Raw genomic sequence first — 134,752 nt, 5'->3', positions numbered from 1 at the left:
CCAGTACAGATAAGGCCCCAGAAAACCCGGAGCAGGCCCCGGGGTGACTGAATCAGTGGCAGCAATGGTGGTTTTCTCAGTTTCTCAGTCTTCTCAGCTCCCAGACACCAAAGACAGCAGAAGGTCTGTCACACCTTGGTGGGAGTGGAGTATGGTCTGGCACAGGCCATGCCACCACAGTCCCAGCCCCAGGAAACCAAGAGCAGGTCTTGGGAGTTAACTGAATCATTAGTGGCAGCAGCTGCAATGGTCAGGGCTGCTTCCAGAACTCTCAGCCCACAGACTTAGGTAAGGGGGTTGAACAACTGGTCAGAAGGAGATTACCAAGTCTTTTTGCTAGCACAGTGGCTTTGCCATACTCTGATCCAGGTCACAGACCTGGGTGGCTCCTCCCAGGGCAAGTAGGAACACCAGCATAGCAGAGCTCATGGCCACAATAGAGGGGAACCCTCCTCAAAGTTCCAGGGCTGAAAAGAGTGCTTGTGGCCATTCACAGACCAGAGCACAGGCCAGAAGAGTAGTAAACGCGTCTCCTTAAGTCATACCACCTTGGAAGAATTGAAAATTTAGAGGTCCCTAGAAGTATCTTTGAAAACAGCTACACAAAACCCCTGAAGCTTAGGATAATGTGCCCTCCACCCTGGAAGCAGAGCCCTACTTTAGCAAAGAGTTAAAAGTCAAGTAATAGGCTGGGAAAATGAGCAAACAACAGAAAAAAACTCTGATTAAAGAAAGTTAATGTGGTGACAAAGAAGATCAAAACAGGCTCAGAAGAAGACAACAAAGTCAAAGCTCCTACATCCAAAGCCTCCAAGAAAAATACATATTGATCTCAGGCCATGGAAGAGCTCAAAAAGGATTTTGAAAATCAAGTTAGAGAGGTAGATGAAAAATTGGGAAGAGGAATGAAAGTGTTGCAAGAAAATCATGAAAAATGAGTCAACAGATTGCTAAAGAATACACAAAAAAATACTGAAGAAAGAAACACCTTAAAAAACAAACTAGGCTAAATGGTAAAAGAAGTCCAAAAAGCCATTGAGGAAAAGAATGCCTTAAAAAGCAGAATTGTCCAAATGGAAAAGAAAGTCTAAAAGCTCACTGAAGAAAATAATTCCTTGAACATTAGGATAGAGCAAATGGAAGCTAATGACTTTATGACAAATCAAGAAACAATAAAACAAAATCAAAACAATGAAAAACTAGAGGACAACGTGAAATATCTCATTGGAAAACCAACTGACCTGGAAAATAGATCCAGGAGAGATAATTTAACATTATTGGACTACCTGAAAGCCATGATCATAAAAAAGATCCTAGACATTGTCTTTCAAGAAATTATCAAGGAAAACTGCCCTGATATTCTAGAACCATAGGGTAAAATAGAAATCGAAAGAATTTACCAATCACCTCCTGAAAGACATCCCCAAAGGAAAACTCCTAACAATATCGTAGCCAAATTCTAGAGTTCCCAAGTCAAGGAGAACTATTGCAAGCTAGGAAGAAGCAATTCAAGTATAGTGGAGCCACGGTCAGGATAACAGAATTAGGAGCCTCCACATTAAAAGATCAGAGGGCTTGTAATATGGTATTCTGGAGGGCAAAGGAGCTAGGATTACAATCAAGAATCATCTACCCAGCAAAACTGAGCATAATCTTTCAGGGGGAAAAAATGGATATTCAATGAGATAAAGAACTTTCAAGCATTCTTGATGAAAAGACCAGAACTGAACAGAAAATTTGACTTTCAAATACAAGACTCAAGAGAAGCATAAAAAGGTAAACAGGAAAGGGGAATCATAAGGCACTTAATAAAGTTAAGCTGTTTACACTCCTAAAAAAATCTCATAAAAGAAATACCTTGATCAATGCAAAGCTTACCTTTATTATTGCATCTTTAAGAGAAATGGATTTTGAAAGGGGAACTCTTTGTGTTCCCTGGATTGTGTTGTAATAAAAAAAAAAAAACAGAAGCAGCAAAGCTCTCGAGAAATCCTGGGTTTCCTTGTGTTCCACAACTTACCTTTTAAGAAGCTGACTGTTTAAAATGGGCATATTCCACACAGAAAAGTATCTTTCCTTCAATTACCATCAGAACATTTTACAACATGTTAATAATTGCCTACTACTGACAAAGTTCCCTTTACTAAAATAAATATGTTCAGATTTATCTGATTGGACTTTGATCAAGAGTTTTCAAATAGATTCTGAAATGGCTTGAATAATTTAAGGTAAATGGTCTGTGTATTTATGTGCATACACCCAGAACCAACACAATTTTGTTTTTAAATAGACCTGCAAGTCTTTTTTTATGGAGCTGACACCAATGCAAATGGATATTTAACTTACTCAGAAATTGAAAGTCTCCTAGGAGAAGATGCCCCCAGACAGGAGCAACTAAAGGCCTTTGATGAGGACAACAATAATATGTATTCTTACCTTGAGATGATCAGAGCTTTTGAACTGATAGGTAAGAGTCTCTTCAAAAACAATCATTATTTTCTTTTACCTGATTACATGGTTTAATATCTTTTAGAGGTTTAGAAAAAGCATATTTATTTATTACATTTCTTATAGTCTTTAAATCCAAAGTAAAAAGTGATAATGTGGGAGTGGAGGGAAGTGGGGAAGCCTACTCTAAAAACCCTAGTGGTCTGGAGAATGTCACAAAATTAATATATCAAAAGCATATTGAAGTCACAAGGTCATTTCCAAGACTAAGTTTTATCACCTGTAAAGAGGGGACAAGAAAGCCTGTAGCACTTATATAGTTATAGGTGAGTGTAAAATTCAAATAAGATAATATGTTTTAGAAATTTTAAAGCACTTATTTAAATGTCAGTTTATTTAAGTCAGTTATATGTCAGTTATCAACCCACAAGCAACTACTGTGTTCCAGGTATTGTGCTAGGCATTGGTGGTTAACAAGCCAAAAGTGAGAAACAGTCCCTGCCTTCAGGTGACTTGCATTTTTGTATATCTATGGAGTAAATGGAAGATAACCTTGGAAGAGAAAGTACTAGCAGCAAAGGACCTGGAAAAGGCATCCTTATAGGCAGTGACACTGGAGCTAAGACAAGACAAGACAAGAAAAGAAAGAAAAGAAAGAAAAGAAAAGAAAGAAAGAAAAGAAAGAAAAGAAAAGAAAAGAAAAGAAAAGAAAAGAAAAGAAAAGAAAAGAAGAAGAAAGAGAGAGAGAAAGAAAGAGGAAGAGAGAGAAAGAAAAAAGAAAGAGAAAGAGAGAAAGGAAGAAAGAGAGAGAGAGAAAGAGGAAGAGAGAGAAAGAAAGAGAAAGAAAAAAGAAAGAAAGAGAAAGAAAGGAGAAAGAGAGAAAGAGGAAAAAGAGAAAGAAAAAAGAAAGAGAAAGAAAGAGAGAAAGAGAAAGAAAGGAATAGAGAAAGAAAGAAAGAAAGAAAGAAAGAAAGAAAGAAAGAAAGAAAGAAAGAAGAAAGAAAGAAGAAAGAAAGAAAGAGAAGAGAAGAGAAGAGAAGAAGAAGAAGAGAGAAGAAGAGAAAGAGAAGAGAAGAGAAGAAAGAAAAGAAAAGGAGAAAAGAAAAGAAAGAAAGAAAGAAAGAGAGAAGAAAGAAGAGAGAGAAAGAAAGAGAAGAGAGAAAAAAAAGAAAGAGAGAAAGAGAGAGAAAAAGGAAGAAAGAGAGAGAGAGAAAGAAAGAGGAAGAAAGAGAGAGAGAGAAAGAAAGAGAAAGAAAAAAGAAAGAAAGAGAAAGAAAGGAGAAAGAGAGAAAGAGGAAAAAGGGAGAGAAAGAAAAAAGAGAGAAAGAAAAGAAAGAGAAAGAAAGAGAAAGAAAGAGAAAGAAAGAGAAAGAAAGAGAGAAAGAAAGGAATAGAGAGAGAAAGAAGAAAGAAAGAAAGAAAGAAAGAAAGAAAGAAAGAAAGAAAGAAAGAAAGAAAGAAAGAAAGAAAGAAAGAAAGAGAAAAAGAAAGAGAAAAAGAAAAGAAAGCAAGTTGGGGATTCTAAGAGGTCTAGGTTAGGAAGGAAGTATTCCAGGGAGGGTAACTGGTCAGAGGAGCAAAGGTGAGGAGGTGGGAGATAAGGGCCTTGTCTGAGCAACACCAAGTAGCCCAGGAAGCTGGATCTTTGAGATCATAGAGGGGAGCACAGAGCAGGAAGAATGGAAGGTAGGAAGGGATCAGGTTGTGATGGGCTTTAAAACCAAAGTAGGGGTGCTTCTATTTGACCCTAGAGATAATATGGAGACAACGGCATTCATTGAGTGGGGGATGGGTAGTCATGACATGATCAGTCTTACACTTTAGGAAAATCTCTTTGGAAGCCACATTGAGGGTGGATTTTGAATGGGGGGAGTCTTGAGGCAGGCAGATTGAGTAGAAGATTATTGCAAAAGTCCAGGAGAGTGATGAGGAAGGCTGGTACTAGAGTACTGGCTGTGTGGGCACAGATATGAGGAAACAGGTGAGAGATGCTGAGAAAGAGGCTACTACAAGATTTGATGACAGCTTGAATATGCAGTGAGCTGGAATGAGGAGTCAAGGAGGACCCAGGGGTTATGGATGTGGGTAACTAGGAGGATGATGGTGATCTCTAGTCTGAGGAAAGATGGATAGAGGGGAAAAACCTGGAAAGACATGGGAGGGGATGGATGACACAAGTATATGGATATACACACACATATATATATACAAATACATAGATATATTTATGTTTACTGATATATGCAAACATGAAATACAGGCACTGTATAGTAATGGATATATTATATGAAAGAATTTGCTTATTACTCTTAGGAATAATCACATTATTGTCATGTATATGTAACAACTTTGTTGTGTATGTATACACAGATATAAATATATACACTACATGTGTCTATACGTGTGTATACATACACACACATACATATATACACACACACATAATATGTAGAGAGAGACAGGAAAGAAGAGAGAAAAGGCGAGAGAGATGGACAGAGACAAGAGAGGAGAGGGGAGGGAAGGGGAGGGAAGGCACAGATATACACCAAGACTCAAAGGATAGGCAAGTATAAAGGAAAATAGAACCTAAAATAAGTTGGATAAGTTATATTATCTTCTCATTTCTCTTTTCCTTTTGTTCAGTTTTCACAGGGAAAAGAAATCAGTTCTTTTGAAATATAGGTATTCAGGATATTGTATTTTAATCTACTGATAAGAGGGAATAGCAAAGAAAGAAATTTAGATGCCCAAGAGAGAAAGAAATCACTTTTCAGACTTCAGCAAAAAATATTTTTCTCAGGCCTAATGATTTTTTTGGGGAAAAAAATGTACCAGGGTTGTTATAACAAGCTCTTAATTAACAGAGTGGGGACACTCCTGTCCAGTTTACATGAGATTAAATTCATATATTGAGGTTCATTTTCACATCTAATTAAATCCTAAAACATAAGATGCTAATAACAATTCATACTTACATAAAGTACCTTAAGTTTTGAAACGTGCTTTCCTCATAAAAACCCCATGAGGCAAGTAGTACGAGTATTATGTTCCTTATTTTACAGGATAAGAATACTGAGGCTAAAAGAGTTTGAGTGACTTGCCCTGGGTCACACAGTAAAGAGCTTGTGCAAGGTTCAAAGACCTGGTTCTGGGCTGCCTCTGCATTCTACAACATAACACCTCCTCTATAGCACTCAACCACTCTCTCCTTTCCCTCTCTGCCCCTTTCGAAGTTATCCAGTCTCTGCTTCATATTGCTGCAAGGAAGAGAGGCTGCCCATAACTCCAAGCTTAGCAATGACAATCAGATTCAGCTTCTCTTGATGGTGCCGAGGCCGCCCCACACCGGCTGGCAATGGAAGCACAACTCAATCTAAATCACTGTAAACGTATTTAGAGCTGCTCTTTTTGTGGTGGCAAAAGTAGGAAATGCAAGAGATGTCCATGGATTGAAGAATGGCTGAACAAACTGCGGCATGTCACTACAATAGTGCTATAGGAAATGAGGAGATAAATTATTTCAGAGGAACATCGAATGACCTTGCGACTTATACTAGAACATTAATATTGAAAAATGAGCAATTTTGAAGATTGGTGTGTCTTGTGTAAGACTTTGCATAAGTCTTGATGAAGAATGAAATGAGCAGAACCAGAATCGTTTATACAACAACCACACTTCTAAGACAAACAACTTTGAGAGCTAGAACCATGCTTATGAAAGACAGGTAGTATACACCAAAGGCTATATATGAAAAAAATTGCTTATTACTCTTAGGAATAATCACATTATTGCCATACATGTATATACACCTACATCAACTTTGTTGTGTGTGTGTACATACACACATATACATGTGTGTACATGTGTGCATATATATGTATATATAACACAGAGACAGGAGAGGAGAGAGAAAAGAGGAGACAGACAGACAGAGACAAGAGAGGAGAGGGGACGGGAGGATAGGAGAGGGAAGGGACAGATGTATACCAGAAACTCAAAGGAACATCCATTATTCCAGTGGACCAAGGACCAAATATACTTTCTACCTCCTGACGGAGATATGACAGATTTAGGGTGTTGAATGAGACACCCGGGTGTCTGCTGTTCAGCTGCGCCCAACTCTTCATGATCCCGTTTGGGGTTTTCTTGTTAAAGATACACTGGAGTGGTTTGCCATTTCCTTCTCCAGCTCATTTTACAGATGAGGAAAACAAAAACAGAGTTAAGTGACTGCCCCGGGTCACACAGCTAGTAAATGTCTAAGGTCAGATTTGAACTCAAAAAGATGAGTCTTTCTGGCTTCAGTGACTTTGCTATCCAATGTATGTACGTGGGTGCATGCGTACATATTCACACCTACACAGATATGTACCTAGACAGATACAGCTATTGCACACAGCAAATAAGTGACCTTGTTTTGCTTGACTATACATGTTTGTTACAAGGATTTTTTTTCTTTTCTGTTTTTATTTCCAATGGAATAGAGGATGAGAGGGAAAGAAAACATATTTCTGTTCATTTAAAAAAAAAATAGAGGAAGGTGGGGGGTGCTGCAGACATAGGATGTTGCGTGCACTCTCAGATGAGGTCGCTGTCATTTTGCTTGTTTTACCCTATTATAAGAGACTTCTGGCAGCTTGGTGGTGCAGTGGAGAGAGCTCTTGTGCTGGAGTCAAGAAGTCCTGAGTTCAAATTCCGTCTCAGACACTTGCTAGCTGTGTGACCCTGGGCAAGTCACTTAACCTCTGCCTTAGTTGTGACTGTAAAATGGAGATGTTTGGAGTGTTTTGGAAGCAATGGGGAGGGTAAGTTAGAGAGTGGAGGTTGTAACCAGGACACAATTGAGGAGGGTACCAACAGCAATCCAGGTGAGAAGTGACAAGGATCAGAACTAAGGTGGCAGCTGTGAGTCGAGGAGAGGGTGCTGGAGATGTACTGGAGACAGAATGACAAAATTTGCTAGCTGATTGACTATAGGGAACGAAGGTCAAGAGAAAAAAAAATCACAGACAACTCTCTTCCTTGCACAAGACTGGACATTTTCACTGGCATCCTCCATGCCTGGAATCCTCTCACTCCTCATCTTGGCCTCCCTGGCTTCTCTAAAGGCCCCACGAAAATCTCCACTTCCACACGAAGCCTTTCCCGACCCCTCAACACTAGTGCCTTCCCTCTGAGATCACCTCCAGTTTATCGCATATGTAACTCGATTCTACATAATCTTTGGTATCTTGTCTCCCTTTAGACCCCAAGCTCCCTCAAGCAGGGATGGTTTTGGTTTTAAATTTCTGGCCTTTATATCTTTTTTTTTTTTTTCCTGGCGAGGCAATTGGGATTAAGTGACTTGCCCAGTGTTATGTGTCTGAGGCCAGATTTGAACTCAGGTTCTCCTGACTCTAACCACTGTACCACCTAGCTGCCCCTATTTCCTCTTCTTTTAGCACAATGCTCAGCACATAATAATCACTTAGTAAATATTTGTTGACTTATTGACAAAAATGACTGGTTCTCTGCCAGCTGCTTTCTGTGGCCATCCCAGGTTGCAGTAGCACTGGGATGTTTTCAAAGTAGCAAAGATGCTCTTTACAGTACCAGTGATGATGTTGTGAATGTGTATGGGGTGACAAAATTTTCAAGAGGCAAAGGAAGGATCCTTTTTCTCAGTGGGCCATTTGACTGGTTGCAGACAAAATTGGCGATGGGGGCAGAAAAGGTACCTACACAATCAGTGCTGTCTAGAGCAACAGGGCAAGAAAGTTTAGTCCTTGATCTTTCAAAGAAGTACCCGGTGTGGTTCTAGAGCCAGAGATCTACCAAAGGAAAAGGGTGAGATCCAGAGTGACAGGTGATGCAATGAATGGACAACACTTCACAATACACTTAATTAAATGCTAAAGGCACATTGGTATTGATGTAATATGCCCCCCGCAACCCCCGCCCACCCAGTGATTGGTTCACAAATACAAAAGCTCTTCAGCAATTTGCCATTTTCTCATTTATACCTGGTGTGCTTTTATCATCAGCTGATTCATGAAAAACTAGACTTCCAAATGTTAGCAGGTAAGCTGCACAAGGGATAGCCCATTGGACCTGGAGTCAGGAATATCTAGGTTCAAATCTTACCTCAGATATATAATAGCCACGTGACTAATTCACCTAATTTGTCGGCTCAGTTTCTTTTATCTGTAAAGCTCAGTTTCTTTTATCTGTAAAGCAAGGATAGCAGCATCCACCTCAGAGTTATTGTGAGGATACAATGAGATAAAGTGCTTTGCAAACCTTCAGCATTTATGTAAATGCTAATTATTTCTTTTCCATAAAATTAGAATCAATAATTTCATAGACATCTGACCTGAGTTTAAATCTAGCCTCAGACACTTACTAGAAGCATGACTCTGGACAAGTCACTTAACCAGTTTGCCTCAGTTTCCTCATCTGTAAAATGAGCTGGAGAAGGAAATGGCAAACCACTCCAGTATCCTTGCCAAGAAAATCCCAAATGGGGTTACGAAAAGTTGGTCATGATTGAACAGCCGAACAACAGACTATAAAACTTGCACCACAAGTCAGGGAACAGGAATGCTGTGAAGTACAAGTGAATGTGCTGTGAATGCAAGTGAAGGTTATTTGGAAAAAGACTGGAGGCCCGAGATATGGGGCATGGCTAGTGGAGGCAATAGGCAGACACCTGAAACTGGTCCTGATCTGTACCTATGCCAAGTCAACAGGGTTTGCTAATAGATCACATATGAGATTATGAGGAAGGGATTTTAGAGATTAGCTAGTTCTACTGCCTGTTTTTACACCACGAATTTTAGAGGATAAAACTAAGGCCCAGAGAGGAGTGATTTGCCCAAGGCCACATAGGTAGAAGTGGCAAAATGATGTGATAGAAGACCATTGAATTTAGATTCAGGGAATGTAAGTTTGAATACCAGCTCAGCAGGCTCTCCATTTGACCTTGAATCAAATCTCAATCTCTCTGGATCTCAGTTTCCATTTAAATTGAGTTGACTGGATTGGATTATCTCTAAGGTTCTTTCCAGCTAAAAACTCTCTGGCCTCTGGTGCTGGCAAATAAAAAAAAATTTACTAAAAGCATCAACCAGTACAATGTAAATTCCTCGGGGAAAGGGTATCTTTGTATCTGCAGTAGGAGGGATTAGGTCTTTTAAAATGCCTGCTGAATTGAAAGGGAAGATCTTCCAGACTATACCTCAGTTAGTTCAAAAAGAACAAAAGCTGTTAGTAATGGTTATGATTCTTAAATTTAGGTAAGTACCTAACTCTTCAATAATTTCTATTACAGAATGAGAAGATGGAGTACAAGACCAAATAATATGCATGCAATGGCTTCATTTTATAATTCTTGTTGTATATACAATATTTGGCCTGTGATGTTATAGAGCTGTATTAGACCCCTCAAATATCACCTCCATTAGTATGTTTTCTCAAAAGAAAACCATTTTACTTATTACTATTGCCTTTTGAAATATTACATAATTTCATTCATTTGGATTCATTGTGTCTAATTTTGACAGCTCATAATCTGATTAATTACTCACCGGCTATCATTACTGTTGTTTGGCCACAGCAACTCACAAAACAAGTATCAGTTTTGAGCATATTGTTGGTGGAGGCTGGTACCCAAACCAATGGAATCATGATTCTCTTTGAGTATTTTATTATAGTAATTAGTTCTGAAATAGCACCCAAAATCCTAAAGGGATTTATTACGTGGACAAATGTTGTTATGGAAACACAGCCAGATTCAATGACTCTACGAACTGATTTCTGGAAAAAAATCACATAACATAGGAAATCTAACCTATTACTTCATTAGCATTTTGCTTTTCTAGAGGTTAGGACAGAAAATTAAGTGACTGCTCACCTTGGTATAGGTGAGATTCTAGTACTGCTGAATTAGGTATCTTTCAGGTTGGATTCCTCCCATTATATGCAAAAGGCAGACTTAGGATTTGTTGTAAACATGACAGTCATGGGGTTGCAATTTTTGAGACTTTCTTTCCAAATGCCTACCCTTTTTACCCACATATGAAAACACCTAGAGTCAAGTTAAGATTACAAAATGTGACGCTGTGCATCCATCAATATGATTAAAAATTTTTATATTTAATGTGACATGACGTTAACAGCAATGTGTTTTCCCTCAAAGATCTCTCTCTCTCTCTCTCTCTGGAAGGTTGACTGACTAATGACACACAAGTGTACTTCACTAAATGAAGAGGAAAGAGATTTTTTAGATAAAGTTTCTTCCAGACAACTGAAGTATCAAGTCCAAACTAGAGATCTACTGTTAAAAAAAAAAGATCACGTATAACCATAAACGATCCCGGAAATAAAACAATCTTCTCCAACTTAGGATAGCAGATAGCCAGAGGACATAATTTGCAATGCGTAAAATAGCAATGTATTACTGACAAGTACACTTACCTTCTAGAATAAAGGGTTTCAAATACAAGTTCACATTGTCTCCCTTGATTTCTTACACAAGCAGGTGAGATTGCCATCAGTTTCAATGCATTTATTCCACATATTAAGCCTAAGGAATCGGGCCCTTACATCAAGGTATATAACCATTTAAAATGTAGATGGTGCTACTGATTCCAACCAATTCTGTCTTTTGAAAGCAGAATAAGCACTAGTGGAACAGTAAGTCTGCATAAAAAATAACACATGGAATGCTGAATGGGGAATGATACGTTTAAACCTTTCATAAGTTCAGTGCTACAATCACCACTGCTTAATTGTATTTTTGTAAAACTTGAGATTTTTTTTTCATATTTTCTTTGGTGTTGGATGCTTTGCAACAGCTTAAAATGGCTGTTGTTCTCCTAAAATCCTGTTCTAATAACACCAGTGCCTCTGAGTTGGTATAATCTGGCTTTAACAACATGTGTAAGATGATGACTTGGCATATCAGTAATTGTCCAGAATGATTTATAGCAAGTTCTTTTTGAGGTAGTGAGGAAGTCATTTATTCTTAAACAAGGTCTCTTCAGTACCCAAGTGAATTAAAATGGGGATCAAGTGAGTTTATACATTTTTTCTGTGTTTTGAGGGCTTCCAGGATTGGTATCTAACCACCTTTTGCCTATCTCTCACCTTTCCAATCAGATTCTTTCAGGATTTTGCCTCCAATGTGTGCTGCCATCAGATTAAAAATATTATTTTCCTTAGTTGGAATGTATTAAGGGTTAGAATTAGAACAGATTAAAGCAATGATTTTACATCAACATCTGCCTAAAAAAACCTTTATATTCCTGGTGAGATGATCACTTCCAGGTCTCAAAATTTATGAAGAAGGGGAGTCTTTAGTAACTACATAAAAACTTTAGGCAACAGAAATTATAAAACTTAGTGTTTGCTTCATTCATGACAAAGAACTCAAAAATAGCTGATGATAAATCAGGAGAGATTATCCTATTTGTAAATATTTATGCACAATGGATAGAGCACCAGTCTTCGCGTCAGGAGATCCCGAGTTCAAATTTGACCTTAGACACTTACTAGCTGTGTGACCCTGGGCAAGTCACTTAACCCCAACTGCCTTGGGGTTAAAATAAATAAATAAATGAATGAATGAATGTCTATGTCTACATGTGATTTTATACTTGATATGGTTTTATAAATGTTTCACATATTAAATGAAAAATAAAACTAATTGTTGGCCTAGTCCTTGGAAGTGTTCTGTCCTTTTGTCTGTTATATTCATCTCAAAACTGTTCATCTTCACAATGGAGTAAATGCATTTTTAATGACAAGACTTATAGTATTTAGCTTGGAGGAAAAGATGGCCAAAAGGCAAATAAATCATCATTTTCATGTACAGAAACGAGATAGAAAATTCTCTACTTTTGAAAGCGGAAAAAAATTTCAAAGATAGCTGAAATAATTGTTATAATTAATAAGGAATAATCTGGAAGGATTATAAGGAAATCATCTGGGATTATTTGAGAAAATATTTGCTTTTTCTTATTAAGTCAAATTATTGTTTACCTGTATACCTATTCAAGGTGATTAAAAAAACACTCCATGTGAAATCTTATGAAATAAGTAACTGTGAAAGACTGAAGAACTCCGACCTACCATGATTCCAGGGGATCAAGGATAAAGCATGCTACTTACCTGCTGCCCAGTGGACTTCATACGCAGGATGAGCTACACGTTTTTAAAAAATAGCCTATGTGGGAAATTGTTTTTTTGACCACGTATAACACAAAGGCTTTGCTTTTCTTTTTTTTCGGGTACAGGATAAGGGTGATGGAGAGAAAATAAATGTTAATCAATTTTAAAAAAAACAGTCCCATGAAATAAACGTTGTAGTCTTCTTTCCCAAATAAAGTTTTCCATAAAGAAATACCAAAATGTTCTGACAGAGTGTCAGACCTGGAGTCAGGTCTGAATTCAAATCTGGCCTTGGGGTGCTTTACCAGTTGTGTGGCTCTAAGGAAATAATTTAATCTGTCTGCCTTGGTTTCCCCATCTGTAAATTGCAGATAATATCATCTAATTCTTGGTTATTTTGGGGATAAAATGAGATAATATTTTAAAGGCATTTTTTTAAACCTAAAGCACTATATATAAAAATTTATTATTATTATTAATGCAGAAAATTTCAAAAGCCAGCCCAAGGTTGCCCTTCCTAACTGAGCAAGTAGCAACTTACAGAGTTAAGTGTTCCCTCTACAACTGAAGGGTGGCCAAATCTGCTTTCCTGTATTCACACTGGACTGGAGGTGATAATAGTGTGATTGCACATAAGATGATGTGACTGTCATACATTTCTCATGGAATGTTCAGAGTTGAAAGGCACCAATTTATCTAGTCCAACATTCTTGCTTTTATACATTAGGAAACTTGTGGTTTGTCCTTTGCTCTCAAAGAGGTCACCATGACACCATGGAGATGATGCAATGACTTGCAATGGATTAGATTTGAGTGAGGAAGGGCTTTGCAAAGTCATAAGGCTCACTTTATCCTCCACAGCCAAGATGGCCCAGGATACAGTGGGAGACCTTGGTCTTTTTAAGCTAAGGTCTTTCACAGTTCTCACTTTGAGTGAGGCAACACCCATTCAGTGAATAGGCCAGTTGAAGAAGTGGGTCAAGGAATGGCCCCTTTGATTAAAAAAAAAAAAGTCTAACTGGGATGGGGAAGATCCTCAGGCTTGCTGGTCAAAAGAGAAACAATTACTAAAGTCCAGGAAAGGATATGACTTGTCCCAACATCAAAAAATCAATTAGCAACAAAGCTTTCACACTAAGTAAGAAAGCAGTATTGCTTTTTTTGTTTTTTTAAAAGCCAATCAGAGCAACACTTGGCCTAGCCTTAAATACCCTAGAGGGTCATGTGAGCCCAGAAACCCAGGTTACAGCAGTGAGAGAGAGGGAAGGAAGCAGGGGAAGATTAAATTCTGTTAAGTCCCTCCCTCTCCTGCTCTCCACCATCCAGAATGTTGAGAAACACAGCATCTCTTAATCCCTTACTGTCAGACCTTCAGCAGGGCTGTGTGGGGTCCAGCTCAAATCAGCTCTCAAGAGTCAATTGTTAAATTTGTAGTTGTGAGCATTTACACCTCTGAGGACAGAAGTTAGGTCTTGGTTTGTTGTTTTGTAGGTCTAGACTTAAGAAAGTGAGAAAATGTTATGTAAATTAAACTTAGCAGTGTGTGAAGCTTACTCCTCCCACCCCCAACCTCCCTTGTTCTGTTACAGCTACTCCCCCAATTCTAAAGAGAAAAGCCATTATTACCCCATCTCTGAGGCCAGGTGTCAGTGACCTAGAATAAGTGGTCCCCAAAATAGGGACAGAAGCTGGACCTGAGACTTCATTGCTACATGGAATTCCGAGTTAAGAAAATTCCTTCTTCCAGTACAGGTTGGCCCTTTCTCTGAAATGTCAGAGCTTTAGAAAGCTGCCTAGCACCAAGAAATCATATGCAAGGATGTACTGATAAACTTTAACTGGCTCTCATACATGACATACTTTAAAGTTTAACATGCATTATATAACATTTTCTCCATTGCTTTGTTAAATCTAGATAATCAGCAGAACCATAAATCAAGTCCTGATTTCCAGTGTTTGCCAAAGTCAGAAGGTGTAAACGTTCAGTCAGTGTTTGCCAATGTCTGAGGTGTAAGTGAAAATTACACAATCTGCTCTCCAGAGCTCGGTGGAGCTGGCTTCAGCACACCCCCGGCCATGACCTGTACAGAGTCACACAGCTAGGCAAGGCCAACTGTCATACTACCTTGTGACACTAAGCAGGGAGGAAAAAGACATAATTCGTTTGCTTTTGACACCCCTTGGAAAGCTATGAGGAGGTTTGAATCTGTTGTTTCTCTAAGGAAAGACAACCCAAGCTTCTTGAACATTGTACTTTATTGGAGGATTAAGAACAAGTGTGCAAATCCTGAAATCACTCTTATTTATTGAAACCAACCAACAATAAGCTTATTATGAAGAAACAAAATGCTCCGTGCACATCCGTGCCTGGCATTTTTACTTCTGTGATGCTCTGATATAAAAGTGCATTTATGCTGTTTGACACTAACTGCCCCCAAATTATGAGGACAAAAGCTGCCTCAGACAGAATGCACGATGCACAGATAGATGTGTTCATGCTCGCACACACGAAGAATCTAGAGAGCAAGAAGACAGCATAGTGGACGCACATAATTCTATGAAACATCACCAAAATAAAAACTTATTACCAACAACATTTTTCTCTATTAAATTCATGTTTATTGTTTAAGTTGTTTGTTTGTTTTATCACAGTGGAGATTAACTTAGGCTTAATCATCCGGTCAGTGCATGTACTAGCTACTTTCTTCAATACCAAAAACAGTAAAACCAGCTCATTCATACACTCTAAGTCCTATTACTACCCCACCAATCATTGCCTGTGTTTATGCATGCTCGTTTAATTGTCCCGTCATGCTAAGAATGTAAAAAAAAAAAAAGGAAAAAAGAAAACAGAAAAAAAGCATAGCTAATAGGCTTATTTATAATACCATTTCTTCAAGTATTCAGAAAGCAGCACACTTGTCTGCACTGTATATCAGAAACCTATTTGTGACACGAATTTGCACAATGGCATGGTGGCTCCTGGTGGGATTGGTAATAAAATGTTGCGTCACTGTGTATGATGGTGATTCTTCCATACTCTTATCTAATTTTCATAACATTTCCCATGTTAGTGAACAACACTAGATAAATGGTTCTTTTCCCTTCCCTCAGTGAGACGTGGGATTTAAAACTATATATAAATAAAGCATACACTCCGCATCTGTAGTGCAAACACCAAGTAAACAGAATGACATGGAAATAAACTCATAGTTGCCGACCCTGACAGTTTCTGCAGGATGGATCGTTTTGGTTTTATTCTGCCCAATTTCCTGCATCCCTGTTCTCAATTCAATACTGTTGATGTCCCATGTCAGCCACAATGATTGAAAGAGACTGCCAGGGGAAGGGAGCAATGGAGATCATGCTGGGAAAAGAAAGACATGATCTCCGTGGTCTTTATGTATGGTACATATGGTTTGATTTTAAACCTCTTGTCAAAAGGCAGTTCCCAGCTAAGATACGTGTTTGTCCTGTTTTGAGAGCATAAAATATTGGCAATGATGTAATGAAGATAGAGCGGCCCAAACCAATAAGGAACAAAGAAGATGCTTACTTTTTTCTCTCTTCCAATATAGAATTGTTCAAATGGAACAAATTTTAGGTATAAATATCCTATTATAGGAAAGACCTGAAGTATTTTTTATATACCAATTTCCCCCCCAAAAAAAAATGAGAGGAAGAAAGAAAGGAAGGAATGGAGAGAAAGATAGGAAGAAAGGAAGGAAGAAAAGGATGAGAGAGAGAGAGAGAGAGAGAGAGAGAGAGAGAGAGAGAGAGAGAGAGAGAGAGAGAGAGAGAGAGACAGACCCTTTCACAATGCTATGCGTATAAGGTCAAACCTTCTGCAAGGACGTCGTTGTCAGAGCTTCATTTCTTCTTAATTATTATCTATAACACATGTGTGCTTTGTTTAAATTATTTTTTTAAAAATCCCATAAAATTTGTCCAGAGGAAAGTTATTGGTAAATGGAAAACACAAGAAGAAAACAAAAATATGTGTACATCTTAAGTGACAATCATTTGTACCCTTACTTAATTTCATGTTTTCAATAGCAGAGACCAAAAGAGTTTATGTACAGTAAAAAGATCATTTTCTCCTTCACTGCTCAGTTTAGGGAGGACACATTCTTTCATAGTAATATTCTGAGTCTACAACCTGTTAAATTTCTGGGTGCCAAACATTCTGGGATCATGGCCTTATTCTCAATCTCATTCTCAGAACTGTTGTGACTTCAACAAATTTAATATGTAGCTAGCTGAAATTCTCTCAATTAAGAGATAAGCATTAAAAAAAAACTAAACTAAAAAAACTTTTTTGAGGACAAAAAATTTCTTACCTGGGTCATATACATTCTGGTTTTAAAACTAAAAACTGTTAGGGTCATCCAACTGATTCAAAGAATTAAGGCTGCTAAAAATGCCAGTGCCAAAATAACCTCTCTGCATCAGTATTACGAATAAGACGTTTTTGCATTTTAGGTTTGTGCCTTTTTTTTTTTTTAAGAAATCTTAGTTCCAGAGAATTTCATCCTGTAAGATTACCTAGGGAAGTGTTAGACTTGTTTACTGAGGTTTTCCTTTAAGTAGCTGTTAGACTAAGTTACAGTGATAAAAATTCAACTACTGAACTGATTCCTCAAGACACTGTAGGTGGGTTGGCTCATTTCATTTTCTTCTCATGTTTAATGTGGCCATTCCTTTTATACTTGCCATTGGGGATTCCATTGTGGTAATGTCCATTAACAGTGCTATGCTCATTTCTAGACCAGAAACGTGTGCTTTGTTTGTAGGTGAATTTGACCATTCTTGTCAAAACAAAGTAAAGTAAGGCAGCACCCAGTGACAGCACAAAGACGATATCCAGTAAAAAATATTGACAGAAAGAGATGCGGTGAACAGCGGCCTGTAGGTGGTCTGCTCCGTTATGACGGAGAATGTAATCGATCCAATAGACAGTTCGATTGACAGGGTGAGTAGGCTGATCCTTGTGAATTTCTGATAACTTCTGGGCACGTGCACGGTAGCTAAGTGACAACAAGTGAGGAGAAAACAAGGTTTAAAACGTTAATATCCCACATTCTTGAACGGGACTTGATAATAACAATTTGTCTGTTGTGCAGTGGGTAAGTACATCATGCAAGGGAGGAAGGACAAAACAGGACAAGATTCACTCTGTAGATACACTGTTTGTCGAAGGCATGATTATGGTAGCTTTGCCTAACAAGCAGGCACTCACACCAGACCAGCTGTACACACTAAGACAACAAGTGAATGGTCCCTTAATAGGTTTCTTGGCCTGCCTGTGGTTTCAGATAATGGAGCAGGTGGGAGATAACTTCTCAAAGTACCTAACTTACTTATTCACAATATTCCCATGACAATGTTTTCAATGGTGGTGGTGTGTTTGCACTGGACAATAGGTTGCCCCTCAGCCATCCCCCATACTATCATTTATTTCCAATCTCTCCCTTTTTATTGGCTCATTCTCAATAGCCGAGAAATATACACTTTCCTCACTTGAACCTTCCATACTTGCCATTATCCCATATCTCTTCTGCCCTTGGCTGATAACCTCCTTGAAAATGCCCTGTTTACAATAAGTGCCTCCACTTTCTTTTCTCCCACTCTCTTAACCCCTTAAAATCCAGCTTCCTATCTCATCATTCCACCAAAATTTTTCTCTCCAAAATTACCAATGATCTTAGTTGCTAAATCCAAAGACCTTTTCTCAGTCCTCATTCTCCTTGACCTCTCCGCATCGTCTCATACAGCTGATCACTCTCTCCTTGTTAGTCTCTTATCTCTAGGCTTTCAGGTAACCCCTCCCTCCTGGCTCTCCTTCTACCTATCTGACCACTCCTTGACAGTCTCCTTTGCTGGATCCTCTTCCAGATCATGCTCTTTAACCATAGGTGTTCTGTCTTTACCCTCTTCTTCTGCTATACTACTTCACTTGGTGATCTCATCAACTCCCATGAATTTAATCTGTGTTGTGATTCTTGAATCTGTCTATCCTGCTCCAAATTCTTTGATGCCCTCCAATCTTTTATCTCCAACTTCATTTCATAATCTCAACCTAGATGTCTAGTAGACATCTTAAATTCAACATGTCCAAAGCCAAACTCATCATCTTCCCCCCCTAACCCTCCTCCCCCTCCTAACTCCCCTACTACTGTAGAGGGCAACACCATCCTCCCAGTCCCTCAGGCTCACAACCTAGGAGTCATGGTGGATTCCTCACTACTTCTAACCCGCCTGCCCCCCCCCCCATCTAATCTGTTGTCAGGGTCTGTTGATTTTACCTCCACAAAATCTTGCCCCCTTTTCTCATCTAACACTGCCACAACTTTGGTGCAAATGCCAATCACTTCACATCTGAATTACTACAACAGCCTGCTGGTGGGTCTGCCTGTCTTGCATCTCTCCCTACGCCAATCCATTCTCCATTCAGTGAATTTTCTAAAACACAGGTCTTACCATGTCAAAACACTCCCCACCCCTCAATAAACTTCAATAGCTTATAATCACCTCCAAGATAAAATAAAAAATGCTCTATTTGGTATTCAAAACTCTTCATAACCTACACCCCTCCTACCTTTCCAATCTTCTGACACATGCTCTTCCATCTAGTGACACTGGCCTCATGGCTGTTCCAGGAGCAAGAAGCTCCATCTCCTGGATCCAGTATACCTTGTATCCTTTATCTAGCTTGCTTTGTACATATTTATTTGCATGTTGTCTCCCTGTTAGATGGTAAGCTCCTTGAGGACAGGGACTATCTTCTGCTTCTTTTTGTATCCCCAGCACGCAGCACAGCGGCTGGCACACAGTAGGCACTTAATATTGACTGACTGACTGGACCTGTGACTTTATCAACTTGGGAACTCCTAAAGAGGAAACCTCTTCTGCCAAGGCAGACAGTCGCCTTCCTTGTTGCCCAAGATAATGAGAAGCTAAAGTTCCTCAGGGTTACATACAGCAAGTACGTGTCAGAGGTATACGGTGAACCTAGGTATTCCTGACTCTAAGACTAGGTCTCTATTCACTAAGCCACCCAGACTCTCATAATATACACATAATAATATAATAGAATAAAGTTTAACTTTTCTAAAAGATGTAATAGCATAACCTGGCTTCTGAACCTTCAGAGTCTAACCCTTTCCTGTGAAATTTAATATTACTTCTAATGGGTTAATAAAAGAGAAACAGAAGTTTCCTATTACAAAGTTTAGTGGTTAGGAAATGTTCATGGAGAGAAAGATCATCCTATCAATGTCAAACTGGGACACTAGAGAGACCTAGAAAATGAATTTTAATCATTTATTTGTAAATAACAATAATAAAATCCACCCTCAGATACAACTTAAATCTCGCTGCTAGAAAATGAAAGTAAGTCATATTTGAAATGGCTTCTCTGGACATTTGATATCACAAGCTTGGAAAAGGATATCATAAGCCTGGTTACTTTGGATAAGGCATTTGATCATCTGTCTAAACCTATCTCCATATCTATAAAATAGGGCTGACCAACTGGACCCATGATTTCATTAGCATAAAGAACTTTCACGTGAGGCAGTTCTCTTTCTCAGAGCAGGCTGGTACCTCCTCTGCAATTTACAGTCTTAAGAGACTGGAACCCTGAGAGGTTAAGTCATTTGCCCAGGGTCACACAGTCAGGATATGTCAGAGCTGTGACCTGAACGCCAGTATTCTAGGCTTTGAATCCAGTTCTCAATCTGCCATGCCAAGCTGTCGCTATCTGTACAACAGGGTACTGTACTACCTACCTGTATTACTGATCTCCCTCAGCTGTTGTAAACCACCAATTCTTTTTAAAATTATAAAGCCACATTAAGAATACAAACATTCATCTACTCAATGAGGCCGCAAGAGGCCCAGTCTCTTGTCAGATGATTCTTTACATATTTATCCCCAAGTCAATTGAGCTCAGACCTGTCCCAAACTGTTGCAGTGGCTTTGGGACAACCCTGGAACCATCTGGATTAGAATGTTAACTTATTCTCTGAGGACAAAGAATGTCTCATTTCTGCTTCTGTATGCCCAGCGCCTAGCACACTGACTTAATCACAGTATTTAATAGCTGACTGATCTGACAGATACAAAATTCTTAGATAGTACAATGACCAGACCAGTTTGCCAGAGCAACTGTCTCTATACCGATGATGACAGACAACTGGAACAGCCTCTTCATTTCTTAGACAATTTCTGAGGCCCAGTTCAGTCTTGGATTTGGAGGATGCTATTTACAAAAAATTGCCTCCACACTGACAAACCCCTTTCATTGAGCTGTTAAGGATCTAGTGTTTTCTCCTTGCCCTCTGGAAGTGGAGAACTTCTAGATTAGGGAGCTCCAACCTCAATCTTCCCACTGAAAAGAGGCCATAAAAGCCCTCTGGCCCAAAGACTCAAATTTTCAAATATTATAGACAGTTTACTCACTGGTTACCCAGTAAATGTGCTTTATCACCCATTGTTTTAAAATTCACACATTATTCATAAAATTCTTCATTGTAGAAAAAGCCACATATGTTTCAAAGTCAGACTTTGAAAAAGGAAAGGAATGTAGATGGGATTGTAAAAGCTGCTTGATCCAGGACTTTAAAGATACCCCTGCTATACAGATAGGTGTTTTTAGACTTACTTGGTAGAGCAGGGCTCAGCTGGGTTTACTGACAATGGAGAGTCTTATTATTTGGTTCTTCTTCCAAAATTACAGAATTAGTTGTGTCTGAGGGCATCACCTTTTAACCTCTAGAAAAGCCTATGGCATAGACAAAAATGCCCACGACAAACTACATTTATGCATGCAAATCTGGATGAAAATTCCTTTGGGAAATCAGAGCCAACATTTGCATGTAAATTGGAATCTGGACCTTAACAAGAGTGCTATGCAGGACAGTAAGAAAGGGCCTCACTTGGGCATTATCAGGTCTTAGAACAAATTATTACCATACGCCCAAGGGTAAGAGACAATCCTCGCTTGGTCCTGAATGTAGTGACACTTCCCTTATGACCTCAACCTAAAGATAACAAGACAAAAGTCCCCTGAGTTAGAACCTGGGCCTTCACTGCATGCCATAATGCATGTAACCATTCTGAAAGCCAGGTACAATAAGAAAGCTGCCCATTTTTGAGCAGGAGGCTGTGGGAAGGGTTGGTCAGCCCAGAATGGATCAAGCAGCTTCAGTAAACAGACCTATACAGAAGGGCCAAGGCAGGTGAGCTGCTCTAACTGATGCTGGGGAGAAACTTGGTAACTTCTAGCCACAATATGGACACTATATTGTTGTAATACTTTTCCATTATATGATGGAAGGAAGCTATGCATAAGACAGCATGCACAGAGATTTTAAAACCTCTTACCCTGTATGTTTCACCTGTTTCAATAATAAATTAAACTAGGAAATATTCATTACCTGGGATCATTAATAACTTTAACCAAGGCTTCGTATAAGTCCTGTTCAGTCATTGACTTCCATTCCAGCAATATCCCCATGCCTTTTGCCTGGACTCGGATCATTGTATCATAATGGTCTCCAAAGAGTGGAATACCCACCACAGGAACTCCATGATACATAGTTTCAAAAATGCTGTTCAAGCCACCATGGCTAAGAAAGGCTTTAATATTTGAGTGTCCTAAAGAAGGGAACAATGATGAAACAGGAATGTTACATGTACAGTAGAGATTTTCTTAACCTTTTTTGGGGTCATGGGCCCTTTTAACAGTATTTTGAAGCATATGGACCCCTTCTCAGAATACATGTTGAATGAATTTATAATTGAGGGAAAAGAAAAGGCTCAGTTAGAAGTTAGTGGAAACAAAGATGTAATTTTTCTCCTATCCAAATTCACAGACCTCCCCCCCATCAATCTATCCCCAAGTAAAGAGCTCCTATTGCACAGATACAAATCTGTCACAAGATGTTTCTAGAAACTGAAAACAATTCTGAATAAGTTATAGGTAATGGCTTTAAAGATTGGTATTTTGTAATTGGTTATTGGTAAGTGGCTTTGAAGAAACATTTTTAACAATTTTATTTTCAATTTGAGTGAGCTGAGATTTTATCATTTTTGAGGGAACTACCAGTATGGGAGCTCTCTTCATCAATACAGACTGTAGACTGTATCTTTCCTTTGATTTAGAAGAAAAGCCCTAATGAGTTGTCCTAGGTCAACCATCAGAGATCACACAGATCTAGAGCTGAAAGGGCCACAGAGGCCACCTGGTTTAATCCCTTCCTTTTATAAATGAGTTAACTGAGGGTCAAGGAGTTTAAATGGATTTTCTCTTGGTCGGACTGGTAGCAAACATCAGAAATGGCATCTGGACCCAGGTCCGCTGACTCCATGGTCAGAATTTGAACCCAGGGCTTCCTAACTGAAGGTTCAGTACTCCACCCATTATCCAACACTGCCTCTGGTGAAACAATGAGAATAGAGCTGCTAAATGAGGGGAAAAGTTATATTTATTTACACACATACACACACATGTGCATGCGCGCGCGCGCGCGTGTGTGTGTGTGTGTGTGTGTGTGTGTGTGTGTGTGTTCGTGTTCTGAATCCAGCTCCTTGGACTCCAGATCCACCATTCCTTCTACTGTATCAAGTTTGGGAAACACTCATCTGGCAGACCAGAGAGTTCAGGCAGTTTAACCACATCATTAGGCTAGTATAAAGACAGCTCACATTTTGTGGTGCAGTAGGTTAAACCAACCTACTAAAGAGGCCCAGGTCAAATGGAATCCTGAGATTTTTACAACTAGAGGGACCCTCAAAGATGACAGTCCAGATCAGAACATGCAAAAACAGTTCAGGTCTCTGTGGACCTAAGGGGGCCATAGAACATTACATGATTCAGTATAGGCCATGGCAAAGGAAAGGGCCCAAGAGAGACTGGAGCTGTTTTTTTCAATGCTGCTAGGAAGCTACTGGTTGAAGTAAGAGTTGAAAAAAAGGAGTCTTAGATGGGAAAGATTCAGAGCAAAAAGAAAGGGGAGGAGAAGAAAGGGAGAAGCCGGAGTTTGTCCTAAAACAAAGCCATAGACTCATGGGACTCTAGATCGAGAGCTGAGAGATCAACTTATAGATAGAGGAGAGTGAGGATTTTTTTTTTAATTTATTGTTCTACTGATTGGCTAAATTTAAGAAATTGACTGAGAAAAACTGAGCATGAGATTTAATTGTGTCATATGAACATTTTTGCCCCAGAAAGCCACCAGTTAAACATTTATTAGCACACAACTGATCGTGCCCTTAACTTAGAGGTGATGGCATTTACAATGACCCTTGTATTTGGCCAGAATACTAAAATCACAAAGACCTGCATTCAAGGAGACTTTCTGGCTATGTAACTGTGGACAAGTCACTTAATCTCTTAATACTCTACGTAGGCTTCAAGACTATAAGTTAAAGAGAAGGTAAGTGAAGATCATTAAAAAATGGGAGAGTAATGCAGAGAAGAGAAGCCCATGCAGAGAAAGACTAATAACAAAAGGAAGGAATAACAGAGAAGGCAGTGATTAGCTTGGGAAGTGGACAGACCCTGAATAAATGGACAGAATGTGGAAAAATACTAATCCAGAGGGAAACCTTATTAAAATATGGTAGAATTCACTACAATGAGTAAGGGAGAGAGGTCACGATAGTTCTCCCTCAAAGTACGTTCTTAGCTATGGAGGGAAAATTGATAGAATTTGATGAAGAAATTGTTCTCTGTGACCAAAGAGCTATCTGAGGTTACCAACTGACTACCTGTAAGGTATTAAGGGACACTCAGAAAGGCCTCCTGATGCTAGTAATCAGAACGGCTTTGTCAGGATGTTGATCCCTGGTTGTTTGGACAGCAAGCTGACAGTAGCGTTTTATTGTATAGAGAACAGAACACAGTGTTGTGGTCTGAGCAACTGAGGTGATGCTGAGAGGGTTGTGAGTCAGAAGGAGTGAAAGGAAATACACCATGAGGAAGTGAGGTATACTCGGATGGGAATGGAAAACCATGCAAAGATAAGTGACCGAGCTGAATAAGATGTACTTGGGTAAGGATGTGGAACAATTAGGAACAACTCCTCAACACAGTGCGGGTATCTTGGTGCGGATGCCCAGAGTAAGAGTTAGTTGTCCTTTTGCATGAACCTCAATTTAAAGATCATAAAGCAGCAATGAGGAGGCCTATGCTAGGTATGGCGGACTGCAACACAGCACCAAAGAGGAACCCAGAAGGATAAGGGCAAAGGCTGTCATCAAGCAATTGGAAGACAGAGAGAGAGAGTGGGGCTCGTTACATGGGAAAAGATGACAGGCAGACAGCCAGAGCGCTCTTGTGGTGTTGGAAGAAATCAAGGAAGGCCTTCAATGCAATGGGGTAGACTTCCTGTGACAAACATTTAGAAAATCACACAAGAGACACAAAAGATGGGAAGACATTTCCACAATTTAAAACTAAGTATCACAGAATCAAAGGGATTGGTTAAAATTTCATCCCATTCACTCTCTCGCCCTACTAAATTCTTCTTTTTTTTTTTCAGTGACCTTTTAAATTCAACTAAACACCAAAATGTAGTTGGCTGGAATTCAGAAGACTTGGATTGCACTTGCATCTCCACCATCTTTTAGCTGTGTGCAAATTTGGGCTAGTTCCTTAGACATCTTTGTACTTCAGTTTCCTCATCTGCAAAATCAGGGTGAATTAGGTGGTAATTTCATAGGATGTTTGTGAAAATTTAAATGACATAAGTTTAAAAGTACATTGAAAAAAGTTTTCAAATGCTGTACAAAATGACAATATTGTTTCTGTGATAGGAAAATACTATATGTACGTATAATTGTATTACACCTTGCAGATATAATCAATAATTTGCTAACAAGAAGAATATTTAGGAAGCCTACGAGTAATTTAAGAATCAAACTATTTGATAAAACTTATCATAAACCTCCAGTAATCCAAGGATCAAACTATCTGAAAAAAAAAGTATTTTTGCATAGTTCTCAAGATATAAACATGATGACTTCATTTCCACAATTAACAACAAACAGATGCAATACATAACAGCCTCACCAAGCAGGTCATTCTGGGGTAGCCATTCTATGAGTTTTGTATTATTCCCAAGATTCTTTGGTTTGAGTCCAGAATACCTAAAATGCAAAGTTAGAAGAGAAACCATTCAGAATACAGAGATATGAAAAATGTACATGACTAGATGCAAAACAAATTAAAATATATTAAATTTAGCAATTTATTCCTTTACACCATTACAGTCAAATACACCATGTTTGACTTAATAACGAGGAAGATCAATTTGATGATTTTTCTGTACTATCATTATTTGGGGTATGACAAAAAAGACATTCATGTTTCCACCTTATTGCCCAAATAGACTGTGGTGTCCATGAGGGCAAGAAGCATGCTCTATACGGAAGGAAGGAAGGAAGGAAGGAAGGAAGGAAGGAAGGAAGGAAGGAAGGGAGGGAGGAAGGGAGGAAAACAAAGAGAGAGGCTGTCCAGACAAGGACCTCTCTTCAGTCTCATTCCTTATACACGCAGAGAACATGAAAGTTCATATGCATATACCTATGTATGAAACGGTAGTTAGGATAGGATTTTAATGAGGAGACAGCCATTCTCAGGAACAAAGAAATGTCACAGAATCAGGGACAGTTTTGTGGCTCAGAAAAAGCTCATTCTTCCTCAAGCCTGGGTGAACAACTGGATGAATATCCATGGAACTAAAGCAAACTCACATGTTCAAGAACTGGGGGGGGGTAATGTAGGGAGAAAACATCACTGCCTTCCTCCTGCTATTCAGGTGTGTACACCAATTGTGAACATAAGTTAGGTGATACGAATTGTGGTCCACCAAAGAAGACACATCAGAGTGGGCCAAAAGAAAAGGTCCCTTTTTACTGCATGTGTGTGAACCAGGAAGGAACCCCTTCAGAGCCTCTCCACGTTCTAAGTTCCCTCTCTCTGGAACACTAACACTTCCCTCTGAACTATGAGCCCTTGGACACACATAATTCCCAGTCTGTACCAGCTCATTCCCTCCACATTTGTTTGTTTCATGGTTAGACAGAGAAAAGGACTTTGCTTACTAGTTAGCTTATCAGTTATAAGAAGGCTATCATGCTTTCAAAGGAGGCTGTCTATTTTGCTACCGTGACGATCCAGGAGAAGCCTCTGGATTTCTGAATCTAGTCTTTCAGACTACCTATACTCTACTGATAACTCCTTTTCTCCTGGTAACTTTCTGTGGAAACCCTGGTTCCCCATTCTGTACCAGACACTCTGCTAATCACTAGGGACACAAAGACAAAACAAAATCAGTCCTTGCCCTCAAGGAGCTTACATTCTAATGGGAAAGTGAAGGAGAAGTGATAAGCACACACTATATACCAGGCAAGATAATAAACACTTTACAAACACTAACTCACTGGATTCTAACAACAACAACCTTGGGAGGTAGGTCCTATTATTATCCTCATTGTATAGTTGAGGAAATTGAGGCAGACAGAAGTTAACTGACTTCCCCAAGGTTACACAGTTAGTGTCTGAAGTCATATTTGAACTTAGATCTTTCTGACTCCAGGCCTAATGCTCTAACCATAACCATTATACAAGCTAGCTGCCTCTAATGAGAGAGACAAGATGTATACACAGAAGTACATAGAAAACAAATAGAGGACGTTCTGAGGGGGGAATAGTTAGTCTCATTAATATTCTTATTTCGGAAATATCAAAGTGCCCCCAAAGCAGGTGCAATAAACTGAGACATTTATATGTATAATATGTGTATGTGGCTTAGAGGCAAAGACTGTCATTTTTCACCTGTGTATCCCAAGTGCCTATCACAGTGCCTTGTACATATGCATTTAATTAGTAATAATAATAATAATAATAATAATAATGATAATAATGATAATGCAACAATAATAATAGCATTTATATAGCCCTTTAAGGTTTGCAAAGTACCTTTTACATTATCTTGCTTGATATTCCCAACAACCTAAGAGGTAGGTACTATTCATATCCCCATTTTACAGATAAAGGAACTGAGACTGGGAGAGGTTAAGGGATTTGCCAAGGATCACACAGCCAGTAACTGGTGGAATCTGAACACCTGTTTTCCCAATTCCAAGCCCAACACTTTATCCACAACATTGCCTAGCTGCCTTAATGCTTCAAATCAATGTCTAAATTGTAATTAAAAGGAAATAAAGGTGTTTTCAGAGGTAGAAATCAAGTTTAGAATAAATTTGAGCACTTCCCATTATGAGAAATTATGCTGCCATTATGCCAACTTTGGTTAGCTATAGATCTGATATCCCCTTAATTAGTTAGATAATTTCACTAAATTCTCCCTTAAATTTCAATTCACTGAGAAACCAGATGAAGAACTCTGAGTTACCATCTAACCTTGAAAAAGCATGTTTCTGGATCCCAAGAGTTCAACGATGGGGCAGATGCTATGTAAATCAAAGGCATATAAATATTCCCTGGCTTTCTTATTGCCTTACCTCCAAATCACCTTCTGTGGCAACCTTGACAAGGTTCCTGCTAGTTTGTGGGTGATATCTTCTGATAAATACTTTACACCAGCTCCAAAAGACACCAGGACAAAGCCATGCTCATTAGCATCATTCACCCATCTTTGGAGATCCTGTTAATACAAAACAATCAATTAACTTCATGTAATATCAGGTCATCCAACGATCAGTCTGTAGAATAACGTTTTGTCTCTGTATCAGGCAAATATCACTTCAAATAATATCATTTCCATCTTTAAGTGCTCAGGAACATTACCCAAAATATAGCATAGAATTTAAAAAAACAAACGACTAGTTTTCAGAGGTAGGTTCCTAGCAATCTAATTTCAAACAAAAAATCATTTTGATGATTCCATATAAAGAAGGGGGTAAGATGTTCAATTGGAAAAGATCAGCAAAAGTGACAAAAAATATATCAATCTGAACTGGTGAGTGACAGACAATTACTGCATGCCGTAATGATAACATAGGAACACAATCTCAGCAATCGGTGCTCAAGAGATCAATGATGTCAAAAGGCCAGAACTGATGGTATGTACTTTCAAGAGTGTAAAACTGAAAGCTATAGGTAAGATCTCAAAAAAAAAAATCATATAATTTTAGAGTTGGAAAGGACTTCTGAGGCCACTTAGGACCGTGGACCTTGGGCCACATTTGGCCTGCCAGCTATTTTTGTATGGCCTGCAAGCTAAGAATGATTTTCACATTTTTTAAAAATTCTTTTCTTTAATATTTTTAGGCAATTGGGGTTAAGTGACTTTCCCAGGGTCACAAAGCTAGTTTTGGTCTGAGGCTGGATTTGAACTCAGGTCCTCCTGACTTTAGGGCCGGTGCTATCCACTGCTCCACCTTGCTGCCCCGATTTTTACATTATTAAAAGGAGATAGATGGATCGGTCAGGTTTGGCACGCAGGTCATAAACAACCTGTACCTGACCAAGAACAGCTCCTACAGAATACTCAGTAAGCAGTCATCTACCCTTTGCTTGAAGACCTACAGTGAGGAAAAAGGCACTACCTCAAGAATGAGCTCATTTCACATCTGGATAGCACAAACTGCTGCAAAGTTTGTTTTGCTTTATTGATTCTTATCTTGAGCTGCAATCTGCCTCTGTGCCGATTTCACCCACTGTTCTTAGCTCCCTCTGGAGCCCAGCAGAACAAGTCTCATTCCTCTTTCAGGAACCAGCCCTTCAAACGAGTGAGCCTAGACACCCAAATCTTCCTCTCCTGGCTAGAACTCCTCCTGACTACCTCAACCGCTCATTAAATGGGATGGTTTCCAGGCCAAAATTTTCCTAAAAGGTGGTCCCAGAACTGCCCCCTCCTCCCCTCTTCAATCTGCCCTGGCTTTTCATTCTGTGCCATTAAGAAATGGCTTTCGGTACATCATTGGGTTTATAGCAAGTTAAGTGTCCAATTAATGCTTAGGGATAGATAAATTCGAATTAACTGACATACTGCTAGCCTTCAGCTGCATAGATAATTGATGGTAGGTTGTCCACAGAAGCTGATTTCTAGGAGTCCTAACAATTCAAATCAACATAATAGACACCATGCTTACTAAGTGCAAGGCAAGAAGGCAGTGACATTTGTATTTTAAGGACGTTTTTGTTCATTTTTGCTTTTATATTACGATTTAAAGAAAAATAACAGATACATACATATATACACATATATACGTATATGCACACACACACATACACACACAGATGTTTGTTTGTTTGTTTTTCCCTCCCTCCAAGTCCCTATCCCAATAGAAACAAAACAAATATGCATGGTGATACAAAAACAAATTTCCTCACTGGCCATATCTAAAAAAATACCTACACCATTCTGCACTCTGAGCCCACCACCTCTCTGTCAGGAAGTGGGTAGAATGAAAGGCCATAACCAGAGTTCTTCCAGGTTTCTAAGTTTTTCTGTCCTTACATTGCTGTTACTATATAAACTGTTCTCCTAGTTCTGCTCATTTTGTTTTCCATTAGTTTAAGTAAGTCTTCAAGGTTGTTTGTTTCAGAACTTTATTGTTGTAGCACAAACTGTTCTTCTGTACATGTCTTTGTATATTTTTTTGAAATCATCTTTTCCCTCATTTCTTACCACACAATAGTATTCCATTACTTTCATGCATCACAATTCATTTTGCCATTCTAGAACTGATGGACACCCTTTAGTTTCCAGGATTTTTGCTGCCACAGGAAGAAATGCTATACACATTTTTTTTACATATAAGATCTTTTCCATTTTCTTTTATCTCTTTGGGGCTACAGTCCTAGCAGTGATAGAGCTGAAATGTTTAGTAATTTTTGTATGTAATTCCAAATTGCTTTCCAGAATGGGTGGACCCATCCACAGCTCCAAGAAAGGAGGATAATAAATAGAATATCTAAAATCAATAAATATGTTCCACTTAAAAAAAAGAAAACTTCAGATTAAAATGTAGTTTAGGAGTTCTCAATGTGGGTTCAATTTCAGGAGATCCACAAAATTGAATGGGGGGAACTAGATACACACACACACACACACACACACACACACACACACATTTATATTTATTTTTACTAACTTCTAATTGAAATTTAGCACTTACTTCTATTATAAATTTACAATAACAACAACAACATAATCATCAGAAGGGGTCCATAAGCTTTTCCAGGCTAAAAAGAGGTATGACACCAAAAATGGTGAAGAATCCTCACTTTAGTAAAAAAAAAAAAAAGAAAAAGAAATGAATTAAGAATAAGGATAATTGGGGTAACTTCAAATTCTTTCACAACAAACTGAGGCAACAGCTTTACTTTATCTCACCAGCCTAAGATTTTTCCAGAACACATTCTAATTTACCCAAGAAGGGCCAACAGTTACATGTGCAGTGTGACACAGTGAGATGCAGAGCTAGATCTAAAATCATGAAGACGTAGGCTTGAATTTGGCCTCAGTCACTTTCTAGCTTTCTGGGCCTCAGAATCCTTATTGGAAAAACAGAAGGGAATGGTCTCAACAAACTCTAAGGTCCTCCTTATCTATAAATCAATAATCCACTGAACAGGTAAAGAAACGTGACTGTATGGGTATAGGTGATCACAATTCACTGGTTCCATAGCAATTCCCTGTACACGCATCTGGCAGAAAGGGTAAATTTTCTCTATGCTATATGTGCGTATGTAGGTATAGGCAGGTATCTTTGGGGCAACCAACAAATATGGAAATGGATTAACAACTGCTATGCCTCTTCTGAGCTGTCTGGAAACAATACCATTCTACAACATCCACCCTCTTCTGACACTGGAGTACATTGGATTAGACTTTGGCTATGTCAGACATTGTGCAGGAAGATGAATACTAAGCAGCTTCATGCCAAGAGAGTTTAGTTTTCATGAAAAAGAAGACACATGGAGAGGAAAAAACAAGAGCCTGCATTTCTCATTTTGAAATACTACCCAGTCTCCATTCATTCCGACCACATCTCTCTCAGTGTCTGGGTAACTGTTTTTATGCCTTGGGCTAAGCCAGTAGTGTCAAAACTCAAACAGAAATAGATCCCTCCCTACCACATGTCAACTTAGAAAACCACAAATTGACATTATCTAAATTGTACTGTCAAACATTTCCCAATTACATTTTTATCTGGTCTGGGCTACACTTGGTAGTTCTACACATTTTTCCTCTGCATTCTGGTCCAACCCATAGCACCAAAATTCTGGTCTGAAGTATGTTGTTAAGTGTCAGGGATACAAACAGAAAAGTAAGAAAGCCCCTGCCCTCAAGAAGCTCACATTCTAATGGGGGAGACAACACATTTAGAAGTCAGTTGCAAGTCAGATACAAAAGTCCCATGGTCTTTAGAGTAGAGCAGCAGAACAAGTGGTAATGCTTTCTCTTTAATGTCATTTCCACTGATCAAATGATACCTATTTCTGATGCTGAACCATGTAACAGTGACATAGTTTCCTCATAGTTTTGTTACTCCAAGAATAAGAAGTATGTGCTACCCTCAAACAAGACTTTTGGTATGTAATGACAACAAGAAATAATGAAATGTCTCTGCCAAAGGGTAACACATGATAATTTTCTTTCTTTTTTAGAAATTCTATTTATTTTATGCATTTCTGTCATATAGTAGAATAGAAAAAATATGATTATAAAAAAATTGTAAATCCATTATGTACTACTTGCTACTCCTTTTAAATATATAAAGTTATCATGTAACTTTCTTTTTTTTCCCCTCCCTCCTCCCATGTTTGAGATGGCTATATTAGACACAAACGTGTGTGTGTGTGTGTGTGTGTGTGTGTGTGTATAGAACCATTCTATACATACTTCTATTTACCAGATCTTCTAAAAGTACAATATGGCCTATTCTATTTACATACTATACAATCAATAGTATTAGAGAAGAATGGGCCCAAAACATACTTTCTTTTACACAGGTAGATTTCCTGTTCCCTTCACAGTGCTCTCTTTGTTAATGAAAGTTAACGTGGTAGCCTTTTTATTGAGGCATTTCCACTTTACTACCTGTTAACAGTCAGAGAGCACAGGCTTTGAAGAACAATGAAGAGCTGAATGAAAAGCATGAGCCAACATATTAACAAAGGCTGGCATACGTGAAATGGTATAATGGATGTCATCAGGGAAATTATAACCAAAAAGGGAAATTATAACCAAAAAACAAGATAAGCCAATCACCTAGTGAAAGAGAATGGATAGAGTCAGTCAGTCAGTCAATAAACATTTATTAAGCACTTACTATGTGCCGGGCTGGGGATAAAAAGAAAGGCAGAAGACAGTCTCTGCCCTTAAGAAGCTCAGGATCTACTGCAGAAGACCACACACAAATATGTGCAAACAAGCTATATAAGAAGAAAATAAGAAAAAAAATAAAATAAAAGAGGAAAGGCATTAGAATTGAGAGAGCAGGAAAATCTTCCTGTAGAAGGTGTGATTTTAGCTGAGACTTGAAAAAACCCAGGAAGCTAAAAGGCAGAGTTGAGAAAGGAGAGCATCCCATGCATAGTCAGTGATAATGCATGGCTTTGAGATAGTATGTCTTGTTTGAAGAAGAGTAGGGGAAAAGGACTAAACTGAAGAGAATGAGGGTAGGGATGTAAGAAGACTACAAAGATGTAGGGGGGCATAGATTTTGAAGGATTATGCCAAAATAAGGATTTTATATTTAAATCTAGAGATGACAGAGAAACACTGGACATTTTACTGGTGGTGATGGGGAAGGGTAACATGGTCAGGCCTGTGCTTTAGTAGATCGCTTTGATAGCTGAACGGAAGATGGACTGGGATGGGGAGAGATTTGTGGCAAGCAGACCAACTAGTGGCCACTGCAATAGACTAGAAGTGAAGTGATACTCTAAAATAATGAGAGTAATGGCAGTGTTAGAAATGAGAGGTGGGTACATGTGAGGGACACAACAAAGGAAAAATTGAGAGGCTTCTGACAACAGACTGGCTATGTGGGAAAGGTGAGAGAATGGGGTGTCAAGGATAATACTAGGTGTCAGGCTTGGTGACTGGGGAAGATGGTGGTACTCTCAATAATAATAGGGAAGTGTGGAAGGGTCTAAGGTCAGAGTTCCAGTCGTACGTCCATCAGTCAACTTGCATTTATTTATTAAGTGCTTAAAAATGTGCCAAGCACTGTGTTAAGTGCTGAGAGAATACAAATAAACTTATATATGCATAAACTTATATGTATATACATAAATATATACATGAACATAAATATATGTACATAACACAAATACATATTCAAATATATTTTATGTAATATGTAAAATATTATATGTGTATATATTTTTTCCTTGCTCAAGGTTTTCATAATCTAAAGAGGGATACAACATGCAAACAATTACATACAAAAAGGTACATATAGGATAAAATGGAAAAGGGGGGAGTCTCAGAGGGAAGTCACTAAGATTAAGGAGGACTAGAAAAAGCTTCATGCAGAAAATGGGATTTTAGCTGGGACTTGAAAGAAGCCAGGAGGCAGAGGTAAGAAAGAAAAGTGTACCACGTATGAAGCAACAGCCAGGGCAAAGGTCCAGAGTTAAGAGATGAATGTCCTGTTCAAGGAATAGCAGGAGGATCTACTGGGATCCATGAAATTTCAAGAGCTCTGGAGGACTGTTCCTCTCCTCACCGTTGTTTCCTCAGCATATTATGGGAGGTTTAAGGGAAGGAGTGAACAAAATTGCCCAGAACAGGCAGGCCAGATGTGTTGTGGATTACCTCATCAGATACCTACATTTATGGGATCACACATCTACGTATGTATCAAAACCTCATATGGTAAGACACAGCAAAAATACTTTGTTGATCTCAGGGCAACTAAATCTCTAAATGAATATCTGAGCACAGTGAATACTTCTGCCTTTTCCTTGTCCATAATATATTACTGTTACTCATTGTAATAACATTATTTCTGCAGTGGCATTATTCAGTCATTTCCACATGAGTGCTTATCCTGAGTTACCCCAGACCCCAAAGTACTTCACATTGTGATTTCTAAAGGCACAGGAATTTCCTATACTGGCTTGAAAGAAATTCCTCCAAGGCTTTGTGAAAGTATGAGCCAGGAGGAGAGTGAAAATAGGGTGACAGAATGAGCCACCTACTAGGAGTGGCTCAGGATGCCCACAGTTAATCAATAAGTAACAGAGCCAGGATCTGCACCTGGAGTCACAGAGTCTGACTCTACCACTTACTCACTATAGGGACATATCTGATTTTTGGTTTCTTCATCTGCAAAAGAAAAAAAAAAGGAGTTGGACTAAATGACCTCTAAGGACCCTTCCGGCTCTAATAATCAATGACTGTTTCATTTCATCTCTGTATCCTCAGCGCACATAACAGGCAATTAGTAAGTGTGTGCTGAGTTGAATTAGCAATTTTATAACTGTCCATATTCCGTTGTGCTGTCCCCTGACTCAGCAGGCCTGTGCTGTCACAATATTCTTGGAAAGTTTCATCTACTTGCCCGAAGTTTTATCCATTATGTAAACCTAATGGCTCGAGTCTGGGTTTCAAATTGTGCTGGCTTCTTTTCATTTTAATTGTTATGGCCACTGGACAGAAGACACAATATAAAGATTTTTTTAAAAACACTGCAGAATCAGAGGGAAAACTGCTCCAATGCGTCTTTCAGTTTTTTATTTGACACCACTGAGCAACCACTGTGTCCTTGAATCTTTGTAAGTTTATAGTTACTGTCACCCTGACCTTGATTCCTTCCACTGCTCGTCAGAGTGCAGTCAAATTAGATGAGGTCTACAGTGTCGTTGTGGCTGTTGTTGTTGTTGTTTAATTAAACCTGAAAACTGATAAGGAGATTGATAATTTAGTTCAAAGCTCCATTTGTAGCTATGTCGCTCCTACTTGAGGATGGATGATGGCCAACTTCATTTGGAAGAAAAAAAAATGTGGCACAATCAGTCAACAAGCATTCATTAAGAACCTACTATGTGCCAGATATTGTGTTAAGCACCTAAAAAAAGGCTCTCAAGGAACTTAGAATTTAATGGGGGAGACAACGTGAAAATAACTATGCAACTATGTACAAACAGGTAAATAATAAAACAATAAAATCAGCAGAGAGAAGGCACATTGAGATGGATATAAGTGAAAAAGTCTATGTGCAAATCCAAAAGACATTATGATGATTCCATTTGTAACTTCATAAACAAGGAACAAATTACTGATGGCAGAGATTGCCAAAGAGAATAGAATGCAAAGTATTTACACAAGGCTGCTGAAAGCTAGGAATTATCCCGGGATCCTGGGGGCCTTACCATTTCTGCAGTATCATTCTATCACCAGAGAACAAAAGTAGTGTGTTATAGGAGAAGATAAAAATGCATTCCAGATGCATTCCCTAAAGAGAACCTTTAGGGAAATCGTGATCTGTTATTTATATACGTGTGTATGTGCATGCATGTATGTATACATCACTACACATGAATGTATATACCCGTATATACATATACACACATACAGACACACCTAGCACATAATCTTATATACAATTTATGTTTACTACAATGATGAATATAAACATTTGCTAAGTACCTATTATGTATAAAGCAACATGCTAGACAAGGGGAAAGAAAAACAAAACAAGAAAGACCCCACCTTAAAGGTGTTTAGTAACTACTGTTTCGAGGTATAACCCACAGGGATGAGCACGAAATCGTGTGTACAGGTTTGAAATCCAAATTTGCTGACTGAAGAAAAATAAGTTTTTACTTTTCCCATGAATTTACAAGAAGCTTATTGCACACCTGCTTCAAGTTCAAGTTCTCTCAAGCATCTATTTTGAGTATTACGGATGATATGTGGAATGCAAGCTGCTTCAAGACAAGCACTACTTCATTCTTTCTTTCTGCCCAATACCTGTCACACCGTCTTGCACAGAACACTGTATATGGAAGTTGCGTTGAGCTGAATGTGGTCTATTTGTGTTTGTGAACAGCTTTGTCATCTTCACGTGAAAGGCTGAAAATGAGGAAAAGCCAGCAATAATAAGCAGAGCTGGCAACATGAAACTGTTATCAGCGCCTTATTGCTCTGTCTCCTTCCAAAGGGAGTATCTGCTTATATGCTTCAATGGCTTATGACACCCTGAAAAGTGACCTTGTTCTCTAATGAGGATGCCAGCATTTATATAGGGCCTTTAAGGTTTACAAAACATTTTATGTGTTACTTCATTTAGTCCTCAAAACATCCCCTGGGAGGGTAGATGCTAGTATCACCCCCCCCTTTTACAGATGAGGAAAGTGAGGCTGAGAAAGGTTAAATCAGTTACTCAAGGTCACATAGTAAATGGTTAAGGCAGAATTCAAATTAAGGTCTTCCTGACTCTATGTTCAGAAGTTGCCCCCCTGGTACCATGGAATTTTAATTCCCTATTTCTTCAGACAATGAACTCATACATACACATACACACATACACACACACACACAACAAACATGTGTATATGTATCTCTATTTACATAGACAGAAATAGAGATATATAAATATAACCCTCAATTAAATCTTTTGACCTTCATTAGACTACTCCTTTTCCATTTCTCTTCTTGTAGACCATTTCTCTCTCTGACTTTGTTCAAAGAGTAACCCCACTGAACTTGCGTTTATTGTATTTCTACTTAAAAAGGGATTCTTCAAGCCTTTCTACCTCTGCTACATACATCCTGCCTAATGGATTCTGTATCTCACTGCCTACAATGACTGTTATAAGACTTTTGCTTTTCTCATCAAGCTCCCGCTGGTAACTCTCTTCCCCAACTCTCTTGGCTGAAGACCCTGATTCATACTTAACCAAGAAAACCAAGTCACCCCTCAAAAAAACTCACCCCTTTTCTGAATTTTTCTTTTTTTGTTGAGGATACCATCATCCCAGCTTTGCAACCTTGGTGACATCTTTGACTCCTTACTCACCCATTATATATGATAAGCTGTCAAGTCTTGTGATTCTTTCTCCCTTTTGTCCCCTTCCCTCCATTTATACAGCCAATAAGTTAGTTCAAGCCATCACCAATTCTCGTTTAGCCTATTACAACAGCTTCCTAATTGGTCTCCCTGACTCAAGTGTCTCCTCATTTACCCTACTAAAGTGGATTTCCTAAAGCTTAAGTTTGACCCTGTTAATTCCCTACTCACTAAAGACCACTGGTTCTGTATTACCTTTCAGATCAAATATAAACTCTTCTATCTGGCATTTAAAGTTCTTCACAATCTGGCCCCACTGTGACCTTCAAAGCTTTATACAATTCTGCAGTCCAGGAACTCTGTCATTTAGCTCTGTTCATCATCTTGCTTTTTTCTCAAGCATAAAATTCTATTCCCATCTCTGTACCTTTGCATGGACTAACTCCTACATCTGGAATGCACTCCTTCACATTTCACTCTTGAAATCCCTGGTTTCCCTCAAGGCTCAGCTCAAATGCCACTGTCTGCACAAAGTCTTTCCCCTTTCCCCTACCTGCTAGTGCCTTCTGCCATAAAGGTCGCCTGATAGCTGGCTTTGTATGTGTTTTAAATATACCTATGGATGTACGAGTTGTCTTTTCTATTAGAGTAAAAACTCCTTGAGGACAGGACTATTTCACTTCTGTCTCTGTGTCAGTACCCTAAGACCTTTACTCTAAAAATGATTATTAATTAAGAAAAGCCTAAACAAACAAGGTGATGTAAAAGACCTATTTTGTAATCATTAAAGATAAGTAAAGCTTTATATACACACACACACGTCAGCTTTCAGATAAGACTGTAATCTAACATTCTGATACTGTAAGTATAGGCATAAAAAACAAAATCTAGTGGCATACTTATAAAGATGGAACGGAATAGATCTTTTTTTTTTAACTCTTAAAAAAAAGGGGGGGGGGAATCTACTGTCAAATAAATATTTTACAATGCAGCCAAAAGTCTATTTTAGCTATTTTGGATAAACTTTTAAAATATCTATATCAACGTGTCCTTCCATCAGTATGGATAATCTAGAGTTGATCACAGTCAAAACAGAAGTGGACTGTTGTAGGAGCCATTTTGAACATAACTACAGCTGTTTTCCCAAGGTTCCACGCTAGGCTCGTTTCTTCCTCTTCACTCTCTCAGCTCCCATGAGTTTAATTACCATCTCTACATAGATGATTCCTGGATGGGGTGTGTGTGTGTGTGTGTGTGTGTGTGTGTGTGTGTGTGTGTGTGTGTGTGTGTGTGTATCCAGCCCGTTTCTCCCTCAAGCCTTAGTTCTGTATTACCTACTGCCTATTGGACATTTCAAACTGGATATTCTAGAGACATCTTAACTCAACATGTCTAAAACTGAACTAAGTTTTTCCTCTACTAAAACTCTACTTAGATTTATCAAAGTACAATCTCAGCATTATCATCAACTCCACTCCTCTAATCTGCTCACATGGACCTTTAAACCATCTTTTGCACAAGACCCTTTCTCTCTACTCACAGAGCTACCACCTTAGGTCAGGGTCTCATCATCTCTCTCCTATGTTATTCCAACACCTCCTAATTGGTCTCCATGCCTCAAGTACCTCACCACTCCAGGCCACTCTATATGTGACTGCCAAAGTGATCTGCGAAATTTGCCAAAATGCTTTTAAAATTTTGTCCCCATTTATTTAAAGAGTATTTTTTCACAACTCCACCTGACATGGATAGTATAATGATTCCCATTTTAAACATGAAGGAAATCAAAGCTCGGAAAAATTATTTAATTTGCCTATGATCACACAACGAGAAAATAAAGAAAGCATTTGAACCCAAATCTTACTCTAACTTCACCACTTTTTCCACCATTCTTTCTTCAACCCTTTAAAAAGCCCTCGAAGAGCTAGTAAGAAATATATACGGTTGATTAAAAAACTTAAAAGGTCAATGGAACAGGCTAGACAAAGAAGAGTCAGACATAACTCTAACTAACCTAAAAACCTAACCTAACTAACCTAAAAACAAATTACCTAGGAAAGAACTCCCTAGTTAACAGGAATTGCTGGACACACCGAAAAGCAGCCTGGCAGAAATAAGGTTTAGGCCAACAACATATGCCACACACCATAATAAATTCAAAATGGATAAATGACCTAAATATTAAAGGTTATACCCAACATTTAGAATACAAATAGAGCTATGATTCATCAATGAATTCTTAGTTAAAACAAGGGAATGACAATTACAAAAGATCAAATAAGTGATTTTGATTACACAAAACTGAAAATCTTTTATATTAACAAAATTAATGCAACCAGGTTAAGAAGAGAAGTGGTCAAATGGGGAAAACAGAAGAAAACTATTTTAAATACCTCAAGGGGCTAATATCCAAGACACATGGTAAACCAACATGTAAGTAAAACCAAAAGCCATTCCCCAATTTTAAAAAGGGGGTCAAAGAATATGAACAAGTAGTTTTCCCAAAAAGAGTAAATTATTAACAACCATGTGAAACAATGTTCCAAATCACTCATAATAAGAAATATGCATATCTAAACAACCCTGGGTTGTTATCTTACCCTCATCAAATTGGGAAAGATGAAATAGTTAATGTTAGATGGGTTACATTAATGCATTCATTATTAATGGAGCTGTGAATTGGTCCAACAATTCTGGAAAGGAATTTGTAATTATGCAAAGAGATTAATTAAAATACCTATAATTTTTAGTCAGGGATTCTACAGCTAGTTATATACTTAATGGAGGTCAGTGACACAAAGCCAGAGCCATCCATATAAAACACCTATAGTGGCACTTTCTGTGGCAGCAAAGAAGTAGGAAAAAAAAGATGCCCCTTGATTAGGGAATGGGAAACAAATGAACAATAATGTAAAAATCAACAAATATGATGAATATAAAGATTCTTAGAAGGATTTCTATGAATTTCACAGAAATCAATGAGTGAAATAATAAGAGTCAAGGCAAAAAACATATATAACTACAACATATAGATGGAAACACAAAACAAATGAAGTGAATGTTGCAGGACTACAAAGAACAAACATGGCCCCAAAAGGAGATACGAGAAGATATCTTCCCCAAACCTTTACAAAATTGGATGTCCATGGGTATCGAGCATTGCACGTAAGATCTATGTCAGATCTATAGTGCTGATTAGTTTCACTAATTTTTTTCTTTTCTTCCTTTAAAAAATTGTTATAACAGATGGCTCTCTAAGAAGACTAAGAGAAAGTGAGGAACACAGGGCGAAATCTAGTTGATATAAATATTAAAAAAAAAGATATATTAGAATCTTTTTTTTAAAGTTTAGGATCCACTTTTTTATATAAGATCTCCTCCCAAAAGGGTAGGATAGTACACAATATGCAATATTAAACAGCTATGAGAGAGGTATTTTTTTTTAAAGAACACCTATAAAGAAACTGTTCAACTGGGATTGGGGAGAAGCATAAAATACAGGCAAGTAAGATTCAGACAAAGGTTGAAGTTAAAGACTTGGGAGTCTCCTACTGACTAAACAGCGGCAAAGCCATAATGCAAGATCATCATCCCTTAACTGGAACTCCAGTAGATTCTATTTGTCCCTGAATGGCTGGCCTCTTTGTTGACCCACACTTTCAACCTCCCTAGTTAAGATTAACCTGGAGATTTCGCCTGGCTCTTGATTCTGATTATTTTCCCTTTGGTCTTCGTTGAGGCTCTGGCTTATAGAACTTATAACATCATGTGAACAACCTCTGCTTATCTCTAATTTAACTCTAAATTATTCTCTGTAATCTCTGGGAATAGTCTCTCAATGGCTTTGTATGCTAACAGAAACACAGATTACAAATTAATTTATTATAAACTATGTACATAAGACTGAAGGAAATGCTGAACAAAGCAGTAGTCAGAATCTAGTAGAGTTCATCAAGATAGGTTTCCTAAATCAGGTAAATCTCAAGTAGGAATTAGAAGCATTTCAGGACACTAATATTCTACAATTCTGAATTCTACAGCACATCAGCCTGAGTAATATTTAGAGGACAGTAAGTAGATAGTTGGTGAGGAGAAAATCTATTCTGGGAGCTGATAAAAATGAGATGATAAAAAGATAGGAGGGGACTAGTGGGTGAAGAGCCTTCACTGAAAATGGCAGAATTAATCATGCGGTTTAACTGACCATGTTGAGCCTAAATCTTCCTCTTTACAACTTCCATACACTGACTGTGTATGTGTACTTGTCCTCTGAGGCAAAACAGAGAAGAGGGCTTTTCATGTACCCCAGACTTCTTATGGGGCCCAGTTCATTCAACTGTGAAATTTCCCTACAACTAGGGGGGTCTATCTGAAATCTTGAAACAGTCTTTATTTCTTACAAATTTATCATACCCTACCTTTTTCATTGTTATTTATCTAAGCCTCAGAGAACTTCTGAAATAGCAGAGATCGCAGGCATTATCTAATCCAATTATCTCATTTTATATTTGAGTTAACTAAGCCCTACAGAGAGGTCTTGCCCAAGTTTCCAAGGTAACTGAGTCCTAGAGCCAGGATTAAAACCCAGCTCTTCTGACTCCAAATATAGTTGTTTGGTTTGGAAGTTATCCATGGATGGTATAAAGCATTAGACTAGAAAATTAAAAAGTCTCATATAGGTCCAATTCTGTGACCAGGTCAGTGTACACCAATTCCCTATGACAATGACTTGCTTAAAACATATAAAGGAAAATACTATGGACATTATCAGCAAGACCAATATGGACAGAAATGCCTTCAAAAAAGGTTCTGAACCTCAAATTAATTTATATGCATATTACCATGTATATGTATGTATATTATCATGGAAAAGGAAGGAAGATGAAGGAAAAAAGTATAAGAAAACCCAAAACTTTGCTGGCTCTCTAAGAGGGGATTATATCCCTAACACTTTTGCTTACTGGTTACAAACTCCTAGAATATCACTAAGATCTAAGATTTCTCCACCTTGAAATCTATAATTCTATGATCTAAAGGTGAGTCATTTGATTTAATAAAACACTGCAAATCTAGAAAACAAGATGAAGTTGCTACTGGGGTCCATAAATCTATCTGATGAAATTGTAAAAGAAGAAAACAAATCTGCATCCTTACCTTTAAAATTGGGTTCCTTTAACAAATCTCAACTGAATGGCAGTCCAAGGGAGTCTAGTTTTTACGTCTTGTTAGAAATTTCAGATAATGGCAAAGATCTACATTCTGAAAATCTGCCTTACAGGTTATAGAAGACAACCATCCTAGAGTCAAATGACTCAACTTTTTTTTCAACAGAATAGTTAGATGTACAGATGACATTAATGGATATATGGAGTTTATGTCAAGATGAAAATACAATGATGGACTGTAACATTTTTGATGTGTAATAATTCTTGACTGTACACTTAGATTTTGTTAAGTAGATACTTCCTAAACTTGACTGATAAAGTCTTTTTCTTTCTCCCTTGTTAAATCTTGCTTAGCTAACTGAAAGCCTGGATGAGGGGAAAAGATACATTTGTAAATATTTTCTAAAGTAAATGTACTTATTGTCCTGGACGATCACATACAGCATTGGGTATGCTATGTTTAAATCATCTCCAAGAAATACAGAGAGAGAGAGTACAAAATTTTACATGGTAAATGTTAATACCTCACCATTCTTTATCATGTAACAAGTTTCCTTGGTTTATATAAAGATATTCTTTCTTTGGAAATAGTTTATAAATGTCTAGTTGTAATGTGATATCCTTTCCTACTACATCCATATGTACCAGTTAAATAAATTTGCATATGTAATGATAATGGACTACACAAATATAACAGGCAGTTATTTAACCATAAACCTTTTGATAACATTGCCCCTCCTCCAAAAATGGGCTGTGTTTTAATGATCATTTTTTAACAAATCCCTCCTTCTTGTTATCTATGGTGAAAATGTTTGTAAAGGCTCAAAAAAAAAATTAATACATGACTAAGCATTTTGTAAACTGCCTTTAATAAAACTACTTACAATATATAAACCATAGATTTTACCATAAAATGTACATTTTTAGTGTGTTCATCTCAAAATCTTTAACATTGATAATAAATAGAAACTGTGAAGATTTAAAAGAAAAACAAACATGGAGGCCTGAACAAGGAGGGCTTCAAACTCTTGAAAATGACTAACTCATGGGATAATTGCTGTTTTTTTAAAGTGATGGATAGAACAAAAAATAAACCCTTGAAAATGTTCTCAATGGCTACTATTTTCAAACCACAAAAACAGCAACAATAGCTTCCATCTGCATAGAACATCACAGTTGGCAAATAACATTTCCCTATAATTCCTTAAAATAGTTTTTCAGGTATTATCATATTCATTTTACATGACAGGATCACAGACTATATATGATTTATCCCTGTTTACCTACCTAGCTTATGTATAATCCTACACTAAAATCCAGGTCCACAAACTCAAGTCATCATTTTAGACTTGAGTCTTTCAGAGGCAGTGTGGTATATTAGACAGGTGTCCGTATCAGGAAAACCAGGGTTCAAGACCCATCTCATGACATACAGTAACTGTGAAATCTTTGGCACTTAAACTCCATGTGTGTCTGGTAACTCTAATACTCTGAGAAGGTGCTGACCTGTTATTGATGGAGGGAGTTTCCTCACCTAGGATCTCTGTACAAATGAAATCACAAGTATAACCCTTATCCTGCCTTCCAAGGATTAACTGGTGATTTTATTCTTGCTTTTATTACTTTCACTTTAAATAAGCTGTGGAATGACTTAACAATGTTTTCCCATCAGCAGAGTAAATTTCTCTTCTTTTTCAATGGCAGGTCTGCTCTAAGGTTAGGTTTAATCCTAACCCTTTGATCAAGTGATCCCATTATTAGGGCTATGCTCTTAAGGATTTCAGGATGTAATTAGAAGAAAAAAAAACTTATCTAGCTATACAAAAGCATTCAGAGCAACACTTTTTATGACAGTAAAAAATCTCACATAATAGCAGTAACAACAACAACAGCTAAGACTTAAAGTTTGCCAAGTAATTTACATAAATCATTTCATTTGGTACAACTTCAAATATTGGAGAAGAACTGAACAAATCATTGCATAGAACTTGATGGAATGGTACTGAACAATAAGATAGTATATACATATTATATATATTTTACATATATGAGTAAGACAAATCAATATGGATGAACACAGGTGATTAAAAGTAAAGAAGGCAGAACCAAAAAAACAACAACAAAAACACTTTTTAAGTACAGGTACAAAATGGAGGTGGAGGTTGAGCAGAAGGAGAAAGAAGAGGCTGACAAAATCCCCCAAAGATAAAAAAAAAGAAATGAATTCTGAATGTTTGCTCAGTCATGTCTGACTCCTCATGACCCTATTTGGGGTTTTCTTGGCCAAGTTAATGAAATAATTTGCCACTTCCTTCTCCAGTTCATTTTACAGTTGAGGAATTGAGGTAAAGAAGGTTAAGTGACTTGCCCAGAGTCACAACGCTAGTAAGTATCGGAGACCAGATTTGAAGTCAGGGAGATGGGTCTTCCTGACCCAAGGCCCAGCACACAGTATTAGATACTGGGACACCTAGCTGCCCATGTTCTGAATGGTACAGAGAAGCAAAAAGGACATGTTCCTTATTCTCTCAAAGAATACACTTCTTTTTCAAACAAGTTGTAAAAATAAAAGAGTTTACTTTTGGGGGTATTTGAAGGTTTGTTTTAGTTGAAGATTACTAAAACTAGAATAAACATTAAAATATTTAGAGTATTGGGAATGGGGATGCAATACTAGTGAAATTGCAGTAATAGTTTTGTGGGCAGACATACAGATGTATAGAAAGACAGACAGAAACATATGGCTAGCTGACCACCAGTGTGACCTGATAGAGTCTGGAAGACCTGTTTCAGGTAGAAGTCTCTGACACAGATTAGCTGTACAACATTAAGTCACTCAACTTCCCAGTGTCCTAGGCAACACTCAAGACTGTAAATTACATAGGAGGTGTTGATCTACATTGGTTGACGGAGTATCTACTTAGGGATTTTCCTATAGTAAAGAAGGGTCATTCCATCTAGCAATCTATAGCACCTAGACTACTGCAGAAGAAATAATAAACAATCATTAAATAATAATTGATTGAGAAATGATAATGTATGTCTAGTCTTTGGTCTTACATAGTTTTTTCCCCAATGTCTTCCAGAACTAAAACAAAATGTCATTGATCACCAGTAAATAGATGAAAAGAGACAACTTTATAATTCTAACCCTTCTTGATGAAAATATAAAATGTATTACAGAACTTATTGTCTTAAGGTGGTGATATTGAAGTTAATTTGAAGCTTTTTAGATGACCTGGATTCTTTGTGATAAAAAGTAATAAGCATACCATGACATGACGCAGCGATACCTCCAAGGGCAGTAAGATGAACAGACGTTTTGTCATGCACTACATGACGCCACTCTAAAGATTTATTAGAGGTTATATGTGAGAGAGGCACAGGGTGAGAAGGCAGAAATAGGTTGGGAATTGACCTGGGTGTGGGTGTATATGTGTATTCATACTGATCAAATCATAAAATCATCAAAGCATAAACATATAAAACTGGGGTTGGACTATAAGACACAGATGAGAAAAAGAAGGGAGACTACTGACTACCTGGATGGAGCTAAGAAAAAGATACAAATCTCTTCTTGTTAAGGAGAAAGCAAGACTCTCCGAGAAGGGAACAGCCTGAATTCTGAAAAATGATAGTGTGGAAAACGAAAAAAGAAATAAGTAATGGTGATTATTGACTCCCTAGCTGAGAGGTAACGAGGCTGCAAATTATGAATACAACTAAAATAAAAGAGGTCTCCTACTTTCCCCAGATAATGGCCCTAGGACAGGATAGAAAACTTGCACAGAGTTTTCTAACTGAAGGTCCAATAACCACCTCTACTCAAAAATATGGGCACAAAAGGTACTGCAAGAAGAAATCTAGAAAGCACTGCTGAACAAGAGGAAGTCTTGGGCAGGAAATTGAGAACCTACAGCGCAGGGAGTATTTCAGTGGATGATGATCCAAGGTGATGGATTCATTAGAGAAAGGCATAATTGTTAAGTGAATTATCGATCAAGAATGTGATTTTGACAATGAGATCTAGATGGCTGGATCATAGTTCAAAACATGGGTCAATAATAATAAGAGATATTCATATTAAAACAACCCTGAGGTTCTACTCCCCAAAGCAAACTTTGCAAAGATGAGAAAAGAAGGAAAATACCAATTGCTGAAGGCGATATGGGTGGATAGGCATACAAAGACAATACTGGTGGAGTTGTGAATTCATCATCATTGGAAAGCCATTTGGAACTATAACCAAAACATCACTAAATTAAAATATTCACATCAGCACTTTGTTGGTTTTTGGGGGTGAAGGCAAAAACAAAGACAACAACAAAAACCCTGAAAAGTAAGAAAATATCGATCAATTGGGAAATGGCTGAACAAATAATGATATATGAACGTTATTGCTCCCATAAGTCACTAAAGAGACCAGTTCAAAAAAACATGGCAAGACTTGAATGAAGTGATCAGCATTAAAGTGAGCAGAACCAAGAAAGTAACTTACACAATGATTATGATATTAGAAAAAAAACACCAACAACTTAGAAAGATTTAAGTACTTTGGTAAGTACAATGAAGAGCTTGTTGGTATTCATCTCTTTGTGGTGTCCGACTCTTTGTGACCCCATTTGTGGTTTTCTTGGCAAAGATACTGGAGTGGTTTGCTATTTCCTTCTCCAAATGAAAAGCTAGAACTCCAGAAAAGCAACGACGAAGCTTTCACTTCTTGATAGAGAAGTGATGGATTAGCAGTGAAGAATGAAGCATACATTTTCAGACACGGCCAATGGATAGACTTGTTTTGCTTGAAAATGCTTATTCGTTAAAAAGAAAGGCTTTGGTGTGAAGAGGAGGGATTAAATATAATGATGCCCACTAAAAGTATTTTTAAAAGAATAGAAAAAAAAAAGAATATCAATTAACATTTTTATGTGCACAAAAGATAACATAAGGAAGTATAATGAAATCACAGAAAAGATTTTTTTGGAACTGTCGTGTTGAATTTGTTACATATTTTAAAACCAAGGGGTACAGGATAGAGATCCACAGTTTTATATACTATCCTTTTTCCCCCCCTGTTCTTCATATATGGAGTTTTTAAGATGGTTGTTTTGTTAATTTTGTAGTAATAACAATTTAAAATAAAATATAAAGTTCAGGAATGAGGATTCTGACCACGGACAGAACATACCTAAAAGTGCTCACCAACACATAGGGGGCCCCCACAAATGTAATCAAAAGAGTTTTAAAATACAAATGAAGGGTGAGAAAGCTACCTACATATCTTTCCAAGCCAGAGATCACAGAGAATAGCCCCAAGATCAGGGAGAGTTCAGGAGGGGAATAAAACAAAACAAAACAACCTTACCATCTATATGATGTTTAAAGGTTTGCAAAGCTTTTACAAACATTATCTCATTTTATCCTCACACAATAACCTGAGGAGGTACGTGCTTTATTATCTCCATTTTAGAGATGAAGAAACTGAGGCTGACAGAAGTTAAGTGACTTGCCTGGGACCACACAACTACTAAGTGTTGAAGGCCATATTTGAACTCAAGTTTCCCTGATTCCCACCACCTAGCTCTCCTACAGAAGTAGAGAAAGCCAGAAATTCACAGGAGACAAAAACCTATAATACAAATCCACAAGCAAAGGGAACTAGAAATTCTAACACAAGACTTGGTAGGATGAGACCCAGGCCTGGAATAAGGCATTGATAATCAGGGTATAACTTATTTTTAAGAAGAAAAGAATAAAATGAAGAAAAGGATCAGAGGAGCAATGTATATACTAAGAAGGTAAATTCACGACAGGAAATTCCAAAAGCAGAGAGGGGAAACATAGTGAAGAGTTTTTGATTGAGAAAGATGACAAGTATAAGAAAACAATTAATAATTTTGTACCTTTGAAGGCAGAGGAAACAAGGAAAAACTAGTGGCTGGTATGAAAAGGATGGGAGTCTTATTCAAAAGAGAGAAGAAACCTTGGGATTTGTGATAGAGCCTAGAGATGGACAGGAAAGCTGGAAATAGGCACCATCTGCCATGTACCATCAATTTTAAATATCAAAAGGTTTGGAGAAAATATAGGTAAGATGCCTGGCCTAAAATTCTACAGGGAAAGTCAGATCAGGAGGGTTGACAGAAAAATCCCAATGGGGGGGGTACTGCTTAAAGGGTTCCATTTGGATGTAAAAATTATCGATCAGGGGCAGCTAGGTGGTGCAGTGGATAGAGTTCCAGCCTTGGAGTCAGGAGGACCTGAGTTCAAATCCAGCCTGACACTTGACACTTGTTAGCTGTGTGACCCTGGGCAAGTCACTTAACCCCAACTGCCTCATCAAAAAGCAATAATAGTAATAATAATAATAATAATAATAATAATAATAATAATAATAATATCAACTAATTCAGCTTTAAAAAAAAAAGAAAAAGCACAGATAAGGAGGGATGTCATAGAACTTTGACATACTCCTAAAATATGAGAATCAGGCCTGTTAAAGGGCAGAATGAGCTGAGGCTTGCAAAGAAAGTTTGAGCCAACAAAAACTGGGTTATTTTAAGCAACAGTGGGGAAAAGAGTAGGTTCAGAGAACGAATAAGACCACTGGCCCAGCAAGGAGAGGACCATCATAATGGGTTACAGAGAAAAGATGGAGCTGCTGCTCAACTATTTGCTTCTGTATTCTCGGCAAAGGAGAATGATTTTTGGACTGGGAAAGAGGAAACACTAATGGCATACACGTAAGTGAAACCCAAGATCAAGAGGGAAATAGTAAGATAATACCTAGCTGTCACTGTTCAAATTGCCAAGGACAGATGAATTAGATCTTTGGGGACTCAAGAGATTGACAGCTGAGTCAGTTTGGATCACAAAAAGATAGTGGAAAATGGCAAAGTTTGGAAAGGATTAAAGGAGGGTGAATGTCTCAATGTTAAAAAAAGAAAGTAGGGAAGGAGAAGAGGGAATAGAATGAAGTGTACAAAGCACAGGCCAGTGAACTTTGATTCCAGGAAACATTCTAGAAGATGGTTTGATTAAAGGTAAGGTTTACGAATATTTAGGAGGGGGATAAAGTCATAATTCCCAAGAGCCATATAAAGAGATGGCTTTATATGAAGTCATGCTGGATAGATCTCATTTCTTTTTTTTCTGACAGTTATTATATTGGAGGATCAAAATACTGCTACCTGTATTCCTAGATTTCAGCAAACATTTGGCAAAATGTCCCAGGCTATTTTTGGTACAAAAGATGTAGAGATGGGAAGTATGCAATAAACAGCAGAATCAAGCAGATAGAACCAGCATCTTTTTTTTTTCTTTTTTAATTAAATACTATTGTTTATTGTTTACATCAAGAGCATCTCTCCCAGGAGCCTTTCCCCTACTGGTTGGCAGAGAGCCAACTTTTGCCTCTTTGTAATTTCTACACATTGCTTCTGGTTCTGCCCTTGGCCAAAGAGAACAAAGATAACCCCTCTTTTACAACACTAGGAGGGGAAATGATTGAAAAATCAAGGACCTAGAGGAGACCTGACAGGAGTAGATCAAGGGCCCTAGAAAGAAAGTTAGCTTGCACAAGGAGGGCCACAGGTTCCCCAACCCGACCAGGACCTCTTCCTCACTATTTATCTTCACCAAAGGCCAGTTCTTTACTTTCCCTCTGCAGGTGAATATGGCCAGGTAGCTCAAGTTGATAGAACTCCCACAAACACAAAGACCACAGTTCAAATGCAACCTCAGACATTTATTTACTCATTGTGTGACCTTGTACACAGCACTGAACCTCTGTCTGCCTCTGTTTCCTCGTCTATAAAATGAAGATACTATCACATACTTCCCAAGGTTACAGTCAGGTTAAAACATGGTATTTCAGTACTGCCATACAAATGCTAGTTATTATTATTACTTAAAATGGCTTAGGTAATTTTACTTCCAGATATTCTTTTCTTCAAAATGTACACACTTTTTTTTTTGGTTACCTCTCTTTACCTTAATTACCTTAGAAAAGTTTCCCAAAAGGACATATTCTTTTTCTCCTCTGCTTTTCTCTATTATACTCTTTTCTTGATTTTTGAGCCAAAAATCCTGGCTGGTAAATACAATGGCAGTACTCAAGATGTACTTAGAGCAAGGAAAAAGAAAGCAAAAAATTCTGAAGTGAAATTAGAGATAATTAAAGAACCTCAGACCATCAACTTTAAGGTCCTTGAAAACATCCAGAAATCATTTTAAGAATCTCCAAAAAATTATTTTTGCAATATGTTTATTGTGGAATTATGTTTTACATGATTTTATTTGTAGAATTAATATCATACTGCCTGTCTTCTCAGTCAGTAGGGGAGACAGAGAATTTGGAATTCAAAATTTAAGAAGAAAAGAGCGTTAAAAATATATTTTAAAAGTCAAAAAAAAAATAATCTACAAAAAGTTTCCATTTACCTCATCTTCTAAATTAAACCAGTTTTTTTTTTAAGTTCCTTGAATGCCGGTGCTTGAGGAAAATAAAAAACTCATTCCCATTGTTCCAAGTCCCAAATTCCAAAGGGCTATATTAAAAAGAAACTTGGAATGGCAGCCAATTTGCCAAGTTGGAGACTGTATCTTCCTATTTAGGGACATCTCGGGGCAGTGCAAAGAGTCCTGTATTTGGAGTCATAAGACCTCAGTCTGAATCTCACTTCTGTGACCTCAATCAATTCATCATCTTCTGCACAGTGGATGGAGGACACTGGACTTAGAGAGCCATTGTGCCTCAGGTACTTAGTAACTGTATGACGCCGGGCAAATCACTTAATCTCTCTGGGACTCACTTTCCTCCTCTATAAATGAAGGACTGGACTTGACCTCTAAGATCAGCTCTAGATCAATGACCCTCCTATTCCTAGGAGACAATAGAGATACACAGACGGATGGATGGATGGATAGACAGACAGATGAAAAGACTGATAAACAGATGGATGCATGGATGGACAGACAGATGGAATGATTGATAAGTAAATGGATGGACTGACGGACGGATAGAGAGAAAGAGGGAAAAAGAGAGAGGGGTTTTTCATCTTTTGTATCACGGATCTCACCGGCAGGCTGGTAAAACCTCTGGACCACTTCTCAGAAAAGTTTTTAAATATACAAAATAATAAAAAAGATCAGAAAAGAAATCAATTATGCTGAAATCTAGATATAAAACTTTTTTTTTTTACTTTTAGGCAATTGGGGTTAAGTGACTTGCCCAGGGTCACACAGCTAGTAAGTGTCAAGTGTTTGGTCTGAGGCCAGATTTGGACTCAGGTCCTCCTGACTTCAGGGCTGGTGCTCTATCCACTGCACCACCTAGCTGCCCCAAAAACTATTTTTTAATGTCCATAGATCACACAGCTCAAGAACTGAGTCAATTTTTTTGTCTCCTCTCAAGACCACTTCGTGTGGGGGGATACTGTCAAAATTTCAAGGAATCTTCAAGATTATTCAGTGATTACCACTTATTTTATATGAAACTAAGGCACAGAAGAGTTAAGTCTTATTACCCATGGTAACAAGAGCTCAGCTAGCAGAACAGAAATGTACTAGTCAGGTTCTACCTCCAAATCCAGAGTTGTTTCCACTCCATCCTATTATCTTTCACAGGTAACAACAGTCTTTCTGAATTCCTTAGCTGACAGCTTACTTTATTTATTTACACATATGTATACTTGCATATATGCACATGTAGTAAATTAAATTCTACTCGTGATGAATTATCATATAAAACATTAACTTTCAATGAAAATTAAAAACAGGTTTACCTAGCCATTTGATTGTTTAAACATGGATGCATCTCTTGGTGACTTTCTGTTATTTTTTTGCCACCCTATCAAACTTTTAACTTTTGCTGAACATTTGAGTGGCACAGTAAAGAAAGTAAAGAACGGTAAGGATCTGAGCTCAAAATCTCACTCTGCCTTACTCTCTGTCTAACTCTGAATAGGTCTTTCGTCCTCTCTGGACCTCTCTTTCTTTGTATGCAAAATAAGGGGTTTAAAATGGATCATCTCTAAAGTCCCTTCCTGCTCTAAAAGCTCAGGCCTCACAACACTACAACCAGGTTATTTGTGTAGGAAAAGAGAAGGTAGAGGAGTGGGAGGAAGAACTGAAATGACGGAATTCAAAATCACTTTGAAATTTGTTCAAATTTGTTCATGTCATATCTGACTCTTTGTGGCCCCAATTGGGGTTTTCCTGGCAAAGAGTGATATTCCACTTCTTTCTCCAGTTCATTTTGCAGTTGAGGAAACTGTGGGAAACAGGGTTAAGGGGTTGAGTTGAGTGACTTGCCAGGGTCACACAACTAGTAGGTGTCTGAGGAAAGATTTGAACTCAGGAACATGAGTCTTCCTGACTTGCGGCCGGGTACTCTATCCAGTGCCACACTGCCTTCTTTGAAATAAATAACATCAAAATAAAAATATCATGATAAGAAAAAGCTAGCTTCAGTCAGGAAGACAAGAGTTCAAATACTGCCTCAGACATCAACTGGCTCTGTGATCCTTGGGTAATTCATTTAACATCTCAGTTGCAAAGCAGATATTGATTTGCATCGGCCAGTGTAATCTCCAATAAAAAACAAAACAAAGCAAAACCCCCAAACAGTAGTTTATATGCAGGACTAGTGAGGTCAAGCTAAATGATAAAAATGCCTGCCAGGTGAAAAGGGAAAATCAGCAGATTTTAAAATTTTCCATCAATAAATCAAGGACTTCATATGAGCCAGCTACTATGCTAATCAATGAGTACAAAGAAAGGCAAAAATAATCCCTGGCCTGAAGAAGTTAATGTTCTAATAATATACACAATAGGCAAACAACTATATTTAAACAAGATAGGCATGGAAGTTGGAGATAATCAACAGAGGGAAGGTACTACTAGCATTAAGGGGGAATGGCAAGGGCCTCTGGCAGAGGGTAGGATCTGAAAGCAGACTGGAAGAAAGCCAGGGAAGGTAAGAGTCAGAGGTGAGGAGGAAGAGCATTACAAGGGTAGGGGCAGCAAGTAAAATGTCAAGGACTTGTGGATCGAGTGGCTTGTTTAAAAAAAGGAGGTCACGGGATCACAGAGGGAGTGTAAGCCATAAGAAGACTAGAAAAATAGGAGAGAGGTTATAAAGGGCTTTCAAAGTCAGAGTGAATTTACAATGAATCATCAGTATTTAATGGTACTGGTACAGCTTTAAAAATGAAAAAAAGCTTTTGAACCTTGCACATAACAAAAATCTTTACTAAAGGCACTTGATATACTGACGTTTCCAAATCCCTGATGTAAATGCTAGTTCCAGCATCAACAGTGACCTTGGGCACATACTCTGGGCTTCAGTTTTCTTATCTACAAAATGAGGGTGGTGGAATTAAGGTCTTCTAATATCCCATCCAGCTTTAACATTCTGTGAGTCTTTCCAAGATCAAGCAAGTACTGGAAGATAAACACTGTTATGCAGTCCTGCTGCACAATTTGCCCGATATTGGATGTTTTTTTCCTTTTAATGAATTTTGCTACAGATGCTTTCAATTCATTCTGCCCCCCGCATCTCACAATAAGTTTAGAAATTTATCAGATCAGGAGGAGACACTCCAGATCCGCCATTTCCAGCACCCCACTGACATCCATTTTGTATTTATTCTCCATATACTTTTACGAGTACATGAAATCTCCTTAGATAAAACATAAGTTCCTTGAGGGTAGAGATTTTTTCCATTTTTATCTTTGTATTTCCAGTACAGTGTTTGGCACAAAGTAGGCACTTAATAAAGTGTTTATTGATTGATGAAAGCAGTTTTTGGAATAATAATCTGACTGTGGTAGCAGACTGAAAGAAAGATTAGAATAAAAATGACAAAAGGAAGATCACTGAGGAGATTGTTTTAATAGCTGTGGGGTGAAATGAGAAGGGCTTAGAGAAGGATGGTGGGGCAATGGAAATAGATTGGCAAAATCTGATCATAGTGATGGGGGCAGGGCCCAAGCCAAGATCTTTGCTCTTTGCCTCAAAGGGAATCTGACTCACAGGCCCCAGACCCTCATCTCTCTTTGAAAGCCTTAGGCTCCCTTTTGTCTATAGGCCCCAGAAAGGCCTTCTCTGGTCTCAAACTGTTCCTTATCGACTTCCTTTATCTCCTTTTGAAAGTCCTAGCTCCACCTTGATTTTGTGCAGATGCCTTTCAAACTTCTGCCTTCCTGTTCCCTCCATTATCTATTCCCACAGTTTATTCAATCTCTCTGACCTCCCTCAATTAGAATTCTTACCTAGACCCTCTTCCCAACCCCCTTCTCTGGCCACCCAAAGTTACTTTAGTATTTAAGATCCACCTGGGCCCTCATTCAGATGCTGAGAATCTCAAGCCCACAAGGCTGAGAACCTCTCATGCCCGGCGTCACCCGGCTGAGAATCTCTCGTGCCCCAAAGGCTGAGCCTTTCTCATGCCCGCCTGTCCTTATGGGCGTCACCTGGCCTCTGTGATTTATCACTAATAAACTTTTTCTCTGGCTGAAGAAGATCTGAGTTGAATTCATTCAGCAGGGCCCGGTACCGCGATCTTGGGGTGCCAGCACCCCAAAACCCCTAGACCTCTTCAATAGGATTCAAAGTTGGGAGTGTTCTGACCTAAGGCTTTTTTTCAAGCTTTTTTGGGTCATTACTGACTCTTAGCCATAAGGAAAAAAAAACCTTCTCAGAATAATGTTTTAAAATGCATTTTTAACAAGATTATAAAGGAAACTAATTATATTGAAATAGTTATCAAAATTTTAAAAATTAACAGATTCTAAACTAAGAACTTCTGTGCTAGGCTATTTAGTTCAAATCTTTCGTTTTTAGAAATGAGGTAACTAAGGTCCAGAAGAGCTCTCCCGAATTAACCAGTTCAGTCAGAATTGCTCATACCCACCAGCAAAACTGTTGAGGTTTAAATTATTCCCTGAGATTTCATGAAGTTTAATAGAAATACAATTACTTATGAATCCATGTACTCTGCCTTTGTTCTCTGACCTATAATACATCCCTTATTCTCTTGAAAGAATAAAAAAAAAATAAAACAACCTTTTGAAGTAAATGAAAATTACCAAATTGACTCAAGGAAACTTTATAAGGATTCAGCAAGAGTGGACCATGTGCCAGGTGTCAAGTATACAAAGACAAAATGAAAAATGGTCCCGTGCCCCCAAGGACCTTCATAGTATAAGAATGTAAAAAGCAAATGTTTGTGTATCCCCATCTACTGGCTCATAACTTAAATAGAAAAGTAAAAGGTAATAGGATATACAAGCTTTTTTTTTTTAAGTGAAGTAAATAAACCAGTCATCTTCTGGATTCTCTGACCCTAAATCCTGTGCCCTTCTCACTAACAGCATCTATGTCTCTCAAATATAAACTCAAGGGCTCAAACTCGCCTTGAGATTAAGGCAATCAGACTGATTCCTTCTAGCCTGGGTCAGGGCTGAGGCTGGGGGTGAGATAGAGAACAGGGTCAAGGTGGTTAGCTAATAATAACCAACTGCATTTGGACGCCACAACTCAAAAGGGCACCAGAAGAAGAAATGGTTACAGATGCCATGATAGGATACTTTTCTTATATAAGATACTTATCTCTGCTAACCTATACTGGAAGGTTTTGGGTTTTTTTGTTTTTGTTTTTACCAAATTTCAGGTCTTTAGGCAGTCAGATGCTACAGTGAATAGAGAACTGGACCTAGAGTACAACAGCCCTGATCCCACATCTTATCTTAGTTACTTAGTTATTAGCTGTGTGACCCTGGGAAAGTCACTTAATTTCTTCTGCCTCAGTTTTCCCATTTGTACAATGAGGGTGATATTTGTAACATGCTTTACAAACTAAAGTGCTAAGTTTATATATATACAAACACACTATACATCTATCTATACACACATGCATACCTATATATACACACACATTTATTTATACACTTATACATCTCTTTAAATGTACATATGCACACACCTAGATATACACACCCCATATACACACACATACACATACATATATAAAGCACTATTATTTTTCCAGTATAAAATCAAGTGACACAGAGAATGCTTTTGGCGAATCAGAATAGTATTATAAGAGTCAATGTAGCACAGCAGAAAGAACAGTGCCTAGGGAGTCAGAGGATCTGGCTTCAAATTCCTCCTCGGATTCTTATTACTTATATAATTTGATCCCTCCTAGGACTCTGCCTATACTTCACATGTGCAGTTTAAGTGAAGTTTTTTGTCCCAACATCGTTAATTCTTTTTCCTCTTAAATGTACTAACTAAAACATAAAACGACATTTTTCTCTAAACTATTTAAGGTCTTTAGAATAAAAGAACCTACCAAAGTGTCAAGTTTCATTGATCCAAGCTAGGAAAACATGATGCAGCAGTCCTGCTGCCCCTCCCCCTTCTAATCCTCAGATACTCCTCTTCATCTGCACCAATGGGAGACGCAAACAATCTATTACCTTCCCCCTGGCCCACTTTGATCTAGTTAAGCAAAATTCATTCAAAGTCCTGACTGCCTGTCTTTTAACTGGAGTGATCCAAGCAGCTGCAACCATTCACACACTCAGGAGTCAGCATTCCAAATCTCAGGGGTCTCCATGAGAGTGAAAAGTTATAAAAATGGCATTTCCTCTCTAGTCCTTGGGACATGTGAAATTCCTAACCAACCAGAACGCATACGGTGATGTGGTACGACCGTGGTGCTCATTCATCCAAGAGCTCTGTTATACTAACTGGACGTAGGTGAGAAAAGCTAGAGAGAAGGGTGACTGTGTTTCTACAGCCAACGACCTCAGCCTTCACATTCTCACTTCCCATCACAGGCGTTAACAGAACACCCTTTGAAGTGGTACCAAAAACAATCCAAAGGCTTACCAAAAAAAAAAAAAAGTCTTTCTTCTTCTTCCAAAGCTTCAAACAAATCTCAATATATCTTCTGAAGAAAACACCCACACCCACACACACACTTTTTGTTTCTTGCTAAGCAGCTGTGATACTGGGCAGCTATTACATACATACTGCTAAAAGACAATAATCCACATCACTTTTTGGATGAGAAAGATCAATAGAAATATAAATTCCTTTTGAACCAACTGATTCTACCCCCCTCTTCTTTCTCCTGTAACTAACCTTTTGGTCTCTTAAAAGAATAAAAATAAATAAAATGTTGAAGTAAATGCAAACCAAACATTTGATTCAATTCCACTCATCAAGGGACCAGTATCCGCAAGGCACTGGGCCAAGTAAAGAATGTGAGGCAAAACAATTTAAAAACCAGTCCCTGCCCTTAAGGAATTTACCCTTTACTAGCACACAAAAAAATAAATATCAGCACGTCCCTATCCAATTATATACAATTTAAATGAATAAAAAATTGAAATGCTAAAGATTAATCATAGTTGTGTTGTTCAGTCATTTCAGTTATGTCTAATTCTTCCTGATCCCATTTGGGGTTTTCTTGGCAAAGGTACTAGAGTGCTTTGTCTTTTCCCTCTCCGGCTCATTTTACAGATGAGGAAATGTAAGGCTGACAGGGTTAAGTGACTTGGTCAGTTGCACGCAGCTAGGCAGTATCTGAGGCCAGATTCGAACTTGTCTTTCTGATTCCAGGCACAGTGCCCTATCTTAGGCACTGTACCATTTAGCTGCGGTTAAAAATAAAAGTTTCTCTTGAATAAATCCTATGTATTTTATTTTGTCCACTAAAATATTCTGTGATAAAGAAAGGGCCAGAATAGGCTTCACCAACCTGACAAAGAGGTCCATGATGGGAAAAAGGCTAGGGATCCCTGTTCTCCGACATGCCTTTGAAGCTGTGACATACACTCAGTATAGAATGGAGGAAACAAAATGGTAGAGTGGATTTGAACAGAATGGTTAAGACAGACTAATCAGGTTGAAGGGCTTCAAATGTGAAAGCACTCCAGTAAAGTACTACCCAATAGAAGGGGCCCCACATTTGAAAGTACTCTAACAAAATATTATCCAATAGAAGGGCTTCCACACTTGAAAAATATTCCAGTAAAGTACTACCAGTAGAAAGGCCCCCACATCTGAAAGTATACCAGTAAAGGAGGACACTCCAATAGAATAGCCCTCACACTTGAAAGTATCCCAGTAAAGTACCACCCAGTAGATGGGCCTCCATATTTGAAAGTATTCCAATAAGGTATTGCCCAATATAAGCCCCACTATGTTTGTTTTGCTCTTCCTATTTCCATGCGCATAACCAGTTCCTTTTTGACAACACTACAATATCTAATCCTCACCTCTTTTTCTATCATGACAAGAATATCCTCCAATTTCTGATTTTGAGAGATTAGAGCCTTAGACGGAGAAGGCACCTTAGAGATAATCGAGTACAATGCCCTAGCTTTTACAAATGAAAAACAAAAGGACCAGATAAGTGATTTACCCGAGATAACACCACCGAAGAGGGGTTCTTTACTCTCTACCCATCATGTCTTCCCTGGTGTCTGTTCCTTGTTCAATGAATTGTCTTATGCTTGTTCCTCCTTTTCTAGTTTGTTACAGAGGTTAATATATCAGATCTTTCTTTCTCAACTTCATTCCTTTCCAGGCTCCACTCTGGGTTTTCTCCACCAAGTCCTCCCACAAAACTCTTCAACCTGGAGGCTCATGTCAGCCCTGAAACGGACCTCTCCCTCTGACTGGATGACTCCTCCCACCTCTTCTGTGAAGGAGGATAAATCAAACCAGCCAGGTCTTCTTTCCTCTCCAGGATACATTCTGGATTTTCTTCATTTCCCCTCTTCCCCAACACCCACCCCCAACTTCCAACTACTTTTTATGTTTTGTCTTCCACTAAATGGTAAACCCCTTGAGGGCAAGGAATGCCTTTTCTTTATGCTAGTTATTTGTATTCCTAATGCTTAGCAGAATGCCTGACACACAGAAATTGCTTAATAAAGGCTTGCCAACCAGTTGTGTGGTTGGGTTTGTGCCTCATTCTGGAAGAGGACCATGACATCAAGAAGATGATGACATGACTTGCAATTGACTTTGATCTGAGTGAGGGAGGGCTGTGCAAGGTCACCAGCCTCATTTTCTCTTCCAAAGCCATCTGGGTCCAGTGGCCAGATATTCATCAGGACAACTGCAGACAGTTCAGAATGCAATGGGAGACCTAGGCCCCATTAAGCTAAGGTCTTTTCAGTTTCTCACTTTATATGAAGCCATACCCATGCAATAGGCCTCTTTAAGAAGTGAGCCAAGGGATGGCCCCTAAAATTGAAAAAAAAAAAAAAAAAGCAAACTGGGACGGGAAGACCCTCACGGTTGCTGGCCAAAAGAAAAACCAGTTACTATTTACATCCACTCTGAGCCTTGAGGGCCCAAACAATAATCATTAAGTGGTGCTTGGGCAGGGATCTATTGTTATCCAATCCATGAGCTTCAGAGTGAACTGGGTTTAAGGCTAGGTCTTAGAGAGAGAAATCTAACCAGGAAACACCAGGTTAAGTAGGCAGCTGTAGGCCTTCAAAATTGGAGAGGGAGGAGAGGTACAGATGTCTTTTTTTCAGTATTTGGAGCAGGACTCAAGATATGTTTTGTTTTGTTTTTTACAAGTACTTCCCTTATTACAAAGGAAGATAATCTAGGGAATTAAAACTCCCAAACTTAAAAATTCCCTCAAGCCAAATTATTTTTCAATGATTACAGAATATTATGCTATGAAGCCATCTTTACCAAAGTTCCATTTATCACTTCAATAAAATAGCTGATTTCCCCAGGGTAAAAATGATTAAATTCATTTTTTACTCCAGAAAATAGAAAGTACAACGGTTTGGGAGTCACAGAGCCCAAGTTCAAATTCTGCCCTCTGCCACTTACAACCAAGGTGACCTTGTGCAAGTAGCTGGTAGAGCACTGAATTCAAGTGTCAGGAGGACCTAAGTGTGAATGAAGTTTTGTCACTTTTTAACCCTGGATGACCCTGGATAAGCAAACTAAGTTCCCTGCTTCAGTTTCTTCTTCTGGTGATAACAACAGCATCTACTTTCAGAGGGCAGTCATGAGAATCATATAAGATAATTGGTTGGGAGGTAGACAGACAGACAGACATACACACACATGCAGCTAAGTGGCACAGCAGATAGAGTGCTGGGCCTGGAGTCAGGAAAACTCATGTTCCTGAATTCAACTCCGTCCTCAGACACTTACTAGTAGTATAATCCTGGGCAAGTCACTTAAGCTTCTGGCTCCATATCTATGACCTACTCTCTATGAGATCTTCATATTCCTTTTCCTTGGATGATCTGCATTATCAAGTATAAAGCCTACCCAAGAACCTATGGATGGCGCCATTAGTAACGAAGTACTTAGCCACATTTTGGAGGCATCATGGGACTCATACAGTGAAAATCTAAGGATGTCTCGTGTTACACTAACATCTAATACTAAGATTTGAAGGAAGAGGCAGTCAGTGACTATTTGGCTCGGTGAGCTCAGTGAACTAAGAATAAAGTGAACTAATGGTCCATGATACTGGGGGCCAAGACATAAGGTGGAAAGAAGAGAGTCCAATAAGGTAGGGAATACTGTCTTCCATCTTCAGGACAGGCCACATCCTCCTTTATAAAAAGAAAACAAATCTTCCTGAAAAGTTATGTATCAATTTTCCTATCCATTTACATTATCATTTAATAGATGTATTATCTCCATTTCTGACTGATCTCCAATGGGCACTGTCTCAAACCCCAAGAAATGTCATTTTGTGGAAACCACTGAACTACTCTAAAACTCATAGGATGTTAGTCATGAGCACTCAGATTCTGCTCCTCAATCTCAATGATAATAAGACTCCAGAAAAGCCAGAAGCTAATACTATAAAGTTTGACCAACTCATATTCATAACAATTTAAATTTGACCCCTAACCTTTCCTGACTGGCTGGCAAATGAAATCTTTAGAAGTCAGGGCTTAAGAATTTGTTTTCAACCTAGGCATTTAAGTGGCTGAATAGGTAGAGCTATTCAAGTGTCAGGAGGACCTAAGTGTGAATGAAGTTTTGTCACTTTTTAACCCTGGATGACCCTGGATAAGCAAACTAAGTTCCCTGCTTCAGTTTCTTCTTCTGGTGATAACAACAGCATCTACTTTCAGAGGGCAGTCATGAGAATCATATAAGATAATTGGTTGGGAGGTAGACAGACAGACAGACATACACACACATGCAGCTAAGTGGCACAGCAGATAGAGTGCTGGGCCTGGAGTCAGGAAGACTTGAATTCAAAACTTGTCTCAGAAACTTACTAGCTGTGTGATACTAGGCAAGTCATTTAGTCATTTTCAGCCTCAGTTTCCACATCTATAAAATGGGGATAATAATAGCACCTGCATTCTAGGGTTTGTTGTAAGGACCAAGCTACTGTCCTCTAGTAAAATTTTGGGAAGGTAAAAGATCCTCCTATAATAAGGGGAAGGGTTATTTCATCAGTATAAGGGACTCCTAGATTTAAAAAAAAAATTTCCTCTATCAGTGGAAGTTGGCACCTTCTCTGAAACCTACAGGCCTCTAGCTGCTTAGAGCACTGCGGTTAAGTGACTTGTCTGTGGTCACACACCATTCCCAAAAGTAGGAAACCCCAGTATTCATGGTTCTGAGGCAAGCTCTCTAACCACTATATTAACCACTAACCTCTAAACAAAATGTTCTCAGGCTACAAATGACTTTGGGAGTCGCTCCCTCCACACTGTGGCTTCTCTAGGTACATGGGTTCTGACCACAGCAGAATTCCATCCGACTGAGGCAGAGACCTTTCGTTTGCCTGTTTTAGGTCTGTGTATCACCTAGCTGACAAAAAAGGACAGGAAAGGACAGGAGGGGTGAGGACAGGGGAGCGGAGGCGGAGAAGGGGAAAGGAAGAGAGTAAGGGAGAAGAGAGAAATTAAAGAGCTGCACTGCCCAACTGGCACTGACCAGCTGGGTCCCCAGTGGGGCATCCCGTTCTACTCACAGGTTGTTGTTTTCCTTCATTCTCAAGAGGGCCATGGCATCAGGGAGAGGGAGCCATGACCAGCAAGTGAACTGGATTTAGGTGAGGGAGGGCTGTGCAAAGTCACCAGCCTTACTTCCTCCTCCTCGGCCATCTGGGTCCAGTGGCAATATATAAATCAGGATGACTGGCTATATCCCCCACCCCACCTAACCCCAACACCTAGCCCTAGTCCAATGCTGGACACATCGGTAGTGCTCAATAAATCACAGGATTGTCAATTTAGCATGGAAAGGGATCTCAGAAACCACAATAGTCTAATTCTCTCATTTTATACGTGATGAAATTGAAACCCAAAGAGGCTGTGACTTGCCCTGAATTAATTTCTTATCAAATTCAGATTTTTGCTTGCCAATTTTTAAAAATCTTTAGTTCTGACTTTTAAAGGCCTTGTGAACTGGGGCCCTTCCTACTTTCCAGTTTTTTGGACACTGGAGTCACCTTTACATGCCCAGGAGACAAGGACCTTCTTGCTGTTGCTCACATACAACATTCCATTCAAATCCATGGCCTTTCACTGATGATCCCTCAGGTCTGGATTTTTCTCCCTCTTTCCCAAGACTGCTAGAATCTCACCTTCTCAAAAGAGCTTTACTGCCCCCCCAAAAAAAACCATACACACACATAAAACAAAGGACTAGTGCCTTCCCTCTGAGTTTACCTTCCACTTAACACTGCATATTATCTTGTAGGTTCAATCTATACATGCTACCTCCTCCATCAGAATGTGACTTCCTTGAGGGCTGGGATCATGTTTTTACTGAAATCAGAAGACTTTGGGCAATAAGTCCTGGCTCTACTACTTAATGACTGTGTGACTCTGGAGGAAAACAAAAATCTCTCAGCTCTTCTGACCCTCACCTCTAAGATGAGAATAAAAATAATTCCATCACCTTCTTCACAGGGTTGTTATGAGGCTAGCCTACATAAACATAAACTTACCTGAGCAGATAAATTTAGGTTCTCTGTAATTTCCATTGTCTTAGAGGTCACCTAAGGACTAGTATAATCCAGTTTTGAAAATGCAAAGTCATGTTCAAAACTTCCTCCTTATCCCCCTTCATCACGGCCAATTAGTTTCCAAGTCTTGTTTCCAAATCTATTTTACCTCCAAAATGTCTCTGGCATCCTTCTCTCTGACAACAAAATCATCATCTTAGGTCAGTTCCCTGAAACCCCTTGCCTAGATAACAGCAACAGTTTTCTAACAAGTCTTCCTGCCTCTCTCCAATCCATCTTCCTTATACCTATTTAAACTGTTATTCCTAAAACAAATCCGACCATGTATCATTCCTCTGCTCCAGAAATATTATCTCTCTGTGACATTCAAGGGCCATTCACCATCTGGTTCCAACCTAACTTGCCAGACTTGTTTCATATGACTCTCCTTTACATACTCTGTATTTTGGCCAAACTAGTCTACTTATTGTTTCGATATGTAGGAGGATGCTGGAGTCAGCTTAAACTGGCCCACAGAGTCGATTATTAATTTTTCAGTGCGAGCATTACACCTTAAAAAACAGCAAGCTACAAATCTGAGCTTGGTTTATGGTTTTGCTGACTGTCTGGCCTTAAGAAGGTGATGAAAATATTAATGCAGATTAAAATTAAAACTGGGTACTTTTTTTTCTCCAAAGAACTAGATGTTAAACATTTACCAGCACACCTCTGCATATATGATATTCTTCCTATTCAATGCCTTTGCTTTTCTTCATGCTTATCTTCTTCCCTCTTATCCCCATACGTTTTGAAATTCCTAGTTCCAACTGAGGCTTACCTAAAGTACCAGCTCCTCTAAGAACCTGGCCTTCTCCTCTCCTTCCCCCAGTTGTTAGCACTCCTTCTACTCTCCAAGTCACTCTCCATATAGTTTATATTTATCTGCATATGCTGAACCCAGTAGAGTCTAAGAATGAGGGAAGGGGCTATTTTCATTTTTATCTTTGAATACACATTGGAGTAAATACATCTTGAATGTTTCTACCTGCATAAGCTGATGAGTAGCCCCTATGTGTTACAGATAGTTGAGTTTGAACACTTTGATAAAGTAGAAATAATTTGGGGGGCACAAGCAGAGTAGAGATTAGACAGGCAGCTAAAAGGGGGTGGGGGGTCAGAAAGAAAGTATGGAGTAGATAGAGAGGGCATCCAAATTAGAAAGAATGAGGAAAAGGGAGGTAGTATGGTCACATACAAAATTCCTAATTTTGCCCAGGACTAGCCCTGAATTCATGGATTTCTAAGAAAGACCATGTTATTGAAAAGACAGCACTTTCCTAAAATTCGCCTGTTTTGTACTCAGTACAAGTGTTCATTACTGAAGCCACTAATATATGGAAAAATAATTTCTCCTTTATGATTTGCCAACAAAAATGGTATTGTACCAACGCTACTATGTGAGCTTTGTTCTGTTTGATTTTCCTAATTAGCTATTCTTAGCATGGTTAAAAACTAAATGCACAGCTGTGGCCTCAGTGTGAAGCCTCAGCTGGCAGTAACCAGTGGTGCCTAATACTGATTTCTTCCGTCCAGATAAACAAATGTGCACAAATACAAACATAATTGAGTGTAAGACTTTTCAAGGTTTTCCCTGTTCAGCTGTCCAAAGTAAACTGTTATTAATACATCTTCTCTGAATTTGGTCATGGACAATCACCCATTCACAAGAAAATAGAGATGAGTAATATTTACAGTCTATTAATACTGATGCTTCCTATTTAAAGAATGTTGAAAAATATAACAAAATCTTATTTATGATTTCCAATGACATCATTTTAATTAGGGGGAAAAAAATCTGAAGAAACTTTCAAAACAAATCCAGAAAAATTAACAAGCTTTCAAAATTAAAGCTAATTGTTATCCAAATTATCACGGACTATTTAAACAATTCACTGTGAAAATTTAATTACCCCATTCAATTTTCTATGAAATATAAATGTGTATATATAACACACACACACTTCAGGTAAAGAGCACAATTATATTTGACGATGATATGATTCCCCTACCTTTTTTTTTTCTTTCTGTTAATTTTTGTTGAAATTGTAGATAAAGAAGACTTGGAAAACAGAACTGGGAAACTAACCTGAATGAAGATGGGTGATTTCTGCCTTATAAATCAAGTGACAAAAATGTCATAATCAAGATTTTATTTATACTACTCATCAGATTATTTGTTATTACTTGTCTGCCAATGTTTTCGGCTATAAAAACATAGATACTAAATTCTTTGGGTAAAAGACAAACTTCACAAACAATGTTTTCTTGGCTCTCCTGGTCACCATGTGAAATTACCACTTTCAGACAACTAACGTGATGGTGCTAGAGCATGTCAGGCTTTGGGGACACTGTCTCCCTTCTCACTACTCGAATCACAAACTTCAGTATGAAATAAAATAATGCCAAAATACCTAGGGCTTTGAAGGATGAACTGTTGAGAATATTATTAAAAACAAACAAAAAATTCACTGTACCTTCTGTAGCCTTTTAATTTTTGAGAAATTAACCACATATTTCCCAGAAACTGACTAAATATTTCCACATAATCTATTCAGTCTATGTTTCCCAGGAGCACCTTTACCAGCTTCCAAGCTGAGCAGCAGTACCCCCTGGATAAATCCAAATTGCGTCTCTCAGAAGAAGGCATTTAGTGTCCTTTGGAGTAATTACCCAAGTTCTTCTTAGCTTTCAGAACAGGTTGTAGAGAGTATGTTAAGTGCTTAATAAATGACTGCTGACTTAGACCGATGTAGACTTATACATTTGCTGCTCGTAATTATGTTATCCAACCATAGGTTAATTGGCATTGATGCTAATGTTCTGATTTTAAAGTTTAAAAATGCTCCTCTGTAGGACATTAACAATGAAGTATTACTAGTCATAACCTACTATAATTATCCAGTCTTTGATCCTAGGGACCACTCTGTATCCTTTGCTTAGGTGTTGAAACACATTTCTACTATTTACAACAGAATGGGGACACCCAACAGCACCAGAACTGATTAACCTATCAACCAAATAAATTAACCGGTTAATTAATATTTGGTTAATATTTTAACCAAAGGCAGACATCTCTAGTTAAAAGAGAACCTAGTAGTAAGCGAGTCCTCTTGGGAATTTTTTTTTTGGGGGGAATGAGGGTCTACTCCCAAATGTTAAAATCTCTTCCATAAGCTAAACCCAATAACTCCTCTGCACCTTACATTCTTTTTTTTTTTTTTTGCTTTTAGGCAATTGGGGTTAAGTGACTTGCCCAGGGTCACACAGCTAGTAAGTGTCAAGTGTTTGGTCTGAGGCCAGATTTGAACTCAGGTCCCCCTGACTTCAGCGCAGGTGCTCTATCCACTGTGCCACCTAGCTGCACCTGCACCTTACATTCTTAAAGAAGTTGCCTAGAGCACTCCACAGGGACTCACCCAGGGTCACACAATCATTCTGTCCAGACAGGATTTGAATCCACATCTTTTTGACTCCAAGGCTGGCTGTAACCATGACCACCTGGGAATCACTTAAAGTCAACACCTAGTGGTAGGTCTGAGGACACTAAGACCTTATTATCAGGACAAGATCTGTTAGAAATTTTCCATTCATATGGAAGGATATAGCTACTGCCCCCAAGGCTAAGACTTCAGCAAAGGGTTTAGCTTCCTGGCATCAGGTTCTCCTTCCTAGGAAGCAATCATTTGTACCTGCTCATTTCCAAAGACAGGTGAGGACCTACCTCCTAAGATTCCCACCCCTGCATCACACAACACACACACACACACACACACACACACACACACACACACAAAGTCCAACAGTATTTTAAATAAAGACAGGAAATTGTATATTAATAATCTTTGACCACTTTTATAGAAACTGATAATGCTTTATATCAACTCTTTCAAGGCAAGGTCTTTAGACTGTCTCTCTATTTTTAATCTCCCCACCTTTGTACTTTATCCTAGCTGAACTGCACTATGGTTTTGTACTGATATAATCAGATTCAAGGAACTCCTTGAAAGAGATTTCTGGAAAGTATTGCCTACTATGACTGCTGCGCTGAATGAGCATGTTATTACATCCTGCCAAAGTGGCTATTAGCAAGAGTAACTAGAGCAGAGAAAGGAAAGCAAAGGTGTGTTCTATTAGTTTTGGAGCCACAATCACCCATCTAATGACTACAAATGGCATGAGAACAGGCAAACACGATTTCCAGTCTCACAATGGCTGGTCTCTGCAGCTGCTTCCATTGCCTTGAAAGAATTATTCCATCCCCTTCTGCTACGGAGGGATGGAGAGCCTGGGTAGACAAGTAGGTGACCTTGTAAAGCCACAAACGCAGGAAGGCTGGTACAAATGGGCAAATCAGAGAATCAATGAATTTGGGGCAGCCACAGTCCTTAGATATCACTTAGTCCAACCCCAGGGCTTAGTGTTAGGTAAAAGCATATATTACTGACCCTGACAAAGAAAAATGTCTCCACTGTCTTATCACTTATAACAAAACTTTGAGCAATCCTGAGGAACATGGTGAAGTTCTGCCAATTGACTTCTCACACCCTTCAACATGGCCAGCATCCAGCAAAACTATGAAGAAGCACCCAATCATATTCCCTTCCACTGCCTCCATGTTTCCTCCTGAGACCCCCATATGGAAAAAACTAACAAAACAGAAAAGCAAACCCCCAAAACCCTGTAAAATCTGTCAAGTTCATTTACAAGAAAACTTATTAGCAAAGGTTTAAATGTGCTTTACCAATAAAGTGATTTCAGGAAGACTAAATAAGAGGAAAGAAGGAAAGGAAATGAGCATTTATAAAGTACCTACTACATGCCAGGCACAAAGCTTTACAAATATGACTTCATTTGATTAACAGGACTCAGAGAAATTTCAACTACTTCATGATTAATTTCAAAGACCAACTTAAACTTTCATTCCTGATCTCTGTTCAGCCAATAAATGGCTACATCTTTTTCAACTAGAGAGAATTTTGAGGTTATCATAATAATAGGTTCCCACAGACACATAGCATTTCTGTTTAATCACGAATAGAAAGACCAGGAGGTGTATATATAGATGAGGACATTTAGCAAATACTGTTTAATAATATTGCCATGCAGCAAAGTACAGCTTTGCTGTTAAGGTGATATCAGGAGGTTCTAGATGGAGGCTGGGAAGGGAATAAGTATTAGAGGTGATCATGGGAAAAAAATGAGGCTCCCAGTTGAGTGGCTTGGATAGAATGTGTTATACTCATGTCTCCATCTTTAAATTCCATTAAATCATTTTAGGACTAATAATTCTGTACAATAATTTAGAAATGGAGAAGTCTTGATTGGAAATGGTCTTAATTTCTCAGATCAGCTGTGCTGGCAAATCAGATACCCACAGAAATTCAAAGAAATCTGACCCTTCCAAACTATGAGCTCCTTAGGGGCAAGGGCTGTCCTTTTGTCTTTCTTTGTATTCCTAATCCTTAGCACAGTGCTTGGCACATAGAAGGCACTTAATAAATTTTTATTGACTTTAAATAAACTCTTTAAATAATTTCTATGTAATAATTCTTCTTTAGAGTTATTATAAAGTTACTCTTTTAAGTAACCTGAAGTTACCTCTCTGTCCATCCTAAACCTGATCTCTAACCAAAATACACCAAGTTCCTTCAACCAATCTCCAAATGGAACAATCAATTCGTTAACAGTTATTATGCCAAGGACAACAAAGTTCACCCCAAATATAGTACAACTAATTTCCAATTTCCCAAGTTAACAAAACTGAATACACCAAAGTCTCATTTCAGCTACTGGCAGATGGCTGACCTGATTAGAGTGTAATCTCCTGGAAGACAGGGGCAACATTTTGTCTTGGCACTTAGGCCAGTGCTTCACAAAGTCAATAAATTAAATTAAACTGAAATGTATGATTTAACAAAAAGTTCACGAATAGGAGACCCATCAGTGCTTATTAAAATAAGCTAGCATAAACCTGACCTCTAGGACAGGGGTTCTTAACCTGAAGAACTGAGTGTGAATTTTTGTTTTAAAATATTCTGATAATTGTATTTCAACATAATTAATTTTCATAATCCTATGCATTTATTTTTTGTATTTAAAAACATTATTCTCAGAAAGGGGTCCAAAGGCTTCACCACACAAAAACGGTTAAGAATTCCGGCTCTAGGAGGATCTTAGAGAGAAAAGCCACAATTTCACCACGCACATCCTTTGTGGCTGTTGTTGGCAACAAAATATGGAACTTCTAGGCCTTGGCATGGTAATACTTAAGTTTAATTATCTGTAACAAACAATGATTTCTTCAAGTTACAAAAATAAGACATGTAATGAAAGTCTTTAAACTTTGCATTCTAATCACAGGGACCTGTGGTTTCATTGATATGGGGATATTCCCAATGATGAAACTCAAGTTGGCAGTTTCACTATATTAAAACATAAAAGTTGTCTTAGATATGGGGCAGCAATAGGGTAGGCTGAGCTTCAAAACAATTAAGTTTAATTATTAACTCTTGAAGATTGATTGAATTATCTTCACTCTTAAAATTATTTTACTTCTTAGATCTCTGGTTGTTCCCTCATTCTAGAGCCCTCCCAAGTGTCATAGAATTATGGATTGAGGGCTAGAAGGAGCCTTAAAGAATATTTAGTAAAACCCTCTCGTTTGAAAGCTGAGAAGGGAAGAAAAGGCAATGCCAAAATTTGAAACCTCTGACCCAGAACAGTATGCTGTCTACACTGGAGATATCAAACTCTAATGGAAACTGATCCCTGCAGTCCCTTACGTAGAAAACCACAAAGTGACATTATCCATGTTGCACTGTATTTTTTTTTGTTAAATATTTCCTGATCACATTTTAATCTAGTTCAACCTGCCCTTGGGAGTTCTGTCGGTTGCCTATAGTCCTCTGGCCATGAGTTTGAAACCTCAGCACTACCCTTCTGGGGCTCCTCTTCCTATGTATTGGCTCCTTCCCCACTGCCTACAAATGTGTTCAAGTCTAATCCATGCTTTCAAAAGAAAAAAATATATAATGTTCTCTTGGACCTGTTGTATTTTTGAGAAAAGAATGATATCCTTCCATTTCACTAGGAAATTTCTAAAAAATAAAGTAGTCTATGTTAATCATCTCCACATCCTTATCACTTATTCCTTCATCAATTCCTTGTATCTGTATCCCCAACACTGAACACAGTGCCTGGCATATAGTAAACACTTAACAAATGTTACATCACTCAGTTACACATACTAGCTGTTCCCAGAATTGGATGTGCTATTTCCATTTTATGTAAACTTAATTTACTTCTCCCTAAACTTAATCTTTCCAAATCCTTTTTCCTCCAAGGCACAATTTAAGTGTCACCTTCTTCATGAAATGTCTGATTCTCTCAGCTGATTGTACTCCTGGCCCCTCAAATCCTCCTACAATAATGTATGATCTCCTCCACATATCTCCATCATCTTGCCTTCTATTATATATTCCTTTGAATACTTCACAGTCAAATTCCACCCCAAATAAAATATATGCTCAGTCAAGCTGAGGACAAGCTTTCTGCAAAAATTTAATCCTACATGCTTGAGCCAGTTCAAACCTACTCAAGAGAGACAACTGTTAAATTTTGGGAAACATTTACACTTTAGAAATCATCAAATTCTACAAATCAAGGCTTGGTTTATTGTTCTGATTAGTGTTTACAATTAAGAGAGGAAGAGATAAGATGAAATCATGTAAATCAAACTTCAAAAGCTTATCTTGTGTACGTTTTTCAATGTCTTGCATATACGTGTGTATATATATGCATGTGTGTGTATATATTTTTCCCCCCAGTAGGCCAGCTGTTTGACATTTACCAGGCACACCTCTTTTGTATTTATGATATGAAAGTATTCTACAACATTCCGCTTTTGATGGTATCTCAGAGGTACTGAGAGCTTAAAATGACTTGCTCAGAATCCCAGTACCAAAAAGATGTCAGCAGCAGGGCTTGGAATTGGGTCTTCCTGATTGTTAGGCCTGTTTCTCTATTCACTATAGCAAACTGCTCTCACCTTGAACGAGAATGAGTTCTTCACATTTATTTGTTTAATCAAATTGTCTGGGGGCTTTCTTTGCTTAACTGTATAACAGATGATTCTTCAAAATGAACAGCATTCAGGGAGCCATGCATTATTCCCAGATTTTATATTGTTCTAGACTCTCTAGACTCTCATATTTCTCATATGGTGTTTACAGCCACAAATATCTGTTTGGTTTCTGTGTTTCCAAAAATAACAAAAGCCAGACGGCAATACCCTGGATAGACAAGGGGGAACATATCTTACTTATATCTTTTTTAAATATTTAATTTTTTTCTCAATTGCATGTAAACAAAAATTAACAGTGTTTTTAAATTTTATATTCCATATTCTCTCCCCTCTCTCTCCTTCCACCTCCTTGAGAAGACAAGCAATTTGATGCATCTTACTTATATTTAACCTCCTCCACACACCCAAATCCCCCCAGTAAAGTGGGTATCAAGGTAATCCCAGGCACCTGGGAGACAGAGACACTATCGTTGATGCTTCCAACTCTCCCTGACCTCCCACCTACAATCAACTGCCATGCCTTGATGATTCATTTTATGAGTTCAATAGCTCTTACACACCCCCCCTAATTCAGGCCATAATTACCTCACTTTTACTATAACAAAAGCCTCACCATTGGCCTCTCTACCTTCAGTCTCTGCTTCCTCCAATCCACAGTTCATACAACTGTCAACATAATCTTGGGATCATGTTACTCTCAACGTTTAAATTGGGGACAAAGTTGCTTGGGGACAATAACGGGAGACCAGTTGTGATTTGAGTTGGGGGAGGGAATTCAAGGGAGCACACAGGCAGACAAGAAAGCACATACACACACACACACACTCTCTCTCTCTCTCTCTCTCTCTCTCTCTTTCTCTCTTTCTCTCTCTCTCTCACACACACCCTAAGTAGTATCCATCCACTGATCACATTCCCTTTTCACTACATGAGTTTTCACTTGGCTAGGACTTCCATTTCTGAGACCCAGCCAATCCAGCACACGGCAGAGCCTCAGATTACACAACTGCCTCATTCAAAACAGTGACATGTGCAAGCGGCTATGAATAAAGGCACTCGTGCACTCTGTGAAGCTGCGTGCTCTCTATACCTGTTTTTGAGATCGTCACTGGTTACTACCACAATTATCCTTTTCAATTTCCCATTGCAGCACTCTAGAAAACATTTTTAAGAATCTTCTGTACTACCCATCCTCAAAAATTGACCTTTATAGTATGAAAAAATAGAATTCAGCAAACCTTACTTCTGGTAGTGGGCTGGCTGGTTTGGTTAGGATTCCTCCCACATAAACAACATTAGGTAGAGTGGGTCTTGGGAACTCCAGTGCCACATCTGTACACAGCATCCACAGGCTGGTCTCCTGAACCAAGTCATACATGGATTTCACCGGAAGCAGGTTGTACTTTTGCATTATCCTTTCATATTTCGGAAGAACCAGAAAGCTGATTCCTAATCTTGAAATGAGGTAAACACCAGTGTTTTTCATTCTCTCCAGAAAGTTCATATCATCTGTGAGAAGTGAGTTAAACTCCGGAACATAAGACAATGGCATGGGAGCCCCCACTTCAGCAGGATACCAAAGACCTGTGGAGAATACTGCATACTTCACCCCTAAAAGATGAGCTATAACAAATCCACACATCTCATTAGGGTCCACCAGCAGCAAATCAAATTTTTCTTTTTTCAGATCCTGCATCAAAGCACTATTGCCAACCATCTTCTCACAGTTTTTAGAATAGTGGTCCAGGATGTCAAACAGTTCTATTACTGTAAGTTTCCCAGAGAAAATATTCCGCATTTTGGACTGTAGAAAAGCATCTGAGGTGGTGCTGTTAAATATCCCTGGGTAGCGCTGGAGTCTGTAATGATTAGATGGCATGATGTCTCTGCCTTCGGACAGGAGAAACACTGTCTGGTGGCCTCTCTCATGTAAGGCTGAGGCCAAGGTCTTGAAAATGTACATATGGCTTTCAAACATAATTGGCGGCACAACGACGATTTTGGCAGCCTTTGCTAGTCCAATAGCACTCCACAGGAGTACGAAAAATTGAGTGAAAGACTTCATAGCTGAAATGACAACCAGAAAATGACTTTAAAACAGTTTACAATTCTTCAGAATGTTTAGAACTTTCAAAATCAAATACTACACAACCATTATTTTTGACACTCCCAGTGAGATGACATTTCAGATCAACTGACTGTTCTTTATCCCCTAAGGACATAGATTCTCAATCCCCTTATAAATATTAACTTAATATTACATATAATTAGACTCATAAATTTCAATACAGCATTTATGAGGGACAAAGCTGGCAAAAAGTAAAACATTACAGCAGTTTGTTATGTGTCTGTAACAGTTTTGCACCTTGAAACCCTCCTGGCTATTCCTGAACACCTTCAGGGAAACGGAAGTTCAAGACAAATGACCTTCAAGGTTAAATAACAAACATCACAATACCCCTCCCTCCACAAATAAATACATATTTTAAATAATAAACAATTTTGTTCACTGTCACAGAGAACGTAAATCCAAAACTTGTGATTTTTCTGATTATTACCTTTAGATTATTTCAAATTATTTATTTTCATAATATTATTATTTTCATATTATTCAGATAATTTATTCAGATTATGTCTAGCCTGTAGATCATCTTTCCACCCTTTACATTTAATCACTCCCTATGTAATCAACAGTTACACCGCTAACTATTCTGGGATTATATATATATATATATATCAACAAATTGGCAAAATACAGCGACCATGGGGCATAGCTGAGGGGAAAAGTTCATCTGTTATAACAGTGGTGTTTCTTCCATCCCCAAAGCTCTATATTCATTTTCTACACTGGGATAGAGATGAGATAACATTTGTGATTTCATGGATACAGACTCTCTCAGGTAAGAACATTCCTTCTACCACAACAGATCGCAACTTAAAGTCTGAGATTTTGCTCAGTGTACTACGACGAAGTGAAGTGACTTGCTCAGGGTCTTATAGCAGTCTATGTCAAAAGCTAGGTTAGAATCCATCTATTCTAGGTTTTGAAACCAACTCTATCCACTACTCCAAACTGACTCTTTTTTTCTCTTAAACTCACTATAATCACTACATATCCCTTTTCTCCTAATTGCTTAGTTACCCATGCATTTGTCCCTTTAGCAGCTTCTCTCAATAAGCGCATAACTTTGGACATCAACGAGGAATGACGCTGAATAGCATGGCTACTGGTTACAACTCCTTCCAAATGTCCCTGGCTATACATTCCATTAGAGGGCCTGTGTGTGACTAAGGTACAAATAAAGTCCAGGAGGGCAGTTTTCCACCTGGAAGGCCCTATTTTCCACACTGTCACCTGATCAGGTTATATAAAAATGTCAAATGTGCCTTTGGCTACTCGTACAATAAATATCCTGTTCTCTTTCTAAAGGGATTACAAGGAGGGTTCTGTGCCTTCTCTCTAACCAAGCAACTTTGCAGCTACTGGCTCAAAGATAAAATTGATATTTAAAATCAAAATATATATGCAGATGTGTTTTATATATATATATATATATATATATCAAATATACATACATAAACATTAATTCTGGGGGATTAGAAAAGAGTTAGGTTTTTTAAAATTATTTTTATATGCATACATATATAACTCTATTAAATTTAAAACTTTCCTAACTGCACTGATTCCTAGCACCTACATTCTGTGTTAGCTCTACTTTCTTTCTCTACATTGTAAAACTCAAAGCATCTTAGGGGACAATCAACAGCAAGCATTTGACCATTTAATAATATTTATAATTATTAAGGCCTATGACAGTAATTACATTTCACCTCTTGTTCTCATCCTCTACCAAAACCATACCCAATCCTGGTCATTTCCAAACCAGGAGACCTGTACTCTGAGCCGTCCTCCTCACACCCCTCCCTCTACAGCAGGAGCTGTGTCCCTGGAGCTCTGGACTCCAGGAGGTGATTGATCATCTCCCTTTGCCCAGAATCAGGCCTCCCCACAAGGCTTTCCACAGTTTCCTTTCATGTGCTGCCTTCAGCCAACAGAATGCAAACCCCCCTGAGGAGCTGTCTTGCTTATGCGCGTGTATGTATCCCAATTCAGAGCAGTACCTGCAACATTTATTCATTCAGACATGACACTGTACCTTTTACAGGAATTTAAATAAATGGATACCCCACACGGGCCTGGAGACAGGAAGATCTGAGTTCAAATTAGCCTAAGACCCTAGCAGTGAGACCCTGGGAAAGTCACTTAACTTGTTTACCCCATCCATAAAACAAGAATGATAATAGCACCAACCTCCCAGGATTACTGTGAGGATCAAATGAGATAATAATTTTAAAGTGCTTAGCACAGTACCTAGAACACAGTAAGAACTAAATAGCTATTATGTCTACACATAGCTTGAGTATATACATTTTCGTGGAAGGTTTCTTTGAATGGTAAATAGCTGGCCCAATGGAAATGCATTCAGTTTATTAAAAACCATAAGGGTGGGCAAGTAGGACAAATGAGGCAGAGGGGAAAAAGGGGGGGAACAAAGTAGGAAAAACTTTTCCTCACCCTCTTTTCTTCTTTCACTGCATGCTATCATTTTCCCTACACCCATCCTCTGTCCTCCCTTTCCATTCCAGTGACAATGAAAGGTAGGGAGTCCAAACAGTTATAACCTCAACACAATGAAAGGGATGGCAACAACAGCTACATTAATAGCCACTGTCACCATCAATATCATGTATTATTGCCTTGTCTGGCACAGGAAAAATCATAATTTGGCAATGGTATACAGCATCTGCCATCACTGGGCTTTTCAAAGGTCTGCACAGACACTGGACAAACCTTATTCCACCTATCTCCGTACCACAGAAGAGGGAACCTTAGCACTTATAAATAATTAATAGCTTAACAAGATAATTAGCAACTGTGCCATTTCATTATATAATAATATAATTATATGTAAATATAATATAAATTTTATAATAACAGAAACAAATAATAACAATAGCTACCACTTTTAGAGTGCTTTAAGGTTGCAAAATTCTTTACAAATATTACCTAATTTTATCCTTGAAGCAACTGTAGGGAGCAGGTGCTATTGTTATCTCTTTTTTACAGATGAAGAAACTAAGGCAAACAGAGACTGAGTGACTTGCCCGGGGTCATATGGCTAGTAAGTATGGCTGAACTTGAACTCAGATCTTCATAATTCCAGGTTCAGGGCTTCATCCACTGTACATAGCTGACTATATTCCTTCTCCCCAAAGTATTTTTCTTAATTATTTATTATCTTTTCAGAAATCTACAGAGTCAAAGTAAAACAACAACAACAACAACAGAGAGAATTAGTTGTATGGGCTCCAGAAAGTCAGTCATATTCTGAATTCCAATTTGTTTTTAAACATATAGCAATTCTCATTGGTTGTAGTCACTACTGGGTTTTCATTTTGAGTTTAGAAAAATATGCTGATTAATGAGAAATGCTACAGATGTCAGGGCCCCAAAATGTGGTGCTAAAAGGTTAATAGTCATAACTTGCATTGGTTCTTTTAAAATAATACACACTTGAAAATATTTGAATACTGAAAATAGAATTAACTTTTCTAAGTCTATTTTTTCCTTATTATATGACTTCAATGGATCCGATTTCATCAACAGGGGTACTTCAAGCCTGCAATCCAACTATCCTTCTCCATCACGTCTTAACTGTTAAGTTCTGGGTGAGGGTGATGGGGTTTCTGGAGGGCAGGGTGCACTCTCCCATAGGGAATACATTTTTTACCTATTTTAATGTATCATGAAAATAAAATTAACAAGTTATCGTGTTAGGATGAAGAAAGGAGGAGAAAAAGGAAGATGGAAGGTAATAGGAATTTAAAAGGTACCTCTTCAGTTAAATTATGAAGGAATTTTAAACAAAGGCAAATGTAATATTTTAAACAAATTAATTTTGATGATATTGGTATTTATCACAATATGCCACGCTTTTTTCTTTTGCTAATTATTAGATAATTTAATGATGATGATAATGATAACTATCATTTCTGTAGCACTCACTAAGTGCAAGGCACTGTGCTAAGTGCTTTATATGTAACTATTATCTCACCTGAGCCACACAACAACTCTAGAAAACAGGTGCTATTATTATCCCCATTTTACAGATGAAGAAATAGGCAAACAGAAGTTAAGTGACTTGCCAATAATCACACAGCTAGAAAGTGTCTGAGGCCAAATTTGAACTCAGATCTTTCTGATTCCAGGCCTGGTACACAGCTAAAAATAAATTCCAAAGATTCTATTAGCATGTATCCATGATGGAGGCATTATTCTATCATGTCCACTGAAGAAATAACTGACAACTGCTCTTAGCTTTCATGGGGAAAAAAAAAAACATAATAAAAGCACTCACGACATGCACATGCTAATATTTGAACACTCTATTGAAAACATAATTTCCAAGTCTCCAACTTTTCCTAATTAATAAGTTCCATTTTATATTATGTATCATCTTAAAATTTTAACTTATTCAGCAAGTATTTATTAACTGCCTATCATAAGCTAAGCATTATAAATATAATTTATAATAACAAAATAATTAACAACAATTAAATGCTCACTCTTTTCAAGGAGTTACATTCTTTTGAGGAAACCACACATACATAGCTAAGTAAATTAAAAATATATGCTGAGCAGTTTTGAATAGGCAGAAAATAGCAGCAGAAAGAGGTTAGGCCAGGCTTCAGGTCAAAGGTGGTCCTTGGGCAGTGCCTGGAAAGCATGCTATGCATTCTATAAGAACATGACTTCTGGCATGGAAGAGGCTGAACACCAGACAATCTCCTCGTAGAAAAGCAAGCTGACCTATTTAGAGAGCATGGGAAGGAGATTAATGTCTGGTTAATTTTCAGGTATGATGGAAAATTATATTACCAAATCATCCTGGGGAAAAATAAGGAATAAGGAAGAGGAGAAAAAGAGAAACAAGAAGAAAGATGAAAATGGTACAAACAACATTTTTTTTAAGTGAGGGTTTTGATGATAAAAGTTACCCGAGTGACCTATTTCTTCAAAAACTAAATACGCTTGCACATGCAAAGGCACAGACTGTTAAAAGAACAAGTTGGCAATGATTTTTTTTAAGGCTTATTTTACTTTAATTATCCAATTTGCGTAGACTGAATGAATTCATTATATAATAATTACAATGCTTACTTCCATTTGGATAAAAATAGTCTATTTGCTGGCATCACTGTCTAATCCAGGGATGACACCTGCGGCCTTGAGGTCACATGTGGCCCTCTAAGTCCTCAAGTGCAGCCCTTTGAATGAATTCAAACTCCACAGAACAATCCCCCTTAATAAAGGATTTGTTCTGTAAAACTTGGACTCAGTCAAAAGGTCACACCTGAGGACCTAGAAGGCATAGCTTCGAGGCTGAACGTTGCCTACCCCTGTTAAATCCCTACTCTTCTATCTCCTGTCCTGAAAACCCTGATCTTCCCTTCAACCCCTTACGATGGATGCTCACCAAGGACCCACCCTTGAATCTATTCTACCTGTAGTCTGTCTCTGTATGTGTCTGTGGCACACACGTGCACACACACACACACACACACATACACACACACACTCTCTAATTCACCTCCACTCTATGGCCTTCAACACTACTACAAAGATTAACTTCTAAATGTTTATTTCCACACCTAATCTTTCTTCTGAGCACTACAGCCCTCTTTAAGATATTACTATGTGATTCTCACCAGCATATCAAACTTAACATGTCTAAAGGTAAAACCCAACTTAAATGTCTTTTGCTAGCCCTGCCCCACCCTATCCCCTCCATTCAACCTTCTTTCAGGAACTGCTGAACAAATTATTGTATGAAAATGTAATGGAATAGCATTGAGTTTTTAAGAAATGAAGGAATGTTTTCAAACAAACCTAGAAGACTTGCATGGACTTATGCAGAATGAAACGAGCAGAACCAGGAATACAATAAATACTGTAACTAAAAAACAACATTTTTTTAAACAATTGTTTAAAAAAATTGAAAGACTTTAGAACACTCAATAATGCAATGATAAATCATGATTCTAGAGGACTTATGAAAAAATGTTGCTCAACTCTTGACTGAGAGGTAATGGACTAATTATGAGGAATGAGACAGACATTTTTGGTCACGGCTAATGTGATAATTTGCTTTGCTTAACGACTCTTAAATACTACCAGGTGTTCTCTCCTTTTCTCTCTCTCTCTCCCCCTCCCCAATTCCTTCTTTTTTCTTCCTCTCTCTCCCTTTTCCCCTCTCCTTTTTTATGCCCCACCCCTTCCTCCATCCCTCAGTGGTGAAGGGAAGAAGGATAAATGCTTGATAGCTTTTTTTTTTAATTTAAAGATCAAGTACTTAGAGTTACTATGTCTGAAAACAGGGATAACTAGTTGTAAATGTATACTCCTCCGGACTTGTTGATGCTTAAAATTAAGTGAATAAATTATTTTTCAAATAAATAAAAATTTAAAATAGGGGAAAATGCCACCTTCTCCAAGAGCCATCCCCCTCAAATGCATATAATACTTGGTGGTCAAACTTTTTAATGATTTTAACCATGTCATTTTGTATATTTGCTATTTTTGCATGTGCCACATCCCCCTAGATTTTAAATTTCTTAAGGAGAGGAACAATGTCATATTTACATGTTCTCTCTTTCCTAACAGCTTAAAACAGAGCTCTACATAAAGTAAATGCAGATTTTTAAAGCATTTATTTAAGTATCATGATGGGGTATATTCCTGGAGAGTTCACTAGTTAATAAAATAATAGTAGCATTTATATATCATTTTAAGGTTTGAAAAGCACTGTACTTACATTATCTCATTTAATCATCACAACTACCTTGGTAGTTTAGTATTCCCATTTAACAGATGAGGAAATTGATTTTAAGTCCAGCACTCCCCTCAACTGCACCATCCAACTATCTTGCAACTGGTAAAATAAGTTAACAAAGAAGCTAAGTATTTTTCTTTATAGTTCCTCCTTGCTCCAAGATGCATAAAGTGGCTTTCACAACAGAACTTAAGAAACTATCTATACATTTGTTTTTCTAATTACACAAATGAAGTAGGCTAGGGGGTGCACTGCCCTCTCCTTCCCATAACTCAGAGAGAGCAAACTGGCTTGCTATGGAATGACTGGTTTTATACATCAGGTTTATTATTGACTCCAGTTAACTGGACAACGAGAGAGCTTAAGTGTGTTTTAATGACTAATCGGACTGCTAAACAAAAACTATTTTTAAAGGTCTCGAATTCCTGAAACATGCTTTTGGGAAACAGTCCTGAAATCTGATTAATGAGGCTTGAGTAGGGTTTGTTTGATATATGAATCCGAAACCAAAGAAGAAATCAATCCCTTAGGAAATGTACCTAATTTTAAGGTTAGGTTCATGATTATAGAGTATCCTGCATCCAAGATGCTTTCCAAGTTCATAAACTATAAGTTGGCCTAGAAGGTGAGGCCACCTATATCTGAAATATATATATTTGGATGATTCCCCAAAAGGCCCACCTTCTGCTAAATCTGAATCTTGAGAATCAGAGATCATAAAATTTAGAGCAGGAAAGAATTATAGAAAATATCTAAGTCAATGGCCTTTTAATGTATGAGGAAACTAGCTCAGAGGAGTTTATCAACTTACTTATTCAAGGTTACACAGGTAGTGATTTCAGACTGTAAGGTCACAAAGGAAGTGGTAAGTAGCAAAGTCAAGACTCAGGCACTCTGATATCAAAACCAATGCTCTCCTCTACACTCTACCACATTACTGTGAAGCTCAAATATTACCTTTGGAGGCACCAGAAAGGGGAGGACAAGGGGAAACTCATACAAAAGAAAGAGACACAAGAATTTCTCATTTGGGATATCCTTTCAGCACTTAAAATTCTCTTTCTTCACTGAGAATCTAGTAGACTGCTTCAGATAATGGTGGCCACTTCATTAAGATCTGTTGAACTGATTTCAATAAGTCCACACTTAATCTGTAGGTTGGAACGTTTAAAGGCTACAATGATTAAATCTAGTCCACAGTAAATGATCGAACGTTTCTCCAAAATGCTGCATGATTAAATGTTTTTCAGTTTACAGGCTAGAAAAGCAGCCAGGTGTTCTGGGTACTATGGACAAAAGGATTGGAGTCAGGACAAAGGAGTTTAAAATGAGTTTATGGCATATAGTAGCCCTTTCTTGGCCTGAGGTGCTACACTATACAGTTTTCAAAAGGTGATGCATTAAGAAAAACAAATATTTACAACAAAATAAAATAAACATTAGAATGTAAAATGTCAGGGAAACCTGAGGTAAGTGGTCCTCATGATGATGCTACATAAGGATGTCGGTCATGGTAACCTAGAAGCCAAGGTGTGGGGACAGGTTCTTGACACTAATTAAACAACTTCCACTACCTTTAACTTGAAGATTATGGTAACAAAGACTTTTTTCCATATATCATTTTACTTGATTAGCAAAACACCCCAGATGAGGAGTATTACCATCACCTTCTCAGTCTCCTTCTCCCTGAACATTTATGTCCATCAATATCTATTTTGCACCCACTATATGTCAGGCCACTATATGTGCGGAATTACAAGTACAAAGAACGGAAAAATCCGAATTGCATTCTAAAGCAGGAGATGACAAGTCCATATAAAAATATAAGAAGCATAAAGTTAGTATACACAAAGAAAGAAAAAAATCTGATTTACATTCTCAAAGGCTGGGGATAAAAAGCCCACATAGGGGGCAGCGAGGTGGCGCAGTGGATAAGAGCACCAGCCCCAGAGTCAGAAGGACCTGAGTTCAAATCCGGTCTCAGACCAGACACCTGACACTTACTAGCTGTGTGACCCTGGGCGAGTCACTTAACCCCATGAATGTAGGCAACTTTTTTAATGATTTTGGCTAAAAAGGGGAGAAGTATAGGAAGATAATTTGAGGCGATAGTAGGATCTAGTGAAGTTTTTTTTTAAAGGATGGGGGAGATTTGGGAAATTTGAAAGCCGTAGGGAAGGAACAAATTGAAAGGGAGAGGCTGAAGACTCGAGAAAGGAGAGGTTAGTGAGGATATAGTCTGCCGGAGAAGATGAGAGGGATGAGATCAAGTAGATATGGTAAGGGGAGACGTGACCTTATCCAAAGACTTGGGGGAAAGAGTGGGAGATGTCAAGGGAAATGTCTGAAATGAAGAGAACTGGAGACGAGGGAGCTCACATTTAATGGCCTTAATTTTATCAGAAAAGTAGGGAGAAAAAGTCCTTAGCCGAGAGGGGAATGAGGGAAGGGAATTCAGAAGGGAAGATTAGATTTGGAAAAGCTTCTATGGGGAATGATATCAGGAATCAATTAATCAGGAATAATAAAACTACTCTGCAGCAGTGAGAGTCCAATTAAAGTTGTATAATATAAAGTCAGTATGGTTGAGAGACTTCCTCCAGGTTTGTTCATGGAAATATCCAGGAAAATCCAAGAGTGAGGTTTGGCAAGAGTGGTGATAAGACAAGGAAGAAGAAATTCAAGAACAGAGGACAGAGTGGATTTAAAATAGCTATCTATTGGGTTGAGGTTGGAGAAGGAAAGTGAAATCACAGCAGAACTTCAGAAAATAGAGAGGCAGAAAAGAATGAAGATTTTGAGGAGGACAAAGAGCAGATATGGAAGGGATGAAGTAGAGAACACTTCTGAGTAAAGGCAAGATCTTTAATTGTGGCTGGGGTGAAGGACTAGATCATGTGATTACCCAGGTCAAAGAGACTGAGGAACAGAAGGTTAAAGAGTTTGGGGGCACATCTACATCAATATTCAAATGCCCTAGTAAAAGGCCAGGGGATGAGGATTAAAGGAGGATGAGTTAGGTGTTGAACTCCTTAAGAAAGAAGAGAGTACTCCATTTACCATCACTTGTAGCATCACCAACAACTTCTTTGCTTTTTGATACTCTCTCCTCCCTTAGCTTCTAAGACACCAAACTCTCCTCTAGTTCTCCTCCTACTTCTCTGATTGATCCTCCTCTATTTCTTCTTCACAGTACCTTGTGTGTTGAGGGTGGTGGGGGATATACTCCTAAGACTTCTTTTTCCTCTATGTTTGTTCATTATTGATGGAGCTGTGAATCAGCAGAAGCATTCTGGTAAGCAATTTGGAATTATTCAAATAAAGTGACTAAAATGTCCAAGCCCTTTGAACTACAAATTTCACTATTAGGCATGCTCCATTAATAAGAAAGTCTTCATATATATACAAAAATATTTACAGGAGCATTTGTTATGATAGCAAAAATTTGGGAACAAAGTAGATGCCCATTAACTAGGGAATATCTAAATAAATTATAGTACATGAATGTAATGGAATATTACTGTGGTTTAAGAAATGATCTGTGTAATGAATACAGATGAAAAGATCTATATGAACTGATGTGGGACAAATAAGCAGTCAAGAAAACAATACCCATAATAACTATGACAATGTAAATGGAAAAATCAAAAGTGAATGCTATATATAATTTTATAGGACAGGCATGGCTCAAAAGAAGAGACGCAAGAAAGTGTTCCCAACTCCACAGGCAAGAAAGTCCACGAATGTTGAACACTGCAGATATTTTTGGACTTTCTTAATGTATTGATAAGTTATCCTCCTCTCTTTTATAAATCTTTTTATAAAAAGTATGACACGGGGAAGTGGAAAGCAGGGATACTAAGGAAAGCCATAATGATGTTAAAAAAAATAGATCAATAAAAATTTATTTTAAAAAACAGTTCATGCAACTATGCACACACAAAATAAAAAACACTAGATAAAGAATTATCCAAACTATGACATGTAGTTGGATGAAAAATCCACAATGCAGGTTATATGGGTACAGACAGCCTGAACGACTTTGCAGATGGACAATAGCACTGGTTCAGAACTGAACAAGAAAATGGACAGCACTGCACTGCGGGAATTCAACAGTACTTCTCATGACCCTAAACTTTCTACTTGAGACAAATTTAATATAAATCTTCTTCCAGCAGGGCTGTGATCACTCCAGAATGCCTGTAAAGTCTGAAAAATTCAAAGGATGGGTCAACCAAACAGGAATGCAGAGGCACAAGGTAAGTGGTGAAGAGGCTGTAACATATGCCAAAGAAATGTACAAGAGAAATACAGTAATTGATGTGACCCAACAATAGCTATGACCAGGAAAAGAGGTAGGCCAGTTGTGTAGACAAAAATGAGAGTAACAACAGACAAGCCAAATGGCTCTACTGCAGCATCAAACTCAAATAGAAATGGCTCCCTAGGGCCTCACATTAACTTAGAAATACATAAATAAGCATTATATATGTTGTACTGTATTTTTTAAATTTTGTTAAACATTTCCCAATTACATTTTATTATTATCTGGGCCACCTGAGGCTCCCTGGTTTCTGTGAGTCTGATACCTATGTCTTCTGGTACCCACGCAATGTCAAGGTACCCAGCATGTAGGTTACTATGGACTGTATGTCAGAACACGGACAAGAATTGTCCAGGATGAGAAAGCATAAATTATTATGCTGGATATGTACACAGACATATGCGCACATATGTACATGTAGCTAGGCACTGATATTTCCATACATGCATACTCACGCAAACACATATGTGCACACACATATATACATATACACTGTTCCCAAAGTGTGTTTTAAACTATTAAAATGCTACATGCATGTATATATGTATGTGTATATACACATAACCTGTGCAATAAGATGTAAGGTGTCCTCACTACAGCTAAGAAAGATCAGCTTGACACAAATGATCCTTATGTTACACTATCATATGACTGTCAAGCATTCGAAGAAGGATAAAGAATTTCTTTGTTTAGCTTCTGGTGTCATCTTGTAACAAATAAGAAAATTTTAATAAATCACATGAATGGAATCACAAAATAATGTATTCTGAATTCTACCAGGTATTACAATTACAAATAAATAAATAAAAGGTATGTAGCTTAAATCTGGCAATGATCTTCTATTAGACCTCCTCCTCAACCCCCTAGTGAGTACATCATTATTTTGGGAAGCCAGAAGTATTCTGGAGAAAAGAGAATCTGGTCAAAAACTCACATTCTCTAACAATAAGCTAATTATCCTATAAATTAAAGAGCATTTTGATCTTTTCAACTTTTAATTTTCAATACTTGTGTTTTTTCCTCTAAAACCACTATGATGGTTAATAATAATTTGTTTTTGTCTTTGATGGCTCTAGTCCCCACAAAATTTGTTTGCTTTGTACTTTGTTAGTACTTTATTTTCCTTCTATCATCAAATCTCAGTAGTTTTTAGGATTTCCTACATTATCCAGGTTGGTAATCTGCTTCCTAAACAAATCAGAAAAATGATCACCCTTCACTTCACTCTGCCCTGCCAATACCTGGTATGGACACAGCACTTTCTGGGCATTCTTCTAGGCAAACCACAACAACATTATTCCCCATGATCTAGTAGCAACACCACCATGTTTTCTTTCATTCTACTTCATAAAAATTCTCAGAAAGTATCAGTGCTTTTCTTAATCAATGAACATCATTTGTGAACATGTGCTAATTACTTTGCTCTTTAAAGTAATCACTGGAGGGAAAAATTCTATGGATCTGAGGAACAAATCGGCAAAAACAGAGCATCTCCGAGGATCAGATTTTGATGTCTTATGAGCAGAAAAAAATAAATTCTAAATGTGTGTTATTATTTATGATGGGAGAAGTGCTGTTTTAATTCTCTCTTGAGACATCTGGGCTCCCCCAAACCTAAGGCCCACAGGCTGAGGGGTCCATGGATAGATTTTAGGTAGAATGCAAACTTGGATGGGAAACACTAACCTTTGGGTTCCACTGCAATTCTATGTACTTTATTTTATCTATTTAAAAGCACTATTCTAGAAGGGTCCATGGGTTTCATGAATCTTGCCCGAGGGATCTATGGCACAAAAATGGCTAAAAATCCCTGCTCTAGATCTTCACTGAATTGGTACAACAATGTGGTTTATGAGTGTAGTGGATTTGGAGAAAAAAATGCCTAAGTTCTGGCTATACTACTGTGACTACGGGCCACCAGTAAAGACTCTATTCCTTTATCAAACACAGTTTCCTCTTTGATGAAGGTTAACAGTACCATCTCACAAGGCTGCTATAAGGAAAGCTCTCAGTTTCAAAAAACATGGAGTCTGTAGTTGTTATACCACAGCCTAGTAGTGAAGATCAAATAAAACAATGGGTGTTAAGTACTTTGTATCCCTTCAGGTGCTTTATAAATATCAATTATTCATATTATAAAGAATGCATACATCAAACAGTATGAACAAGTTACTGCCTCAGAGGATTTTTGAGGCCTATAACTGTACAAGTACATGACGGGAGATACTCATTTTTGGTTGGAGAGGAGGAGACCTAGAACCTTGCAGATCATCTGGTTCAGTTCCTACATCTTTGGTGTAAGGAAACTAAAGCTTAGTTTAAAAAAAAAATTGTTTCCTCTGGACAACACAGACAGTCAGGGGTCCAAAACGAACAAGTAGCCAGGACTCCTGAATTCAAAGTCCTGTCACTATATATCACTGGCTTCTCAAAATAGACCATGGAAATATTTCAGATGTCAAACAAGAAAACTGATTAGTAGAATATCTTTGGGCACCTAAACTAAAACAATAACACTTGGACCAGTTTAGGAGTTAGCTGATAACACTACAGAATTATGATGCAATTTTGGCTTTTAAACAAATTGAGTATGATGTTTTACTACCCTGAATTTTTCCTGGTTACTGTACTTTTTCAGCTTAAAAAGGTAATATATGTAAATCAAACATATGAACATAAAAAGTATATATTAACATTTTTTCAAAGCAGAATTTAGGAATTATGCCATGACTAAATTAGTTTCACTTGCACAATGTGCTTAATTAAAAAGCAAGTTCTTAATAAATACTTTTGCATTTATTTCACTTAATAAACAGTCAGGTAATTTTCAGCAATCAGACCAAAAACCAGAGGAATTTGATTCCGATACTCTCAAAGACTTTGTGTTGGCCTTCAAAAAAGGAAAACTAAAGGCAATCATCAAATCCCAGACTGTGCCCAAAAACAACAAAGGGCCAGTAACGAGTGTGGTGGGTAAGACATTTGACTCTATAGGGATGGACCCCAAGTCAGATATCCTCATTGAGTTCTATGCCCCAGCAGCTAGAACCTGTGTACACTGATTTGGGTAAGAAGCACAAGCATCAGAAAAACCTGGTCATAGCGAGGATGGATGCCACTGCCAACGATGTGACCAATGACCACTACAAGGTGGAAGGATTTCCTACCATCTACGTTGCTTCTCGCACTGACAAAAATAACCCTATTAAATTTGAAAATGAGAAGAGAGATTTGGAGCACTTGAGTGCATTTATAGAAGAGCACAGCACAAAACTGAGCAGGACCAAAGAAGAGCTTTAAAGGTGAAGAGGAGGAGGGGGAAAGGCCATGGATATACACTGTAGTTTTCCCATGAAAGGTTGTCGAATGGGGAACCAAATAAGCCTTGTGAGCCAAAGGGGGTTTGGGTGTTAAAGCAGTTATAGTATCTGATTTTTTTTTATTTTATTTTTCTTGTGCAAGAGAATGCACAAATCATACACACACATACACACACACACACACAAAACAGTAGAACTTAATGCCCTCTGAAATTTCTTCTATCAATTTATGATTCTATAGCAGGCAATTGTACTATATACTATTTTCACAGAGATAAATAAGTAGAAGCATGAAAGCCAGTAGGGTCATCTCTACAAAGAGACAGATCGGGTAGCCACTTAGAAAGTATGCATCTCAATACCCTAGCTTGTCAGAAATTTCTCCCCTACTAGCCTGAGAAGTTGGTGATCACCATATCATTCAACAGCAGTGGCTGCCTGTTCTTAGAAGTGACTGGACCTGTACTTTCATTGAGAGAGTACTATATAAACTGGTGATCTCATCAGATCTCATGGGTTAAACTATCATTTCTTTTTTTGATCATGGTTTTCAGGCACTCTAATAATTCTTAAATCATCTCTCTTCAATCTATTCTCCAGGTCAGTTGTTTTTCCAATGAGATATTGCATGTTTTCTTCTATTTTTTCACTCTTTTTTTTTTGTTTCATTGTTTCTTGATGCCTCATGGAGCCATTAGCTTCCACTGTCCCAAGTCTAATTTTTTTAAAGAATTATTTTCTTCTTTTCTTAATTAAATTTATTTATTTTTGGCTTTCAACCAAAAGATTCTGAGCTCTAAATTTTCCCCCTCCCCAAGTGAGTGGGAGTAAGGGTTTCAAGATGACAGTGAAATTGCAAGGCTTGAGGGACTGGGGAAATATTGGTGATGTACAAATTTGAATACAAGGGGTAGATAGTAGAGGGAACAGTGAATTTTGTTTTGGAAAGGTTGAGTTAGAGATACCTATAGGATGTCAATTCAAGATGTTCAAAAGGCGGTTGCTTAAGGGAGACTGAAGCTCAGGACAGATTAGGGCTAGAGCGATATATCTGGAAATCATCTGCATAGAGATGATAGTTGAGAGGGAACACAGGCAAGATGGTGGAATAAAGACAGGGACCTGTCTGAGCTCTCCCAAATTCCCCTCCAAAAACATTAAAATAATGCCTCAAAATGAACCCTGGAAAGGCAGAACAAAAAAAATGGGGTGAAGCAATTTTCCAGCCCAAGACAACTTAGTTGGTTGGCAGGAAAAGTCTGTCTCACTGAGGTGAGAGTAGAGCACAGGCTACATTCTAGCAAACCAGGAGCAGGCCTTAGGGGCAAGTGAATCAGTAGCAATGGCTTCTGGACTTCTCAGCCCATAGACTAAGGGGGTCAGACAACTGGTCAGAAGTTTACAGGGGAACTCTGGCTGGCACTGGGTGCAAGACAATGTTGCATTGCCCATAAATGGCTGTAGGTCACAGTTCCAAGGAGGAAAAGAATGCTTGTAGCAGCTCACAGACAAGAACAAAGGCAAGAAGAGCAGTGACCACACCTCTACTTAGATTACACCACCTTGGAAGAACCGAAAAGTTACAGGCGCCTCAGAACTAGCTCCTGAAAACAGAAATACAAAACACCTAAAGCTTGGGACACTGTCCCCTCTACCCCCGAAGCAGAACCCGACGCCGTCAAGGAACATACAATCTAGTTAGGGAAAAATTACTAACACAATTTAAAAGCAATTAGTGCAAAACTATCTTCTACTTATTGTAAATCAAGAGGGTCTAAAATAGAGTAGACATCAGCATGTACTGGAGAAGTCAGAGACACATGAAGCTTTCAAGGTTCATTGTCCAGAGGCATCAGAAATGGAGGACTATTTTCAGAATGACCAAGGATGGCCAGAAAGGTCAAGGGTGATCAAAAATCCACAAGGAAGTCCAGAGTATGGCAGCCACCAGTGCTCACACCTGGACAATCCAAGTACCTAGGGATTCCCAATATCCTAGCACTCTATCCTAAAACACCACAAATGACTCTAACTACCCAAAGGGTTTGAACCTCAAAGATCAGAGATAGGGAGGAATGTAATCCCAGAGGCAAAGTTCAGGGATATGCACCTAGGGCAAGGCCTAGCTGAGCCAATCATGCTGGCCCTAGCACAAAGGCCCAATTCAGAAACTTAAGCTTAAAAAATGAATAAAGCTAAAACAGTGATGAGTATATAAAAAAATTACTATAGATAGAGAGATGCCCAAAGATACAGCTTAGAAGAAAGTAACTACATAATTAATGGCTGCAAGCAGAGATTGAAAGAAAAAAAATTGATTTTCTACAAGCAATACATGAATACCTAAACAAAATGAAGCAAGAGATTAAAAAAGAAAAAGAAAAGGAGATCAAAAGAGAAAGTGACCCAAGTAACGAATTACTTGAAAACTGACAAGACTAAACAGAAATCAATGATTTTATAAGATAGAGAGAAATTTTAGAACAAAGCAAAAAAGATAGAAGAAAATGAAATATCTGGCATTGGAAACAATTGACCTAGAAAGACACTGAGGAGAAAAAGCCAAGAAACTATTGCAAGAAGCAACAGATGAAAAATGGCCAGATTAGTAGAACCAGAGCACAAAAATAGAAGGGAGCCAATGATCACCTCCTCTAAGAAACTCCCCAAAGTCCCAGTTGTGCCACATGTAATGACAAAGCAAAACAAACTTCCCAATAATGAAGGAATTAAAAGGGGGGAGGGAGAAGGACAGCAAATAATTAGAATTAAAGCTGCCCATCATTTGGGGAATAAATTGGGGCATATGAATATAATGGAATCTTAACTAGTATATAGTAAGAAATAACAAAAGAGATGCTTTCCAAGAACTCTGGGTAGCATAAACTGATACAGAGTGAACAGATGTTTAAAAAAATGTTGTCTGACTGGTTGAAATAAGCAGAACTAGCATAACAATTCATAAAACACTGTAAAGAACAAAACAGCCTTGAAAGATTTAAGAACACGGAGCTACACAATGATTAACTATATCTCCAAATGACCTATGATCAAGCATGTTACCCACGTGAAAGAGAGGTGATGAGCCAACGCTGCGGAAGGAGACATACAGTTTTGTGTTTGGAAACCATGTCTTCATTTTGCTAGCTTAAGTTTATTAGCTAAAATGTTGCATGTATGTATGTGTGTGTTTTCTCTTGGTTTTTAAGTGGATGGGAGGGTGAGGGGTAAAAAAGAGGTTAGAAACAGGGAAGCCAAAAAAGGGAGGGGGAGTGGTCAAAGAAACTTTTTTGGTTTTAGATACACAGAAGAGATTGGAAAGTTCAGATGAAGCAGTTTTTAAAGTAATGTGCAATTCATTACATAAAAAAGCAGGATAAAATGCAGTTCACAGTTTCATATACTATTATCTTTTTTCAAAATTTTCTTCTAGATAAATGGAAATGCTAATTATTTTGTTCTGTAACTTCAGAGTAGCTAATTTTTTTTTCTTAACTAAGCCCCAAAATTATTATACACATCTTTTCAGGAACTCAAATTGAGGTTAGTGGTGATTTTAGTTTCTTAGTTCAGTAAGTACTAGCTTTAAATCTAGTTTAACAGAAAGGATGCCTTTGATTTCTACTGGGGGTAAGGACTCAAGAGAAGGGAGTGATCTGTCATTTCACTGGTTTATGGAAACTTCCAGTAAAGAAAACTCTTTCCACGAGGGCAGCAATCTGCTCTTCAATTTACCCTCTGGGAAGTACTTGGGGCACTGTAAGATTTAATTACTTGCCCAGAGTCAGATATCAAGTTATATTTCATAGTGGGTCATAGTAAAGTCTTTCTGACCTCAAAGTCAGCTCTCACTATGCCAGGCTGCAACTGCTTTAACATAACATGTTTATTTAAAGTAAGTTAAATTTAATAGAGTAGTAAAATACATGTATAATTCCATGTGTTAACAATAATCTGATTGTTACATGTCACAGCAAACTAAAAAGCTCATAATTGAAACACATAGATGTGTATGTACATATTAATATTGCTGAAACATCAAACTGACTTTTCCAAAAGCAATTGCATATCTAATATATCACTAAACTACAACCTTTAAATCTTGTACAATTACAAAACGAAACAAAACAAAAAACCTGGTCAAAGTCATTTCAGTGGAAATCAACTACATATTCAAATAAAAACAATACAGTGACCATTTTAAAGAAGGCCACTAGAAAACCACACGGTGAATATGGAATTTTCCTATTCCTCTTTGATTGTCTCTAATCCAAATATCACTACATCTACATAAAAGTCTCAAAAGGTACACTTTGTTTATGATTCCATTCATAAATCCAGAAAGTCCAAGGATTTTTTTTTTGCCTCAGATATGTATTCCTGAATGCTAATCTTTGTAGGTCACTCCTATTTAAGTCAATAGCAAGTTGGCATGTTATCCATTACAAGAGAGTGCTGAACATGGGGGTGGAGGGGTGGGGGTGGGAATTGTCCAAGAATGTACTGCCGCATTTAAAAGGTGCATAATGAATGAGTCAATGACAACCTTAAACTGAAATCCATCAGTCACCTTGCTTTAGAAGCAAGGACCACTCAGATATCTGAAGTTGAGCAGAAAGAACAATTACACAAAGTGCAATCAAAATGCCCACAAACAGACGGACACATACTAGGGAACTACTCATATGACACACCTTTAGGAAAGTATGCTTCATATAAGGATTACCCTTATCACCCACCCACTTAATTCTTCCCCTAAGGATTCACCAATAGAGGCTTCTGGGAGGATGGTGAAGTAGGTTAGAAAATTCCAAGCTCTCTAGATTTCCTCCATAAACAAGACGAAATAGCCCCTCAGAGCAAATGCAGAGCTGTAAAAATAAAAAAAGAATTGGGGCAGAACAGTGGTCCTCCTGGAAAGGAAGAAAAATCCCAGGACTAACCTCTAGGTCAGTTCCACCAAAACAGCAAGTGAGAAGTCCTGGGGCTAGCTGGGTTGGGAGGCAGTCTTGGCACCGGCCACAGGAATTTTCACCTCCTGGACAATGTGGGGAGTCAGGTGTCTGAGCTGGAGAAGACTGAGGGAGCCTCTGCTGATAAGGGATGCCAGCTCCTGATGTGCTGCTGAGACAAGGCCCCGGGCAAAAAGGAAACAGCACATGCCCAGTGAGTGCAGAAGCACCAAGGCAGGGATGCTGCTGGATTTGGGCACTTACAAGGAGGGCAGATTCTTGCTTTCAGTTCCTGGCCAGAGAGGAGAGCTGAAGGAGGACCTGAGGCCAGAGGCACCATCCCCCATACCTCAGGACTAGAGGTGATTACAACAAGTTGCTATTAATATATATTTTTAAAATGTGCAGGCAAAGGGAAAAGAACCCAACCATAGAAAGTTACCATGGGAATAGAGAAGACTGGGATTCATATTCAGAGGAGGATACTGAAGCAAAAGAAGCCCCTCCTACCCCAAAGAATAACATCAAATGGCCACCTGCCCAAGAGAAATCAAAAGAATTTTTTAAAAGAGTTTAAAAATCAAATGAGAAAGATTGAGGACAAAATTTTAAAAATAAGAACAATTAAGAAAAACAAAAATATTATGAGAAAAAAAGCTAACCAACTGGAAAAGAAGATTCAGAATCCTAAGGAAGAAAACAACTCTTTGAAAATTAGAATTGGGCTATGGGAAGCCAGCAAAGTTATAAGAGACCAAGAAACAATAAAACAAAATACAAAGAATGTAAAAATAGAAGAGAATGTGAAACATCTCATAAGAAAAAATAACTGATCTAGAGAACAGACCAACAAGAGAAAACAAACATAAGGATAACTGGACTACCTGAACGCTATGATCAAAAAAAGAATCTTAATACAATAATACAAAAAATAATTAAAGAAAATTGTCCTGAAGTATTAGAACATGAGGAGAAAGCAGAAATAGAAAAAATTCACCAATCAGTACCTGAAAGAGACCCTACAAGGAAAAGCTACAGGAATATCATAGCTAAATTCCAAAACCCTCAGCTCAAGGAGAAAATATGAGAAATAAGAAAAATCACTTCAAATATGGCAGTACCACAATTAGAATCACACAAGACTTAGCAGTGGCTAGCAGTTCTTGGAACACTACATACGGAAGACCAAAACAACTGGGACTGCAGCTGAAAATATCATACCCAGCAAAGTTAAGCATAATCCTCAATAACAACAAAAAAAAATTGACATCCAATGAATTGCCAGATTTTCAGGACACATTTCAGGACCTTATTGCAAAAAGGCCTGACCTTAATAGAAAATTTGAGATACAAGATCCAAGAGAAATATGAGGTAAAACATCAAAGACTAAATACAAGGGGCTCAATAATGATAGACTCTTTTCTTTTCTACATGAGAAATGTAAATTGTATATATAAGATTGTAATTAGTAATCAGGTAGTTCAAAAGAAAGACTGAGGTAGAGCTGAGTATGATGCAATTTTAAAAAGTAATACCATCTAGGAAAAGGTAAAAAGAGTAATTATCTTATACAAATGAGGTATGAGAGGAAGAACTGACAGGAATTAGATGGGGGAGGAGGGCTGGTAGTTCTGGAACCCTACTCTTGTCAGGAATGAGTTAAAGAGGGAACAATACATACATACCTAGAAGGGTATAAAAGTCTTCTAAATTCAGAAAGAATGGCAAAATCAGTAAGAAAGCTGAGATACAGGTAACTATAATTGGTTGGAAATTAAATTGGGAATGAGAGGCTAATAACTGTTCACTGTTTGGGTCTACATGTAAGGTTAGAGATAGTGGACCAAACTTCTTTAGATAACCCCACACCCTAGAAGGACAGCTCAATAGTATATAGATACTGGACCAGACTCTCAGGTGTTCAAACACATCCTTCAAAGATAGCATATTTCCTCAAGGCCAGAACAGAACAGCGATTAGCAGGAAGAACTGGATTTCTAAATTTAACTCATTACAGGACAGCTGCATTTCTAAACTAGTTTGGAGACAAAGAACCATAACATAGGCAGTTACAAGACAAACTCAATTAACTGTAAAAAGGATCAATTAAAAGATGATAACACCATCAAGATGATCATTTATTGGTAAGTTCAAAGTGTGTATAGACAATCTGCACACGCCCTAAGTACCAGGAATTGATTTGTAAACATTTTAAAATACACAGATTCAGTGGATTTCATATTCCTCAATGACACATACACAAACAGAAGAAAGAAAACAGACATTACTTTATTGAAGAAGACAAGTCAGCCCAAGGAAGATCATGGACATTGATCATTGTCAGAAGTATATTAAATACTGTTATCAAGTATTCTATTAAATCAGAACTCCTTGTTAATTAGCACTTTCTCTTCCAGATAGTTCAATAATCGATTTAATGAAGATGATTCACTGAGTACCTCTATCAGTTTTCAGTCAAAGGTAACCAGCCTACTGAATTTTTTAGGTACTACTAGTATTATGAAAGGGCAGTTTAGTGGGCCTGGAGTTAGGAAGACCCGAGTTCAAATCCAGCCTCAGACACTTACTAGCTGTGTGACTCTGGCCAAGTGACTTAACCCTGTTTGTCTCAGTTTCCTAATCTGTAAAATGAGCTGGAGAAGGAAATGGCCACTCCCCCCAGTATCTTTACCAAGAAAACCCCAAATGGGGCCACGAAGAATCAGACACAACTAAACAAACAACTAGCATTATCCTGAAAACCCAATGCATTTTCTCATGTGGTAAACCTTGTTTTTATATTCTGTATGCTCAAAGAATTAGAGTTCAAAGAGACTTAGGGATCACTGAACTAATACCATACCATCTCAACCATTTCTTTTTATAGTCAAGGAAACTCAAGCCCCTGGAGGCTAAGAGACTTGTCCAAAGTCATATTCCTCTGTGTGTGTAGACACACGTGTAAGTATGTAAACCCACATGGCAGAATTAGCATTTGATTTCAGGTCCAGAGACTTAAAAATCCAATGCTTTTAAGTAAACAACACTGCCTCCCAAAGGATATATAAAAGATTTGTGTATCTTTACCAGCAAATGAGGTGACAAGATGGCCTTTAATTTTGAACATTGGGAATTTAATTATATTAGTTTATGCTAAAGCTATATCAAACCCTTCCAAATGTATTAGATGAATTCAAACAATAATTTGAAAAAAAAAGTTTTAGAGTAGAGCCTCAAATTTTCTCATCAAAATGAGAAGACTGCTCTAGATTACTTCTAAGAGTGCCTCAAGCTCTAAATCTATGATCTTGATTTAATGATGTAGGAAACTTTCAGGGAAGAAACTCCTACCAATAAAAGTTGGCCTGTGCTTTGTAACTTATAGTCTTATGGAGCATCCTGGGGCTCTAAGCATGTCATCAGGGGAATGTGAACCCCTATCTACATCAATCTAATGGTAGTTCTTTATGTCACAGTTGCCTCATTAGTTTAATAATAATTCATGTAAATTTAACCATTTTCTCCAAAACAGCCAACTTTATGAATTTATTTTGCCCAAATTGTTTACCTGAAGACTGTGTCTTAGTTGAAAAATAAGATTTTGTAACTGTCAAGAGAAAAATATACTTTCACATCCCCATTTTCACTTATATTAGTATCCTAAATGCCAGCCTTCCCTGAGTGTTCAAATCATCGACTGTACCAAGGAAGTGGCAGATTTGAGTTCAATGAAGTACAACATCTCATCCAAATGCCCTTCCAGAACAATTTGGTTCAATATTCAACATGAGATAGTGTCAATCCATTGATACAGTCACTGAGAATCCATTCAAGCCACACCCAACCTCCTCCCCAAATCTTTCATTTTCCAGAAAGACTACAAGGGTCAATACTGGCTGGGTCAGCTGTAGTTCTGTATAGATCAAACCTTCTGATTTAATATCTAGGGTTCTAAGGTTCTTATACTCTGCATCTAAACAATTTTCTCTCTTGTATAAACATATCAAGGGGTAGCTAGGTGGTACAGAGGATAGAGGGCCAGGCATTTCATCATCATCTTCCCGAGTCCAAATCTGGCCTCAGACAATTACTAGCTGTGTGACCCTGGGCAAGTCACTTAACTCTGTTTGCTTCAATTCCTCATCTGTGAAATGAGTTGGAGAAGGAAATGGCAAACCATTTCAGTTTCTCAAAAAGCATCACAAAAAGTCTGAAATGACACCAAAACAAAGAGAAAGAAAAATACAGACTAAATAGGTCTTAACTGAATTTTAGTGCAAGACATACATGTTCAAGAATATTTCATACTAAACTTTCTAAATATGTTTCACAAAAATAAGAGATCTTTTCACAGTTTACCTTAAAATGGCAGAGGTGGGATTTGAACCCAGTCCTTCAACTCTAGATCGTTTTATCCACTGAACCAACCACACTACTTTTCTAAATTGCTTCCTGATCACCAGATCAGTGTCAAAATCAAGAAGAAAAAGCTATATTCTGAAGGGTAAAGATGATTATTCCTCATCTCTACTGGCTCAGGAAACAAGCATTTATCAAAAACCTACTATGTTTCACGCACTATGCTAAGTACTTTACAAATACTAGCTCATTTGGCAAGATTACAGAATTATAGAAATGCTGTATTACAGAGAAGCGAACACAAAATAAAGTGATTAAAGACTAATCTATGCATAAAGACAATGTAAATGCATCGTAAGCTGCTAACTGTACATGTTTGTTTGTTTTTCTGTATTACTAACTGACATACTCATAACTATAGGAAGAAGTTAAGCTTCATTTAAGGCTACTGTTTTAAGCCTACAGTAAGCAGTAGGGGTTACACATGCTGACTTTAAATACCCAGCTTTAGTTAAAATTCGCAAAAGAGATTTAGACCATCACTGTTATGATGAAAAAGAATAAAAAAACCTAAGTTAGATAAGTCATATTAGTCAAACTCAGGTTGTGCCTAAACAAACATATTTGGCTGGATTCAATCAAAAAACTTTTTCTCCCATTACAAAAGCATCTAAGAGAACTGAATTTTTTGACTAGAGACTGCCTGCAAGACTTTGTTCAGAACCACCTGTACATGCAGCTATTTATATAAATGAGGCATATGTAAATTACCTCCAAGTACTTACCCACACAAGTCTTAGGGAATTTTTAAGTTTGCTGTTCTCTCTCATGTGAGTTTGTATTATATATATATATACATATATGTGTGTGTGTGTGTGTATATGTATATATATATATATACATATACACACACACACATATATGTGTGTATATGTATATATGTATGTACATGTGTATGTATATGTACGTGTATATATACATAGATACATAGATAGGCAGAGAGCTGGACAGGCCTAGTTTTGGTTATTATGCATATAGGAAGGAGTACATTACTTTCCTGCTAGGGACTTCACTAATAGGGAACTCCCAGATGAAGAAACTCTAAATTCAGGTCAGCACTTCCTCTGTAGTCCACTGTCTTAGAGTTGCCTAGGATTGAGAAGCTAAGTGACTTACTCAGGGTCACATAGGAGTCATTCATTAAGATAGGGCCTTGAATCCAGGTATTTCCTGGCTCAATGGCCAGCTCTCTAGGTACTATATAACAGGGTAATACTACCTCTCCAAAGGAAGAAATGGATATATACCAAATAAAATATGCGCCTCAATTACTGAATTTACCTTTCCTAAAACTATGTTAACTGTTTAACTGTCCAAGCCATTTCCATTCAACCACTGAAGTGATTTCCCTAAAAGAGTAAGTCTGATCACGTGACCCCTCCCTACTCAATAAACTCCAGCGACTGCATACTGCCACCAGGAGCAAACACAAAATGCTCTGTTTGGCATTCAAAGACCTTCATTAAGCTAGCCCCCTCCTACCTTTCCAGTTTTCTTAGATCTTCCTCCCTGACATGTACTCTTCCATCCAGTGATACTGGCTCCCTGGCTGTTGCACCAACAAGGCACTCCATGTCTCAGCTCTGAGCTTTCTCTCCGTCTGTCGTCCTCCTCCTCTGCACGCCTTAGTGACCACTCAGGCTTCCTTTCAGGTCCAACTACAATCTCCACTATCATAGGAACCCTTCCCTAACCCCTCTTGATTCTTGGTCTTCTCTGTTAATTATTTTCTATTTATCCTATACATAATTTGCTTTGTATGTATTTGTTTGCATGTTGTCTCCTCCATTAGACTGCAAGCTTCTTGAAGGCAAGAAGCTTTTTTTTTTTGTAACCCCAGTACCTAAGCACAGTAGCTGGCACAAAGCAAGCACTTAATAAATGTTGAATGATTGACTGATTATTTAAGGGAATCAGAGAGCTATGTGAAGAATGGGCATAGTAACATTAAAAAAATTAGGTAATACTTTTGAAAATTTTTTGCCATACAATTTATCATAACAAATTTAGTACCCTAACACCACTCATCCAGAATTCTTTGACATCCGCCACAGTGACCTCCACCTAAAATATGACCTTAAGAGGAGTGAAGGGTACAAACATCTGTCACAGATCTAGTGTACTCTGCTCTCTACAGGTAAGTCAGAACCTCAGTCCCATTCACACATCTGAGGGGGGTAGGGGGAGAAGATTATATCATCTGGGCACACAACTGGCTACAGGGGGAAACAGAAAAACTGTAAAGAGAGGACTATTTCTAATATGTCCAATTTCTAGTATTGCAGTACAAAAAAATGGAGCCATTTAATGGAGAGGCAAACAAAAAAAAACTAGAGTTATGTCACCAATACACTACTCAGTTCAATAACTGTTGTTCATTATAATGATTCTGAGTCATAAAAAGTTTAAACTGTTATGAAAAATTTGAGGTTCAGATTGTGTGTAATATATTTTAGAAAGAAATTATCAGAAATTTCTGTTTGTTTTTCAAAGTACAATGTGAATTTAATTATATTTGTTAATTATATTATTTTTGGGTGTTTATAGGTGGCTGTTTCAGTTACCTGGAAATCCACTTCCTACCTCTAAGATTTTACAAGAGAAACTGTTCTATTTTGACAGTAAAAATTAAAAGAAAACATTTTTTACAATCAACTTAGGAAAGCACTTGTAACAGAAATAGCTCCAACTAAACGTACTGGAATAGGAGTTGTGGTTGTTTAAGGTGGAAAGGGATTTGTTTCTTTTAACCTTCCTCAAAATTTTGATGGCATTTTATAAGATCCAATTTTTCTCAAGATTGCACTGCATCTTACATCTTCATAAATGACTCATAGAGGTTTCTGCAGTCCAACATCCTTGTTTTACACAGATGTGGAAACTGAGGCCCAGGGAGATTAAGCAATATCTCCCAAGTTCAAAGGTACTAAGAGGTAGAGGGAAGACTATAATCCACATTCTCTGATTCCAACTCTTTCAGCTTGCCATGAACATTTCTCCAACTCACATCTGAACAGAAGCTACATAGCATAGTTACACAGATAAAGAGAAGTTTCTTGGAGCAGCCAGGTGTCTGAGTGGATACAGCACCAGCCCTGGAGTCAGGAGGACTTGAGTTCAAATCTGGCCTCAGACACATAATACTTCCTAGCTGTGTGACTCTGGGCAAGTCACTTAACCCCAAATGCCCTACTTTAAAAAAAAAAGAGTTCCTTCATCTGAGAGATCCCTATACTGAAGAAATCACAATCACAGGTGTAGCTTAAATTCTCAAAACAATCCTGGGAAAAGAGAAATGCAAGTTTTTGTTTGGTTTTTAGATTGAATCTTTAATTTCATGGTGTGCAGAACTCCTAGGAAGGAAATAACTTCTGCTCCTGCAGGTGACAGCACCTCTTCTATAACTTAATACAAACATGATTATCCCAAATTCATGAGTAAAGAAACTGCGGCTCGGGCAGCATGAGTGAATTGTCCCATAGTTATACAACATGTGTCTTAGGAAAGGATTCAAACCTCAAATTCCAGGCTTCAAATCCACCAGTCAGACACTCAGATGACTACAAAAGGCTTTAACGTACGGGGTGGGTGGGGTGTGTGTGTGTGTGTGTGTGTGTGTGTGTGTGTGTGTGTGTGTGTGTGTGTGTGTGTGTGAGAGAAAGAAAGAAAAAGAGAGAGAGAGAGAGGGATGGACTCCTCTAGTCATCTGGAGAAACCTATGGACCTCCTCTCAAAATAATGCTTTAAATGTATAAAATAAAATTTATACAATTACAAAGGAAATCAGATTGAAATAGTTATCAAAATATTAAAATAGCAAATTCATGAAACCCAGGTTAAAAACCCTGGACCATATCATGCTGCTTCTGTCCAGTTCAAAAATGTCTTTTTACTAAAACAATGTATGCTATTAGTATTGTTAGCCACTACTCTGTGCCTACTACTGAATAAGTCATGTAAAGATGAAATGGCACCACAATTCAAGAATTGTTAACTGTTAAAAAAAAAAGATGAACTACTTCAGTTACCTTCCACAAGAAGACTATTTCCTGTGTCACAAACAAGTTTTTAGAAGCAATCTGCAAGCAATTTCTGGATATCCCACAGTGGAACCATACTTTGATAGCAGTTTTTGCCATTGTGGTTCACTTTTCTTTGAGTTAGTAAGACCTAAATTTGAATCCTGCCTCACTTAACTAGCTGAGTGACTCAGGGCAAATCACTTACCTCAGCCTCCCTTTCCTCACCTGTAAAGTGGGGATAATAATAACAGCACCTACCTACTTCAGAGGGTTGTAGTGAGAATGAAATTTGCTCATATATTAAAAATGCTTTACAAACCTTCATGCACTACATAAATGCTATTATTATTAATAAAAATTATCTGTCTACCCAGATCACAGTGATAACTGTCACCTTGCCTTAATGGATAACAAGTCATAATAAAGCTCTTCCCACTGGAATTATCTACGGTGACTGCTGGACACAGACACCTATTACATTAAAAACACCAAAACGGCTAAGGAAAAGCTAATGCTTAACTTGCTGTTTGGAGTTTAAACAACCCTGAGGTGGTAGGCACCCGGACCAACATTTAATTAAATAAACAATGAACTGAGGTCCCTCACATTGCCACAAGAGAGTTTACAACTCTAAAGTAATTAAAAGCCACAAGGGATCAAGACTCGTCCCCTTCTCATACCGCTAAGACACCCATTAAAAAGTGCTCTCCTTCCTTCCGTCACCTGTGAGACAAACTCACCGACAATCTCCTCCGGAGCAGCTCCGTTCAGTTCCTGAGAGGTGTAAGGACAGCACCGACCAACACCATAGCAAAAGAATCCCGGTCACACTTGGCAAGTCACCAAACAGCCACACCTTCGGAGCTTTTCCATCAAAAGAAATGTACGTGATGAATCTTAAAACCACTTCCCTACCAACTTCCTCATTTGTAAAAAAAAGGTGGGGGCCCTGCTGGGGCTCAAAGATGAAAAGCAACGAACTCAGGCTTCCTAGCTACAGGCCCTTAGGGGGCAAAAAGCCTTCTCCCCAGTTAGGTGTTCCGTGAAAAGAGGAGCTTCGGCGCCACAGGTGGGGACGCGTCTCCCCAAACTCGTCTGAGGGCTGGAGCAAGCGCAGAGCGACAGGCGTGCGGCACAAGCAGGATCCCAGAGAGAGCACCGGGAGCCTGCAGCCCGAGGCAACCTGCAGCGCCCGCTCCCTCGGCACTTCCTCTTCCTAATGCAGGTGTGGTCTCGGGCCATCCTCCGGCCCTCACGCCATCTGCCCCATCTCCTCCCCCACCCCTCCTCGGCGTCTGCCCCCCGCACCGCAGGGCACTCTGGCCACATCTTCTCACCTCCTCCTCCCCCTCTCACTGTGCAGTCCCTCGAGTTCAAGGGCAACCTCACACGTCTGTGCATCACCCCACGGGCCTGGACCCTCTCCTCGCACTCCCGGGGCGGCCGCACGTGTATTTTTAATAGCTACAACTACCACTTCCAAGAGTTCCTGATAGTACGAATATTAATGATGATGATGATGATGATGATGATGACAACTCTCAAGAATTTCCACGACAGCTGGGAGCTAGTTTTATTTTCTTGGAAGTTCCCCGCCCCCGTCCCTCCAGCAGCGAGGACTTGAACTTGAACGGTCTCCTCCCTACTTTCGGTTCCCAGGGTGGGGGAGGACCCGCCGCCTCACCTCGGGGGGGCCGGGGCACGGGACCCGGCCCGCCTCCTTCCGCGCGTCACCCCCCTGAACTGGACGGCTCTGGGCGGCCCGGGTCGGCTGGGGTGACAGGGGCCGCTGAGGGGGCTCCGGTCTCACGTCTCTCCCTGACCCCTTCCCTCCCCACGTGTGGGCGGGCCTGGCTGGGGGTCTCGCTCCCCGTTCTCACCTCGTTTCACGGCTGCTGCTGTTGCTGCTCCTACCGAGTCACCCCCGCCTGTGTAATCTTAGCCCGAGACAGAAGGAACCCGTTTTCCTGCTCAAATTTCAGGCGTCGCCGCCGGCCTCCGGCGGCTCGGGAAGCGAGTGGGCTTTTTTTTTTTTTAATGGTCGGGGTCGGTCGTTGGCCGCGGTGGGCGGGCGGCCGTGGCTTCTCCGCCGCCGCCGGCCGCTGCCCTCCCCGGCGGGGGTGTGCGGGCGCCGCCGGGCCCCCTGCGGCTCGGCCCGGCCCCTGCCCCCCCTTCCCCGAGCGGGGCTGCAGCTCCCCTGTGGCGCGGCTCAGGGGCGCATCCCACGGGGCCTGGCGCTTCACGCGGCCGCAGCCGGGCCGCCCGCCTGGCGCATGGACTCGGCGCGGCACGCAGCACCGACGGAGCGACGGACGGGCCGGCGGCTCCCGGGACAAGGACGAGGACGAGGAGGAGGAGGAGTGCGCTGGCTCCGGCGGGCTGGCCCTCGCGCCCCCTCAGGGAGCTGCTCTTCGAGTCAGTCCCGCGGCTCGCTCCGGGCAGCGAACCCTGGGACGGCCGCTCGGCCCCGCCCCTCCCCCCGCAGGGCGTGTCCTGTGCCCCCGCCGCTCACCGCCCGCCTCCTTCGGCCCCGGCCGCCCCCGACTTGCCACTTCCCTTCCAAAAGCCCCTCAGCCCGCGCGGCCACGGCCCCTCCTCCCCGGCTCCCTCTTACCTGCCCCTTCCCCTCGGGGCTCCCCCTCACCCACCCTTTCAGAAAGTTTCCTGAAGGGACCCGAGGGATGAAAAGGAGCCCCCTGGGCGCGGGGCAGGGCGGGTCGGGGCGCGGAAACCCCTGACCTTGACCCTAACTCTGACCCGGATTTCTCCGGGGAGCGTCGGGAACAGCCGAAGTCGGCCTCGGAACCCGGCCCGGGACGGGGCTCGGGCCGCTGCCCCGGGGCTTCGACTCGATCAGGGGCGCGCCCGCGCTTAGTCCAGGCTGTGCTGCCTCCCAAAGTTGGACCTTGGAGCCTGGCTTTGTTTTGTGCCGAGCGGGCATCCCTGGCCGGGCCGGGGGCGCGGGGCGACGTTCAGACCCCGCCGGGCGGGACCCCCTGCCGGGCCCGGAGAGTGGGGCGGTTCGCCGTTCCGTTGCGTCGGCGGTGCGCAGCCTGGCTCTGCAGCGGGGAGGAGGAAAGGGATTCGGTGCAGCCTCTGGCGCTGGGGATGAACCCGGGATGCTCCCGGAGCAAGGGCACAGAACAAAGCCTTGGCGGTGTTCTCCCCGTCACCGTGCACTCAGAGCATCACTGCTGCCCTGGGTGGTCGCAGCCCAGGAGAGCGTGGGGCTTCAGAGCGTAGAGCCAGCCTCACCGGGGGAAAGAACTTAAAACGAGGTTGCAAGGAGACCGTGGCGCTTTCCCTCCAGCCTCAGCCATTCACTACCTGGGAGATGACCCCGGGCAAGTCTGCCTCAGTTTCCTCCTATGTACAGTGGAATTGCTAAGCATAGCACCTGCCTCTTAGGGTTGTTGGGAGCATAAAATGAGTTAATGATCATAAAGCATTTTTTTGCAAATCTTAATAAATATTTTCTAAAAGCCAACCAACTAGTGCCAGGTACAGGTGCGCATCGGTGCAAATACAAATAAAAAGGAAAACAGTGCTTGCAAGGAGCTTACAATCTGACAGAAGACTAAAAAAAGGGGGGGGCATAGTCCATAGGAGTGCAGCCTTGTGACATATGAAAAAAGAGTTGGCCTGGGATCCTTCCTTAATGAAAGTTTATGTCCCGATAGCCTAATGCGTTATGTAAATCTACTACTATTGTTATTTTATGCATGAGACTGGAAATGTTTCAGAACAGTGGCTAAGTAGTACTAGATTTCCCAATTCTGTTGTGAGTCAGAGAATATTTATAGCTTTGAAAAACAGATTTATTAAAAATAATTTAAAATGGTTTATGACCAACATTAAGGATACCCTAAAGAAATCGCTGAAGTATATAAAAAAGTTATTGCAGGCTGTTTTGTAACCTGGGGCAGTTGAGGTCATATCCCTTATGTAAAGACTATTGGGACTTGCCTAGAATTTCCACCATCTAGGTGAGTCAGAGGTAGAGTGATGGGCATGGAGTCAGAAAGACTCATCTTCAAATCCAGCCATACAAACTAGCTGTGTGAGCTTGGGCAAGTCACTTAACATTGCTGGCCGAAGTTTCCTCATCTGGAAAATGAGCTGGAAAAAGAAATGGCAAACTCCGGTATCTTTGTCAAGAAAACCTCAAAAGCGGCCATGAAGATTTGGACAGGACTGAAATACTCTTGCATTGATTTCCCAATCCTTAAACAAACATTTCTAAGCACCATTGGTACAGAACTGCTGCCTGTGATTATCGTCATTTGGGCTAGACAGGTGAAAAAAACAGCTCTAGTCTGAGTATATATTTGTCAACTTTGAGATAAAACAGCATTACAGGTAACTATATAAATTCAAATTATTTACTTTGTTCCATAAAATTCGCTTATCATGTCTCATCAAGCAAAATGCAATTGAAAACGAAAAGTGTAAACCTATTCAGGTGGCTCTAGTGAAGTTATTTTCAAAACACTTCGTTTATTTGCCAGGTAATGGAAGGTTCTAGAAAATTCACTTTTAGACCTTTTAAAACCTTTACCCATATTTATATTTGAAAAGTTTTCAAAAAAGGACTATTCTCTTAAATAGAATACATTGAATATAACATAACCTTTTCATGAATGAATGTCAGCAGTGTGAACAGCAATGATTATACTTTATGCAGTGCATTGATAGTAAGACTGCTTTGTAGTTTATTTTTTATTTTAACAAACTCACCACGCAGAGTTTTAATTTAAAAAAAATTAGGTGGTATCAGTAGAATGCTAGACCTGGAATAAGGAAGACCTGAGTTCAGATTTGGCCATATATATTTTTATTAGCTGTGTGACACTAAACAACTAGTTTAAACTAAATCTGCCTTAATAAATAGGAGTAATGGTATCATCTCTGGATACTTTATACTTATTTTAGCAATGCTGTCATACAAACATTTTTGAAGCTTCTGTTGGAATTTCCTTCAAAGCCATTGTTTTGTACACACACACACACCCCACACCTTTTATACTTCTATATAATTATGTCATACTGCTTTTTAATAATATATGGGTATACTGGGGCTTGGGGGATGCTTAGATGTTTGTCCCAGTGCCAAAATAGCCCAAGACCACCATACTTTAGGGATTCTTATTACTGTTTTAAAAACTTTTTTCATCTCTTCCTTCATGGATGTGACTGTGCTATTTATGAAAGCCTGGATCTATTCAGTCCTGTAAGATTCTTTGTAACCCCATTTTTGGGATTTTCTTGGCAAAGATACTGGAGTGGTTTGCCATTTTCCTTCTCCAGTTCATTTTCCGGATGAGGAAGTTGAGGTAAACAGGGTAAAGTGACTTGCCCAGAGGCACACAGGTAGTGAATGAGGCAATATTTCAACTCGGGAAGATGAGTCCTACTGACTCCAGGCCTGGCACTGTGCCAACAAACTGTTAAAATTTGTTATTTCTTATCTCTCTTAGCTAGGAAACCAGATAACCAAACTGTTTAACATTGCTTATGCAACAAAAATAAATTGAGTAAGGGCCTTTTAAATTTAACAAAGAGTAAAGTACATGAACTTTTTGAACTTTGTAAATATCCTGGTTACTCTGAGGGCTTTTTGTTTTGTTTTATTTTGGTTTTATCTGTAGTTCAAGAGCGTTAGCTACCCTTGAGATAGGTAAGATTATGCTACTATAAGAGATACCTATTTGTGACTGGGTCCACAAATGCACAGGCCCACTATCACCTCTAGATTTCAAACTTCTTGAGGAAAGTGACTGTACATCTTCTCTTATTTTCCATAGTTCCCACATAAAATACTCTCCAAGCCTTACTCTGTTGGCAAGCCATAAAATCTGGAAGAAGTGGGATTCACACATTTAAAATGTGAAATTATGAATAACTTTTCTTTTCTGAAAATGCTGAATAAACCTTAAAGTGAGTAGTGGATACAGAGTCAGCCTCAATAAGAACTGAGTTAACTTTTCCCTCTGACACAAACTGACTGAGTGACTCTAAAGCATTTCACTTATTTTCTCAGTGTCCCTCATGTAACTCTGCATTTGTAGAAAGAGTTTCCTCACTAAGAATTCCCTACACCGATGAAATCATAAGTCTGGTCAAATAATAAAAGTACTATGTAAGTGATTGTTGTTAAGGAGAGTTTCACTTCATCTTTAAATCCATCCTTATGGATTTGATTTTTTATAATCCGTTAAATATCTTTAAGACTCATCTCCAAACTCATTCATCTTTAAATGTGGATTCCAGAACTGGATAATTGTAATTGTGATATCCAACCAGTGCAGAGTGTGATGAGAAAATTTCAATTCAACAATGTTGTCAACACTGGGCAGAGTATTGTTTGTTAACAATTGACAAACAGTAAAGAGCCTACTTTGAGTGAGGCTCTGAACTGAGTGTTGGGGAAACAAAACACAAAAAATGAAAGAGTCCCTGTCCTCAAAGAGCTTACATTTTTTTTCCGCTCTATGACTGAAAGGGTTCACTGTGTACACAGAGAAATACATGACAAAGAAAGTTGAACCCATTTAAGGAGATGGGGTCTACTAAGGAGTTGGTGAGACAAGGACCCAAGAAAATGCCATGGGATTTCACGCCGAGAAGGAAGGATATGGATGAGAATCCAACAAAAAAAGATTGAGGAGTGGCTAAACGGGGAGGAGGAAAACTAGGAAAGAGAAAAGGCCCCAAAGCCACAGGAAGAGAGGGTGGCCAATGGTTTCAAAAGCTTCAGATCAAAGAAGATAGGATTAATAAAAAGCCACTGAATTTGTCAGGTAAGAGATCCACCTCCTTGGTAATGACCCACCTCCTTGACCCTCTGCCCCCTCCTATTTCACTAAAATGGGCTGTGAGTTTCTTCATCTTCCCTCCTTCACACTGTAAAACCTATCTACATTTTCACCCATAACCTCCACCTTTACTCCTATATTGAAGGAAGACGTGGGCCTTCTCTTTCCCCAGGCCAAGTCCTTTTCCTGTGCCCTCAATTCCTTCCACACCTCCTTCCTCCTTAAATTTACTCTATCAATTTATCCCCCTCCCTACCTACCTCACATTCCGTCGTTCTAGACATTTCATCTGCCTACAAACATGTCCACCTATCATTAGGAAAACGTCACTTCACCCTATCATCCTCTTATCTCTTTCCTTCCACAGCCAGACTCTGAGAAATGTACCGGTCATGCCTCCATTTCCTTCCCCCTCCTGAATTTCTGGCACTTTGGCTTCTGATCTATCTGGCCATCTGACTGTAGCTGACTTTTACAGGAGCTCTTGAAGCTCTCAATCTATGTTCCAGTGATTCTGAGAGAAAAACCCCTGCTGAGAAAGAAGTGGGGGAAGAAATTTTGTGGGCTTGAGAGAAGTTAAGAAGCAATATTAAGTAGATTGGAAGATTATTGAAAGCAGGAACCATTTCATTTTATCTTTGTATGCCCAGTGTCTAGTACAGAGCATGGTATATGGGTGTTTCACAGGTTAATGGAGGCAGAGGAAAAAAAAATTTAATACACTGTGCTTTTGTTTTGGCCAGTGATTCCCATGATTATTAAAAAGTGTTGAACAGTGTGACTGTTCAGCAAGTTCAGTAAAGTTTCCCTACTCTTTGAGCAAGATATAACAGAATAATAGACTTTCTAAAGTAAAAATTAATTTTCGAAGTCACTCTATCTCCATTTTAAAGAGAGAACAGATTCATCCAAGTTTTGCACTTTGGGAAGAAATACATTATCTGCAAAATGTTGTGAAAAAATTTCGTGAAGGTTTTTTTTTTCCTCTATTATGACAGCACAGTCAAGTACTGGGCAAGGAGTCAGGTCTAGGTGACCTTGGGCACGTGAGTGACCTTGGGCAAATCACGTATTCTCCATAAACTTCATACTCCTGAATGATGGAGCTGGGTAAGATAATCTCTAACTCTCCTTTCACATCTGAAGTGCTCTGATTCTTTCTCCATCCAGATAGTAAGTATGCCTAAAGGTTTTTGAATACACTTGAGAGTAGGAATTGTTTCATTTTTGTCTTTGTCTAATGCTACCTCTAGCAAAATGCCTAGCATATAGTGGGTATTAATAAATATTTATAATACAACTCATTCCCCAGTTGATAAGTGGTCAAAGGATATGAATAGGCAGTTTTCAGATGAAGAAATTGAAGCTATCTATGGTCATATGAAAAAACAAAAATCACTTATCACTAGTGATTAGAGAAATGCAAATCAAAACAACTCTGAGGTGCCACATCACACCTATCAGATTGGCCAACATGACAAAACAGGAAAATGATAGATGTTGGAGAAGATGTGGGAAAATTGGGACACTAATGCATTGTTGGTGGAGTTGTGAACTGATCCAACCATTCTGGAGAGAAATGTGGAACTATTCCCAAAGGGGCATAAACTGTGCATACCCTATGATCCAGCAATACCATTTCTAGGTCTATATCCCAAAGAGACCACAACAATGGGAAAAGGACCAACATATACAAAAACATTTATAGCAGTTCTTTTTTGTGGTGGCAAAGAATTGGAAATTGAGGGGATGCCCATCAATTGGGGAATGACTGAACAAGTTGTAGTATATGAATGTAATGGAATACTATTGTGCTATAAGAAATAATGAGCAGGTGAACTTCACAAAAACCTAGAAAGACTTATATGAATTGATGCAGAGTGAAATGAGCAGAACCAGGAAAACATTATACACAGTAACCAGCCACATTGTACAATGACTGACTTTGATAGACTTAGCTCTTCTTAGCAATGCAAGGATCTAAGACAACTCCAAAAGACTTATGAAGGAACATGCTATCCACATCCAGAGAGAGAACTTAGGAGTCTGAATGCTTATGGAAGCATACTATTTGTGCTTTTTTTCTTTTTTCTTGTTTTATTTTTTTCTTCTTTCTCATGGTTCCTCCCATTAGTTCTAATTCTTTTTTACATCATGACTAATATGAAAATATGTTTAATATAAATGTATAAGTAGAGCCTATATCGGATTGCTCGCTGTCTTGGGGAGGGAGAGGAAACAGAGGGGGAGACAATTTAAAACTCAAAATCTTATGGGAGTGAATGTTGAAAACTAAAAATAAATACATTAATTAAAAAGAAAAAACAACAAACCACAGAAATGAGAAAACAGACATCCAGAGAGGTTGTGATTTGCCCAAAGTCATGAAGAGAGTAAGTTTCTGGACTGAGATATGAACCCAGCCCATTCAGCTCCAGAACAAAGGTCCTTTCAATCACCATTCTGTCTTTGTTTAGGTTTCTGTAGCTATTCTTAAGAATCTGTCCAAGGTTCAATGTCAGTAGAATTTTTACTTTCTGAAAATTTTAAATTTGCTCTTTGGTTGGCTAAACATATTTTCTCCTTTGTCTTTTTTTTTTCTTAAAATAAAAACACTTTGTAAATCTTAAAACAATATATAAATATGAGTTATTGTTGTTAGGCATTCTGTACATGCTCTTGACCCTTGAACAGTCAGTTTTCCTAGATTCCTATGATGTTCATGGCCTAATCTTTTTATAAACATTATTATTTTTAATTAAAAGTATTTTATTGGTTTCTCCCTAAATACCCAGAGGAATTCAAGGACAAACATGGCATTCAATCAAGGCTATTCCCTAGGAGGTCAGCAGAACTTTGGACCTGGTTATCTTCAGGAGGAGGGAAGTCAACTATGGTCAATCCACTACAAGCATTTATTAAGCACTTGTATTGTGCTCAGCACTGTGCAAGGCGTAGAGGGTACAAAGAAAGAGCTATCCCTGCCCTCAGAGAGCTTACATCAACTGAAGGGATGCAGAATGTTAACAGATAAAAATTCTACATATGCAAAAGAAATACTAAATAATGGAGGGAGGTGTGGCTAACAAATGGGGGATTCAGGAAATGCTTCTTGGAGGATATAGCCCTTGCACTGAACCTTGGAACCTGGAGTTTTCAGGACACAGAGGTAGGGAAGGAAAGCTTTCCAGGCAAAAGCATGGAGTCAGGAGATAGAGTGGCATATATGGACCATAGTAAATATAGGTAAATGCATCTGGAATTTGGAAGTAGACTAAGGCCAATCTGTAAGGGGTTTTATATATCAACAGAAGAATTTGTATTTTATTTTAGGGGAAATAGGGAGCCACTGGAACTTCTTGAGGAAAGTGACATGGTCATGTCTGTGCTTTAGTATTATCAGTTTTGAGGCATCATTGTAGACGTTGTATTGGAGAAATGAGAAATGGATGCCACAAGAGTCTGCTTTCTGAACTTGATACAGGCAAGTTAGTGCGAGCTCTTGGGATGTAGAGATATATACGTCTGTTGACAAATGAAACAGCTCAGGCAACCAAGTCAACAAGCATCAAGTGCTTTCAGAGTAGCAGGTGCTATACTAACTTCTAGGGATACAAAGAAAGGGAAAAACATAACCCCTGCCCTCAAGGAGCTCATATTCTAACGGGGAGGGTAACATGCAAACATCTATGCACAGGGTAAATTGGAGATCATCTCCGATGGAAGACACTAGCAGTGGGAGAGATCTGGAAAGGACTTGAGGAAGTGGGATTTGAGCTAAGCCTCAACGGAGGCAGAAATGAGGAGGGATAGTGTTTCTGACAGAGGGGACAGCCAGTGAAAATGCACAGGGTTGGGAGACAAGTGTCCTGTTTGAGGAACAGATAGTCCAGCGTAGCTATGACATAGGGAAATTGTAGTTGAATAGAATATAAGAAGACAAGAAAGGTTTTGACAGGATCGGGTTGTAAAAAGATCTAAATGCTAAACAACATTTTATGTTTGATCTTCAACACAGATTAAGATCCGGTTTTTATCACAGTAACACCAACAACTAACATTTTTTTTTCTCAAATGAGATTTGTAAAGTGCTTTACAAATCTTAAAGAACTATATAAATGCTAGCTACTACTATATAGCATTTTGTAATTTGCAAATGTTTTCATATATATTTACTCACTTAACCCTCACAAGAACCATCTGTTATTTTCTCCATTTTACAGATGAGGCTAAAAGGTTAAATAACCTGCCCAGGGTCATACAGCTGGTAAGTGTCTAAAAATGAACTCTGGTCTTGCTTTCCCAAGTCTAACACTTTTATGCAGAGGCAAAAGTTTTCCATTATATCTGATTGGTATCTCACCTCTTACGTCCTAGTTTGTAGGACACTGGGTATTGGCTAACAAGACCTGCTCCAGCTCTACACTGGAAATTTCTATTGTTGAGATTCCAGTAAGGAATATTCCAGATATAGAGGAATATCTGTCTATCTGTCTGTATATATCTCTATCTATCTGTCTATCTATCTATCTATTTATATATGAAAAGGAAGAGAGGACATCTAGAACAGAAGTAGCTTACACATTTGAGCCTTATGAAACTCAACAAGACCCCCAAAGCCAGAGGTTTTCTTCAGAATGATTGAAAGTGAATATTGTGGAATTATAAAGAACAAACTTGACCCTAAATAAGAAGTTTGAGGAGACACTTTCTGCCTCAACTCCTTTGCAGAGGTCAGAGTGTGATACTTACGGGTGGAGCATCCACTGTATCTATTATCTTATTTTTTCCTACATATTGAGTGATTTTGCTATTTTTTTCTCTTGCTTTTTTTCTTCAATAAATTATTTTCTTATAAAAGATGGATTTCTGGGAGAGAGTTAAGAACTAGGGATACAAAGGGAAATGTAGGCAGTATAAAAAGAAAAGATAGCAGAAAAAAATATTAAAATAAAACAAAAAAACTATCAGGAAGCCCTCTCTAACTGGCTAGTCCTCAGAAGAAAATTCACCAACAAGCATTTATTAAGTACCTATTGTATTCCAAGGCTTGAGCACACAGTCCATGACTGGGCTCCATCTAAGCCTTTCAAGCTTGTAGGACAGCCACAGCTAACATTTCACTGGTATAGCTTCCAGGAACCTGGGCAAACCTTTATGTCATTGTTTTGTTTTGTTTTTTTGTCCTTTCCTCAGAAAAAGACTTAAGTGAAAGAAAATGTATTTATCCACACAGAATATATACATACATGCCTACATACATATATACATAAAGTCTATGCGCATATAAACATATATACATACAAAAATTTAAAAGTCCAAAATTAATAAAAGCATTTTCTTCATGCCAAGTTTTCACAATACTCTACCATGAATGAATGTCGGAATTCTACATTGTTCACATTTCACTTTCATTAATTACCCTTGACATTTGTAAAGTTTGTTCTTGTTGTTTAGCTTTTTGAGTTTTGGTGTTTATTTTGTTTAGCAGATCACCTGTCTTGGTCTTGTCTTTCATTATTTTCTACTTTTCATGTTAAGTGCTCCTAAGAATTTGCATTCCAAAGACCAGGGCATGTGTGTGTATATTTATCTCTCTATCCAGCTATCTCTCCATCCATCTTATCTATCTTCCATCTCCCTGATGCAGCTTCTTCTACATGTACACCCTACTACTGGCCTCAGCTTCCCTGATACAGATTCTGGGTCTAGGAACATAAAAGGTCCCAAGCTCATGGACTTTCCAGCTTGGTGGTTGCCTGTGACCACTGACAAGTCACCAAACTCTGATGACTGACCAGACATGTTTCCAGATGGAGACAGGCCAAGTCAAGGGACCCTGTGTTAGGGCAGAGTAAACCTCCTCCTTTAATAAACATTCAGTGACTTGTGATCAAGATAAAATAAAAGCAAATTTGTAGCAATTATAAATCTTAATTATTTAAAACAGTAGCGTTTATAATGCAAACTATATAAACAGCATATATATATATATATATGTTCCTGTATATATTTACATACATATATATATGTACCTGTTGCTTATTCAAGAGACTTTAACATACTACAAAGTATGTATAATGACGTAATAACTGCTCTGGCTTTTAATTCTCAACAGCTACTCACCACCTCTACAACTCCATTCCTCCATTCCATGCACCTAGGATTCCTGGCTGTAGATTTAGCTTTATCCAGGCTCTGTGGCCAATTTGAGGGGAAAATAAGGAGAATCCTTAAGTTCATAGTTCAGATAGGTCAGCAGTAAGTAGTCTTGGTCCTAGTAACAAGATTCTCATTTTATTCTTTGACATCAAGCCCCAATCTTATAGTGTCATTCCAGCAATTAGGTCCCTGTCTTCCTAGGTTACCTGATCTGTAACCCAGGTATAAGTACTTGCCTTGCTCTCTCATCAGTCCTCTCAAGAACTGTATCCTGCTTTTGAATTCCAGCCCCCTTAGCTATACTGTTCGCTCTTTGGCTTCCCTGGAATGGACTGACTGCTCTCCTGGATCTCTGAAAGTAATCTACCACCAGATACCCACCTTTCAGGATGTCATTCACTGCCTTCTGGTACACTCATCTGCCATACCTAAATGATCTCATTTGCCTGTTTGCTTAAACAGACCTATGTACTTACCTGCTGTCAAGACGCCCTGGTGCTGTGTCCCATATCCACAGGCTAGTTTGCCTAATTAATTGACCTTTGTTTTACTTTTCTAATGCTAACTGGCTCCTTTCACTAGCGTGTTACTTACTGCCTTATTTCCCTAATATGTCACTTACTTGTCTATTCTCCTTCCTCAGGGCCCCTCCTGGTTGCCTTTCTAACCCCCAAGGGTTCTACTCAGACTCCGGTACTAGCTAGGCACAATGTCCTCCATCCCCTTACCCTGTGAGCCCCAATACTAATGAACATACTGCACATAAAAATACAGCTCTTTTGTATCATAAATTTGACTCATTTAAAAATATATATTAGCAACAATGAACATTAAAATAATTTTGCTTACATTTTCTGAACTTCTGGACATATAGGCAGAACTCAGGCAGGTAGAAGATTACCTCCTCCTTGTTTCATAAGTGAAGTGGGGTCATCTCTAGATCATAAAATTTTCAGGTTTCTAAAATCATCTATTTACAGAGGAGAAAAGAGAGGACTAGAGTGAACTGGACACCGAGCAAAATCAGAGACCGAGACCTATGTTCAACTCAGAAGGCATTTATTAGCCGGCCGGCGGCAGTCCAGGATGCAATCGCTGGAGGCTGCCCCGAGCCCAAGTTACAGCAAGCTTATATAGCCCAAAACTGCAAGCATTTCACAGTGTCTGGGTGACAGATGGCAGGGATAGTTATGAGGGCAAGTCTAGGAGGGGACCAGATGTTCTTTTCAGTTATACACACCCTTTTCGTGGTCGGCCTTACTTTCTTATCAGGAATAGAACAGAGAGGGTGTTGGAACAAGTGGGAGACCCAAAGGTGCTTAGCAGGCAGCAAGCTCAAATTGGCTTGGCCTAAATTGGGTTAGAGTAATCATGTTGGAAAACTGGGCAGCACAAGAGAAATATGAAAAATTAAAACGTAAGGATGGTGAGAAACTTTAGAAACTATCTCCTTCAAAGTCCTATGCAGTGCAGAAATCCTGTTTATAACCTCCCTGGTGAATTATGACCCAGCCTCAACTTGAATACTTCTAGGGATAGATAAGTCATACCTCAGCAGGCATGTCATTTCATTGTTGACCTTTTCCTGTCTTCAATGAAGGCATATACTGGATTTATCCTAATGATATGAATTAAAAATTCTAAGTCTAAGAAGAAAGAAGTCTAAGAAGAATGAAATGATATAAAATAACTCATAAATAATTAAAATCTTTTTTTTACTGAATTAATCACTTAGGATAAAATTTTGTCTTCATTAACTAGTATCTTAAAACTCTACCCCCATATCCCCAAGACTCTCAATTGATTCTAAAGAATAATAATAATTTTTATTTTTGGTTTATTGCCCTCCCCCAACTTGGAATTATTCCCGGAAACTTCCAGGATAAAGCTAAGGTACTGCTATAGTCTGGGTTTCCCCAGAATTGGTTAACAAGGTGCCCAGATCCCACACAGACATGTCAAACAGCAATGTGTATAAGCAGGGTATCTGCTATTTCACCCACAGAAAAATGCAGAAAATAGGACAGTAACCCATAAAGAGGTAAAGAAACACACAAAGCATTCAAATCCCCTTGGGAGGGGAAAAAAGGGAGAAAATAAGTATTTATATAATGCTTATTATGTGTCAGACACTTTATAAATATTATTTATTTGATCCTCACAACAATCCCACAAGGCAGGTGCTATAAGGATCAAATAAAATAATATTTGTAAGTAATATTTGCCTAGGCTGATACATCTAGTAAATATCTGAGACTAGATTCAAACTCAGGTCTTCCTGACTCCAGGCCCAACACTACACTGTACTACCTTGCTGCCTAGTTTAGGAGCTGAACTTGAAGTTGCCAGTGGAGTATCCTTTTGACAACTTAGTCTTACAAAGTACCCCTAAGACTCAAAAGATCACCTTGTGGTTCCCCCTGTAAGATACGTATAGTATGAAGGCTACCAATAAACAATCTTCTTCCCGTTAGACCCATTCTGTCCAAACAGCCCAATTAAAAACTGGATTGGTGGCAAAGTCCATTTCACCACAACCTTGTCTCCTTCTTCTAGTCCTTCAGCTGTAGGGGTCAAGTTGGCTGTAGGAAAGATGCCCATATAGGCAGAACTCAGGCAGGTAGAAGATTACCTCCTGCTTGTTTCATAAGTGAAGTGGGGTCATCTCTAGCACCTTCAATAAGGGAACTTCTCAGATGAAACAAGTCAAAAGGTGGGTGCATTGGGAATCAGTCCAATTCTTTCAACTCCTAGTCTGGGATGTTCACAAGAGATATGGGGTCAGGCATAAGAGGAGAAATGCAACCTATAGGATCCCAATTGGGTCAGGGGTGGACTTCTTTGTAGGGGATCACTAAAGAAAGAGCTACTAAGCTGTGTAAAGTTTGGTTTGAGAATACAAAGAGGGGATTGTTTTAGCCAAAGCATGGAACTTTTGATGATTTAGAAAGTCATGGAATTTTATTGAACAGTCTTCCCAAATCAGCTGAGAACAAATGAGCTATTGATATTGCTAAAGTCTAGAGGAATGGAATTTTAACCAATTCTTCTATCTATTGAGGACTGATATTAGGGGCTAAATGCAAAGTGTATTTTAAATGGGTGGACCCAATTGGCAAAATAGACTAAAACAATTTTGTGGTAAATAATTACATGTTGTATTTATAAGATTCTAAATAACATAATTAAGAAACAGAAGAATTATCAGGCTGACAGCAGGACCCCAGCTACAAAGTGGTCATAAGTTCTATCAAATTTGTGACAAAAAAGAATAATTATTTCTTTCACTTTTAAATTATAATTTAAATATCTTTATAAAGTATTTTGATGAACTTATGGGGTACTAGCAAACTCTGTAGAGTTTAATAAAAATAATAACAAATTCACAGATCAGTTATTCCTTAAAGGAGACCTTTTAAATGACTAGGGATTGATTTAAAGCTGAAGTTTGCATTTTAAGAACTGTCTTTAATAGTTATGAGATATGTTCAGGAGAAATTCAGTGAAATGGGAATTCAGGGAAGTGTTGAAATAAAAAAAATTTAAAAATAGTGTAGCAGAAATTAGATTAAAAATCTTGTGAGTTTAAATGATTCCACAACTCAGAATTTAAAAAGGAAACACATTTGCTAAGCCTGAAGAAGTTTCATCTAGCTAATCTCTACATCTGAAGTTTTGGGGTATCACTTTGTGAAATTGGTTTTTAGTGTAGAAGAAAGGCATACTTTAAAATGTGTTTAAGTTGGGATAATAATATTTGTAAATAATATTTGCTTAGGGTGACACATCTGAGGCAGAATAAGGAAATTTCAAACCATTTTGAGAAGAGAATAAAAGTGGGTAGAATTGCATTTACCCTTCCTTCTGTTGTTTACTCCTTTGAAACAACCAACCTGAGGGCACCAAGCAATTCCTGATAAGCCCTCTCAATTGAAGATGAATCCCAAAGTGCTCCCAGAAAAAGGAAAAACTTTTTTTGAAATCAGAAAACAATTGAAGGTAAGTGAAGTTTGATGACAATACTGCAGTGTAAGTCAATTTTTTAGGTAAATTAAAACACAGTAAAACTTATCTGAAATCAGTTGGTTAGTGGGAATAAATTCAAATTGTACAAATAAGGTTATAGTAAGTTAGGGAAAGAATCATTGAAGATAGAATTAAACAAGAATATGTATAGAAATAGATATAGAAATAAAGTGCATGCATACCTAATAGAGAGTGCTCAGATTAGAAAAGATCAAATTAAAATAAGCATATGGCTTCTAAAGGTATAAAATACTGAAATTTTGAAAGGGAAAAGCAGAAGTTGCAAATTATTTTAAAAAACAAAATGAATGGACTTAATTTTGAGCAATTTGAAAAGAAATAGAGAAAAAGTTACACTCTGGGTCCTTCAGAAAAGTACAATTTCTGTCAGATAGTAATGCAATTCCTGTTGTATTCGTATGCCACAGCTGGGCTCTAGTCGATCCTCTTGAGCATTGCTGAAATAGCTGGATAAATGTCTTTCCAGCATAAGAGAGATTAACTTTGAGGAGGCAGATGATTTCTTCTCTAAAGTCATCTTGCTCACCGAAATCTGTGACAGCCCACAGTGAGGAATTTGTGCTAAGTAAGTTAGTGAGTTGTTTTTGCCTATCATTTTAAAAATGATGTGATTATAACCAATTCTAATTGTCCAAAAGCCCTTGAAGAAATTGTGCATTTGTAACCACTAAAACAAATGAATAAAAACAAACAGGGGTTTGCTAGAGGAATTAAGTAAATAGTAGAAAGAAAGAGTAGTGTTACATAAGGAAATTAGAAAAGTTAAGGAATAGAAGGGTAAAGAAAGTTGGAGTCTGTTTGCACTTTCAGTGTAAATTCAGGGTTTGAAAGTAAAGGGTTTTGGAGTTTTGAAAAGGAGATTTCAAAGGGTCTTAATCCCACTGAAATTTTTTTAAAAGTAGGCATTTTTTTTTAATCAATGCTCTTTGATAGTTGCATGTCTTCTTTCCCCAATCAATATAAGACTACAAACTATTTTCATATAATATGCTAATTGATTGACAGAGAAAGGATTATCTCTTTACTCTGGTTTAAGTAATCATGTTAAAGGATTAGCAGTTTAGAAAATTTGAAGGAATTGGTTTGGCTCTTTGGGTAACTCAAAGATACAAAGAAGCAGTAATGGAAAGTTAGGAGTATCACCATGAATTTTTTGAATGTAAGCCAACTAAAAATAATGGAACCTTCTGCAAGTTTGGTTATTGCCACAAGGCCTTATAAATCAAAATTGATTGGGACTGAAAATATTGTAATGGCAGTAAATCAGAGAATTCTAATCAGTCCTTGGGAATAATAAATATTTACACCTATCTCCCAGGGTTGTTGGGAGAAACACATAGTTGTGAAGCGCTTAACACAGTGTCTGGCTTGTGTAAAGGATGAGCATTGTAGTTCAGACCTTGTAGGAATACAGTTAAACAAAATGCTATCCCATTTATAGGCACTTCTTCTAATTGGCATGGAATGTTAACGAAATTGGGAAATTATAGAATAAACATTTTAAAGTTTTACTAAAAACAGACTTAAGCAACTTTGAAGACATAGACAAAGTCTGGTGTGTGGGAGGCACTACATAAACTATTATGATTAGCATGAAAATTGCCAGGGGGAATGACTTTCTGTGAATTGACAAGTTTGAAACTAGGTTATTATCACCTGATTGGTGGTGTCTTAAATACAAAATGGCTAAGAGAAGCTTTTAAAGCAAGTTTCTTCCTCTTTTTAATCTGAATACTGTTACATTATAAATGCTTCTGCTAAATGATTATTAGGATATTTTTTAACTAGAAATAATAATAATAATAATAATAATAGTAAATGACTTGTTCTTAGGAGAAAAAGATGGTAAAATCCTCTTAGGAGATCTTTGTCTATGGGGTTCCTTGGGTTAGCCCTGCTGACAAAGTATTGTGAAACTCTGCAGCACTGCCATTTAAGGACCTAAGGCCTCTCCTACCCAAAGTGGAGAAATAAAACTTTCAAGTAGTAGAGTGGATGTCATTTGGGATCATTTGAAAACTCATGTAATTGTATCTTTTAATGCTATTATTTCGAACCAACTAGTCACTGTGTATGAACCTGTGATGAAGAAACTTGATTCATGGCCCCTCCTAGATGAGTAGATGGAAAACTGACCCTGGAGAAATCTGCTGGTCATGTTAATAGTTCAGCTTCTGAAATAAGACATAACCATAACTGACAATCTGAAAACAACTTGACAGTCTTGGTATCTCACAGCTAAGTTCTATCCTGATCACCTGAAGTGTAACATCCAGAAACTTCATTCTGGAGAAAGCAGTCACAGAACTCATAGTTCTATACTCAAATCAATTCAATTTGACAAAAATGTATAAAACATTTATTATGTGCAGTAATATTCTGCCGAGGTTACACGATTATGAAATATGAAACAGTCTAGTCTCTTTTTAATTTTTTAAAAATTTTTATTCATTTTGAACTTAAATACATAATGAAAAAGAAAAAAAAACATTTCCGTGTACACAGCAGAACATAAGAGAGGATTCAATATAAAATAAATTTCCATTTCTCAAAATCCTATGTGTTGTTTTCAAATGAATCCAGCTTTTCTCTGCTTCCTTTAGCTTTTCTTTTGTTCTCTGCTGTGTGCTTTTTATTTTTTTTTCCTTCTGCACTCCCCTATTCTAAAGAAGGCTACAGCTGAATGTGAATGTATATGTATACACATATATCTATAAACACACATGCACACATATACATACATGTAAGACTCTACTCTGCAAATTTCTATTTGTCAGTCTTTTCTCTGGAGCTGGATAGCATGTTCCTTCATAAGTCCAATACTTTCCATGTTTTTCTAAATCAACCAGCTAGTCATTTCTTTTATCACAGCAGTATTCCATCATAATCATATCCTATCTGAGATTGTCAATGAAAATCCTTATCCAGTTTTCTGCTTTCCTTCTAATCTTGGCTACACTGGTTTTACTTATATAAGAAATGTTTTATTTAAAATACTTGGAATTATCCAATTTATTCTTCAACAATACTCCCACCATATAATATAATTAAAAGTCTGGTATTGCTGAATATCCTTCCTTTACATTGTTTTTCCCTTACTTTCTTTGAAGTTCTTGATCATTTGTTCTTCCAAATGAATTTTGTTACTATTTTTCCTAACTAAAAATAAATTTTAAGTAATTTAATTAGGATGGTATTGAGTAAATAGGGTTAAATGGCCCTTTCTTTTTTATTATATTGGCTTTTTCTACCCCAAAACAATGAATATTTCTCCAATGATTTAGATCTAACTTTATTTGTATAAAGAATGTCTTATGTTTATGTTCATGTAGTTCCTATGTCTGTTTTGGCAGGTGTACTCTCAGGTATTTTATATTGTCTAGTTGTTTTAAATGGTCTAAAACAATATTGAATAATATTGGTGACACAGTGTAGTTTCCCTATCTTTCCCTTTTAATTAAATAGATTTAATTTTATATATATATATATACTTAATCATATAAGTGTATTTAATTATATATGTATGTATATATATACTTAATTATGTATGTATATTTAATTATATGTATACATATAACAAATTCTACTCTAGTCCTTTATGTGGGTATCTCTCATTTTTATTGTGTTTCCTGAAAGCACCATATTGTTGAATTCAGATTTTTAATTCATTCTGTTATCCGTTTCCATTTTATGGGTAAATTTACCCCATTCATTATTATATTTTTCCCTCTCGCTCCATATTTCCTCACTAACTTTCTCACTCTATTTACCCTATCCCTCCTCACTAGTCTAATTTACTTCTTCTCCCCTACTACCTTGCCCTCCTATTCTTTAATCTACCCACCTCTCTGAGTCCCTCCCTTATCCTCTACCCCCACCCTCCACCTTGATCCACCTATCTTTCTAAGAGTTTCTCCCTTATCCTCTCCTGCTTCCTATTTCTTAATCTACAAACCCTTCTAAAAATCCCTCTCTCATCCTATCCCTTAGCTGTCTTATTTCTTTCTAAATTTAGAAAACTTTTATACCCTTCTAGTTATATATTTATTCCCTCTTTAACCCATTCCCAATGAGATTAAGGTTACAGCACTACCTGTCCTCCCGCCCCCCCCCACTTGCTCTTTCTGTATCAATTTTTCCTTTCATGGCTCATTTGTATGAGACAGTTACACCTTTTTATTTCTCCCTATCCAGTTTTATTATTTTTTTTTAGAATCATCCCTTCACACACAGTTCAGCCCAAGCCTTTCTTACAAACCACCCAAATAAGGATGACAGTCATAAAGAGTACTGATAGCATTTTCACATATAAGAAGTAAACCGTTTGACCTAATTGAGTCCGTGTAATCAACTTTTAAATGCTTATATTTCTCCTGAATCTTACATGTTGAATTTTCCATTACTTTCTGCTGCTTTTGTCACAAATACCTGAAAGTCTTTTAGTTCATTAAAGATCCATTTTTTTTCATTCAGGATTATGTTTAACTTTACTAGGTAAGTTATCTGTGGTCATAACCCCAGCTCTTTTGCTGTAAGAAATATGGTATTCTAAGACCTATGGTCCTTCAACATAGTAGCTGCTAGGTCTTGTGTAATTCTTATTGTAGCTCCATGATATATTTTTTTCTTATTGCTTACAATATTTTCTCCTTTACCTGGGAGCTTTGAAACTTTTTAATGATATTCCTGTAAGTTTTCTTAGTGGGGTCTCTTTCAGGTGGTGATTGGTAGATTTTTTCTATTTCTGCTTTGCCTTCTTGTTCTAGAACTTCAGGGAAATTTTCCTGGATAATTTCTTGTAATATTGTTTCAAGATTCTTTTTTTGGTTGTTTTTTGGCAGTTGGGGTTAAGTGATTTGCCCAGGGTTACACAGATAGTAATTGTCAAGTGTTTGGTCTGAGGCCGGGTTTGAACTCAGGTCCTCCTGACTTCAGGGCTGGTGCTCTATTCACTCTGCCACCTAGGTGGCCCTAGATTCTTTTTTTTTTTTTAGCACAACTTTCTGCTATCTATTCTTATATTGTATGTCTTCAATCTGTTCTCCAGATCAGTTGTTTTTTCTGATGAAATGTTTCATATCTTCTTGTATTTTTTTTCATTCTTTTGCTTTTGTTTTATTATTTCTTGGTGTCTTATAATGTCATTAGTCTCTGGTGTCTAATTTTAGTTTTCAAGGAATTATTTTCTTCCTTTAGTTTTTAATTCTCTATTTCAAGCATTTTCCTAATTTTCTTGGATTGATCTTTTTTTTTTTCTAATTTTTCCTCTGTCTTTCTTATTTGATTTTTAAAGTTCTCTATAAGTTCTTCCAAGAACTCTTTTTGGGCTTGGGTATTTGATGTTTCTTGTTGAAAGAAAAAAAGTGGCTTTTTTAGCTCCTCTATCTTCTTCTGAATATGTTCCCTTCATTCTCGATGAGGACTATGACTACAGGGAGATGATGGCATAAGTTACAATTGACTTTGATTTGAGTGAGAGAGGGCTGTGCAAAGTCACCAGCCTCACTTTCTCCTCCAGAGCCATCTGGGATTAGTGGTCAGATATTTATCAGGAAGACTGGAGATGGCCCAAGAAGCAGTGGGAGACTTGGCCTTTTTAAGATTAAGGTCTTTTCAGGTTCTCACTTTGAGGCAATGCCCATTGAGTGAATAGGCCTCTTTAAGAAGTGAGTCAATGGATGTCTCCTTAAAAAAAAAAAAAGAGAAAACTGAGAGGAAAGACCCTCAGGGTTGCTGGCCAAAAGAGAAACAGTTACTATTTACATTCATTCACTCTACCCCATTAAGTGTGCTTGGGCAATTGTTGTCCAATCCATGAGATACAGAGGGAATTGTGTTTAAGGCTTGGTCTTTGAGAAAGAAATCTAGACTGTAAACCCCAAGTTAACTAGGTAGCTTTTGGACATCAAAATTTACCTTCCTTTGGGCAGAACACCCTCAGGTAAGGGGAGAGGAGAGGACAGGATAGGGGAAGGGAGAAGAAGAAGATTAGAAAGGAAAGTTGCCCAACTGAAACTGGCCAGCTGAGTCCCCATTCAGACAGTCCCGACTACTCACAGGTCGTGTTTTGTCAGGGAGATAATGACATGACTTGCAATTGACTGTATTGGAAAGATTACTTTGAAAGATTATGTGAAGATCGGCATGAAAGGAACAACATTTTTAATGATACATTTTCTTTCCTCGCATTCACAACATGGGTAGATTTTCTCTGGAAGAAGACAAAGCTGCCCAATTGACTTCAGCTTCCTGAGCTAGCTTCCTGGTCGTCTAAGAGCATAAAAAGGCCCAGCCATGTGTAGAGCCTGCACCTCTCAGATTTGATGGGAACTAGGACCATCCTGGTTGCCATACTCTTATGACACTGACCAAGTTATTCTTAGTTGGATTTGGGCGTAGGGTGGGAGGTGGTCTGCATTCCCAAAAGCTAAATGCTTTTGTATTTTTGTTGCATATCCTTGCTCTGAGAAGGCAAAGTAAGACTCCTTTGTTAAGTGTTCAGTGACTTGTGAGTGAGTCATTTTGTCCCAACCTGGAATTTGAAATAAGAAAGTTCTGGTATTAGAGCCACATTTCCCACAGTTGGACTGATGAGAAGAGATTTGAAGCAGTGACGCCTGTTAAGATTGTCTATTTTAATCCATTTTAGTAGACAAGAAGTAGTGGGAACCTAAATGAGATCAGTGGCCATGGGAGTAGAAAGAGGAGGTTGGATGAGATTCTCAGAAATATTGCACAGCTAAAAATCAATAGAACATGGCCATTGGTTGAATATAGGAATGGAGAATGATGGAGATGGGGTGATAGAGGAGATAGATCACTCATCTGGATGTTTTCTACCTCTGATAGGTCTTTTAAAAAATATTTGAGTTCAAGAAATACGTTTTGGATCAGAGGTATGATAAATCATCCTGTTTGGTTTCACAAATGTCCAGAAAGGTACTGGCCTAAGACAGCATTAAACATTTTACTTGGAGTTCACCTATGTTTTTACTATATGTATGTGCTATAATGCACTACTAGACTCCATGAGAGAAAAAATGAATTTTTCTGGGGGATGAAATGTTCAAATGGTTAGTTCTCAAATGAGGTTCTTAACAACTGTGTTGTTAATCTTTCCATCTCTTGTGAGGCTTACCATAATGAATTACATGCAGTAGGTACTTTAAATGTATGTGTGTATATGGATGTGTGTGTGTGTGTGTGTGTGTGTGTGTGTGTGTGTGTGTGTGTATGTGTGTGTTAAAAGAACTACTTGGTCAGGTCTGGACTTCAGCACTGAAAAGAATGTCTGTGAGGCATGCTATATAAACACTTGCTAGTTTACACATAACTGACCTTCCCATAGTCTTTGCAAATAAGGTAGGCTCAGTAACTGGAGACTTTGTCCTGAAGCCTTTTTGTTCCTGTGTTATCTGTCTCTGCTATAGCTTTGTAGGAGCTTTGTTCTGATATTTCCTAGTTGCCACACCTTGATACCCAGCCGTTGATTTACCTGTGTGTGGAAAAGAAGTGAAGTTTGGTAGGAAACCATTTCATTCCTTTTTTGGTTGTAGTTGTTTTTAATTTAGCTCTCTCTATCTTGCCCAGGTTGGAAGTGCAGTGGCTGCACATAACCCGGTGCCACCGTTTCTCAGCACATAAACATTGACCTGCTGTTTCTGACCTGGGCTGGTTCACCCTTCCTTGGGCATCTTGTATGCCCACACTCGATCTGGCAATGTCCATGAGGCTCAGAACTCATCAGCTCAGAAGATCTGCCAGTCTACCTCTCCCTCCTACCTCCACCCCAGGACGGGACTACAGCATACATGCCCATGTTAGGCCTTTAGGTTTATATTATAAGGGAATAAAAACTGGATAATGATAATAAATTACATTTAAATGTAGTGTGGTGGTATTATTTCCTTTTTATGGATGGGGAAACTGAGTCTCAGAGAAGTGAAAGTGCTTGTCCAAGGTCAAAAGGATAGTATGACCATGATCTCCAAATCTGACACTCTTTGCATACCATACCGCCACTCAGAAGGAAAAGGAAGTATAAAAGATACACCATGGGGGCAGCTAGGTGGTGTAATGGATAGAACACTGGCCCTGAAGTCAGGAGGACCTGAGTTCAAATCTGGCCTCAGACCAAACACTTGACACTTACTAGCTGTGTGACCCTGGGCAAATCACTTAACCCCAATTGCCTAAAAAAACAAACAAACAAAACACCACGTGTATATTTTCTTAATGTGAGAATATGACTTTCAAATATTATATATGAGGAATAAATTTTATATGGAATGAAATATTCAAATGGATATTTTGGAGTTGAGGATCTTAACTCTTTAACTATGTATGTATGTAAGTGTATATGCATATATATGAACATAGATACATACATGCACATATATACCTATACGTACATGCATATATAAATATATACATATCACAAATATAAAATTCACCCAAACATATATAAAATAGTTAAATACAAAATAGTTTAGGAGGAAAGGCCCTAGGAGTTAGGATCAAGAAGGGCTTCCTGTAGAACATGATACCTAAGCTTCATCTTAAAGACACAGAGAAACTTTATGAAAAGGAGATAAAGAAGGAATGCATTCCAGTCATGGGGGATGGTTAGTGCAAAGGCATAGAGGTGGAAGATGGAATGTCACATGTGAGGAACAAAGAGAAGACCCATTTGTCTGTTTTACAGAATACTGGAAGGGGAGTAATGGTCAATTAAATTACAATGATATGTTAAGGCTGAGTTATGTAGGGCTTTAATAGCCAAAGAGAGGAGTTTGTATTTTGTTCTAGAGACAATAGGAGGAGCCAAGATGGCAGAGTAGAGGAAACACTTAGCTGAGCTCTCCCAATATTCCCCTCCAGACAAATTTAAAATAATGCCTCAAATTAAATTCTGGAGCAACAGAGCCAACTAAAAGTCAGATTGAGACATTCTTTCAAACCAAGACAAATTAGGAGGTTGGAGAGGTCTGTGACATGGGAATGGAGGCTGGGCCAGAGCCAACATGGATTAAACACTAGCTGTGGAAATAGGTGGTGGCAATAAAAGCAGCAGCAGAAGCTTTAGAAGATCTCAAGTCAGACATGGTAAGGGGACCTGGCAACTGGTCAGAAAGAGATTACAGAGAACCTCTGTGCTAGCACTGGACATAGGCTCAGACACTGTTTGACACCTACATTGCCTATACCTACTTCTGGGCCACCATTCAAAGATAGAGATTAGCATTTTGGGGGAAGAGGGAGCAGAAGCCCTGAGGAGTAGTATCATTTCTGGTCCCAATAAAGCAGAGGCCCCTAGGAACAGCATCACTTCCAGTTCTAAGGGAATAGGGGCTCTTCCTTATTAAGACCAGAGCACAAACTAGGAGAGATCATATCTCTTCCAGGATGACACTACCTTGGAAGCACCAAAAACTTATTGAAACCCAGAACTAGCTCTGAAAAATAGCAGCATGAAAAATCTGAAAGCTTGGAATAGTGCCTCCTCACTTTAAAAAATTGAACAGAGCCCAACTTTAACATAAAATACTAAGCCAAGAAATAGGCTGAAAAATAAGCAAACAACAACAACAACCTGACCATAAAAAGCTACTATTGTAGCAAAGAAGACCAAGACATTGACTCAAAAGAAGACAACAGTGTAAAAACAGCTACTAAAAAAGTTCAAAGAAAAATGTTAAATGGACCCAAGCACAACAAGAATTCCTGGAAGAATTTTAAAAAAGAGATGAGTAGTAAAGGAAAAATTGGAAAAAGAAGTGAGAGTGATACAATAAAATTATGAGAAAAACAATTAACAGCTTAGTGAAAGAGGCACAAAAATACTGAAGAAAATAATACCTTAAAAACCAGAATTGATGTAATGATAAGAAGCACAAAAAAAAAGTACTGAAAGAAGAGAATTTAAAAAGCAGAATAGGCCAAATGGAAAAGGAAGTACAAAAATTCATTAAAGAAAATAATACCTGAAAAATTAGAATCAGGCAAGTGAAAGCTAATGATTTGAGATATCAATAAATGAACAAAAAAGTCAAAAGAATGAAAAACTAGATGAAAATATGAAATATCTTATTAGGAAAAAAAAACTGACCTAGAAAATAGATCCGGGAGAGATAATTTAAGACTTATTGGACTATCTGATAGCCATGATTTAAAAAAAAAAGAGCCTAGATATCATATTTCAATAAATTTTCAAGGAAAACTGACCCTACATGTTAAATGAAGAGTGAATTCACCAATCATCTCCTGAAAGAGATCCTCAAATGAAAACCCTAAGGAATATTACAGCCAAATTCCAGAGCTCCCAGGTCAAGGACAAAAGAAGAATCCACAAAGAAATCATTCAAATATCATAGAACTATAGGATCATGTAGGATTTAGCAGCTTCCACATTAAAGGAGTACAAGGCTTCAGATATGATATTGCAGAAGGTAAAGGAGTTAGTATTACAACCAAGAATCATCCACCCAGAAAAAATGAATATAATTCTTCAAGGGAGAAAGTTGATCTTTAATAAAATAGAGAACTTTCAAATATTCCTGATTAAAAAATAAACAGAGCTGAAAAGAAAATCTGACATTCAAACACAAGACTCAAGACCAGCATAAAAAGGTAGACATGAAAGAGTAATCATAAGGGACTCAATAAAGTTAAACTGTTTACCTCTCTATATGTAAAGATGATACATGTAACTCCTAAAAACTCTTATCTTTGTTAGGGAAGTTAAGAGAAGTTTACATAGACAGAGGACATGAGTGTGAGTTGATTATGTTTTATGATTCCTCCCCCCCTGAAAAAAAATGAAAGGGAGAGAAAGAGGGAAGAAGGGAGAGGTAGAATGGGCAAAATTTTCTTGCATAAAAGAGGTGCACAAGGAAGAGCTTTTATAATGGAGGAGAAAATGATGGTGGGGGGGAATGGCAGGCAATGCTTGAACCTCACTCTCATCAGAATTAGCTCCAGGAAGGAAGAATATATAGATAGATTAGATATAGATATAGATATAGATATAGATATAGATATAGATATAGATATAGATATAGATATAGATATAGATATAGATATAGATATAGATATAGATATAGATATAGATATAGATATATAGATGTGGATGTGGATGTGGATGTGGATGTGGGTGTAGGTGTAGATGTAGATGATATGGATATAGATGTAGATATAGATATAGATATAGATATAGATATAGATATAGATATAGATATAGATATAGATATAGATATAGATATAGATATAGATATAGATATATAGATATGGATATGGATGTGGATGTGGATGTGGATGTAGATGTAGATGTAGATGTAGATATAGATAGACATAGACATAGACATAGACATAGACATAGACATAGACATAGACATAGACATAGACATAGACATAGACATAGACATAGACATAGACATAGACATAGGTATAGATATAGATATAGATATAGATATAGATATAGATATAGGTATAGATATAGATATATAGATATACACACACACAAATTTCACTATGTATGGAAATGTAACTTATCCAATAGGGAAATAGAAGGAAAAGGGGATAAGAAAAACAGGGTAAGAGGGAATCATAAAAGGTGGATTAAGGGAGACTCTAGTTAGAAACAAAATACACTTTTGAGGAGGGACTGGATAAAAAGAGAGAGAGGAAGAAACGGAAGATAATGGGATGGTGGGAAATACATAATAATCATAACTGAGAATGTAAATGGGATGAGCTCACCTATAAAATGGAAGCAGATAGCAGAATAGGTTATAAACCTAGACTCAATAATATGTTGTTTACAAAAGACACCCTTGAAACAGAAAGACATACACAGAGTTAAAATAGAAGACTGGAGCAAAATCCAATATGCTTCAGCTTAAGTAAAAAAAAAAAAGGTGGGGGTAGCAACCATGATCTCAGATAAAGCAAAAGCAAAAACAGACTTAATTGAAAAAAAAGATAATTAAAGAAACTACCTTTTGCTTAAAGGTACTATAGAAAATGTAGTAATATTAATAATTTTGCAGCCCATTCTCTCTCATTTCTCAAAGATGTACTGAGTATAGAACTGAGTCAAATTTATAAAAGTAAAAGCCATTCCCAAATTGATAAATTGTCAAAGGATATGAACAGGCAGTTCTCAGAAGAAGAAATCAAAGCTATCTATCATCATATTAAAAAAATGCTCAAAATCACTGTTGATTAGAGAAATCTAAATTAAAATAACTCTGAGGTACCACCTCACACCCATCAGAAATGACAAGTGCTGGAGAGTTTGAGGAAAAACTAGGTACACTAATAAGCTGTTGGTAGAATCCATTCTTGAAAACAGTTTGAAATTATGCCCAAATGACTGTAAAGCAGAGTATACCCTTTGACCTAGCAATACCACTACTAGGTCAATACCCAAAAGACATCAAAGAAAAAGGGAAAAGATCACCCACACACACATATACACATCAGCTTTTTTGTGGTGGTGGTAAAGAACTGGAAATCAAGGGGATGCTCATCAATTGGGGAATGGCTAAAGAAGTTGTGGCATATGATTGTGATAAGGTACTATTGCACTATAAGGAATGATGAATGAGGTGATTTAAAAAAACATGGCAAGAACTATATAAACTGATGCAAAGTAAAGTGAGAACTGGGAGATCATTGTGCACTGTAATAAAAATGTCGAAATGATAGTCAGCTGTGAAAGACTTGGCTACTCTGATCAATACAGTCATCAAAGGCAACTCCAAAGGACTCATGAAAAATTACTATCTTCCTTCAGAGAGAACTGATGAACTCTGAATGCAAATTGAAGTGTCATTTCCCATTTTCTTCATTTTTCTTGCTTTTGGAGGGAAATATGGCTAAAGTGTTTTGCATGATTTCACATGTATAACTGATATATTGCTTGACTTCTCAGTGGGTGGGAGGGAGAGAATTTGGAACTCATAATTTAAAAAGAAAAGAATGTTACAAATAAAAAATAATAATTTTTATATAAAAAAGCAGAATGGGCCAAATTTTAAAAGAAGTACAAAAGCTCACTGAGGAAAATAGTTCCTTAAAAATTAGAACTGCAAAAGTGGACTCCATGAGATTCCAAGAAACAATGAATGAATGAAAAAAAAATAGAAGAATTATGTGAAATACTCCATTGGAAAAATAACTGACCTAGAAAACAGATCCAGGAGAGACAATTTAAGAATTAGTGGACTAGATGAAATCCAGGATAAAAGAAAGAGCCTAAATGTCATATTTTAAGAATTACCAAGGAAAAATTCCCTGCTAACCTAGAAAAAGAAGGTAAAAGAGAAATTGAATGAATCCACCAATTACCACCTGAAAGAGATTTCAAAATGAAAACGCCGAGGAATGTTATAGGCAAATCCCAGAGATCTCAAGTTAAAAGGAAATTCTTTAAGCGGCCAGAGAAAAACAATTTAAATATCATGTTAGTCCAGGATCACACAAGATTTAGCACCTATCATATTAAAGAAGCAGAGGACTTATAGTACAATATTCTGAAAGGTAAAAGAGCTAGGATTACAACCAAGAATAACCTACCCAGCAAAATGGATAATACTTTAAAGAAAAAAAAGGTGGGGCATATTTGATGAAATAGAGAGCTTTCAAGTATTCCTGATGAAAAGAGAAGAGTTGAAGAGTAAATTTGACTTTCAAACAAAGGCTCAAGAAAAGCATAAAAAGGTAAACATGAAAGAGTAATCATAAGGGATTCAATAAATTTAAACTGTTTACATTCCTATATGGGAAGAGAGTAACTTCTAAGAATTTTATCATTATTAGAGCAGTTAGAAAAATTTGAATGAGCTGATTATGTTGGGGTGATGTAAAAAAAAAAAGAACCAGTGAAAAAGAAGGATGCTCTGGGAGAGGGGGAAGAGGAACAATGGGGGAAATTGTCTCACACAAAAGAGGTGCATAAAGAAGAGCTTTTACACTGAAGACAGAAATGGTGGGGGGTTGGGCAACACTTAAATGCTACTTTCATTTAAATTGGTTCAAATAGGGAATACACACACCTCTATCTATCTATCTATCTATCTATCTATCTATCTATCTATCTATCATACGCAGACATACATACACACAAATTAGATTGAATATAGAAATCAATCTTACCCAACAGGGAATTAAGAGGGAAAGGGGATAAGAGAAACGGGGTGTATACGTATGTGATAAAAGGAGGGGGGGTAGATAAAGATGGCGGTGGATGAAGCAAAACAGATTTTATAGGAATGATGGGGAAAAAAATGAAAGAAAGAGAAGGATAAACAAGAAACTAAAAAAATGCACAGTTAATAATCATAACTATGAATATAAATGGAATGAATTCACCCATAAAACAGAAGTAGATAGCAGAGTGGATTAGAAACCAGAATATGTGTTTTACAAGACACATACTTGAAACAGAAACACACACGCAAAGGTAAAATAAGGGGTTGGAGTAGCATCTATTATACTTCAGCTGAAGTAAAAAAAAATGCAGGAGCAGCAATCATGGTCTCAGATAAAGCAAAAGGAAGGTAGCTCTAATTAAAAGATATAATCAGGGAACCTATACCTTCATAAAGCACACCATAAAAAATGAAGTAATATCAATACTAAACATATATGCCCTAAATGGAATACTATCTCAATTTTTAAAGGAAAAGTTAAGTCAATTACAGTAGGAAATAGTAAAATTAGTGGGGTACCTCAACTTTCTGCTCTCAGAACTAGATAAAATTTGACCATAAAATATATAAAAAAATAAGTTAAAGAGATGAATGGAATTTTAGGAAAAGTTAGATATGATAGATCCTGGAGAAAATTAAGTGGGAATAGAAAGAAATATGCATTTTTCTCAGCCACATGTGGTACCATCACAAAAAAATGACTATATATCAGGATATTAAAAACCTCATGAACAAATGCAGAAAAGCAGAAATATTCAATTTACCCTCCTTAGACAATAATACCATAAAAAAAATTAGTTAAAGGGCGGTGGAAGCAAAGCTAAAAAAATTAAATGGAAAATAAATAATCTAATCCTAAAAGTATGAGTGGGTTACAGAAAAAAAATCATAGAAAGAATAGATAATTTCATTAGAGATGACAACATTGACACAACATATCAAAATTTGTAGGATCAAGCCAAAGCAGTATTAAGAAGAAATTTCATATCTTACATCAATGAAAGTTAATGCTTATATCATTAAAAAAAGAAAGAGAAGATTAATGAATTGGACATGCAATTAAAAAAACCAGCTAGAGAAAGAACAAATTAAACATCCTCACTTAAACACAAAAATGGAAATCCTGAAAATTGAAGGAGAGATCAATAAAATTGAAAATGAAACCAGAAACTGGTTTTATGATAAAAAAGCTAATAAAATTGATAAATTATTGGTTTATTTGAATAAAAAAGGAAACCACTTTACTTGTATCAAAATGAAAAATGTGAATGAACAGCAATGGAGAGGAAATTAATGAAATTTGGAGGAGTCTTTTGGTCCAATTATATGCCAATAAAACTGACAACCTAAGTGAAATGGACAAATATTTATAAAAACAAGTCCAGATTAACAGAAGAGGAGATAGAACACTTAAATAATCCTACAGGAAAAATAAATTAAATGAGCCATAAACAAACTCCCTAAGAAAATATCCCCAGCATCAGATGGATTTACAAGTGAATTCTATCAAACATTTAAGGAATAATTCATCCCAATATTATATAAACTATTTTTTAAATAGCAAAGATGGAGTCCTACTACATTGTTTATGACATAAATATGCTTTTGATACCTGAACCAGGGAGAGCAAAAAATAGAGAAAGTTATTGACCAATTTTCTTAATGAATATCAATGCAAAAAATTAAAA

General features: G+C 38.1%; 1 protein-coding gene across 2 annotated transcripts; it reads right to left on the bottom strand.

Moving 5' to 3' along the window:
• Positions 1-14,836: 14,836 nt before the first annotated feature.
• UGT8 (UDP glycosyltransferase 8) lies at positions 14,837-103,797 on the bottom strand. 2 transcript variants are annotated; one of them, XM_021001355.2, is made up of 7 exons: positions 103,708-103,796; positions 102,568-102,691; positions 73,139-73,962; positions 28,133-28,275; positions 25,677-25,753; positions 22,039-22,258; positions 14,837-17,625 (listed from the first exon to the last, which is right to left on the bottom strand). In XM_021001355.2, the coding sequence occupies exons 3-7, from the start codon at positions 73,958-73,960 to the stop codon at positions 17,262-17,264; spliced, it is 1,626 nt and encodes a 541-aa protein (XP_020857014.1). In that variant the 5' UTR covers positions 73,961-73,962; positions 102,568-102,691; positions 103,708-103,796; the 3' UTR covers positions 14,837-17,261. The 2 variants fall into 2 exon arrangements, with proteins under 2 accessions (XP_020857014.1, XP_020857015.1); XM_021001356.2 differs by lacking the exon at positions 102,568-102,691 and having other exon boundaries at positions 103,708-103,797.
• Between the last annotated feature and the right edge of the window lie 30,955 nt (positions 103,798-134,752).

The sequence above is a fragment of the Phascolarctos cinereus genome, unplaced genomic scaffold (genome assembly GCF_003287225.1).
Source record: "Phascolarctos cinereus isolate Bilbo 61053 unplaced genomic scaffold, phaCin_HiC Scaffold_9;HRSCAF=440, whole genome shotgun sequence".
Taxonomy (NCBI): domain Eukaryota; kingdom Metazoa; phylum Chordata; class Mammalia; order Diprotodontia; family Phascolarctidae; genus Phascolarctos; species Phascolarctos cinereus.
Note: the sequence above shows the minus strand (reverse complement) of the source record. Positions and strands in the feature narration are given on the sequence as shown.

Coding starts and splice junctions, on each gene's coding strand:
- UGT8 (XM_021001356.2), bottom strand. CDS start 73,960: ATGAAGTCTTTCACTCAATTTTTCGTACTCCTGTGGAGTGCTATTGGA. Junction 28,276..73,138: donor CAGCCAGCCCACTACCAGAA/GTAAGGTTTGCT, acceptor TTGTATTAACAG/GATCTCCAAAGATGGGTGAA. Junction 22,259..25,676: donor ACCCCAGAATGACCTGCTTG/GTGAGGCTGTTA, acceptor TCCCTTCTTTAG/GACACTCAAATATTAAAGCC.